Source organism: Plectrocnemia conspersa, unplaced genomic scaffold (genome assembly GCF_051122295.1).
Source record: "Plectrocnemia conspersa isolate PC_06_02 unplaced genomic scaffold, ASM5112229v1 ptg000002l, whole genome shotgun sequence".
Taxonomy (NCBI): Eukaryota; Metazoa; Arthropoda; class Insecta; order Trichoptera; family Polycentropodidae; genus Plectrocnemia; species Plectrocnemia conspersa.
In genome coordinates, this window is record NW_028277166.1 from 4,370,001 (window position 1) to 4,472,443 (window position 102,443).

At 32.1% G+C, this 102,443-nt stretch overlaps 10 protein-coding genes across 17 annotated transcripts; 4 read left to right on the forward strand and 6 right to left on the reverse strand.

Annotated features, from left to right (window-relative positions):
- Positions 1-6,705: 6,705 nt before the first annotated feature.
- LOC148237386 (angio-associated migratory cell protein) lies at positions 6,706-9,725 on the reverse strand. Its single transcript, XM_088205357.1, has 5 exons — positions 9,633-9,725; positions 8,940-9,565; positions 8,707-8,875; positions 7,153-7,269; positions 6,706-7,081 (listed from the first exon to the last, which is right to left on the reverse strand). Exons 1-5 carry the CDS (start codon positions 9,646-9,648, stop codon positions 6,774-6,776), a joined length of 1,236 nt encoding a protein of 411 aa, XP_088061483.1. The 5' UTR covers positions 9,649-9,725; the 3' UTR covers positions 6,706-6,773.
- A 1,356-nt stretch (positions 9,726-11,081) lies between these two features.
- On the reverse strand, positions 11,082-12,310 carry Polr2F (RNA polymerase II subunit RpII18). Its single transcript, XM_088205369.1, has 4 exons — positions 12,171-12,310; positions 12,040-12,103; positions 11,444-11,535; positions 11,082-11,380 (listed from the first exon to the last, which is right to left on the reverse strand). The coding sequence occupies exons 1-4, from the start codon at positions 12,197-12,199 to the stop codon at positions 11,170-11,172; spliced, it is 396 nt and encodes a 131-aa protein (XP_088061495.1). The 5' UTR covers positions 12,200-12,310; the 3' UTR covers positions 11,082-11,169.
- A 5,005-nt stretch (positions 12,311-17,315) lies between these two features.
- Positions 17,316-18,058, reverse strand: ND-MNLL (NADH dehydrogenase (ubiquinone) MNLL subunit). The gene is made up of 2 exons (XM_088205368.1): positions 17,993-18,058; positions 17,316-17,717 (listed from the first exon to the last, which is right to left on the reverse strand). Exon 2 carries the CDS (start codon positions 17,574-17,576, stop codon positions 17,388-17,390), a length of 189 nt encoding a protein of 62 aa, XP_088061494.1. The 5' UTR covers positions 17,577-17,717; positions 17,993-18,058; the 3' UTR covers positions 17,316-17,387.
- Positions 18,059-19,414: 1,356 nt separating this feature from the next.
- fl(2)d (Pre-mRNA-splicing regulator female-lethal(2)D) lies at positions 19,415-28,833 on the forward strand. Its single transcript, XM_088205364.1, has 4 exons — positions 19,415-19,620; positions 25,739-25,863; positions 25,927-26,269; positions 27,761-28,833. The coding sequence occupies exons 1-4, from the start codon at positions 19,509-19,511 to the stop codon at positions 28,279-28,281; spliced, it is 1,101 nt and encodes a 366-aa protein (XP_088061490.1). The 5' UTR covers positions 19,415-19,508; the 3' UTR covers positions 28,282-28,833.
- Positions 28,834-29,329: 496 nt separating this feature from the next.
- Positions 29,330-32,295, forward strand: LOC148237390 (U3 small nucleolar RNA-associated protein 14 homolog C). Its single transcript, XM_088205355.1, has 3 exons — positions 29,330-30,064; positions 30,694-30,886; positions 30,946-32,295. The coding sequence occupies exons 1-3, from the start codon at positions 29,445-29,447 to the stop codon at positions 32,254-32,256; spliced, it is 2,124 nt and encodes a 707-aa protein (XP_088061481.1). The 5' UTR covers positions 29,330-29,444; the 3' UTR covers positions 32,257-32,295.
- A 395-nt stretch (positions 32,296-32,690) lies between these two features.
- LSm3 (U6 snRNA-associated Sm-like protein LSm3) lies at positions 32,691-33,448 on the reverse strand. The gene is made up of 3 exons (XM_088205371.1): positions 33,339-33,448; positions 33,090-33,197; positions 32,691-33,025 (listed from the first exon to the last, which is right to left on the reverse strand). The coding sequence occupies exons 1-3, from the start codon at positions 33,357-33,359 to the stop codon at positions 32,849-32,851; spliced, it is 306 nt and encodes a 101-aa protein (XP_088061497.1). The 5' UTR covers positions 33,360-33,448; the 3' UTR covers positions 32,691-32,848.
- Positions 33,449-38,145: 4,697 nt separating this feature from the next.
- Positions 38,146-72,428, forward strand: LOC148237392 (uncharacterized). Of its 6 annotated transcripts, none has more exons than XM_088181450.1 (4): positions 38,146-39,047; positions 39,116-39,244; positions 41,525-42,067; positions 71,021-72,428. In XM_088181450.1, exon 4 carries the CDS (start codon positions 71,131-71,133, stop codon positions 71,791-71,793), a length of 663 nt encoding a protein of 220 aa, XP_088037576.1. In that variant the 5' UTR covers positions 38,146-39,047; positions 39,116-39,244; positions 41,525-42,067; positions 71,021-71,130; the 3' UTR covers positions 71,794-72,428. The 6 variants fall into 6 exon arrangements, with proteins under 6 accessions (XP_088037576.1, XP_088037577.1, XP_088037575.1 ...); XM_088181451.1 differs by having other exon boundaries at positions 38,146-39,040; XM_088181449.1 differs by having other exon boundaries at positions 38,146-39,248.
- Positions 72,429-78,860: 6,432 nt separating this feature from the next.
- LOC148237393 (mitochondrial 2-oxoglutarate/malate carrier protein) lies at positions 78,861-87,201 on the forward strand. The gene is made up of 5 exons (XM_088205375.1): positions 78,861-79,017; positions 82,537-82,755; positions 82,826-83,105; positions 85,849-85,967; positions 86,036-87,201. The coding sequence occupies exons 1-5, from the start codon at positions 78,920-78,922 to the stop codon at positions 86,211-86,213; spliced, it is 894 nt and encodes a 297-aa protein (XP_088061501.1). The 5' UTR covers positions 78,861-78,919; the 3' UTR covers positions 86,214-87,201.
- On the reverse strand, positions 87,193-93,832 carry Slob (Slowpoke binding protein). 3 transcript variants are annotated; one of them, XM_088205374.1, is made up of 10 exons: positions 93,811-93,832; positions 92,450-92,702; positions 89,751-89,898; positions 89,614-89,685; positions 89,441-89,543; positions 89,186-89,371; positions 88,745-88,938; positions 87,601-87,907; positions 87,389-87,540; positions 87,193-87,325 (listed from the first exon to the last, which is right to left on the reverse strand). In XM_088205374.1, exons 2-10 carry the CDS (start codon positions 92,691-92,693, stop codon positions 87,283-87,285), a joined length of 1,449 nt encoding a protein of 482 aa, XP_088061500.1. In that variant the 5' UTR covers positions 92,694-92,702; positions 93,811-93,832; the 3' UTR covers positions 87,193-87,282. The 3 variants fall into 3 exon arrangements, with proteins under 3 accessions (XP_088061500.1, XP_088061499.1, XP_088061498.1); XM_088205373.1 differs by having other exon boundaries at positions 93,738-93,830; XM_088205372.1 differs by having other exon boundaries at positions 92,450-92,705; positions 93,738-93,830.
- Positions 93,833-101,076: 7,244 nt separating this feature from the next.
- LOC148237395 (sepiapterin reductase-like) lies at positions 101,077-102,095 on the reverse strand. Its single transcript, XM_088205379.1, has one exon. It carries the CDS (start codon positions 101,998-102,000, stop codon positions 101,206-101,208), a length of 795 nt encoding a protein of 264 aa, XP_088061505.1. The 5' UTR covers positions 102,001-102,095; the 3' UTR covers positions 101,077-101,205.
- Positions 102,096-102,443: the final 348 nt, after the last annotated feature.

Consider the following 102,443-nt stretch of genomic DNA (forward strand, 5'->3'; position numbering starts at 1 on the left):
CGCTTTCGTGTGATACGTTTTCCGCGGAAAAAATAAAGCGACGTGCTGTTATTTACATAATTATTTGATTAAAACCCAACCACGGCTTTATATGGCATCGAATTGGAAAATCACAAAACAAGATGGAAATTAATTACTTGATTTGCAGCCCATTAGCACTCGAAATTCGCCAAACCATATCAAAATAAAAAATAAAAATTTTGTCACTATTTCAATAACGAGAGTATATTGGATATTCGCAAGATTTAATAATAAATATTTTACTGTATTCATTTATTAGGTTATGTTGTATTAGTTTTAATAAATTCAATAAATATTTTAAGCGTTTTTATTTGAAAATAACATACTCGGGGTCGCTCGAATTTGTCCAAAAAACGAAGATATTGAAAGTTTCAACTCTTCTCAGTACAAACATCATCTGCCCCGGCACCTGATCTTCGAGACGTTATTATTTTTTTTATTTTCGGCGGTAATTTGGTCTTAACGTGTTTTTTTTTTAATATCGTCGATGGTGGCCAGAGGTTTAATTTTTTTATAAATTATCAATAACCTTTCTAAAGCTTCATTTCATTATGGGTTTCGTCCTATAGAATAGGTAATGGTTCTAATGTAATTAAAAAAAATTTCTCTGCCTCAAACGGCTGCGTAGTTGGCGAAAATTATCAAAATATTTAAATATTTGACAGTTCGGTTCAAAAGTCCGTCATTCAACGCGTTACACGTTCAGCCTGGCGTTAATCGGACCACATTTATGGACTGAACTGATGGCAGACTGAACGTGTAACCTACGTCTTATACCAATCAACACAAAATGCCGTTTGAACAGCTAATGGGGCTTCACAACCGTCAAATATACGCGCACGGTAGTGTCACACACATCATGTGAGTATAAAACCGATGGTTTTTGAGCGTTTCGCCCTGCTAATTGGCAAGTACTAAAATTTCACTGGACAATATTAGCGAAACTGTATTGTTACATGCACGTTCTGAGCATTTTGCCCTTAACAGCTGATGAATCGTCATACTGTCATTGTAACTTAATTTGCCAATTGTGAAACGCCTATTTGCTGATCAAATCTGAACCTTACCTTAACGAATTAACCTAAGGATATAATATTATTAGCTTAGAAACTTTCATTAGAGCAAATTGGGGTTGATTATTTCGTTTAGGTTAGGTTTGAGTTTGAACATTTTGGTCTTAACAAGTGATATATCGCCTTACAATTATTTATTTAAAAAATAGTTGCAGTGTAAAATTATATGGCCCGTGTATTGGTTCGGAAATAAATATTCCTATTGAAAATAACTTGTAATAACAAATAATACTTTTATAATATTTTAATTCACTTAAACACATTTTTCTTCAAAAAAGTTTCACACCCGTTAAATAAAATTCAACGACGCCCCCATTTACTTAATTTAAAAATATATATATAAATAATTAGTAATTCATGTTAAAAAATGTTAAAATATTATATGTAAAATTATGGTTTTTTTACATATGTACATATATGTATATATCTCCTAACAAGTAATGCAAAATTAAAAAACCTATTGTGTCTTATATTATAACTGTAAAATATATTAATGACCGACTTAACCGATAAGAATGTAGACTATCATGTTCTTTAAAAGAACAATGAACAATATATTTAAACCAGTTGATATTATTCATATAAGTTCAGCTTTATAACTTAACCAGTAAAGATATGTCCTACATTTTTTATACAGAAAAATATGATGTTACAATAAATGAAAAGCAACAACTAAATAATCTTATTCTAATGAAAACTATTTTTTGTAAATGTACTCATTTAAATTACTTTTTGTAAATGCACTCATTTAAACAATCAACGTTTTAAATTTTAATTATGATTTTGTATTTTAAATTAAAAATGTGATGCTAAAAATTATATTTTTACATATATATTCAATTTAAAATTTATGAAAAAAAAAACAAGAAACTTAAAGAAAAAGTTTTGTTCCCAAAATAAGAATGAGTTAACATATATTAGTAAAATGCAGTATTTTAACTTAAAATTCTAGTGCTATATTAAGCAAATTCGAATTAACTCTTAATTTTAATTTAAGGTTTTTAATTTCAAAATTATTTGCATCTAATAAAGTTTTAATCTTTTATTTACATAAAAACGAAAAATATAATGTTTTTTATTCATTTATATAAACTTCTAATTATTATTTTTAGTGTGTGTCCTTGCAGATTGTCAATCAGGACCACTATGCGATCAGATACAGAGGCGCTCAAAGCACCCTTTAATTTAAAGCATTAACATTTTTTTTTTTTTGAAGATGAGTTCTTAAAAATAGCCTAAAAATCGTATTTTAATTATTACTAAAAAAATCAATAGTAGATAAATGTTTTGATTATAGTTATTATTAAAACATATAATGTAACAAGGATTTTGACACAGAAAATAAATAAGCCTAAATTTTATTAGTTTCTTATTTGTTTGAATTTTGAAGTTCATTTTTAAGGTTTAGGTTTCTAACTTTACAAAAAAATAAACAAGCATATAAGTAATCATACATAACTCTTTTGGAATTTTATATAATATAATATTTAAATTTATCGTCCATTTATTTAGGTTGTCAAATTATTTTTTTAATTACTTAAAATACATTTTTTATTTATTTTAAGCTAAGATTTTGACACTAGATGTCGCGCTACGCGTTCGTAATTTCGCTGTTTTTATCGAAATCTTGCTTTTTTGCTAGCGTAACTAACATTTGCAGGGGGCATATGCCCTCCCCCCTTGTAATTTGGCCAACAAAATGCATGTCATTTAATAAATTACTATAAATATTATTAGAATCGTAATATTAAGAAAATAACCACTTGCTAGCAAACTTTTCCACCCTCCCCCTCTTCTCTGAAAAAGCTTAAATAACGTTCATAAGTATAACTAGAAATTTTCTGGTTATCCCTAAAAGAAAATCTATAAAAAACTGTCTTAAAAACATTTTTTTAAATATGTCGTTTCATTAAAATCATTTCAAAATAAAATCTAGCTAGCCGAGCGTTTCATTGAATTAAATATACAAATAATTATATTAGAAATTAATGAAATACAAAAAATATCCACAGGGGAAAGCAAGGATTATAATAAATAAAATATATAGTAGTATAACAATAGTGAAAAAAGCACACAGATAATAATCTCGACAACTGTACCTTGAGAACAACAAATCAACACCGCCCTGTGTACTTACACGCGCCGGTACCGTTTCTCAGAGCGACCGACCGACTGTTGAAAATAAATAATTTTTAAACTGATAAAAAAACTTTATTTTAAAATTGTTGCTTTCATATAATTTCTTACTGCGTTTAATTGTATATAAAGGTTTTTTTTATAAGTTCAATATTTTTATCAAAAAATATTGAATTTCAATTTATCTTATCATTTTATATACATCAATGACACTGTTTGTGTAAACATTAGATCTTACTAACTACAAGTGGTTCGCTTTTGAGTACCAATTCCTGTAAAAGTACTTCTAAAATATAATGGATGATGAAATAATAAAGACAATTTTCTTTGAAAATACTACTAAAAATAACCATATTCTACACCACAATAATAGTAGCACGTCTTCAAAAAAAAATCTGATGCAACGTGTAAATTACAGCTATCATTCAGCAAATGCTCCGAACGGAATAAGCACGGAATCGAAATTTAAAAATATTATAAATAAATACGGAAGCTTTGATCGTCGCCAAATCTTTTAGAAATCAAGGTTTTTTACAATGGCGTTTAACGATCTTCTTGTAATACGATATTGAAATATAAAAGGGTTCATTCATGGGTAGAATATTATTTAGGTCAATGTTTTATCAATGGGAAATAATCTAGATTACAAACCACACATTCGTAAAAGCGATTGCGTCATCATAGCGTATGGTTTAAAAAACTGACTTTATAATATGGCTGTTCAGCGTCTAAAGTTGCATCAGTTGGTTTAAAAAATAAACAGTTGTGTATATATTTATATAAAAAATGCTTTATAAATTCTAAGAGCGTCGCGCTTTGGTGTTGTTATTCTTGAATTTATTATCTATGGAGTGGAAGTGATTTTGGATTAAAATGCATGTGAATGTTTATGTAGCCTTTTAACGTAAGCTAAGTTCATTGACTATTCATTAAGGAATCAGTTAAATATGTGCTTATCCGTTCACTCATATGCACATAGTATGCACTTGGAAACGTGTGTAGATTACATTGGATCAATACCGATGAACCAACGTTGCACTGATCACGACATATTTTTTGTTAATATTATGATTTTAACACTGTAACTTGAAACATTTCGAAACTGCTCGCGATGCCATGTCTAGTTTGTGACTGGAAAGCCATAACCGCATGACACCTTTGGCTTCATATAAATAAATTGCATTAATAAACTGAGTGTGTGACTGCCCCAACAACATCCGTTGGAAATAGTTAGTATACGTTCAGTGTCGGATTTAGCTATAGGCAAAAACCTAGGGCGATAGATAGCCTTTGAACATTTTTTTCATAATTCATGACATTGAAATTTTACTTGACCTAATGAGATATTGAAAATACACTAAATACTCAAAAATATAATTTATTTATATAAAATTAAACTTTTTGTGTAATAGCAAATATATAGGTTCTGATCTTGTCGGTGTCTATATGTTTTTCGGTGGGCTTTTGTCAGAAAAGGGCTGAATATCTGCTACTTCTCTGTGTCCTAAGAGTCTTCGTTGGACTAGTACGAGATTGATTCGTGGTCGAATGATTGATAATGTGATCAGGTGTCACCTGGGCCGAATTAACAGACAGATTATCAGAAACAAAATGCGTTTGTAATGATTCCTCAACTTTTATTTTGTTTTTGTAACACTTGTAAAAAATATAAAATTATGTGGAGACACACAGAGTCACGTTTGTCTGGGATCTTATTCTTGAAACTCGCGTAATTACTGTGACCAAAAGTGATTATTTAACTCTCGTTACGACTAGAACTAAAGGGTTCCCTCATAATTAACACGCAAGGATTCTCCGGTGCATTGAATGAATATTCATTTGTTATGAAACGGTTACAGAAACAATATATCACCATAAGGTCAATATTTTCCGTTACGGAAATATCCATCAGTCAAATAAATTTCAGTTTCTAAAGGCGTATACTTATTTCGTTAATTCTAAGAAGCGAGAGTAGCGATTGGCTGGATGATCGCTGCATGATTGTGATTGGTCAACAAGCTTTGCAGCCCTGAATACATAAGGGCAGTCATAAGCAGTCACCTGGCAGACTCCGGCAGACATACGGTCCGACATCTTGGGACATCACCACTTGAGCATTTCAACAGAGAGGGATCAACTTCCACTATACACCCGCTGCCACGCCACTTACAATACTTCTGGACATCATCCCTCCGCCAGCATCTCCACCACTGCTTGGAGAAAACATCTGGCCCATCATAGTCTGTTGCAATATGTAATATAATCTAATACAATTCTCACTAGTTTCCACCCGCGTCTTACTGGCTGCGAAGTCACACCCCTCAGGGTTAATAGAAACCCGAAAACGTGTTCTGAAAAACCGATTGCATTAATGTTTTGTTAAGTCAAACCTTTGTCATTTGCAGATTATTGAAACCCCCACATATGCAAAATAATTGCGTTTATTATGAGATACATTTAAAGTTGGAATAGTGTAGTCAGTACGGTCTTGTCTGTTAACTCGGAGGCTGCGGGTTTGAGCCACGGTCTCAAATTTTAATTATTAAAATGTGCTATTATTAAAAACTGACCCCAGCTGCAAAGTGACATCTATTGATTATAAATATAATGCACGTAATTTAAAAGTAATTATATACATATAGATATCACCGATTCCCAGATTTTGAATAGTGGTTTTAATGCTTACTTGTAGGTATTCATTATGTCTGATTAACCTACCTTGTTAGTACAGATTTAGTGTTGTAACGCATGTTAGGTTACAACAGGAGCTTAAAAAACTGGAATCGCCGTTCTCTTCTTATAAGATCGCTTGTAGGTGTATCACCTCAAGAATATTTGCATAAACATTTAAGTCATTTTTGTAGGCTTCGCTACCAGCTCGAGGAGCAGTTTTATACTGAGATTTACGGAGCAATAGATTTTCACTTAAACATTTTTTGATAAAAACTCTTTAAAAATAACACCTTCCACCAATTTTTTTCTTCCTTTAACATTTTAAAAACCTAATTATGAGTTACTAAAAAACTGATTTGGTGATTGAATGGCAATTTATATTTATCACACCATCTGATTTTAGTATAAATATATTAAATTCGTTTGTTTTAACAATAATGTGCGGCAAATTTAGCATCTGCAATATTTATTTTTAATTTAAACGATTGTGACACAATCCCAAGTACTAAAGTAGTACTAAACTTTCTGAAGGTTACAACTCAGTACAATCATACATTGTATTCAACTAGAGCTAATTGAATTTCCTCTTAGATAATATTGTTTATCACTTGTGATCTTGTACGGAAGATGCATCTTAACAATGGGTGTCAAGTCGCCCTTTATTATTTCTAGTGACGGCTTGTCGGCGCGACAAAGACTCAACTAAGCCTAATTGATCCTTCTACGAAATAAGTACTTACTGTATTATTACCCTTTGGTCATATTAATATTTTTCATAACAGTTCAAAAATAAAACAAATATTCCTTTATGTTCAATCATTTTATATATAAAAAATTAATATATATACAAATATAATTTAATTAAAATTATTAAGCCGGTAAGTCTAATTTAAACAATCTACAGGTCTTGTCTTCCGAACAGGTGACCAGCATGCTGCTGCTAGGTAAATAAGCCATGTCGTAGATATCTTTTTTATGACCGAACAGCGTCTTTTCTAACTTTGCTGTTTTTGAATTAACGATTCTTACAGTCCCATTACTACACGCAATCAATAAATAATGTTCGACCCATAAAAGTTTCACAACTCCAACGGTCGTTTGAATATCCTCTTCGCTGAATCTGAAGCGAATGCAATGCCTTAATGCTTCCCATATTATAACACCTCCTTCCAATACAGCTAAAATGAAATATTAATATTAGTACTACAGAAAGATATGTGTATTATTTAATATATAATATAAAACTAACCAACGGCTACGTATCCTAAATTGAAATTTTTACAGGCTCTTATTATCATAGCCGATCCATCTACGTCCATCATCGCGAATTTTTTTCCATCGTTTGCTTTCACTCCATAGATGTTTCCTGTAAAATAAGTATATAATTATGATAAATCGCTTCATATTTAACGTCTTGTTCAAAACTTTTTAGAATTGGATAAAAATAAAAGACAAAATTCTGATGAATATTTTTTTGTTGTTAATATTTAGCGGCATTTCTGTAGCATATGCAGCATAAAAAATCTCATACTGTTAGCTAAGTATACGTCATATGTCTTGATTTAACCTATAATGCAACTTTTTTCAACTCGCAAATAATTTCCATCTAACTGTCAAACACTAGCTTTAGTAATATCTAAAACTCGGGCAAAGTAAAAATATCATTCAACGCGTGATGATTAGAGATTGAGAAATTCTGAATAATTTTGATTTACTTTTCCAGAATTTTTTTTATTTTAAAATTTCGAGAATCAATATATTTTTACTAGTGAAAATATAATTTATCTGGCAGCTGCTAGTTAAATTATATGATTTCAACACATCCATACGTATTAATATATATGTACATTTACATACTTATTATTATTTATTTGCATGCAATGTATGGATGTTACGGTAAATGTGTATTTTTCGGTAAAGTTATATTTTCACTAATAGATATATATTTCTACTAGTGAAGTGAAGCTAGTGGAATTATATGCTGCTCTAAAATGTCTATGGAACTCAATTTGACAGTTGCGAAACGTACATCTGCTGTCAAACCCAAACACAACCTACACAAATTAACCAAACCGTAGGTCCAAAATAAAAACTAAGCCAATTTAATTATCAGAAGAAAATAAGCGGAAGAAGAGGTACAGACAGACGTTGCATCTCACATATTGCTCCATAGTTCGTCTGCACTTGATATTACACTATGTTTTAAAAATATGACAGCTATCCTTATTGATATTACTATAGACTTCTGATATGAGAGTATTAGTCAGTGTATTCAAACCGAATTTTGGTCAATAGAAGAGCGCAAAAACAATTATTATGTCGCAGTGGGAACGATCAGCAACGAGCGTTCCCACTGCGATGGCGATGCTTTTAACATTGATTTTTGACTTCTGAGAAGGGATAATTGTTTTTTTGCTCTCCTACTGGTCAAAATTATAAGTCGTATATTGTTATAAAAATATTATAAAAGGATTCTGAACAGGAACCCCCTTGAATTTGACCAAAAAAATGCATATCATTTAATGAAATACACTACCAACTTTTGCTCTCCCCCGGAAAAGACTGAAATGATGTCCTGATAAAATATTAATAATGTTCCTGTGTAAAATAAATGTAAATTTAATTAAAAAAGTAAATTAGTCAATAAATTATTTTTGTCTATAATATGTAATTTAGTTTTATTAATGATATTTTCTCCAATCTTTCAAAATTTTTACGGGCCGCCATTGATATTGAGCATTCGATAAAAGTATCTTTATCCGATTCTAAAAACTTTTAAAACAAGCAATAAAAATAGCTGTACCTGTAGCATTTCCCGCAACTACGATATCCGAGTTTATGTCTATTGATATTAATCTATCAGCATCGCCAGTGTACTGAACCTGGTGTATAGGCGTAGCATTTTTGAGGTCCCAAATTTTGATCCACCCATCAGAATAAGCCACAGCCATCTTTTTACCATCACGGAACAACTGAAATAAACAATAATTTAGCTTATACAAGACATATGTATATAAATATGAAACAAAGTTATACCTCGCCGCACAACGATGCTTCCCCGGACCCGCACAAAATTTTACTATCACCGGACGGTATCTTCCACATATAAACAGAGCCGTCGCTGGTGCTGGCGATGAATACGTGACCAGACGGATGCCAAAATCCCCAACTGATATCGTCCACTTCGAACTCCCACGCCACATCCCAACTGTACGTATTGTTATTCGGACATTTTCTCACTTGAATGGTCCCAGCCATGTCGGCTACGCCCATATATTTACCGTCGAAACTGAACGATGCTATGATAATGGAGTCTATGAATTTCTCCATTTTGTACAACTCTTGTCCCGTCTCAACGTTCCACACGTACGCTACGTCATCTTTGCCGCCTGAAACGCAGAATTTTCCCTCCGGGTGGATGTCGACGCAAAACACCGGCTTTGTGTGCAACGCGAAAGACATATGGGAGTCGTCTCGTATCGGTTCTTCGCTTTCGGACTCTGAGCCACTGCTATTTTCGGCGGCAGGATCTTCTAAGTCGTCTAAATCTATGACTTCGACGATTTCTTCATCCTCTAAAAAGTTTTGGTGGCCATCGGCGTTATCCTCGTCCATTTGTTCGGGTTCTACGTTTCCGTTATCCTCGCGCTGCTCCATGTTAGCTATTACAAATATTATATTCAATATAAATAAGGTTCACATACGCATAAAACGTTGTTTACAACTTACGAATGAGAAATGTCATTAAATAAGGTTAAGTTCTCAAACATGGCCCATGCGACTTTCCAGTCTGACAATTACGCATAAGCTCGCGCATGCGCGTGAGACGAGTCTTTGTGTGTCAAATCAAACGTGTCAATTCACTACAAATAAAAAATTTAAATACTCATAATAATATCCAATAATTACAAATATAGTTGACTCCGCTTAATCGAGACAGACACTTATTTGGGAAAAATCTTGCAGAAAAGAAATCAAACATAAGTTTACTTAGTTTAATTCAAACAGTCAATGGCTGTGTCTTTTTTACTAGAAAATTAAGAATTAATTGTGAATTCTGAGTCGGTGTGCTATTGTGGTGCAAGATCCAAAAGTTGTGAAGCCACCGAGCAGCCATTTGTGTAAAATAAACATGCTTAAATATGTATACTGATTTTCACTGGTCCTTCAAAGCCCCTTTAAGAGGGTCACAAGTGAATATAAGAAACAGCAACTTATCTTTGAAGGGAGAAGTTAAAATATTACTATAAATCACTTTTGCTACATAAATTAAATATTTCGATTAAAATGCAAAATTAAACATTGATTTTAAAACATATACATATGTGGTAGCTGAGTTTTAAAATAAGTTTTTTTGCAATATTATATTTTTTATATAGATTTTGCTTTTAAATATTTCATGAAAATTTGATCGTCTTTTGACAAAAATACTTTAAATTTTTTTATATTATGATAAGACTATGATACGTCATTTTCTTTTTAAGAACTGGCTTCTAAAAATTTCAATTCTCTTCGTTGGGGTCCATTTCGTCGTTTATCCAACCACGCAGGTATTTGAAATGCTTCACCTTCTCAATTCTATCTCCGTCTTACTGGGCCCACAAAAGCAAACAAATCATTAAAAATATATCTAGGCTTATGTTTAACTCTTCGCGCTAAAAACTCACATGATTGTTTGTGATCTTGCGCTAAATGCTCGAAATCTTTTTTTATTATTGAATTTTAGCCATTTTCTGAAATCATAAATATATATGAAATAAAAATTATAAAACAGATAAAAATCAATAAAATAAATAAAAAATAATTGCAATGTTAAAAGTACTCTGCCCTCAAAAATCTAGTAGTTTTATTATTTTTTTATTGCAATCTCTGGATACTCGTTCATTTTTCTATTCCGTAATGGACTCAAAAAAAGAACATTAAAAAAATATCAAACACAATTTTGTTAATAATTTATAAAAAAATTAGATTCACAATTATAATTACGAGTACAAAACTCAGCATAAAATTAATTTAATAGGAACTGTGTATCACATATATATCGTAATCAATAACAATAATGAATTAAAAAATATTTTTAGATATTATATCAAAGCAGAATTTTAAAAATAAAATATTCGTTATCCTTAAAACGAGATGATTTTTACCCCATATTTCTATAAGAAATAAAAAACAAAATTATTAGTTTTTATTTTTTTATTATTAAAATACTTATTAATATATGTCATTAAAAATAATTTAAAAAAAGAGTTAAATATGCAGCAATTTATTGATCGATGACTATGAGTTCATCAATGTTCCAGTCTTCGTACGAGTGATCGGGTAGATATCTTCTGATGATTATGGGAATTTTCTTTTGGTTGAGTTCTTTCATGGCTATCTGCAGCGGATCTGTTTCGCCTTCCAACTCCACCATGACGGGAGCGCACATTGCAATTTGGAGCGCCCGAGTCCCGAGGACTCTAGCTCTCTCGTATCTAAACATAAGAAAGCATGAGTTACGATATCGCAAAATAGAAATTCCAAAAATCTTCGCATACTTAGTCATATATCTGGTAGTGATCCTTTTAGACTTATCCACTCCGCCTCCAGCTTGACCAGGCGCTAGAAACTGCACTTGTTCTCCATCTTCCTGAAAATATGAAAACAGACTATTAAAAATGTATTTTTAGAAAAATATCAACATACATATAGGAAAAGTACTGTGAACAATTGAACAAATTAAAAGAAACGATCGATAAAAAACGACCAGAGTTGCCCGATAGAAAGCACAATGTGTTCAACCATGACAATTCCAAACCACATGCTTCTAAAGAGATTTCTCATTGAAAAGTTATAGGAATAGTTCAATAGCAGTAATGTAGTTGACCCGGACCATACCGGAACGTTGTTTCGATATTTTTCCACGAACAGAACACATTCTGGTACTATTTGTTAGAATATCAGATAAGATCAAATAAATTTTAACAACCAAACTATAACACAACGAATTTATAAAAAAATATTTTATAACAAACTTCTAGAAAAATCTCGTAACCCAACATTAGAAGATGGTAAATTGTTTATAACTCGATAAATCTAGAAATAAAGAGGAAAAAGAGCGTCGGGTCAATAATTATGGAAGTTATGGACATACTTCCTGTTCTTCGACTTCTTCTATATTCTCGTCTTCTTCTATGTCGTCGTAGTCTGCTCCTCCTCTAAATAAATATTTTAGGTTAGATTCAAAGGGTTGATTTTAAGGATATGTCACGAACGAACGCTCACTCGTCTCCATCGAAATCTTCGTCTGCCATTGCGTCAAATAGGTTAACGCCGAACGCGACCGATCAACGAGCGTTTGTCGGTTGACGTTTGACGTGTGACCGAAACGCGACCATTCACGGCCAGTGACACAATGTTTTAAGACTGAATTGAAGTGACTTTTTTACAATCAAGACCTTGAAATTACTTATTTTTATTATAACAGCTACAATATAATATATTTATATTATTTGCCTTAATATTAGGCTAATTAATTTAATGTCAGTGTTTTACACTTGATCAATTATCTCAGTATTTCAAGATCAACTTTATTATTCATTAGTATCTATTTTATTCATCCTATTTTTACAAATGTACTTCATTACTTGCATATATACAATATTTTTAGTCTCTTGTCTTCACCAATTGCAGTAGCACGTAATCTGTCATCAACGTGTCGCTGTTTACCTTAACTTTTTTTAACGCTTTTAAACGGGTTTTTATCACAATCTAACAGGGGTGCATATGAGTGAGAAGGTAGCTGACAATTAATTTATTATTTTAATTATTAGGAAAACTACTTTTTTTTAATTTCTGCAAATTATGCACCTTAAGAGTCGCATGAAAGCATATTCAGGAAAAAAACCGCTTCAAACTACGGTTTTTGTACTGGTTTTTTGTCAAAATCTACCAGGAGTATAGAACAGGTGAGGAGGTAGTGGAGCTAATAATTTATTAATCATTATATTTAATTGCTAATAACTATCTGCTATGAAATAATAGTATCTATTTACATATACATAAAGCCTATTATCGCACTGCCGTAGTCCTCAACGGTTTCGACTGATCAGAAAAAAGAATTTAATTATTTTAAATTTCCATGGATACGCATGATCTAAGAAAATGATATCTATGTACATAAATAAACAAAATACTCAAGGCTCGTTATCGAATGCGTGTATAATGTTATGGTTCTAAGTTGAAGAGCTTGCAATGAATAACCATAAAATATAATTTATATATTTCACACAAAATAAAAAAAGATGGTCGATAACGCGATGACATCTGTTGATATATCTATTTTCTATTGATTTTCCGATTTAATACAATTATTCGAATTGCAAATAAACCAGGTATGTGATAACCGTAAACATGTTACACAAATTTAGTGCGTAATAGAAACTTAACGTCGATCAAACCACATAAATGCTAATAAAACGTATTTTTTATCTTTTGGTATTCGGGGGTCTGACATCCCGATCGCTTAACAATTATTATTATGAAGCAGGCGGTTATTAAATTGAATAAGTTTGCTTCCATTTCGGCGTAAACTCATCTTATTGATCGCTCATGACTTCTGAAAAAAAATTGTGACCAATAAAATATATGTACAATAATTAAAATCTTCACCAGTCGAATTTCTTAAACGTGTTTTTATACGTTTTAGAGTGCTACACCGTTCAGCATCAGCTGTAGATACAGGTGTCACTGAAATAATTTCAATTAATTTTGCCACTTCGGAAAAGGTACCAATTTATTGTTTTGTATAAATCGGGATCACAAAAAGTTATATATTCATACATAACATTTGATTCAGATATAAGCTTGTCTTTACTTGCATCGGAAAATTTATTTTTATATTTTCTGTGTTCTTTAAAAAAAATTGTCTATTAAAATTGATTTATTCTAGGGTTTACAGTATAAAATTATTAAAATATTTTAAAACTGCTTAATTTGCCACAAATTTCACTAATTATTTTATCACAGACATTTTTAGAATATTCTATCAGTAATTAGTCTGTGTTGCTTTGTTTTTTTTACTTTTTTATTGTATTTTCTTGCTATCATCGCAGGAATAAAATCAGCAATGCGATTCTATACGAGGTTAAGAGATGATTCAAATTTATTGAATGCTTCTTCGGTAGTGATATTGCTTTTATGCGGTTGCGATGTGTTTTTAGGTTTTTCTTCTCATGGTGAATGTTACATGTACCGAAATGGATTAATTTGCGATTGAACATTATTAAGGCTTTCTTGCAGCACACTAGAAGCAGTGTTTGCGTCGTCATGTGATGCTAATATCGCCGTGTCATCAGCAAAGGTGGCCACCAGAGTATTTTTCGTCTTTGAAAGATCTGCAGTGTACAGCAGGTATAACACAGGCCCAAGCACGCTTACCTGAAGAATGCCTGAATTTATAGGAAAAATTGCGGTTTTTTCTTTACCGTGTTTTACCAAAAAATGCCTATTGTTGATGTATGAATTCAGTACCATGAAGAAATGATGAGGCGGGTTCATTTTTATTTTGTATAATAAGCCCTCATGCAAAACCTTATCAAAAATCTGTGTAACGTCCAAAAATGCTGCAGAACAATATCGTTTTTCTTCCAGATTCTTAAATGTTTTGTTAACGATTTTTTTCATCTGCTCAATCGTTGAGTGATCCTCCCTGAAGCCAAATTAGTGATTAGGGATGAGGTTTTCTTGCTTCAGTGTTGGTTTCAATCTTTGAAGAAACAGTTTTTCGAATACTTTTAATAAGATTGGGAACAGACAAATTGGTCTGTAGAACTCTGATTTTCCGGTATCCTTTTTTGGTTTTGGAATCATTATAATTTCTGCAACCTTCCATTGATCAGCGTAGTAAGCTACTCTTAATATGGCACTAAATATAAATGTGATGAATTTCGTGTCTTTTTCTGGCAATTCCTTTAATAATATACCTGTAATTAAGTCATATCCTGGTGCTTTTTTGATTTTAAATCCTTTATTATTGCTGTTTTTATTTTTTGAACTCTAAATAGTCTTATTTGTGAACTATGTTGAAAATGTGTTTTAAGATATTCGTGTACTTTTTTTCGGTTACAGTATGGTAAGCCAGAGAGTGTGGTTTAAAAACAGTTTCTAGATGTTTTGCAAAAGTTAAAACATTACATATTGTTATCACTTCTAGCCCAATTGCCTTCACTCTTTAAGATTGGTGGGTAATGCATTTGGGGTTGCTTTGATTTTTTTGGCGCTTTCCAAAGCGTGTTGTCTTTTGCTTCCGTCACAAATAAATTTTCCAAGTATTTTTCTATAGAAGAATTTGTTAATTCTTTAAAAGTGATTTTGATTTCTTTAATGGCTCTATTTAGTTTTTGTTTGTCTCCTGGAACTCTTGTGACTTGCCATTTTTTACAATGTTTTCTTTTATCTATTACCATTTATTTTATTATAATCGGACATTTTTCTTTGTATGTATGATCACCGAGTTCAGGAGTTGCTTGTAACGCCGCTTTATGTATATTTTCGATTTGGTATTTGATTGCAATTTCTATATATTTTTCTGTTTTTAATAATATATCAAATGATATCAAGTCATTTAAATATTTCTTAAATGCTGCCCACTTTGTGCTCTTATTGTAAAAGGATGATGTTTTCGTCTTATTTATTACTTTTGTACATACGGTAATTATGATCAAAGAATGATCTGATGATATGTCAAACGAAGATTCCGCTTTGAGGTTTTTCTGAGATTCCTTTTAAAACGCAGAGGTTGATAAGTTCCGGACTTCTTCTTCTATCAGAGGGCCAATATGTCGGTTGTGCAGTAGAAAGATAAGTGAGTTGCAAGTTTCCGTAGCTTTCGATATTTGTCTTCCTTTTGGTGTTGCCATTTTCGAGCCCCATTGTGTTTGTTTCGCATTATAATCACCTCCTGCTATAAATCGGTTTCCAATAGTGCTGTAGAATTGTATGTACTTGTCTGTTTGATTTTATGTTTTGGTGGACTATAAACGGGTGGGATAGTTACGGGTCCAGCTCAATCTTCTATTTTTATGCTAGTGGCTTGGATGTGTTCACTATCATATTTATCTACTTCGTAATGTTTTATTAAATTTTTAACTATAATACCCGAACTACCATGAGCAGTACCGTCTGGGTGATTAGTGTGATATATTGAATAATTTGATATTCTGAAATAATTTTTGTCGGTAAAATGGGTTTCGGAGATAAGTATAATATCTATCTGTTAAGTTTTTATTTCTTGCTCATGATTAAGCAAGCCATTCGTGTTCCAAACTACCAGTCTGAGGACGTTGGTCATTTTAATATTTTGGTGACGAGTGTAATTAATATAGTCGCTATATTATTTATGCTTTTCATGAGCTCCGACATCATATTTTCTATTCATGTTATGACTTGGACCGTGCTTTGATCATTTTTATTATTTACCTATTCTGCTTGTATATGCTGTATAATTTTTGCTGCTTGTGCCTATGTAGTATTGTAGTTGGTTTGCACGGGCGCTGCAATATTTCTTTATTCATCGAAATTTTTTCATTTTCAGTTCTTGATATACACTATATCCCTTATAATTTGCGGGATGGTTGCCTTTACAGAGTGCACATGTTGCTTCAGTGGTCCTGTCCTTTTAGTGCAGCTTGTTGATCACCTCTGAATTTGACGCAGCATGAACTATGGTTGAAGAAACTTTTTGTGTGGTTGTATCTCTACATCTTGTACATTGGGATATTTCTCTTTTTCTGTATGATGGTTCGAAAGTTATTTTTGTATTTAATATGAAATTGATTTTGTATATTTCTTTGTTATTGTCTTTCACTTTTAGTTCTATAAAGAACATTGGTAGTGAAGTTTTGGTTTTAGATCTCATATTTGATACATTTTTCTTGTGGTGTTGTTTGCATAGGAGTTTTTATTTTTATTTTCAATTTTTGATATATTTTATGTTATATTATTGTTATATATATTTTATTTTATATTTAATTCAATGACTAGTTTTACACTTGTGTGTCACATATTTTTAATGATTTAATACTATTATATTATAATTTGTGGTTTAAAACGATTTAATAACGTGATTTTTTTTATTTCAAGATAATATTTTTTTTAAGTTTCGATCACAGCAGTAATTTTAGTCTCGGCTTGAAGCAATCTACTCGGCCATTTTGGTCATCCTATATTTGTATTTTTTCTTAAATTTCAATTATTGACTTCAACTATGATTAATTTAAGCGACATCTATGAATATTGAAATAACGTGACGCAGGAATACATAGCACTTTTAAAAAGAGAATAAATAATAATCAAACCCTTCAACATATTCTGCATTTCCATTTCGTATATTCAGTGAGACGATGAAAAAAATGAAAACCTCATAAGACAAAAAGTTTAAACTATTTATATTTTTAATGTTACAATTTTCATACTATAAGCGAATAAATTACATCGAATAGTTCAAAACAATGAGTTAACTGGCCACGATGGTGAATCGCCGGGCTTCACATTTCCTCCGAACAGTTGACTCTTGTCTCTGTACCTAGACATTCTTTCCGTTTCCATGCGATCTAGATATCTGCCGACCCACGCGGCACCCAGCGGCCCGACGATGAGAATGTATTGCTTCGTAATACCAAAGATTGCCATTTTTATGACTGAATCGACGCGGCCTGCTGTTTCTTCCACCTTTGAGTGCGCGTATAGTCCGCGTAGATGGACCAAATCACAAACGAAGGAATCAACGTGATGGGCGAGTACCTCCTGATGATATAGGAAATGCCCATTTATCTATAACAAAAATGTAACCTCAAGTAAAAATACATATTTATATATTAATAACAAATTTAATCAACGGATTTGACGAATATATATTCGAAACAATATCTAAATAAATGTGCGTAATAGAAAAAAATATTGACAGTACGTGTTGTGGTGATCGACGTTACGTAACGAAAACACTTCTAGTGTACTAATAAATGATTTTATATTATCGCAATACACGATTTATTTGCGTTTGATACAATAATAAACTCTTAAATTGATCTAAAAACGCGAAAACTTACTTTGCGACAGACGGGACAGCGTACCCGAAAATTGGGCCCGAAGAGCTTGAACGGTGGCCATATACTAATATATATTGATTTTACGAACGCGCCAATCGTTTTCAATGGTGCTCGGATTTTTCCAGACATAATTATTCCGAACACGAATTTTGCGGACAATGATTATTCCGAACATTGCTTATTCGGGTCAAAAAAATATTTTTAATGTTATACTGTATTATTATGGGAAAAACTTAGCGGGCTTCCTTCTCTTGGTGACTTTGGCGGGCCTCGTGCACCATTAACTATTAAATGTTTAATAAAGATTTGTAGGGGGCTATTTATAGTTATATATTTTCATTTAGATTTCATTAAGGCCAAAACTTGGCGGTACTTTGGTAGCACTGGCGTAACGGATTTTCTCTCTCGACTGGCAAGCTTCGGCGTTCACGAGCGGTCGCGAGCCCGTGCCCCGTAATTGTATAAATATCCATGTAAACTTCAGTAATTCTCAATAAAAATACTACTGCAGTGGCTCATTCTGTGTCTAATTGCCACATGTCACTTCCCGTCATTTGTAACATGTGTCTATACAAATGTATTCATTGCTGCTATGCGAACTTATTTTTACTAAAAATAATATGTAGTTAATTTGTTGGTTCCAGCAAATTTATTAAACGTCAGATAAAGATGACCTTTTAGCTTTCAAAATACCCTTTCTTGTGGAAAACAGGCGCTCAGCATTAGATGGAAAGGCTGTGCTAAATTTTATAAATAAATCCACCAGCAGAGGAATGTAGGATCCGTGATAAAATCCTTCGACTTAGTCTCCATCCAGGTTTAATCAAATTTTGGACCGTGACATTATTGAATAAGTCATCCTTATCTTCGTTGTCGCTACTTCCGCTAACGCTTGGTAATTCTTCGATCCTCTCGCCTCTTGGTCATAGGTTCTTCCACTTTCGCCTCCATACACAGATTCCGTTATTATGTTTTTGTAGGCGTATCAGGGGAAACTCTCCTTTTTCTATGCCTACTAATAGTGCATTGATCAGCACGTGCTAAAAAAAACAATACAAAATTTTCCGAGGAGGTTAAGTAAGAACAGGCATGGAAAATTTTATTTAAAAACCATCTCAGAATTTTTTTTCGAGGAATCGAGGAGATATTGATACCGTATTAATTATAATTAAATTGCAATACAATTCAAAAACATCGTTTTATGATACGAAGACGTTGAAAAATAGTTGTTTTTGAAATATTTAGCAAGTTGATCTGTACGGGCAAAATCTGTGATATAATGGACATGATATAGTTTCCAATGCATCTTAATAGGATTTAATAGGATTTCGTGTTATGCAATTTTGGCCACTCTATACGAAAAATGAATACAAGTATGTAATATATAAACGACGATGGGGTGGCGAAAAGGGAGCTCGCCTCGTGCGCCGTGCGATTGGTGCGAATGGCAGGTGCGTCGGCCCTGCGGTGCCGGTCGTCGCGGGCTTCGAGGGCGTAGGCGCCGCCCCGAGCGGGCATGTCGCTGCCGCCGCCACCGCCGCTGCCCAGGGCTCCGCTGCCCTCCGGCGCCAGCTCGCCCGTGGCGGCGGCCTGGCGCCAGCAGGAGCAGCACGCCGACCACCTCGAAGGTACCGCCACGGAAGCGCACGTCGCCCCCGACGCCTGCGCCCCTTTACTTTGCGCTTTAGCGAGTCGGCGCTGCGCCCCCCGGATTCTCCTGCCGCGCGTATACGACGCACTTTCGAATCAATTTTTTTTTCTTCGTTATGGTAACACTCGATTTTTGCCATTGATTGTTTCTCTAATATCGATATCGATATCGAGTCGAGTTGAGTTGAGTTGTTTGAAAAATCAGTGCGTCGACAACGGTGAGTGATTTTCAATTATTTGTATAAAATAAAATATGCCTTATATATACAGTGCAGTGATATCTGATCGTTTCGCGTATACTATTCAAAATTCTTGTTTTCAGTATTCCATGTGACTTGTGTCAGTGAAGTTTTGTGTTCAAGTTTTAAAAAGCGAGAACGAGAGTGCGAGAGTGGAGAGTGGTTAAGCTGGACGCGGCGCTCTCCGTTTCTACTATAAAATTGCAATTTTGCCCATTATGTAATTGTGACCATTGACAATGTTAACTCTGTAGTCATTTGTGTAACTGAATATTTTTTGCCACAAAGTATATGTAAAATTGATTGCTACTACAAAAGGTCATTAAAAAATTAAATTAATGTTGAACCTTACAATTTTTATATTTCAAATTACCAATCATGAGAATTAAATTAAATTAGCATCTATTTGTTTCATAGAAAACATTCCAAGGAATCAAAAATTGCCAAAATAAACTTTTTGTATGGATGTATACAAAAGTCCAAAAAAAGGCGATATTTCAAACATCGACAATCATGCACCGGCTAAATTATTTTAAATAGTTTCTCACGGATATATTTCTGGTTACTTTCACACCTTCGATTTCGTCCCACGCAATCCACCTTCTATATGGATATAAAAAACTCATTAATAAGGTTTGTCATATCATTTTGCCACAAAAACTCTCATACCTTAGATTTTTTAAAAACCTAGTTTGATTATTTGCTATTATAGTTTGTGCGTTATGGTGGCTACCTATTTTTACACCTTTCAAATTGGGACTGCTGTTATTTCTATTGTAATAATTTCATAAACATTAAAAAATCAAATTTGACTAATCTTAAAAAGTAGTATTTATCACATTTTTTAAGCTATTGCTAACGAAATGAGATTTAATAAAACTTGCTCTTACTCTTAACACTTGATTTTATTTGTATCAGACGGTATTTTTTGTGGGTTTTTTTACGACTTTGTATATTTGAATAATGAAAATATATTAACACTATTTTTATATTCCGAAACTTCTCGTTTTTGAAAATGTGGTCCCGTTAAATTGACAGATTTATACCCGTAAAACTAGTGTTCAATAAAGAATATTAGAAATAAAATTGACATATCTTATAAACACTAAGGGAAAAATTTCAACTTTAGTGACAAGAAAAGTCACGTACAAAGTTTTATTTGCCCCATTTTTTTCGATGAAAACATATTGATTTATTCTTCAGTTAGAAGTTATATAAATATACATGCAGCATATTTTTATATTCTATGTTAAATTCACAGTTATGTTAGTAATTTTAAATTATACAAGTGTAAAATACACATTGATTTCAGTTGCTTTTTTAAGATATAATTTTTAAACAAATTTACAATTTTCCAACATTATATACCTTTGATAAATTACCCTATATTTTTAATTGCATATATTATGATATTTACTTGAAGTTGATTTTGTATTGATATTAGTTTTACAGTAAAATGTCTGTATATAAGTTGTTTATTTTCTTAAAAATCATTTATTATCTTATTACTGCTATTCGCTTTTTGCTTTATATATTATTTTACTAGGATTACAGATCTCATATATTTTCTTAAAGATAATATATAAAATGAGTTATGAGTTAAAGTTATTTATTATATAATATAACGATTTTATTTAAATATAAAAATACCCGATACCAAAAAATTCCCATAACTAATAATTAATTATTAAATAATACATAAAATATTAAATAATTATAGCGTTAATTAAAAATAATTTTATGTGATTAGTCTAAGAAAGTTTTAACTATTAAATATCAAATTTATTAGATATTTTGATTTTTTAATAATATTTTCAATAAAAAACTAACGATGCAAATATAAGCTGCTTGTAATTTTACCCAAAAATCAACTATATTAAAAATCTTTGTAAACATAAATTGAATAGATAGCAACCTTCATTTATTTGGTATAGGGTCTCGCGAGTATTATGTGTTATTTAGGCATTATCGAGAGTCTTGCGTGTTGATTTTTTACTGTGATATTTTTGGACGAATTTTCAAAATTCGTCCGATCCAGCCAAAATAAAGCGGTAAAAAATCGACACGTGAGACACCCGATAACGCTTCAATATATATATATGTATTATTAAACGATATACGCATGGCCATAAACTTCAACTTCTTATTGTATACTGAGTGTTCAAAAGTATCCAAACAATTTTTAACTCGTTGCCTTTATAGACCGATCTAAATTCCTTGTTAAGATGGTTTACCTTCTAGCATATAAAAGTGCCATGTCGAGTCGTTTTTTAGATCTTATTGACAGCGGAGTATTATTATCACTTCATTGAAAATTATCTGGTTTGAGAGATTTCCTCAACTTCTGAAACATGAATTACGAGAAAGTGGATATTTCAACATGTTTGTACCAAGTCTTTTAGGATGCTTGGCCTTGTTATAAGTAACGCTTTTTACTTTAATAATCTGTTAGTGATTCGTATTCTTAATATTATTTCAGTCCGTAGCAACTTAATTTATAGAGACTGTGAAGCCAAATATTATCTTACGATAGAGAAAATATAAGCCTTTTCCAAACATTTCATTAAATTAATGAGGGATCTACTCTCGAGAATTTCCAGCTTTAGCTTCCAGAACATCCACACTTCCCAAATCATTACTGCAGTGGACATCCAGCTTCTTAATACGCTGGCATTGTATGTTGATCTGATACATATCGTTAAATTTTAACATTGTTTATCATTTTATGTTATTTTTGTTTTTGATCATTGTGATGCATTGGAGAAATCTGTTGGATCATGTGGGTCGTATTGTAATAAATAAATATATTTTTATGGGAATATTTAAACAGTTGCTTTTGGATGTTGCATAAACAGCACAATAGATAAGATCAGATTATAATCGGTGATTATAATCTGAAGCACTTCGACTCGAATCCCATATAGACCTAGGTTTTCTCAATTTCTTTTATATCTAGAGAATCTGAATTAGTCATTTTATAATTATAATATTGAAATCGATCATCGCAGAATAGGTTTTCTTAGATTTTCTTAATCTTGTGAATGAATATCATGATGAATAATTAAATTTAAATCGAGCTATATCGTGCATATTTATAGTATGCTATAATTAATAAAATAAATTTCGTTTACCTCGTTGTAACACGTTCAGCTAAAGCCTGTCATGTTAAAAATTTGATTGTCTTCTCATTTTAAATTAAATTTATCACAATGCTTTTGCTATAATAGAAAAAATATTATTCATGAAACAAATACATTCCAATATAAAAAAGAGAAACTATTATTTATATTATAAATTAAATAATATATGTTCAAAACACGCAGATTGGAAATCACATTATAAAAAAGTCTTGATGAAAAAATGATTAACCGTTTTTTTTCTACGCTTATTGAACATCTTTTTTTTTTACTATATGTTCATAACTTGTGGATATTTTTTCTCAAGGTTTTTAAAATTATATAAAATTAAAAATAAATAAATAAAAAATGTTTTAAACAATTATTAGCACATTTCTTGAATTAATATCAGTTAAATTCCATTCAGTTTTCAATAATAAAAAAAAATCTTGTAATAAATAAATTAATTATTTTATATGTTTTAAATTAATATACTACTATTTATATTATAAATATATAATTAAACTTCTAATGTTAATTCTGCTAAAATACAATTTATTTCATATGATATAGAAGAAATAGTTTTTTTATTGTATTTAATGATCATTAAATTATTTAATTAACCCTGATAATAGGGGGGCACCTATTCATGCCATATTTATAAAAATATTATGGTTCATTAAATGCAAGTAATTTACAGCCTTAAATTATACTATTATATTAATTATACTTTCACTGTGGATGACTTCTATAGAAGTCATCCACAGTGAAAGAGTTAAATATATTCATTTAAAATGGTTTGGACTTGGGGCAACACTAGTTAACAAAACTTTGGACTACGAAGGATTAATATAATATTTCTCAATTAAGTTGACACACATATATTTTATTTTTTATTTTAATATTAAATATTTATATTAGTATTATACTTAATTTCCAATAGAATTCTAAGATGTTTGTTTATAAGACCTCATAGAAATATCACTATTGTCATTAATGCCATTGGACCAACCAAGGTTAACCATTTGATTGCCGAGCCTTTTGCGATTACTACCTTAATATCGATGTATTACAAAATTATAAAAATCATATGTTTGAAAAAAAAATATTTGCCTCTGAAGCAAACCCAATTCAGTCCATTAAAAATGTATCCATTTCATTAGTCAATGATGACGCTAAAGTAGCAAGAGCCGATATATTGAATATTGGAAACCAAAGGTTTAAGAATCATAACTGCAGTGCGAGTTTGTTTATTATTTAATAACATTTAGGAATTTATTTTAGAATCGATTTTTTGCTTATCTAGAGGCTTTTTAAAATTTTTTTTTTTAATGTCGTAAGAACCCTTTTTCAGTATGAAGCAAGTTCAAGACATTCATTTTGAACAAAAAATATAACAGAAAAGTACCAAAATAACACCTTTGTGAGTTTGCCCTTAATATTATACTAGTCTTGTTATTTTCATTTTTTACGGCTGCTTGTATGCATTACTTTGTGGAATTATTCTTATTTGTCATACCTGTTACACAAAATGATAAAATTGACTAACAAAAAAATTATACATACTAGAAAAGACTGTTTTAGAATATAGTTATTGAATATTTGTGGCAAAAAAATGTAATAAATAATGCATACTATATGTCACATTATAAAAATTATTATAATAAAAAATGACATACTAGTTAAAAATTATATACTAGAATCACTAGTTTTGTAAAAAAATATTAAGCAATTTTTTTTGCGATTTTCAATCAACAAAATTTATATAAAAACAATCAGCGTTTTAATTAATATATACATCTTTGTGGCAAAAAAATTGTACAGTGGAATTAAAAAAAAATTAGTGATAATAACTAATTTGTGATGAAATTATTGAGATATATATACCTGTTATGTTAGATTAGTGTATTATAGATAAAAAATATATTTTTTTTATATTGGACGTTATTGTGATGTTTTAAATTTAAATATATTTAAGTAGTAATTTTATTTTTAAAAATACTATATTTATTGACTAAAAAATTAAATTATCAGAATGAATAGTATATCACTTTCCCCCAGTTTTAATGAGAATTGTAACTAATATTATAAATGGGTTGAACTAGTGTTCTTAACGTTTCAATCCAATCATTCCTTTTTAACACCAGTAAGCGTTGAAAATTGCTCTTCAAAAAAAATTTTAAAGCATTATAACAACTAGAAACGAAAATGTATTTAAAAATCTTGTGATATAGATAAAAATGAATAACCGATAAAATCACTTGATAGAATGAATATTCTTTTTGTTCCATAAATGAGTGGTATGATGGCAAAAGTTTCTTATCAATGAACATTTCTACAATTTTCGCCCATATTCTATGCAATCGAACTGATAAATTCATTTGCCACTTGAACACTAAAAAAAACTAATGTAACAAATATAAATAATATTCAAAATAGCGGTCTGAAAGAATTTGCCCATTAGAACATATTGTATCAATATATAATTTGTGAATGAAAGTTGTCACATAATCTGTTTACATTTAGTGTATGTTAATTGTTAAAAAATAAAGCTTTATGAAGTACAATAGTTTTTTGCTTACAAGCCGTGTCCTATCACAAAAATCTCGTCGACAGACAACCATCGACATTTTACTTGCAACTCGATATCATTCAGACATACAGAAAAGACTCTCCAATTTGACTATGATGTACTTTATTATAAACCTCCATATTAAGCATGTTTATGTTTGTATTTAAAGGTGTGATTGAAAAGCTGAAGGAACAGGAAGAGAGGTTGAAGCAGCAAATAGCTGAATCACAGCACAAAGAACGCGTTCTGGTCAGGCGACTGACCGCAAAAGAGCAAGAAGTGCAGGATTATGTTGTAAGTTTATTCGGAAGTATTTCTTATTGATTACAATAATGCTTGTAAATTCTCAACTCTCAGGCTCAAATCGCTGAGTTGAAATCGGCGCAGGTCAGCGCTGCAGGAGTCGTCGGGAACGCCCGCAGCTGCATGCTCGATCCTGCTGTTAACGTCCTCGTTATGCGCATGAAACAAGAGCTGATCACAACAAGAAACCGATTGGAAGAGACGCAGAACGAGTTTTCGGCTTGGAAGTTCACTCCGGATTCCAACACCGGTAAAAAGTTGATGGCCAAGTGTCGACTGCTGCACCAGGAGAACGAGGACCTCGGCAAGATGACGACGAGCGGCAGGATAGCGAAACTGGAAGGCGATTTGGCGTTGCAGAAGAGCTTCAGCGAAGAAGCTAAGAAATCACAATCGGGTAATGAATCGAACGGTTTCTTTAACAAATTTTTAGTTTTAAACATTTTCGGTTATGGTTTATTATTGATATTTATTTGTTGTATAAGAGCACTTGAGCTCTCTGCTACAAAGTTAAAGATGAGAATTAATTTGTGTGGTTCTACAGAATGATTACAAAAATATAACCAAATAAATATCAATTGAAAATCGCAAAAAAAAATATTTTCATCACGGTCCTGAAGTGCAATTGAGTAAAATTTTAATGAAGAAATCCATCTCTTGGTGCTCATTAATTGTCATAGTTATGAGAGTCCTTCCACGCCCCTTTTTTTTTAATAAAATCCGCTTTTGTTGCTTAATAATAGGCATTGTTATTGTATCGTATTTATTAAAAAATAAACTATTATCTATGGTATGTTTATATAGCAATTGTAAGATAGATAATAGGGGAAAATATGCATTCATATAAATAAAGTACACCAACGAGAGTGCTGCAAATAGTTTCGGAACTGCATGTCCAGTAGTACATTTGCTTGGTTGATGGACATTCATCACTATACTGAACTTTCATTCGTTGATGAATTTTAATGCGTTTCAATTCGTACTGCCATCTCTTCAAACTATTTGTAACACTGCTACCAATTTAGTTGTTTTATTTATTATTTTAATCAACCTCGTATAAATTAGGGTGCTATTTAACAGGGAATATTTTAAGAGATTCAGCATTTAAATAAATACTGTTCCATAAAATAAATTGTTTATGCATTATAATAATAATAAATAAGCATTAAATAAATGCATAGATTGAGCAACATTTTATTTAGTGTATTAAAATACATAAAATGCGCATCAGTGTTTCGTTAGTGTAGCAAACGACCGAAGCTAAGCAGCACTGGGAGTGATCAGTATTTAGATGGGTGACCGCTTATAAAATTTTTGGATTAGTTTTGTGTGTTTTGAAATAATGTTTAATTTGAGTTTATTATAATAAAATAGAGAAAAATTTAAATGAGAAATATATAAAATATAATGAGTTTTCTACCATTACTCTCTAGATTTGCGCATGGTAAATTGTTTTAGAGAAAATATGTATATGAAGCCAACTTAGATAATCATCGTTTCAAATAGATTCGTTGCAGAGAGTCGTTCATGGGGTGTTAACTGTACTGACCAGTAGTTAAATGAAAAACTTGTTATAGTTAATAATTATTTTAACATATGGAGAGGGCATATTCATGGGGTGTTTACTATTCTGACCAACAGTTAAACGAAACACTTGTTATAATTAATAATTATTTTAATATATGGAGAGTTATTCATGGGGTATTCACTGTCCTGAATAACAGCTGATTGAAAAACAATTATTTAATGCGTAAACAATTAGTTTTAAGGAAAAAAGGTTTTTATAAATTGATCATTTAAATAGTATTCTATAAATTATAGTAACTCGTAATAATTTATTATTTAATATTAAATATATATATATTTTTGTTAATTATGTGCATTTTAGAACTGGATGAGTTTCTCCAAGAGCTGGACGAAGACGTGGAAGGCATGCAAAGCACCATCTTTTATCTTCAGCAGGAGCTACGCGTAGCCACAGAACGCAACACAGTACTAACGAAAGAGAACCAAACTCTCCGAACCAGACTGCCGCCTGACTCCCGTCACGTATCAATGGCAAACGGCACAAACGCCGACGAATACGACTCTGGGCCCGACGTCGCGCACAAGGGCCGCGAAGGCGATGGGCCGTGCAACGACGACGACAGCAGAGACAGTTCCAACAGACAGACGCATGTAGCTAGTGAAAACGAGAAATGTTACGGATTAAACGGGCTGGACGAAAACAAGCCCGACGGTAGAACTAACTGTGAAATTGGACCGGAGAAGAAACGCTGTTACGAAAGTGATTCAAGTGAGTGCAGCTCCGGCGGACGCAATAAAAAGCAGCGACGGGCCTCCGTGCTGTCGCTGGACTATCACGAGGAGGAGGATCCGTTAACGGCCCCCAACGGCGACATCGACTAGGATAATTTATTAAGGGTTGCGATCTATATGATGTATATTTTAATGGCAGTCTTAGCTGCGCAAACGTTTCGTGTACAAATAAGTAATAATCGTCACCGTCGCAAATATCGCCGCTACGTAAGAGCGAACGTATCGCAACGCGTCGTTTCTTCTGTACATGTTGAAATTAGTGTGGTCTTAGATTATCTTATATAGATTTTTTGACATTTTTTTTATATTATATTATATAAAATATGTATAAATAATTGCCGATTCAATAATTTCTGTTATGATAACATGTTGCTTTTTATTTGCTAATTGCTACGTTGTAGAGAGCAAATTGTTATTTTATGTATTAAAACATTTATGTTAATTAATAATATAGACGAAAACTAATTTTTATTATCGCAGAAGAAAAAAAACGAAATCGGTCTCTTGATAATATTATTTTAAGTTAACTCAATTTTTTTTGTGTATATATTTTTGAAAAATCTTTGACTCAAATTTATTTTATCATTAATTTCATACTAATGTAAAGTGTAACAGCAAATAATAAAATTATTGTATAAATAATATAATTTATATTTTGTGATGTCGTGACAAGAAACAATCGTGGTGAAAGAAATGGAGCCACTCCATGTTGTATACAGTATTACGTCCAAAATGTTCCTCGTGAATTCTTCCATCTAACTTTAAAGCTGATTTCGGTTAAATTTTGCATGGTTTTCAGTTTGTACGCATTCCTTCGATTCTCTTCTACAGATTGGATGTAAAATACATTAAAGGATGGGTTAAAAAGTAGTGATTTTTAAAATCGAACAAATATTCATAAATACTTTGTACCATCCTAAATATATATAAAATAAAATATTTTTTTATGAATCACATGAAACTCGATAATTTGATCATTGGTGATTTATCGTTTATATTATTAACAATAGCGATATTTGTTGCTATATTTATTTTATACACTTTTTCAAAAATATGTATTATAAATAATATATGCATAAAAATAATAGCTTGTTTTATTTTATTATGATTAAAAATAAAATTTAATATTACTCTTTTTATTCATGGCCGAAAAAAGTGATGCTATGACGCCCAAGTGACATGTGTACGCCGTGAAAGTTTGAGGTTATAGGAGTGTCATCGGTTGTTTTGCGTTCGATTCGATCGAGAATAAAATGTCCGACGAAAGAATGGAATCTGAATCTGAAGGCGAAGGAACTGCTGAATTATCCAAGGCGATCAAGCGTCTGGATAAGACTCAGCATATAAAGGCGCCGTCTCGAGAAGGCGAAGAGTCGGCCGACCGTAAGAAAGCTTGCCTTCCTGCTTTGTTGAAATTGCTGTCTTCCAGCGAGCATGCCGATTTAGGTAAAGACTTGAAAAACCAGTTAAAAAAGAAGAGCACTCTATCAGTGCCTTTGGAACGAAGAGAAGCCGAGAAAATAAAGAGGACCACTGGATTTTTGGAGATCAAGGCCAAATTGGATCGTTGGAATGCTATCGTCGCCAAGAATAGATCGGCGGAACAATTGAAATTTCCATTGTTGGAATTGGATGAAAGAAAGATAACGCCTAAAGATGATTATTTGAACAAGTATCAATTGAAATCGACGCTAGAGAAAGAATTGGAACAATTGGACCCCAAAGAAGAAGAAGCTCAGGTTAAAAGGTTTCCGCTAACAATGGCCGAAATGATCGAACATAGAAAAGAGGCGGCCAGGATGAGAGCTAAACAATCTTACATAGAAGCGAAAGCTAGGAGGCAAAGTAAAATTAAAAGCAAAAAGTTTCACAGGTATGTTTTTAAATTTTAATTATTCTGATATATACAGTAATGTACAAAAAACGTCCCCAACTGATGCTCCGCCTCGGTGTTGTCAACATTGCTCCAGATTTGCTGACCGATTCGCCCCTAGAAAAATAGTTTTGAAAATATTATTTAAAAACTTACCATTCACAAACCCATAGCAGCGACACTGTGCATAACAGACCTTTTAAAATATTTTTACTAATATCAACCAAACACTGCCTGTCCGTGTTACCAACCTAATAGAAACAGACCCTACTCTCGAAATAATACAAAATAAACTTACACTTTGATTTATATCTAAAAATTCCACTATCTACCTATTAAATTTGAGTTGTGAAGCAAAAAATATTTTAATTAAATTTTCAACTGATTTAAAATTAAATAAAATGTAAACAATTTGCAGGTGTTCCTCATGGTTCAATTTTAGGTCCCTTGCTATTTACAATTGACTCACAGAAACAATTTAATCGCTCTATTCCGTGTTCCTATAAAAAAATCCCCATTAATCAGTAGATAAACTTAAAAATAAGAATATAATTTAACGATCACATAAAATTATTATATGTGTAACCTTTCCACAAAAAACCATCATATTTTTGTTTATTTTTTTATAGAATCCAGAGAAAAGAAAAGATGAAACTGCAACTGAAAGAATTTGAAGTACTTCAGAAATCGAATCCAGAAGAAGCTTTGCGAAAATTAGAACAACTTGAAAAGAACAGAGCCGAAGAAAGAGTCACGTTACGTCATAAAAGCACTGGAAAATGGGCTCAAAATAAATTAGTTCGCGCTAAGTATAATAAAGAAGTAAGTGATCATCAAATTTGTTTTTTATATAGTTATTTTACATTTATATCGCTTTTCAGGCTAGACAGGAGTTAGCTGAACAATTGACCGTCAGTAAAGAGTTAACTCAAAAAGTTAACGTAGAAGAAAGCGAGTCAGAAATTGAAGAAGAACTTCCTGTACAAATTAATTCTAAAGATGCTAATAACCCTTGGTTAAAGTCGTCAGATCAAAGCAATGAATATGTAGACTTTGTGAGCGGTTATAAGAAATATTGGGAAGATAAAAATAAATCAAACGAGAAAGGAACTGAAGTGTCGGATGAAGAAGTTGGCGATCAAGTTGTACCTGAAACAATCGCAGAAACTAAGATCAAAGTTAAAAAGGTGAATCAAAATAAAAAGCGAAAAACTGTCGTTATTGATCCTATTAATAAAAAACGTAAAACTGGTATTGTTTCTACTTCGGCGTGGAAAGTGGAATCGACTGATGATTCTAAGAAAATTGATTTAGAAGACGCTTTTGATGAATTAGAATTAAAATATAAAAATAAAATAAAACAAAAAATCGATTCAATTCAATCTGGAATGTCTAAAAGAACTAGAGGGAAGATTGATAGAAAATCGGACGAATACGATGAGTTAGAAAAGTTGACTTTTAAAAGAAAATCGAATAAAGCGATAATCGACGAGGAAATGGATGAAACGTCTAACAAAGATCAACGGGAAGTTTCAGAAAAAAATAAGTTGAAGAAAATCATCAACAGCGATGTCAAACTGGAGGATAAAGATGATTTAGAAAAGATCGATCCTGATAAGTTCGTTCCGGCTAAAACCAGAAATATTAAATCCACTTTGCCCGATATGGATATCGGCGATGATTTCTTAGACGACGATGACGAAAAAGATGACAATAAGATGACTATAGCCGAAGCTTTCGAAGATGACGATATCGTCGCAAGCTTCCAACAAGAAAAGCAAGACGAGATCACAAAGAGCAAGCCTAAAATTGACGATTCATATCTTCCCGGTTGGGGCAGCTGGACTGGAAAAAATATGGCAGCACCTAGAAGAAAGCACAAGCCGAAATTCTTCAAAGAACCGCAAAATATTCGCAGAAAAGATGATAGGAAAGACAATCTTATTATAAAGGAAGGCGTGAGCGATAAAATGAAAGAGCATTTAGTGTCCGAATTGCCGTTCCCATTCAATAGTGTTAAAGATTTTGAAGCCACAATCAGAGCTCCACTCGGAAGCACATTTGTGACTGAAACTGCACATAAGAAATTGACTAAACCAGCCGTCGTTGTCAAGAGTGGTGTCATCATTAATCCGATGGATGAAAGTCAATTGGTTAGTAACCAACAATTAAGGAAAAAAGCTAAAAACTAATACTATGTAATTATTTATATAATAAAATATTGAATTTTATATTGTTTTTATTTTTTTATTAATAAATAAATAAACATGGGTTAATATGGGATTAGAGCACAAAACGAATACGAATCCTTGTCTCTCCAAAATAAGATTTTTATCCTCGTTTGTTTAATTTACAAAGAAGCTTATTGGAAACATATTAATTGAGACATTGCTGCTAAGATAAATACTTCCACATACATCGCTGATTTCACTACGATAGGTTGTGTGGGACATCTTACAACTGATAATATCTAACACTATTTTTTTAAGACATTTAATTCTAGTTTATTGTATGATCGTGTTACTTTTTTTAAATGGCCCTAGATTGCAACAAGCCCTAGCTTAGCTCAGACTATAAGGCCGTTGATTTTGATTCTTGAATTAACATTAAGATTAAAAATAAAGAGTTATTATTTAAAACGTACTTTATTCACAGCTTATCTGTTCCAATGTTCATAAACATACACATTAAAATTATTTTGTATTTGCAACATACTCAAAAAAAATATTTCTTATAAAAGTGATTTATGACGCTATTGCGATCATTCAAATCAAATCGACTTCATTAGCCGACTCTTGTGGGTGGTGACACCAATATAACTCCATCTCCTCTAACGAACAACATCGGAATATTTCTCTTAGTAGTACTGTATACTTCTTCATATGTTTCTTCGTCGATTTCGACTGTTGTGACCGTTTCTTCAGCGTCACCCAGAACCATATTTAAATGTTGATCGTATGCCTAAAAGGAAAAATATATATAAATAAATTCCTAGTCTCATAAAATGATTGATAAAAATTATTACGTGTAGCCGTCCTCTGAGTTCTCGCTCGTTGCGCATTTTTACATAAATTCTCTCGTCCAAACTTAAACGAATTAGATCTAAAGGCTCTTTAACGGTCATAATAGGTACCTGTAACAAAATTACATCAATTTAGAACTAAACATAACCTCAAAACAAGAATATGGCCATAAGCTCAAATCGCGTGTTTATATACAATAATTAGTTATTCAAAAATGATAAATTGCACGTATTGATCAAATATATGTTTACATTTTCCGCGTCGTCTGCCATTACTGCGTTTATATAAAAAAAACACTTGACCGGTATCAATGGACGCAACGAACGTCAAACTCAAGGTAATGTTGCCATATAGAAAAAGTACTTAACATTTCATTTTCTATCTAACGGTAAATTGTCAAATTATTGCATGAATAAAATCAGGGTTGTGGAGTCGGAGTCATGGTGTTTTAGGGGAAGTCTTAAAAAATCGACCGATTTCAATTCCTTTTTATAATATTCTTTAACACGTTGAGAGCGCTTACTTTTAAAATAATCAAATTAGATTTAACTGTCGAGAGACAAAAATATTTTAATCGAGCGTAGAATGAGACCATGCTATGCCTTTTTGTCATTGTTTATGTTCGCAATAAAACACAATATATATATTTTACATTTTTTCTTTACAAATAATAATATTAAAAATAAATGATAAAAAATATATTTATAAAAATTAAAGCTAAATTATTTAAAATAAAACGAGGTCGTTTTTTTGCTGCCTTCACTATATGTGTTAAAACTTTTGTACTGAAACGACAATACCGTGTGATTTTTTTTAAGCATAAGACACCAAGCATATATTATCAGCAAAACCAAACATACTACTATACGTTTCTTTCAACTTATCCATTAAGAACTCATTCAAAATTTCGGGCTTGTTGCTCCTCAATGTACCGGTAAGAAATAAATCGTTTTGTAATAGACATTGAGCTAAAGGAATAGATTTGAAAAAAATGTCTGGTATAATATACCTCTTGGTATTTTTATTTTGTTGTCATGTCCTTGTCGACTCTCATCGCTTGATTGACTCTTTTATTATTGTTCATTCCCTGCAAAATAATACATAAATATTTGTCATCTTTTTTTATCATAACAAAATGTTGACATCACACTTACATTATACAAATGTTCTGTGTTTTCATTACACTCCAATTAATCTGACGTGTTTGATATGAACTAAAAATAATAAAAAAATGTTATTACTGCTTTTATAATAAATTATAGTTCAAATGTAAATGTGAAAAGTACTTACTTCGTAATTGCAATAATCTTCATCTGATTCCGATTCGAACATTTCAATTACGTCTTCGTTATCCGAGAGAAATTCTACACCTTCAAATTCAAGATCTGATTCATCGAAATCAAATATCATTTAAACCAAAGTTAGTTTATATTAAAATTATTTAACGATGTAAAAATATTAAATATACTTACAATAAAAATATTAAATATACTACAAAAATAGTTGAGAAGTGCAGGAATATTCTGCGCTTCGACGTAGTTCTCCCGACGACAGGCAAACAAATACTGCGCACGTTTGAAATGCCGTCTGATGTGTGCGTCAAAGCGAGTTAGAGCGTGAGGCATCTTGCCTTAGCTTTCTCACTCTATCATACGCACTCGTGTATCTCGCTCGCACATGTACAAGCGAATCCGTGCAAGAGAAAAGGGGATATACTCACCGTCTGATATTCTCACCCATCTCTCATTTCCGAAATTATCTGACAACTCGGTATAGCATATGCGCGTGAAAGTTAAGAGCTTCAATTTATTTACTTATAAGAAACAATTATTTTTTCAAGATCAAATACAGTTAAAATCACGAATGGAATGATTAATTTTAGATTTAGTCAATCTGGTTTCTGAGCTTGGCGCTTGTATAATTGACAAATACCAACTTTTTTTTTTAATATAGATATTTTATGTTACTTAATATATTTAACGTATACATCTTTTTTTGATTTAATTAAATTTTTGTACTTACTTTTTCATATATCATTATAATAAGTTAAAAAATGTTAATTAGGTAGACGTTGCCTTTTTTTGCTTAATGATTTTTTTTTAATTCTTTTATATTATTTTTATAATTTGAAAATCATTGACAATAATTTATTGCTACCAATTATATGCTAGTAAAAATGATCTTATTAAAATCGGAGTCGGAGTAGGTAAAAATTTGAAACAACTACACAGCCCTAAATAAAATACATTTAAAATTATTTAAATAAAAAATAATTGTTAGGAATATCGGCGCCACGCTCAGAGACCAAAGTTTAGGAAGATTTTCTCTTTGTTTGGCCCAAACGACTACGAAAGTGGCCAACAACGTTTTGCTACATAAATACGTTTTAAAATTTAAAATGGTTAGGTGAAAGCGAGCGTTGGTCAGAACATTTAAACCATTTATGCAAAGTAAATAATTCCACCTTTTAAGTAGATTCATTGCAGGGAGTTATTCATGTGGTGTTCACTGTTTTGAACAACGCTTGCACGTAACGAATTTGTTTAAATTTTAAAACGTATAATTATGTTAATGTATACGAAAAGTTCTCCAGTCATCTGCATAGCGGGTTGAACTCTAGATTCTGAACTTCGAGTCGGACCAAGGTTGGCGTGAAGAGGGAAGCGCCTGCTTTTTCGATCTCGTCTATTGATGATCGGCGGCTCCTCTTGGTTAGAGCTCGTACAAACACTCGTATGTCCAAATTGGAGAGTTCAAATATAAATTATTAATTTGTAGTCGCAGGTAAGTCTCAAACAATAGTTGTTAATTTCGGCACTGTGTATCGGATTAGTCGTTAATTTGGGCACTGTGTATCAGCTTACAATCAATAGATGTCATAAAGCACGACCTAACTCAAATTAAATTATTCATCACGAAATCATGCATATATATGATTTAGGTTAATGATTTATGAAAGAATATGTTTTGGCAATATGACCAAGCGTATAACACTTATATTTATAGTTGATAATACTATGTCATTGATGGTGAGTAATTAATTAATCATAAAAAATAAGTGCGTGCATTTTAACCACAAATATTTTTTTTGTCGGAAAACTTGAAGTTTGGTATTCAGAATTAAGTTGGTAAGTTATTTTCCCTAAAGAGAAAGATTCGATTCATTTTCTTTCTTTAAAATAAACCTCAATTATAAAGTACTGACTTGTGTTATGTTTTATAAAACATAAGACTATGATAAACGATAATAATCAAGACAAGAAGTAAAAATAATAGAACTCAAAGTATACGCAAAGCCAAGATTGTTTGGTCACTCTAAGTAAACACGAAACAAAAGGTTCAATTTGCGACCACCTTGTAAGCAGCCCCAACACTTCTAAGCGACTGATACTGAGCAAATAAACGAGTGTCAAGATCGAAATGCATCTTATAGCACCTGCCAAGTCAACACAACTTCAATCTAAAGGCACAAAAAAACTCTTTGTGATCTCCACTTAGAGGTTTTTATTGGCGTTGCCCATTTTCAAGTGGAGGTGTGAAGCTACAAGCGCCACTCTGGACAATGCTGGACGTTGTTGACAATGTAAACAGTGACGTTTCACACTCGGCTGTTCCCACGGGACCCTAACACCTCTGGTGCCCTGAGTAAATAATTATAAAACGCGATCAAACAATATGTGACAAATTTTGATCAAAATGTGTGATGTGTGAAAATCTACATTTGCTTTTTAAGTTTTGATATAGCATCTGCAATCCTTTGACTCTTTAAATAAAGGAATTTCCTTCTTTCATTAACATTCAAAGGTCATATTTAAAAGTTTTAGTTTAAATTATTATAGTCATTTAGTTTATAACTTATTGGGTTATAAACTATTATAAAAAAATTGGGATAGATAAAAAATAAAACAGTCTTGACTGTTTTATTTTTTTAAGAGATAAGGATTTCATTAAAATGGGGCAAATGTCCCCCTCCCCCTCCCCAAATGACGTTCCTGTACAAAATTTGCAACAGCTTTCAAGTTGGATGAAATATGTTTGATGGTTATCAGGCATTTCATTATTTTAGAACATTCTTGTCTCGAACAGACAATGGGGAGCATCTAGTGTAACTTTGCCTATTACCGATTCTAAGATTCGGGCCGGAAAAAAATATTTTTATTTATAAGGGCGGGATTTTATTATCGGCCGAGTCATAAAATAAGCATTTCTTAAATTGTTGCTTATTGTTTTTATTAATCGACTATAAATACTAACTTTAAATTTATAAAGCAACTACATAATTATGAAATTAGATCTGCCAATGATTTACACTTTCTGTGAAGTTTGGCATAAATTCTTTAAAATATATTGCATTTAAAATCATTAAGGATTTACCAAAATCAACTTGGAATAATTGCAAAGAAATTAAATGAACTCATGCAACTTTAACGAAATAAAATTAAGTTAATAAATAATACATATCACTATATTATTTTTCTTTTTCTTTTCCTTAAACATGCTTCTTATTTGTTGTTTTAAAATTTTTAATTAAATATTTTAAGTGTACTTACTTATTACATTTTTCCAAATGTATACGTATTAAATTTACAAGTTTAATGTATCAAATTGTAATCGCAAAATGAGTTATTTCTTAATCATGCAGAATTACCTAAATATATAATAAAAAAATATGGATACGTTTTTGCCTTTCATATTAAATATGACGAGCAAAGCATACATTGAGTTATGCAGAGATCTAAGAAAAAATTGAAGATGGAACTAGAGTAGTATCAGAAGAATCCTATATTGATGAAGCTACACTAAAGAAAATAATGTATTGAAAAAATATAAAATGTAGTATGTAGTAAGAATAAGATCTCTGTACATTTTGATAACGCCTTTTAGAGAATATATTTATTTTTCTCTCCTATAAAATAAGCATTTTGCGCCATTTTAAAGTTTTTTTTAATGTTCGATAATAATACTACTACAGACAGATGTAATACCAGATGTGAAATAAACAAAGATGGCCATAACACTCTTCCGGCTGACCATTTTGAAATGACATTGAACAAATAGCACGTGTTCGCGAATGCACGCACACATGTTAACATGCGCCGGAAACAAACAGGTGATCCGCGAACGCGGCGTTTCGGCAAAACGGGTCAGCGTGGGTGAATCGTTCGGTGCATCGCATCGGTCGGGTCGTTTAGCAGGAAATTAGTCGTTTGCGCCACACAACGCGCATAAAAAACTAACGGCAATAATTGCATCAAGTGCAAGGCCGCGTGCACATGGCGCGCCGACACTGATAGCGATGAATCACAGCACGCTCCGGCAGGGGTGTCAAATCGCGCTCGCGGATCGCCTTTAATTACACTACATACATATATACTTTATTTTATCTTTTTTAATAAATTTCCCTGCCAAGTGATTTTTAAACATTGCCATTTACAATCATCAATGGTTTCTAAAATCGAAAAATTATAAACCTAAAAAAATTGTAAACTCTTTCTCTATAATTTATAGCTTATTATATACACAATATCCATTTAATTTCTCAAAACAACGATTTTGGCATACAATGACTAATATTTGATTCATCGGTATCTTGGTATACATATATTTACTGAGGTAACGTTTATTTTTTTGTCTTTTTTATTTTATTTAAAAGAAGATATACATATATAAATAATTTTTCGGGTGTCAATTTTATTGTATAAAATTACATATATTGCAACAAACTATGGTGAGCGAGTATCGTTTTTCTCCGAGTGCTGGTGGAGAAGCTGGCGGAGTGATGATGTAATTTCGTAATCTGGCGATGTTCCTCTTGCTGTTCGCCGTCTCTGACCATGTGCCCCTCGTTCATTGGAGACAAGTATACATAAGTATCATAGCTATGGAAAACTAGCGAATCATAACCATGCAGCGACCGTTCAGCCAATTCTAGCACTCGTTTATTCGACCATATGTAATATGTATATGAAAAAAAAAAATTTTTATTTAAAAATGTAATAAATTATAAAAAATATGTATTATTGGTAAGCCCTGGTGATGCTGGCCGGCGCTCTCCCGCGGGTCGCCATCTGTTCTGATGCTGCACTTGTTTACCGGACACCAGACATACCGAGCCTTTTCTCTCACAAAATGTTGCCGCTGACGTACATCCACATACGTTAGTAAACACGTCACTACTATTTATTTATCTTTATTCCTTGAAAATAATTCTGATTTAAATTGAAATAAAAAACTCTTCTATAAAAAAATGTAAATGGTATGAAAGAAACAATACTAGAGTTTAGAAAGCAAAAAAGTGTAATTAGAGGAGAAACTACTGCTGAAATTCATTATCAGCTTGTTTCTATTTATGGCAATTACTGATAAACATGTTCAAAAAAATATCTAAACCTGTTATTTATGAAACGATAACCAAAAAATAGGCTATAAAAATACAGTGGTTCGTGAATTATATGATGTAAACAAGAAACTAGTTTTGAGGATCATCAATTGCATTGAAGTGTCTTAATATACATATGTATATAAATATATAAAATGTTAGAAAATCCCTCTTAAATTCATCACTTTTTTGAGATAATGTTTTTCAATGTAAATCTGTATTAATCATTATGTAAGCCTGAATCACCAGACTTTAGGTTGAAACCACTCGAATGGTGCACCTGGATCACCATTGCGTTTTATTAAATAAAACATCGATTTTGTAATTTGTGTATCATTAAGCAAAACTATCTCGTGACATTTATTTTCGTTTTAATTTGTACAAATATAATAAAATAAATAATAATAATGTAAATGGATATAATAATAATTATTTTCTCTTTTTATTGTGAAAATAACTCATGCTAACGCTCAATATTATGATTTTGATGATACGGTAATTTGTGTCGATAATGATGTGTAGGTTTTGGGTTCGAATATTCTAGTGACAATGGTAGAGAAAGTTACATTAAAATCAGACTTATTTTTCTAAATTAAAAATGAAAAGCAGACGATTTCAATAGTAGTGACGAAAAAATATTGCCTCAACAATACTTCGATAAATTTAAAAACTGTACTGTATATCTCATAAATATCAATATTCTTAAGAGGATAAATGTTCTGGTCCTCAGGCTCCCACAACATGTACAGAACCTACAAATTATTTTCACAGTAACTGCTTAATCAGAAATATCATATACGAAACGAATAAATATGCAAATATAACGTTAACTTAAACATCAATGTGGAATACATAGACAAATGGCAAATTCTATTATATGAAAGCGTTTCTTGGAGTAATTTTCAATATGAAATTATATGATCTGCACAATGCGTGCAAGTATATTGGTCACCATAATTGTAATTTTCCATTCTTTCGAGATATTTTTAGAAGAAACTGATATTTCAAAATGTTTTGAATGTTGCATCTTAGTACAAATGATCTAAGAAACAGAATAAAAAATAAATATCGTCATTAACAAATCGTTTGATTAATTTAAAGTTCTATTATCTATAGTCAAAAGAAACCCTCAAAATGATACGCACTAATTTATATACATTTGTTTATACTCAAATAATATAAAAAATAATTCTAATGTGAAATAAGTTCAAATATGTAAATATTAAAAAAAATGAAATTTCAATTGTTTTTTCTTAAACACTGTTAAAATGTTAATTATAATAAAATTAATTAAAAACACGATTTAATAATACGTACCTCCACTCACGACACCGTCGCAGACGTCATTACATGCAGGTATATAATTTTCACGCAGATATGAATGAAAGGGCGCGTTCTTTATCGTTTCTTAAGTCATTGGTTGTAAATACTTTGTTGACTATAAATATTTTCAACGAAGTGGTAACCCAAATGTATTAGTGAGTTATTACTGATCGTCAACCAGTGATCGTGACAACAGAACAACAAAATTTTAACCTTTAATAATAAATGCCCAATTTAATTTTTCCGAGTAGACTACACACGCTAAGTCTATCCTAAAATAAAATGGTCCTTTCTTTTGAACAAGGTTTCCTAACCTTTTTTTGTCGGAATTTTAATTTTGTAAGGAAGCTAATAATAAATAACCAAGGAAAAAATAAATAATAATAAAAATCAATTATTTAAAACATAACACATAAAATAAAAGTGAATGAATTTATTAATAACTTCGATGATTTTGGGTCCTTCAATTGCAAGTCATCTTGAAATTAAGCAGAATATTTAAATCTTGAACTCTGTTCATGTGTGACACTTGTTCTTTAATATTAGATTTTGAAGAAACCACAGTTATTATATTCTTTCTTCTCAAATCATAAATATACGTAGATAGGTCAATAAGTTCGCGAAATGGAAGGGTTATCATATATGAGGGGAATACTAATACATACAATTGGAATGAATGTCTCATTATTAGTTTATGTAGCAAGTATTAGTACAATTGCGTTATTAATATTTTAGATATCACCGTACAGCGCGTTTAAGCATGAAGAACTTCTAAGTAAGGCCAAGAGTGAGTCTCACAAAACAAAGAAAACATCTCAAACTACTAGAAGAGATGCTAGTCGGTGTCCGGGAAAACCATGGCATAGCCTTTTCAAGCAAGGAAAAAATCCGATTGAAGGTGAACCATTGAGGTCACTTATTCAGAATTTTTTGAAAAACTTGTAGTAGAAGATGTCCAATTGAAGAAAAAATAATGATTATAATCAGTTGGAGTATCATTTAAAATTATTTTAACTATCTTCCAACACCATCTAGTGATAGCAAAAGTCAAGGTGTGCAAGGTGTATGTCAAGAATGCTGACGCCGCTTCAAAAACGACACCGCGTCGAGTATTCACATCAGTTTTTGTCGCTGTGCGGAGACAACATATATGACATTTTGACTCGAATTGTCACTGGAGATGGAACTTGGGCTCATCAATATGAACCTGAATTGGCACAAGTACAAGAATCCAGGAAGGGCGCCAGTCCAGTGTGGAAGAATAATATTTTTTCGAGGGTAAGTGTATAATATAATATATATATTTATTCTCGTGTTATGTATAAACTTATAGGTAGATCTGAAGTGTATTAGGGTTATAGTCTAATACGAGGGGCGGTTGATAGTTAGTCGGTCTAGGCAAAAAAACACAACTTTTTTCGGTAAAACTAGTTTTATTTCTCAAAATAATCTCCTTTTAGCTCTATACATTTCTTCCAACGATTCTAAAATTTTTCGATACTTTTAGAAGCTCTAAAAACAAACTGTGTTTCAGCGATGACCTACTCATCATTTGACCCAAATCTTTTATCACCGACCCATGTGAGAAAATATGTTTGATGTTTATTAGTTACTTTTTTAATTCTGTATTAAGCAAACAATCGAGGTATGCCAGATTTTAATTAATTTAAATAAGAAATAAATGAAAGATTTCTTAAATATAGTGGTACACTGATACTTATTAAAAATATTTTTTGCATAGTTTTTTAGAGCCAATTATTTACCGCGCCCTAGGTTTTTTTTAAATGAAATATAAGAAATGGTATTTCACGGTTGTGTAATTTCAGTAAAACATCAGCAGAAATTTAAGTCCTCTATGCAATTATTTTGGCTCGTTCCTCAAAACTTGTAATGATTGGTTATCAAGTAGTTATTATTAAAATTCGTTGAGCTCAAAATTTGAATAATAATTTCGTGAGGCTCTATGCGTAATTGCTTACTCTTCCGAGTGTGATTCATTGCGTTTTTGAGTTATAAACAAGAGTAGCGATACCAAAGTGACGCGCTTTGCGGAAGACGAGAATGCGTCGGGGCATCGGCGGCTCCTCAGTCGGCGGCTGGCGACAGCGACCGGCGCCTGCGGAGTCCCCGCCCCCGTCGCCCGCGCCCTTCTCCGTCCGATCTCATCGTCGCGGGCCAGACAGATACCGGGCGCCACTGCAGGACGGTCGTCCCGCGGGAACTTTGTTATTCCTTCCGTCTCTTTTATTTTCAACACGGTTTGAATTTCGCGCGCGACGTTTTCTCCGCGGACATTTGGCCGTAACGCCGTGAACTTCGTCTCTGTGTTTTGTGTATGGTGATCTATTATTATATATAATTAGCTAACGATCAAAATGATCGAATGAGAGTGGACTTGATGTGCGTGCAGAGGGATCCTGAAAGCCGCAAGGTGCTGCGCCCTGGAATGGCATCACCAGGTAGAAACTCCTCTTTTTAATATTTATATAAAACTTTAAAGAGGGAATAAATTATTTATTAACTAAACATATTTTATTAGACTGTATAAATGTAGTAAAATTAACAGTGCCATATGGACAGCCAAAAGGGGTAGCAGTAAAATATTTAGTTAAAAATGAAAGATCGGTGGTAATGCAGATTCTCTAAGTATCTCAGATCAGGATGGCTAACGAAGTTAGCCGAGATATTTACAAGGTTTTATCTAAATCTGTTTAAAACTATGGCAGCTATCTTGTCTGCAAAAACCGTTGTAAGACAATATTTTTACTGATGGTTTTATGACTTCTAAATTATATAACTAAATATATTCATTTAATAATTACTATAATAAACAATTAAATTAAGTAAATAAATTAAAAAAAAATCGCTATAGAGTAAATTAGACTTTAGTTATTTAAATGAGTAAATATCAATGTATTATATTTTTGGGTAATAAATTCCTTGATCTTCTTCTCTATAATATCCGGCTTGTTTAAAATCCAATATCTTGAAGATATGCTTTTTCGCATTATATTAAACCTAATTTCACTATTCCATATATGTGTATTCCCTCATGATAAAACTACTTGAAACTTTCACTCACAAGGGAGTAATTAAGGTGATTAGAATTGCAATAATCAAACGGGGACGTCATTTCAGCTTTTTTCAAGGGGGGGGGGGGGCAAAGTTGGCCAGTCAGTTGTGTTTTTTTTTTAATATTTCATTAAATGACATGAATTTTTCTGGCCAAATTCAAGGAGGGGCAAATGATCCCACCTGCCCTCTCCCCATTAACATATATTTTCTGTGTTGATGGAATTTCTAATAAACCCAAATCGGTTAAGAAATTAGTGCGATGAAGCACGTTACCATTCAATTCATTATCAAAATGAGATGGTGTTTGTAAATCTTTGATATGTCATAGATTCTATGACATATCAAAGATTTACAAAGATTTACGTTCTATGACATAGAACGTCATTTTTGGCGCTGAACGAAGGTTAATCAAATCATATTGATCTTATCTGGTACTTATATAAATTGTTAAAAGTGATCTCTTCGTGTCAATTAATATAAACATTTCAAAAACGCTATTTAAAACAAAGATTCAATGGTATATATTTTATGCAGTACTTTTATCTGATCATAAATATGAATTTCTTTTTTGTTGTCTTTTCTGTTAAAGGCGGTGGTCCTTTCTCTCGGAAACTCTCAAAAGAGACGCTCCTTTCTCGGAATTAGCAGACATCGACTTCCTCCACATGTCACGCTCGCCAAATGCATAGACCTCTCGAGTTCTCTAAACAAAAAAACAGCGTTAATTAACAATCGTCGGTCTATACAGAGCTGACAAATATGGTCAGGCCGAATCTTTTCTCTTCTGTACGTGACCGATGAAAAGCGGCCGAAAACGCCATTAAGAACATATGTACACTTTATGGCATACCAATAAACATTTATAACCTTATTGAATCTATCGGACCTTCCAAGAAGAACGATTGAATCGGAAGAACCTGAGCGAAAACAAAGAATTCGTGGAAACGTTGAAAGCATCCGTTTTGTGGAAAGGCTGCGAGGACAAAATATTCCATGACTGATTTTCTGATGTAATACTAAATGTTTTTTCAATAGTTTTGATACTAGTCCATTATCTCCAATTGCGGTTCAGGGGGCAATCTATATCGTAAGAAAGTTCATGGGTTGGCCACCTGTACTATTGTCTTCATGACTTGATTTATTTAAACAGTATCGATTTTATTTTTCAACTTTGACTTTGATAAAATATTTTTTAACTACATTTTTATCATTTTGACACATAGTACTCATTCCCTTATCAAGATTTTTAAGGTAGAAAAAGTATATCTTTATACGCTCATATCTTTCTCATTTTTTTTGCTAATGTAGGATATACACTAGAAGGTTTTGTATCATGGTCGATTTGATCACTTTGTACAGTTACTTCTACCTCATTATTTTACTGGAATTTGACACAAATTATCTGTTTGGGATGAGCTGTAGTTAATAACTAACTACAGCAGTAAATTCAATGCATTATTACAAAAAAAATCATAATGATTAAGTAGAGCCTTTATATATTATAACATAATTTAGCAGACTCGAATTTATATTTATAAAAATGCGCTATTATTAATATAAAAAAATAATATATGGATTAAAAATTATAATACATAATTTATTATAACCAAAACACCGGCACTGTGGATGGCAACACTTTCCTTTAGTTTTGACGACCGGTGGCGCCTCGTCCGTAGATCACCTACTTCCCATTTAACATATATTATTAACTTCAATTAAAAAAACTACTGCAGCAATCTCAAACTGTATGCAATTGCCACCCGTCATAATCCGTCCAGCAAAATACACATTATAAGACTTTCATTATGTCTGATGTACCCCGTTGTAACGCATTGGGCTTACACCTGACAGGTTATAACGGAAGATAATTTATCTTGAAGTGCAATTCTAGATGATTTTTTGGCTATTTTATCAAATCAAAACTTTTCAATAGTAAAATTAAATGCATTTTTTTAAACAGGAATTTTATTTCTGTATATATGAGCGGAAGAATAAAATCAACTTTGATTTGAAGGTCTTCACGCCTGCACCACTTCGCGTTTCAAAACAGAAAAAAATATAAAACTCACAAAAATTTAACATAAACGTGATGCACATCTGTTTTGAGATAAGCGTTAAACAATACAGAAGGACGGGCTGTTTTATTTGTTGGTTTCTTGCGAAAATTCAGATAGAAATAGTATGTTCCATTCTCAACATTCGCAGCATTTCACGAATGCGTTCTAGAGAGTTGTAACTCCCGATAAATGAATCGTGTGAAACGGACTTTGCTTGCTTTAATAGTACTTATAAATATATGTATATGTGTGCTCTGCATTATCCATAAAGAGAACACCCTAGAAACGGATTAATTACGGGCGTGTATCGTAAAACCCAGCGCGCGTCGAGATCGCTAAGTTCACTCGGGCCGATTAAGTTGCCGACCATTACCTTTTTCTCCGTGTGGCGCCAGCTTCTTCGGTCCAGTCGCGGTCAACCATCAGCCTCCGGACAGCGATCGGCGCCAATTTAGATCGAAATTATTAGCGCCGCTTCCGTTATACGCAGATTGCGTTTATCGTCGTTTATTTTCTCTCGGATATAATCTCACGACTTGGTGCTTATGTGTCCGGATGTTCTTATCTCCGGCGAGAAGATATCGGGACCACCGCCGCTGCGTTCATTGATCAATTCTAAGTGGGTAAAAAAAATGCGACCTTTTGCACACAAACGAGATTAGAATGTACATTCATAAATGTATACAAACGAATCATCTTATCAGTCTAAACATTTAGTATTGTATTCAATAGCTCATATATCTATTCCAAAGATGTTGACGTGTTCTTGTTGTTTAATCGTGTATATCTGATAAATATATGTAAGCCATAGAGGACAAAATTTTGAGGCGAGCGGGGCCTAAATAAATTAAAACATTTATTTCAGATCATTCTTTGCGCGGCGTGCGATCAGAGCCGCCGAGAGCGAATTGAACGAAACAATGATGACAAAAATGCCATATTATATATTTTTTAACATCCTAATAAAATTTCTTGAATAAATAATATTAGGTACGAATTAACCTTATCTATGCTACTAATAAATATAAAAATTAGCCACTGTTACAACATATTTTCTGAAATCATATTTTATGCGAAATATTTTAATGGGGCATTAAAAATATCTACTCATAATATTTACCTGATAATAAGTCGTGTTTTCTTTGCTTTGCTCAGTGTTGCCATATAGTGAATTTCCAGTCCAGGTCAAACGCAATAAAATCGCGCAATCGCAGTGAAAAAGCGTTTATATTAAGATTTTTTATAACAGTATTACGAGTGAGAATCGAATAATATACATCTAAACCGAATTTTGCCCAATAGGAGAGCGCAAAAAACAATTATCCCTTCTCAGAAGTCAAAAATCCACGTCAAAAGCAATAAAATTGTGCCGTCGCAGTGGGAACGCTCGTTACCGAGCGTTCCCACTTCGACGGCGGCGACACAATTTTATTGCTTTTGACGTGAATTTTTGCCTTCTGAGAAGTGATAATTGTTTTTGTGCTCTCCTATTGACCAAAATTCGGTTTGAATATACTTTGATCAGCCCTCTTATATTAGAAGTCCATAGTAATATCGATAAGGATAGCTATCGTATTTTTAAAACATAGTGTAATATCGAAAAGTAGACAAACTATGGAGCAATATGTGAGATGCGATGTCTGTCTGTACTTATTTCCCTCTGAGAGATGAGTTGGTTAAGTTTGAATTTTGGACTTGACCTAATGAAAGTTCTAAAACTATAATTTTAAAATGGACGCTTCGCAACTGTTAAATTTAGTTTCATAGACATTTTAGAGCAGCATATTAGCGCCTATCATATTATATTTTCGCTAGTAGAAATATGTATCTACTGGTAAAAATGTATTTGGAATTTACTAGTGAAAATATAACATTACCAAAAAATACACATTCACTGTAATATTTATAAATTTGATATAAATAAATAATGATAAGAATGTAAATATATATTACTACATATAGAAAAGTAGAAATCATATAATTTTACTAGCACCTGCCAGATAATTTATATTTTAACTCGTAAAAATATATATCTACTCGTGGATCGAATTTTGTTCCGCTATTATTTCATAAACACAACAATTATCTTTTTCTTAAATGATTTCTTTGTATTAGGAGAGTTTACTCATTTTTCAACTCTACAATATAATTTGTATTCGGTTTGTTAACGTCATATCATCAAGAAAAGTCGTATACACTGTGAAAAATAAAACATGTTTACAACAAACAACACAGATGAATCGATTTCAAACTCATTTTCCTTATTATTATTGCATTTCTATTAATTCAAGGTTTATATTATGTTTAACCCTTACACGAGTATGACGTTATGTCGTAATTTATTGATAACGGTGCATTGATGACTAAAAATGTATGGTGTCATAATTTAGACGAATCCATTACATTCAAAAATAAAAAATGGGTGCGATTTAACAGAAAATTGCTTTAAAAGATATGTGCATTTAAATAGATATTTTGTTCCATAAAACGAATTGTTTGTGCAATTATTATGTAAGGTAAATATTTGGATTTTTTTTTTGAAAAAGGTGTTCATTGCTCTGATACAAATAATGTAATGTAATGCACAAATAATTCGTTTTATGGAACAATAATTTTATATATTGCTCATTTAAATTTTCTTCATAAAAAATCTCCGATCGTCCACCATGTGGCGTCTTCTGTCTGTCGATATCTCATCGTGCATAATATGCCCTAATTGAGCAAAAAGACCGATCGCGTTACAAATCCCTTTGAGGAGGCATCACGTTTGAAAATTAACCCGTCATTTGATATTCCCGCGGCGTGCGGTGATGTCGACCGTCGCCACATATGGTCAAAATATAATGGAAGGCGTCTCCGCAGCAGCGGCCATATGGACGCTCGCTCGTTTTCCCACACTCGGGCTACCGAAATGGCCCACTGTTTGCTCGGACTGGTTTCGCCGGAGATTCCTCTGAATGTTTGTTGTACACACACTTTTCGAACGCGGGCCATTATCGCCGCCCAGCGAAGACATCGGCTGCAGTGGTGCCAACTTATGGGCGCGATCTACTCCTCCCCTTTTAATATTTTAACGTTACATTTAAATAAAAAATAATCATTTTAAGTTAGAAACGGTAAAGATGTATGTTTATATTAAATTGTTTTTAATATAAAAATAAGTTATTACAATCATATCGATTGTACATCCCCCTTTCCGGTGACACGACGAATTAAAGGTGACGAATTTATATAAAACTAATTGCTGTTAGCCGATAAGGTAAATTAAAATCGATTTCCCGCGTTATTTATTTTCAATGTGATACATATTTAATCATTGAAAATTTAATCCTTTAAGTGGTATCCCACGGTGTTTCATTTCAAACTAAACAAACCCATTTTTTATTTAACGGTTAAAACGCTCTTATCGCGAGTTGAACTTGACCTTTTTATGATTAAAATGTACGTTAATCCTTCCAATTGTAAATAAGGAGTGATTCAGTTGATAAACCCGACTAACTAAAACTATATAATTGAAACTATATTATTTAATATATTTCTGTATAAGATCAGTCTAAATTTCATAAAATCAATAATGCATAATCTAATTGTATCTTGCGAATGCAACATTGATCGTTCAAAAGAATCAGTATTCTCAAATGTACCTTTTTATAAAATAAATATACTTTATAAGTAAATCATTAATCATTATGAAAGTCTAGAGCTATTTGAACACAAGTTGGAAACTGCTGAGTTACATAGTACTAGGCTCTATTGCCATATAAGAAAGAAGGACCATCTGTATAAATATGGAACCGTAATGAGCGACAATTGTCTGTAAAGCCTTACTCGTTCAGATTCTCATAATCAACTACATAAATTCAGCGGTTGAAGGTTGAATAATATGACGAGGGATGTCAGTGCAGGCGTAGTTAATAATTAGATGAGTCTGGCGCATGACATGTTTCATTAAAAACATTTTTTTATTTTTTTTATACATATCTGATATTTTTAAGAACTTATTATTAAAGATTTTTTACCTCGATTTAAATTAATCATCACGATATTTATTCGTGAGATTAATAAAATCTAAGAAAACCTAATCTGTGATGATCAATTAGAATTAGAATTATTTAATAATCACAAATTTCAATCTCCCAGACACGATTAAAATTGAAAAACACAAAGGTTCGTGCGGTATTTGTACCTATGTCTTTCGGATATTAGTAATCGACTTATACTACTGGTCTATCGTGCTGGTAAAGACCTATACAGAAAATGTATTCGGTGGTTATTAAGTTATTGGATGCAATCTGTCTAAGCTGGTAAATCTAAATGTTTCTGTCAAATAGAATTTCCTGTTATTTAAGGTTATCAGATATTCTATTTGAACAAAAAATCCAAAAAGACCTTTTTATTAGCTCTTATAGTAATTTTTCTTCATTAAAAAATTGTTGGAGATGGCCTTTGAACGAAATATTTTAAATGTCTTTTTTAGCTCCCGCAACAAAAATGACCTATTTATTTTTAGTGTCCTTTGATATTTTCAAAATATTATGTAACCTCTCCCCTTTTTTTTTTGTTGGCAATACTGGCACTCAATTAGATTACGGTTAAGCCGCATCCTTCGTCCATAAAGGCAATTAGAACGACACCTGGAATCCGCGGCGGATGCTTTACCGGAAAATCAGCGTCCCAACGGAGCACGTTGCGGCCGGGTCAACGCTCAGCAGTCCCAGCCGGCGGCCCGCTGGCGCCGGCCTCTGGCGCCTCCCCCTCCCACCGAGCATCTGACTGTGGCGCCCCCGCGCCACCCCACCCGGGACTACCTATCCATCAAACGCTCCCACATTGGTGACCATAACCCCCGTCCGCCGAGACAAACCATGCAATCGCGCGGCGAAAAGATGATGCCAATCGCCCAATTATCGGAGTCACCTTGCCTGAGCGATCCGCATTACACCTGCCGCACCTGGGCCGAATCGCCGAAGGCGCTTGTTAACGTATTTCGACCGAATTCTAGCAACATCGATTAAAAGAGTGATGCGTTAATAAAATTAATAGGTTGTCTGGACGATAGAACATCATTTTTTTCTACCGTTATCAACTACAAGCAAGATAATATTATTTTTTAAATTTATATATTTTTATTTTTAAAAACAAAGTATTATACAACCCGCCAATTGAATAGTATTACTTTGTTCTCATCCAGGTACTCACAGTTGGTGGACGCATCAAGACAGTGTACATAATTTAATCTATTGTTTTTTTCTGCGCCGGGTGCATTGGCGTAAAGCTGGTATTTCCCTGCACATTTATTTCAATAAATATCAAGAACATTTTTTTAGTCATAAAAATTTCCAGCGATTCGAACATGTGTTTAATATTATTTATAATGCGATCAAAAGATACTGTTTCCAATTTTATTTCGAACATATACACCCTTATTATCTAATCTCATTAATATCAGCCGCACTGGAAGAGCACTTGCTCCAAACAAGCGTCACGTATAAAGGGTTAACTCTTTACACTCTGCGATTTTGTACTGAGGGAGTAATCTACTCGGAAAAAATGAACGGGCATTTCTTATCAAATGATAAAAAAAAATTCTCTCGTGTACTGCTGGTTGACGATCTGTCACAACATACTAATACATTTGGGTTACCCCTTTTTTTAAAATATTTATACATTCATATAATATTTTTGTGATGATTATATACCTGCACTGTGACAACTGTGAAATCGGTTTATAATATTCGCTTGATTAATATTCATGACTGAAAAATATGTTCACATATATAGCCCCTGAATCTGAATTATTTGCACGTATTTGGCACGCGCACTTTTGTCGGTGCGCTCTTTTGTCGTTTACGTTTTGTCCGGACACGGTCAACTAGGCGTTACGATAATAATGCAATACAATTAAATATGTAAAGCAAATCTTATTTTTGTCGTTTTATTTACTAACACGACTTACTAGATATTAAAATACATACATAGAAAATATTATAAATATTTTTAGAAACCAGTTAAAAGCTTAAAACATTAAACGGTCTATACTATAAATATATTATTTATTTTTACTTATCATTTTTGTATTATTATTGTATAATATATCACTGAAACCGAACTTCCAAAAGTTACTGAACCTTTTGAACGCGTAAATCGACTGAAGTCGCCCGGTTGATTTTTTATCTCGTTACTCAAAAATCAGTAAAAAAAATGATTTTAAAGAAAAAACTTATTTTGTTAAATAAACATAAAATATCATTTTAAATATTTTTTTTTTTAAAAATCAGAACATTTAAACACAGCATTTTTCAAAAAAAAAAAAAAATGTAATTTATTTTTGATTAACGCGTCCAAAGGGTTAATATCATAAAGTTTTTCGGCTTAACCCGGTGATTTCAATATAGATACATATCACTACATTGTACAAAAAATGTTTATTGTAGGTTTTGCCCTTGACCTTGATTTTTTGGAAATTACTGTCGGAATTTCTAAAGATCACGTATTTTACAGTTACATAGAGTAGTACTAGGGATTGCAATACTGGTTTTGGGGCAAAAATTGACATGCAATACTACCGGTATTACAAAAGGAAATACTGGTAGTACCGAATTTTTTTTTTAATCTGTATATCTTATTTATTGAAAACTATATATGCCCATATTGTTTGAAAGCAAAAGCTTAGAATAAAATTAACCTTAGTAGTTTTATCGGGGTAGGATATCAAAGTAGACTAATATTATCCCTTTTAGTCCAAAAGAGCCGAAATATCGGCCTGCCCTACCTATGCGAAAAACCCCACCGGCCGATTTATACATTTTTAAAATTTAATTTACCATGTTCGATTTTTACGGGTTTTTTTAATATGCGCGAGGTTTTAATATATAAGGAATACATTTGCTTTATCGCAGGGAAATCTAACGGTACCTAGTAGTTCCAATAATTATGTTATGTAACAAAGAAATGACCGCGCCATTTTTATGATAGTGATGGCTGGCGAAGTGAAAACAAAAGCAAGTATTGCATTCGCGAAAATCTTTTTACTATTTGTACATTTTTATTTTTACCCAAATATACCGCAGTGTTACATATTAGCAATAAATAAGTCTCAATAATTATATTAAAATAAAAAATATATATTAAAAAATTGCGCGAAATGTATGTTACAATCCAGTATTATTAAACGAACTTGTGTAATTACCCTAATTGTTGATAAAACATTATTCCTCCCCATTCTCCATTGCACTTGTTTACATGTTTAGACTCACTACAACTACGAAATGTAGTCGCAATGTGTCCACAAGGAAATGGCCGTCTTTAATTACAAATTTTTACGTTGCGTACACATTTTCCCCTAGTCTTATGTAAATTTTTGACAATACGCCATGTGTCAGAGCGTGTGTACACAGCCGCACGAGGCGGACGCTTTGTTTACCGAAAGGTGTTCCTGCTGAAAAGAACTTATCGACGATCTGAAGACGACCGTTGCAGGGCGAAGGTGTCGTCGCCAGATGCCAAGCATATGCCGGAAATTCGACGCAAGTGGCTCGTGTCGATTGTTTCCTTCCGATTTGATCGAAATAATTCGCGGACATCAGCCAAGCTACGTAGCATCTGGGTCTCTTCTTATTCCATAATCCAAAGTGACACTTTGATGATCGTTCTCAGAATAGGACCATTATTTTTTTACACTCGCCACTGACACCTGTATTTTTTTATGCTGCTCAAAAATGCGCACCTGACCAAAAAGGATGTTGTTAGTCGCTCGTTTTTTTCCACCATCGTAAGGTGATTCGGAATTTGTGTGCGGCTCATAGAATTTTACCTGCTGCACTGTTTTAATTTTACACGCCTCAGGTGTGGGACCCATAAAAAAGTAACTTTCTTTTATAAAAATTGCATTTTCGGTCGGTGCGAATTTGCCGAAAAAAGGATTATCGCGAGATAAAGCCGCTGCGTATTTTTATTGATGATAAAATTTTATCTACCCTGTGTATTTTTTTGTGACAGACCCTAGGAGCAATTACGCAGATGGTCGGCCGCTTCGTGATTAAAGGGCCGCATTTTTTCAACAACCCCGAAAACAGGTGGATCACCTGACCGACCCGCCGGCTGTGTTCCAGGAGGGCACCCCTTCGAAGGTCTACCCTTGCTAATAGGCAATCATTTAAGTCAACCACACCTGGCGCTGCGATGCGCGATTAACGTCTCATTTGCAAAGTACTTGCAATTCGGTCTTCGTCTTATCCAGAGATAAAAGCGGTGATGTGTTGCATCAGGTCTGGGATTGGCAGCATCCTGTCTGACTCTCTCCTCTGTAAATAACTTCACGTTTTTCCGACCATATGGTCCATTTGTTTACATAGGCGCTCTTCAGTTCTCCTCTTCAATTCGATCCCAAAATATGCACCGGCACATGTTCTCGGCGCTCGGACCATCTGTGGATTTATTTTTGTACTATCGATTACACAGAGGGATACGACACGCGTTTCATTAATTAGTATTAGAATCCACACCCTCTTAAGATATGCCTTAAGAATTGAACATACATTAGCTATCACATTACTGCAAATACAATCTATTAAAACCTTGTTGTTAAGCAATCTTTTTCCATCTTAGAATAACGCTCTTGAAGAAGCTTTACTTTCAGCATACGTTCGATTTATAAAAGAAGATAAAAATTGATAAAACATTCTAAAGGGGAATTGCTATATATATAAAAAAAATGTGTGTAATCGAAGGTTTATTTCATATTTTATATCGAAGACTATACTCATTTGCTACTACTCCATCGAAAGTGAGATGTTCAAATGTTGGCCTTAACTTTTTTGATCCAAATTCAAAAAAACTCGTAGATAATATTTTAGTTACATCTATAACTTTGAATGGAAATAATTGTCTCATTAATATGATGAAAATATTTTCTAGGTAAGCCAACCCATAGAGAAAATCTTACAAGAGTAAACATTTTTTGCTTTCTTCGTTAAAAAGTGAAACTTCTTTCTTCTTTATGCATACTAGAGAAGTTCTTTGACAAAGGTTTTAGAAATACGATGATTCAAAGAACTGCTCTCAATATTTGTATATATTGTGATCGTAATAAAATACATTTTATATTGAAATGAAAGCTAAATTGTTCATAAGTTTTGATTAAAATTATGCATTGCCGTTTAACATCTCTTTATAAAATAAGAAAAAAATAGTCCATTCAAAAGCTGTGTATTCATAAACTACATATTTCCCCCTATTCTTCCATTTTGTCAGGCGTTGTTCATACATAGTCTCGGTTTACAAACTGACGTTTCCCCAGTTGTCTTTGTTTACACTACTATTTCAGTCGCGTCATTGATACCCCTCGCTTGGCGGTTTGTAAATAATAATCACCCCTCTATTCTAGTGTCGTTTTTGTCTTCTAAAAGCGTCTGAGAAGATCAATAAAAGCAACTTGCATAAAGAAGACGTTTGTCGAAAGGGGGCGAGGGGTTCGTTGGCACTGTAAAAAAATGCACCCCCAAATGGCATTTGACCCGGTACGATTAAAAAATTAACCGTGCCATTCGACGACATGTGTATGAGAAGGTCGAGTATCCGGTTGGGGGGTGTCCTCGCGGCGCGTGCCAGGCTTCCGGTTCCCTTTTCCCCTTCACCTACAAGGATAATGTTCGGTTGCGAACAAAACGGCCTTTGATAACTACACGTGTTCGAGGTAGCACGTGCGTGCATTAATACATCGTTAATGATGGGCTTTGGCAAGATAGCATCTGTCATATTTTATTTGTCATTTACGACAGTTTCAGTAGACGATGTCTTAGTCATAACATTATCGCGTTAATTGGAACGACGGCGCTTCTCTGTTCGTGCGTTCCAATTACAGTAATTCAACGGCGATCGGTAGTCGCCGCATGTGTCCCAAGGCACGCAGTTCCATCGTTCACCTTCGAGTCACTAATTGATTGTCCGTGGCGTACGGAACGATTTAATAATTAAGTGTCAACTCCTGGCAATGTAGCAGGTGCTCGAGTCCGGTCGGCGTCAGGTGGGCGCCAGGTAACACTCGTATGTTAATGCTGTCCGACTCGTTCCTCCTTTCGTTCTGCTGACCCAGACGGGTAAAAAAGATCGGGTAGCTTTGAATGCCACCGGAAAGATTGCAAATCTATCACGTCAGACGGAGTCATTACGTATCGCTGGACCGTGGGAGAGTCCGATCGATCGCCGATTTTAGATAAACGCTTCGTGGCCTCTTTCGGCGCCGAATCGAGGCCGTCTCCAACTTCGGAGGTGTACTTCTGCTACTTAAATTACATACATTATGCCATCGGTTCCCTAAGGGGACTCGAGACGAGCAAAAAAGCTCGTGGGAGAGAATGCACGGATCTTCGATCACGCGACAGCGGGGAATCCGCTCTTTCTTGTAACTGATGCTGGACAAGATCGACGACTTATGTACCGCTTCGTAACGATATCTGATTAGCGTTTACTAATCAGATATCTTCAGATTAATTGCTTATGTTACCAGGGATGGGGAGTCTGTTAAATATGCAATAACAGATCGTAAATAATATTTACTATTTGGCAGTGGCTTAGCTGGAGGAGGGGCGGAACGCCCCGGGCAGCACTTGCTTTGGGGCGGCATTTTCGCGATGAAACTGGTTTTTAAGTTGAATGCGCTAAAAATATGTTTTCGGCCACCTGGTCCAGTAACATTATTTTAATCATAACATCGCTTCATCTCGGGTTTTTATATTTTTTTCTTGTTGTTGAACAATCAACACAGCTGTTTAAAACATAAGGTAGAAACTCTTAGGTTTTTAATAAGGGGACTTTCTTCGAAATTATACGAAAAATACATTTTTCGACCAGCCGATTACCAATTGCTTGTTATTAAAAAATAAAAATTCTTCTTGAGTATAATTTATAGTTTGTGTCCGTCTATTCAATAGCGTTTGGAAAGTTAAACAAAATTAATCGCCAAAATTATTAAAAATTAAGGTTTTTTGATAAAAATTAGTTTTTATATAAATTTTTCGCTGCTCGGATTATTCCGGACAGGAACTTTCTGAACACTGATTTTTGCGGAGACTTGTTTTTCTGTCCGAAAATTTGTTATTATTTGCCATCTTTAAAAATTGTTCATATTTTTCTATAAAAATGCACTTAAAAAAATGAAGAAAATGGTTCGGTGATTTTTCCGGACCAGATTATTCTGGACGCTTTTTGTCCGCAAAATTCAGCAAATCAGAAATTTCATGACCGCAAAATTCCTGCCGGGAAAATCCGAGCACCAAAATAATAATTAAAAATTATTTTTTATCAAATTATCTTAATTTTTTATAATCACAAATCAGCGTCCAGAAATTTCCTGTCCGCAAAATTCCTGCCGGAATAATCCTGTTCGGGAAAATCACTAAACTTTTTTTTTAATTTTCTTTTGTACATTTTTATATAAAATGTGAAGAATATCAACTTTTCAAAGATGCCAAATAATAACTAATTATAAAGAATTAAGTCAACGTCAGATTGCAAAAAAAATCAAGGTTTAAAGACACGCAGTGCAACACATTGGCAAAAAATTTACAGAAACATTTTCAATCAGGAAACACATATAGGCGATTATTTAGTAATTCTTAAGCTTTTTGGCTTTTGTGAATTGCATATCTTTTTTTTTGTGATTGATTATCTAACTCCATTAACTGCGAGTTCAAATCATGTCGGAGTCACCACTGTAAGGATCTTGCCAAATTTTCATATTTAATTCGATAGCTCAATTTGAAAATCATTAAGTACAAACTTCGTCATAAGAAATTTATTTATTTTAATGAGACATATTGATTTTATACTTTCTCTACCTAGAAGAAGAAATTTCTTATGACGAAGTTTTTTACTTTGTGAATAAATTTGGATTACATAATGCATTAACCGATAAAAAAAGAAAGGGTATATTGAATAATGGTCTCAAATATATTGAATGCTGCTTACTGATAGTATTTTTTAAATACATTTTCTTCCACTTCTGTTCTCATCCTCGATAAAAACTGAATCAAAGATCGGAGGATGATATTTTGAACTCAAGACACTTCGACTTCCAGCTTTAATTCTTCATGACTGAATTGTACACGACCTTTAATCGCGAATCGATGAGCAACAAAAAAGGTTCACTATATTCAAATGCTTTAAAAAGTTAAGTGATGTTAAGTAAGGTGTCTCGCGCATTGCTCATTAAATCAATTGCATCTGACATTGATGAAGTATCGTTCAATGCCTTTGAATCGTTAACGATATAGTATTAAAATATTTATTTTACATCATACATACATATATGTATCAAGTAAACCCTTCAACGTCGCTTATAGGATAATATGAAAGTCCTTTTCTGGAACAGTTGTGTCGACGATAAAAGCATCATTGATAGCCGTAATCTCTCCGCGTATCCCTTGTTGGCACAGTATTCCTGAAATATCAAAGCATTCCATTCTTTCGTCTAGCCCGGCTGAGATGTTTGTAGCGCAGCCAAGAATTTATTCCGTCCGCGCGTTTATTATTCGTGAGCATCTGTTCGCGATAGTGTTATCCTGGAGCGGCAACTGTCCAAACCGCCGCATCTGCTCACGGCATTTGGGGATTCTCAATCGTCTTCTTTGTTTGCAGCGATCATCTGACAATTTGCCCCCGTTCTGATCGACACCTGCCCTGCCGCGTTTGGCTCGTTGCGATTGACGACCGTGACGATGGTGTTAACATTAATGGCGAAACGTCACCTGACTGCATGTGACCCTTTCGTTTCACGCGCAACTGAAACTGTGTGTATAGTTTTACTTACAAACAGAATACAAAATCACATGCACTCAATGGTACATTGATTTGGATCACTTTGCATTGAAGAAGACGAGGACTCAAATCACTTACTACTCCACATTGATCATATTTAAATATTTTTTATAACATTTTTTTCAACAAAATATATTCATTTCGATATTATACAGTAGTTTTTGGAACTTATCTGCAGCTGCAAAAGATGAACACAATTTTATCAAAATGAAGGTTGTTATTTCTACAAACTCAATTTAGGACTTAAATATTTTTATTAGTTTCCAAATCCTTTCACAGTGGAAATGTGATTTATTGTAAACATTTAAATGCACACTATATCAATTTAAAAAAAAACGATTTAGAAAAGTTTTAGTTTAAAAATAGATACCAACATTCTACCTTTCAACTACATTGACTGTGATTTCTAAATCGAGTATATTTAATCAGTGATAAATAATTTTTAAAAGGCGTGTATTTGAGAAGGGGTTCGAAAAGTGTATCGCCAGCAATTAATTGTTAGCAGTTTACCACCGTTGATCGCATAAACAAATTATAGGCTACAAATTATCGCTAGCATACTTTATTGCCAGGTAATACATATCATTTATATTATATAAATTTATTGGTAATTTTAAATTGAAAATAAAGTTTTCTATATTTATTATTTTTAATATCTGTGCAGTGAATAAAAAAAGTTTCACTGATGTTGACCAGTAAAATTATATTCATACTTCTGAAAATATTATATAATTTCAATTCCGAAACGTCTATTTGCTGTTCAAACCCAAACCAAATCTAATGTTTATTTGTATATTTTTATTTTTAAATCTCCGTTGTAACCTAACAGGCGTAGGCCCAATGAGTTACAACGGGGTAAATCTGTACCAACTGAGAAAATTAATCAGATATAATGAATAATACCACCAGACTGAACTTCTGTGAATCAGTGACATCTATATATTTAATTATAAATTATTATGTGTAATATAATTTACACTTAGTAGATGTGGGTCGGTTTTTTAATAATAGCACATTTTTTTATAAATAAAAATTTGAATCCCGCTGCCGGGGCTTGAATCCGCAACCTCAGAGTTACTAGTCTGAGGCGTTACGTACTGCGCTATTCCGTCCTTAATGAAGGTTCTAAAAGCAATAATAGTTTTTGAACTTTCATTAGATTAATTCGTTTGGGTTAGTGTACTTCTGTACTTGCGACATTTGTATTTCTTCTTCTGCTTATTTTCCCCCGAGATGAGTTGACTTACTTTGTATTTTGGACTTGACCTAATGAAAGTTCTAAAAATATATTTATGTCAAAAACATGACTCACAGGAAGAACGCAACACATTTTTGTGCGCTTACTTTATTATTATTCTTTTGAATTAGTCAACTGAAAATATGGTTTGCGGCCACTGGTTTAAAATCTCTATGTTGAATGACACATTGTTTCATATTTATGCGATAATAAAAATTGCATTATAATCCGGTGGCATAAATCAATTTGCGATGGTGTTATAAAATATGCACGCACCCCATTCATAACGGAGCGTAAGGTAACACAGCAAAAAGATACGTTGCACGATTGTGCAAGTAGAAGAATGGTCCACCTTACGTCGAGATCGGTGGAACAGGTGAAAAGGTACGAGGAGCAGAAGCAAAAGCGGTCGGTGCGTGTACCTGGCGCAACAGGTGCTCCGGCGCCACCTGCCAAACAAACCCCTTCACCTGCGAATGGCCTTCTTCTCTGCGGAATCTAAACCGTTCTAATACCCAAAATGGCGGAAATTGAAACTTTTGTTAAACTTTTTTGTCACATTTGGTCTAACGAGTCGATTAATCGATACAATTTTTCCCTAGTACAGCATCGAATTTTTATGGAATTTCTCAGTAGATTATCCATATTTTTAATCTACATGGGCTTAGGTATGATCTTAGGAACCAGATCGCATGAATAAGACAATATATTCATGATCTAGCGTGTAAACAATGCGTGTGGGTTCCACGCGCATTAAGCGACGAGAACAAGGCGACGCGCCTGTCGTATATTGCGAGAATCACGCGAGAAAAAATGATTGCTCTTAGATGGAAAACTGTTGCTCACCCTCCATATTCTCCCGATATACCACCATCATTTTACCATTTATTTAAGTTTCTAAAACATTATTTAGATAGTAAAAATAATAGTGTTAGTGACGTTAAAATATTTGAACTCACAGTTTTCACAATTGTGGGATTAAAAACTTGCCTGATCGATGGAAGAAGGTTGTAAAATATTTTTTTTATTGAAAAAAAAACGTCTCTTCTTCTGGATACTCCTAATATTTGGCTATATTTGGTAATATTTTCTAAACGTAAAAATAGTTTCGATTTAAATAAATTAAAATATTAATTTATTTTTTTAGAAATTAAAATCTAATCAATGAAAAACCTAAATCAGCGACATTTACACGAAAAAACATGGCTGCGGGCTTTTAAATTCCAAGGCATAAACTCGTTTGTTTATGATGATCAATTTACGGAGAGCACCTGGTTTGATAACGATTAACGCCTATCGATTAACCATCACAGCTTCCGTTCCAGAAAGATCAATCGACTGCGATGGCCATCATTTTTAAATAAACGAGAGATCTTCTATAAAAATTATAATTATAATTAATCAAGCTCTCACTCTCTCCCCCTCTGTATCCAATCATAACCAGTATTGTTCTTGTACCACCAATAAATGGCAATTAACAATTTATCATTTAATCGTGAGCTTTCTACTCAAATTGTATTAGCATCACTATCTACCTTACAAAATAAATTATTATTTTACGTATTTACTTTGAAGTCTCACAAATTTGTATTTTATTTGAAGTGATCACACAGTGAAAATATTTTATAAATTAACTTATAAACGAGAATGTAATACAGTGGTCAGAAAAGTCTTACTTATATCTATGATTCTTGTGAGAAAAGAATGAAAATATCAATCCAACTTTTAATTTTTGATTTGTCATACAATCTTGAATTAAAAAAATATTTTCCACATAAATCCCATCTCTACAGCACATTTTTATAAATTATTTGCGGTTATCTATAAAGCGTATAATAAAATCATTTTTGTAAGAATTTCGTTGCTATCTTTTAATAAAATCACAACGCTTGTTGTGCATTCATGCGACAATTGCCCTGTAAAAAGGCCGCAGCAAGTTTATGGCACTGAGGCTTGACCCGACCTCCTACCTGGGTTGTCGCGAGTGACAGACATATTTAAAAAAATATTTTCTTATGACAGACATATTTAAAAAAAATATATTCGAGACATTTTTTTTTTCGATTTTATTTGAAGAATAATCCGAGAATTTCTGGTTAAGAATCAAGGATTTCATTCCAGTTTTTTCTCGAGGGAGGGGCAAAATATGGCCAGTCAGTAATAATTACTTTTAATATTTCGATTTCATTAAATGACATACATTTTTCTGAAAAAAATTATCGGGGAGGGGGTGATCTTACCCCCCCTCCTTTGTCAAAATGATTATTATCAAAGTCGTATCTAGCAGTAGTTTTTTTTAAAATATACCCTTATTTAATATCCTGTTTATTTTTTTCAAATTAAATCTAAATATTATATGTATAATACATATATTAAAAAATGTTTTATTTTTATTGACCGCATTAAAGTGAAACCGCGAATATAACTCATCAATGTCATTTCTAATAGCGACGAACTTTGTCTCGTTGGTCGTATCGATCAGGCATGCATTACAAATGCACAGCAGTATCCTAAAATATATGCCACACTTTCTACATGCGATAAAATAAATCAGTGTTTTTTTAAACATTCAAATTCATTAAATAATGTTAAGTATGGTGCAGAGGCGTAATTCTCTACAGACCCCGCAACCACGGGGTGGGGAGCATGTTTTAGTGTATTTTAATATTTTAAAAATCTAGTCACCTTTGAAATTGATTTTACACTTTTTTTTATAAATAAAAAAACTATTCAGAAAATTATTTTTTTCAAGCGGCCCAAAATTTGAAGTTACGCCTTTACGTCTTTCTGTCACTCCAACAAATATTCAAAACTGTGTGAATTCTGTGGCAAATACATATTTTTTTAAGAACGAGGCACTACATACATACTACATATCCAAAGTACAGTGTTGCCAGTACGTGGGTATCATCTTCAACTTGTATTTAAGTCAAAACCGATGCCTAACAGTTACAACGTATCAATCTCGATTTACACATCTATGAACAATTTCTCAAAGAGGCGATGGCATATGTGGCATCGCCTAATATGGCAAGTTCTTCTCGTCTTCAAACAATCTGACAAGGACTTTTCCAAGCGACAGATATCTAATTTCAGTATAGCAAATATTTATATTGTTTTTAATCAAGTCAAGTTTTTCGAGTCAATCAATGAAATATGTTTACAATTCATAAAAACATTAAACCGTAAGGGCTACCACCCATAGTTTTTCACAATTTGATTCAAAAATACTCTCATTGTGAAGTGTCATGCCATAGACCTTGCACATGTTGAAAATTTTATATATTTTTTTGTGCTGCACACCCTTAACAATGAAATATTCATTGTGTCATTCTAACTGAACTTCGTGTATAGAACCCTAGGTTTCCGTTTTACAATCAAAGCAATGTTCTTTGATGATTTTCTCAATTTGAACGCTTAGCACTCGAGGCGCCGATCACTCGCGCAAATAATCACTGCCGACGTACAAAGGTGGAAAGACAAAGGCATACCGCATCAGTCATCGGCGCGAACGTCAATCATTCGGACCGTGGCGTTTGTTTTGTTGTCCGTAAAGCCGAAAGTGCGGCCAGAGAAGCAGCGGTCTGTTGCCTTTTGGTGCTTCGGCTGAGAGCGAAAACAAAACGCGCACTTTGTAAACAAGAATAGACGTTTCGCACGTGATTTTCTGCGTGGGCGGCCGGTTCAAAAGCCCATCGCATCGAACAGATGCGCTATCTTGTGTTCTAAACCTGATCTCGTTTCCTGTAATGAACGTCGGCGCCCACGTGAGATTATTAAGTGGTAAACGAGCGGACGATAATGAGCTGCCACACACGCATTCGATACGAACGCACGTAAAAAGCATGGACGCAATTACATTTGCCGATATATGCACTTTCTAACTGGGTAATAAAGATTCGAATGTTTTGTACTACAGTAATAAGATAACAAGAGCAAATTTAACGCTAAGAAAAGCGCTGTAATCTTTGTCGCTGTTGTTTAAAATTAAAGATTCCCTCGTGTTTTTGTTTGGCAAAGCAAATTTGTTCGATTGTTACTTTCTACTGTGCAGGAGCCCTTCAGTAATAACAAAATACATAAATAACTCCGCTTTTTTGCTGTTCTTAAATTATATTTATTGTTCTCTTATGAGCACAAAATAGTCGCCGGCTGCCCTAAACTCCTGATGACATCTATCCTATGAAATATTTTATAAAATCAGACGAACCATTCACGTAAATGTCAACAAGGAATGAATCAAAATTAAGATTCATCAGTTTTTGTTGACCTGTGTTATTTTTTAATCTATATTACAAGTACAAGTTATAAAAATATTCTCACTGCACGACAATTTATGAGTAAAATACTATTATTTCCTTGAATCACAAAGCAGAGGAAATAATGTATTGGTTAAATGTCCTTGCATTGATAATGAAACTGTATATCGATATTTTCTATACGGAAAATAATCATAGATTTTTTTATGATTTGACTATATTTTTTAGGCGAGCGGTCAAAAATTAAGTGGCAAGCCTTAGTATTTAACTTGCGCTCCCAAAATATATACTTGCTTTTTACGTTATTTTATTCATAGTCTTCTAAAAAAATATTTTAAATGTTCTTTGTATGTTTTAAAGTAAAATTGCATAATATATTATGCGTACATAATATTAAGGGCGAACACAACTATGTTTCATTTTTATTATTTCATAATAATCCTTATCAAACCGGTAGAGTAATATAATTATTACAGCCTTATTGTTAAACATTAAATTTGTACGAATATTTTTAAATGATTTACAATGGCTGCATATTTTTATACTGCATAGGAAAGGGTGGGTCTGTGCCAGATGCGGCTTTGAAAGCTTTTACCGGACAAAAACTGTATTTTTATTGAATCCAATGCGGTCCATTTTTAAGTTAAAATGAAGCTTTTCACCTATTATTTATTTAAATTTAACAAGTAAAGTAGCAACACCTGTTTTTTCAGACATTTTTCTCTACGATTCGGCTGTAAATACGGGGGCACAAAATTCTTTCGTAAAGTCCTTTCATTATTCGCGTCCATTAAAACAAATCATCATCTTATTGAAGTTTGTTCTTTGCAACACTTTTTCTCAGTAATGTTAATAGCGATATATACAATATTATATTGTATTATTGTAACCACATAATATATATTACATATAGTTTTAATTTATCATTTTTTTTGATAATTCTTGAAAAATTCTTGTTTCTCATTTCTCGAGAAATGAAAAATACCAAATAACTAGAATGCTTATATAGATAATATATTTAGATTCCTTAATATTTGAAAACACTTAAATTATCTTGTAGTCAATTATCTCGAAACATATATTTATTGAATTTGCCCTTACTATCCTCAACGCCTCAATTATGTAATAGTTCATTTGAGTGAGCATAAACCATTTGTGGAATTGTTTTCCATAAGCTAAAGGACAGTAGAAAGAATGAAGTGTTTTTTTTCTAAAAAGGAACTTCTTTTTTTCTACCCATGTACTTTTAAGGTATTCTGTCACAAGTACCAAATACTGAATGATTCTTCCGTTACTCGCCTATGAATAATCTCATTATCGTTATAGATGCTCGGCGCGTTAACACAACACGTTCGTGTTTTTTATACACGCATTTAATTGATGTCAATGTAAATAATAAATGTTAACCGATTCTCCCCTGGTAGAGACTGGCGCCACGTTCTTCTACCGTTCGGTGCGAGCGTAATGCGGCGTATACACGTTCGCATTTTTTGTTTCAATTTATCAGTCGATATGCCGCAATTCTTGGAATGCGAAGAACATATGGAATAGAGAAGACGCCAGTTGTTAGAGAGCAAAAAAACATAAATACAACATTGTAGACGCAGCGTCAAGCTCGATTAGGTTTATGGCTCTGTATGATATAATACACACATGTGTGTGATGCTCAGATGAAATATTTGTGGAGAATCAAAAATAAAAATATTTTCTTTCTTATTCCAAAAATATGTTAGAATTTAAAACGTCACGTGCTTTAAATTTTGCCTACCACACAAAAATAATATCATGTTGTCATGTATTAATTTCACTCTTCTTTATCTTGACTGTGACTACTGTTATGTAATTATTTAATTAACTGTCATGTCAGTATGCTGATGCGAATGTTCCCAGATGTTCCTACTTGCAGATGCAACAATTTTTCGTATTACATGCAAATATATATTACTATATGTAGACTCTTGGCACTAAAATGATTTGGTATATATATAATATAATATGTATATATATACATATGTGTGATTAGATGCTGAGATAATATCGGTTTTAATGTATTATTCTGACTTTGTAAATTTGTATTCTTTCTCATCTGAATGAAGTTTTTATACTGAATATTAGTCTAAAATTACATTTTTTTAAATTTAATCATGTGCAAAAACAATTTGATTGTATTTAATTTTCTTATTTAATAATTTATAATATTTTATAAAATATATTAAAATAATAAAAAATAGCATAGTGTATCAGAAGTGAGAGAATTTCGAGAATTTTCCTTGAGCAAGTACACAATTTATCGGTAAATAAATGCTATTGAGTACAAAGGGATGATCCAATTTCAGTTTCCGAACATTAAAAAAAAATTAATGATATCTTCAGATTTTTTTATCAATTAAACATTAGATGTATTTCATTAATTATGGAAAATAATATCAATTAAACCACTGTGATTAAGCGATAAATTAATATGTATTACCAAATATGTATTCGCTGATTTTGGATTGTAAGATGATGAATAAAATGAACGACTGAAAGATTTTAGGTTTTTCTATTTAGGTATAATAAATAAATTTATTTATTTGTCGTAGAATTTTTTGAGAAGGGTCTGAAGTGGGCAATACCGAAGGATATGTGTCTGCTATTTTCGTAAAAAAAACGTATACCCTCTGGTTAATGTAACGTAAACTTAAGAGGTCTTTCTCAAAAATAAGTATCGATTTGCCTATGTACGACTCGGCTACATAACACCTCTTTAATAGATTAAAAAAATTGTGCTATAAAATATTATATATAGATTGCCAGTATCGATTAATATATTTTTTATTTAACAAACGACTGAGATTGATAATAATAGTGTTTAAAATAATGTTGAACAGAAAAGCAACCTCTTGTAAATTTTTCAGTTTTTCATTGAAGAACTGGGGTGAAACTTCTTAGATATAGTAATAATATGAGGCGAATCACAGATCCCGAGACTAAGCAATTAAGTGGGTTATGGTACAAAAACGTTGGAATCACTTTGTGACTTTTGGGTCTTATATGTATACATTTTTGAAGCAACTGTACATAATCTGGATGTGAAAATCACACTTTAAAACTTGTCAGAATGGATTAATTTAGAGCCTTGCAAATATATTTGGTATCATCCAGTAAATCTATAATTTCTAATAGGCAAAAGCCTAATAATATGGGAGGTTTTATAAACAAGAAAATTAGTTTTTTTAAAGGCTAGACGGTCATCAATGATACGCGGTTAAACCAGTAACTCTATATTTGAAATATTGCCCTTTGATGTAACTTTCATATATTTATTTTTTGTAAAATTTTGAATATGTTGTAGTGTCTAGCTTGATAAAAATTGCTACTAAAAATTGCTATAGTTTCTATATTAAGCAAATCTGCGAAACAACAGTGAATAATTAAAAATACAATATTCAATTAAAAGACAACTTGAGAAAAATTAAAAAAAACAGCAGAATTTCAAATAAATCGCCAATTTAATGATTAAAAATATACTGAATTATATTTTCATATAAACGTTATTAGCAAAATCGTCGAATTCAATGCAGAATTCAAGCTTGTTTTATGGATTTTTTTTTAAAATACCTAATACTACAGAATTACTTAAAGAAATTATCGATAGTCGATACTTGAACGTAATATCTAATCAATCGTGATACGCATACTGTTGAGTGTAATTAAAGCAGTGTTTAACTTTTCGTTGATTTACTTATTCTTCTCTTTGTGCTGATGTTACTTTGGCGATAAAGTGTATTAAAATACGTATAATATTGTTTTGCAGGCGTAGTTTAATTGAATTAACGATCTCAGACATGCACGGATGAAGAGCAAACCTTTAATAAGTAGAAAAATATCTCATGATTTGCAAACTCTAAGAATCCCACTTTAATTTTTGAAAATTTATCAAATGTTTTCAACCAGGTGGAGGACAATAGTCCTCCACGCGAACAACCGTTAAGCTAATCGACAGACACAACCTAAATATTACATATTTAATCTCATCTAAGTTTGGCTATTTATTGATTAGCACTAGAGACGCCCGCCCCTTTTATCTTATGGGACTTAAATTTGTTGCAACGATACCAAGTGTTCAATTGCGCATTTTTTAAATATTTTGAAACTAAGATCAATGTTATAAAGCGTAGGAATGCGCCCGTTGCAAGTGCACAGGTTAACCCAGACAATAAAATAGCACTTGAATATCGAACGTGTGTGGGTCCAAACGCCGCCAGCTGGTCGCGTCGCGGCGATTGCGGCTTGGCGCCTCCTCCCCTCCACCCCCCGCCCCGCCCGCCTAACCCTCGTCCGCCGCGGGACGTTCTCACCCCGAGCGGCCGACCTTCGCGCCGCAGAGCCGCGAAAGTGGAACCGATGGCCCCTTTGTGGCCCAAACGCCGAACGCATAACTGTCAAGATTCTAAAGATCTCTCTACTCCTTTTTTATTCTCCCCCGTCGCCTTTTATCTGATCGGCGGGATAACAACACAACAGGTAAAAAGGTGTTATTAAATTTAGGAATTCGACTTCGTTAGCGCTGCTTCGCATTACCTGGCTCCGTCCGCTAGCCGCCGATACGCGATCGCTGCTTTTGTTTTGTATGGATATTCGAGGCAGGCGTGCCAACGTCACGCGTATGGACGAATTTGGGCCAAATAAAAAATATTATCCACATCGAATGTCAAATAAAATACATTTTTAATATTTAAATCAAGTACTTGATATAAACACATTTTGTAGTCTTCAGATCACCCGGATAATTTGCCTTTATCTACTCTATGATCTCAAAACGTTGTTCTTTTAATATCCTCTTTAAATAAGATAAAGTCGCAGGATGGCCATATGTGATGAATACGTTCGCTACAGCGTTTTGGCTAAAAAATCAAGTATTAGTGGTAAAGTGTGAAATGGTAATTTGTATAAGAATTTGTAAGATAATAATCATTATTGACCGTTGGTAAAGATTTTTTTGCTCTTGGCTCTTCAATTTACGATTTAAACACATTTTTATCCATGCCTTGGTTTAAGTCTAGATATATTTGATGCGGTTTTAGTCTTAATGCGTTTTAAATCCGAAAAACGCTTTTACCAAATATCTGATTTCGTTTTATGGTTTTGTATTTTTTGTAAAAATATGAACATATACATAAAGACCAAAATTAAATCAATATTTAATTTTTACCCCAAATAAATCTTGATTATTAATTAAATTCAAGGACTCGAGTTCTTGAAGATGAATAATGTAATATAACCTATGGAATAATTTAAATTTTAAAAACTTATATCAAGTAGATTTGTTTTGATTTTTTATTATTTAGTATCAAATTCTTCGTTTTTTTACTTTTATTTGTACCCATGTGGCCTTTTTACGTTTGCTGTAAATATTGCCAGTTAAGAAAATGCCCAAAAAGCCATCTAGTATGTTACCCATTACCAGAAAAATGCCCAGTTGAGCATTTGGTGTAATTGCGACAAGCCTGAATCGCATCTTTCTATACGCTATTTGCGTTAACACAGTCAGTTCGAGAGCTATCCATTTCATAATTAATCATAATTGAGAAAGAGATGGAAAGTTTGGGTTTACGCCCCTACCATTAATACGATACGGATATACGTTCCATATACTTATAATTCCGCAATGACTAAAAATATATATGTACTATATACATACAATATAAAATTGACAAAAAACATATTCTAGCGAAAAACTAATAACATAAATAGATAATATACACAACTACTATAAAACATTGTATACTGAATATAGTCGTTATTTGTAGTTAAATTTGTAGTTAAACATTCTGAAAATTGTAATTTATAAAAACACGAAAAACTTATTAATTATGAAAAACACAATCTTTGTGTACTACAACAACGGAGGTTGTCATTTCCTCCCTTTATTTACAGTTCGATTATGTTTTTAATATATACAGTCATGGCTTTAACAACCAATAGCTGACAAACAAAATAATAAAGAAATAAATAAAATATCAACGGCTGGAATTGATTTTTTTATATATGTTTACTGTCACAGTAAATATGTTTAACCAAATTTACTACATTAAGAATAAAAGTTGAAAATAATCTGCCACTGTGTCACCCATGCATTAATTGGCCCCTTTGTTGTAAAAAATTCTACGAATGTTAATTTAATAAATGTATTATGTTTTAAATACATAATATGTTAAGATATGCCAAGAACTCGAGAGACGAAAAACGGTTCTCATCCATTAGTTTAGCAGTGTGCACACTGGATTGTGTTATTATGATAAAACATCTGGACCTGTACAAGTTGTGCCAGATGTCCAGATGCTAAAAGAGAGTGCCCACTATAAAACGAAATAAAAAATCCAGTCAGACAGCGTCGTCAGAAGCTTCAATTAGTCATTATTACAGTTCCATTAACGTTGTTCTCAAACATTCATAAATTCATTTAAGTTTTAAATTCTGCTATAACACAGCGACCTTTTGCATTATCAGATAATTGTTACACTTGGAAGGCCAGGCAGTTATTTTTGAATTTAATTTATTCTGTCTCGAATCCGCCTCTCTCCTGGCGTCGAGTCGTCACAAAGGAATTCGATTTGGGATGCAATTTAGATCGGGTGCCCAGGACGAGCTAGGCGCCGCTGCCAAGCCGGCATTATGTATTGGAACATCTGGGAACTGTGTTGGCTCAGTGCCCACCGCCACCCAATAGGCATTTTTATTTATCGCCCCGGCTAGCCTAATTGTTTTGTGCACCAGTTTCACATTCCGCTTTTCTTCTTTGCAGATGTGCCCTCGCCGATCGCGCTGGAGAAGGACGCGGGGTTTTGCTCGGGAGGCGAAGATGACGAGTCAGAAGAGAGCAACCGCTCCAACTCTGATGATTCCGGACTCAAGATGGGCCGAGCCGTGGCTCAGAAGCTAGGCAAGAACAAGAGAAAATGCGGGGAGCCGCTCAGATTGGTATGCAAAGACGAATATCCGTCTGCGCCGCTCAAGAAGAGGATCAGGTTCGATCCGGATCTGGAAGCGGAAGCTTCGAGATCGAGCTGCGATAGAGAACAGGACAACTGGGACGTGTTGATAGAGAGGGTACCGCCCCATCCGGCTGTGACTTCGACAGTGCCTCCTGAAAAGAAAGCTTTCTTTAGCGTGGACGCTCTCTTGGCTAAATCGACTCAACCAACAAGATCCGAACCCTCTCTTCCTCCTCCTCCAGCACCACCGAGAGAACAGCGCAACTACAAAAATATGACAAGAGAAAGACGCATAGAAGCGAATGCAAGGGAACGCACAAGAGTACACACTATAAGCGCGGCTTTCGAAACTCTTAGAAAGTCAATCCCGGCTTATTCCCACAACCAAAAGCTATCCAAGCTATCGGTTTTAAGAATAGCCTGCTCTTATATATTAGCCTTATCGAAGGTAGCCACAGGAGAAGACGACGAACCGGAAGAAAATCAAGACTCAGGCGAACCGACTTTATCTGAGTGCGTAGAAAGCGTTTCCAAGACTATACAAACCGAGGGGAAGCTGAGAAAGCGTCGTGATGATGTTTAATTCTGAATCGTTGTAACCATTCTTTGAAACGGTAACAATATTCCTAGTAAGACGCTACTTATTATTATTATTATTAGACTGATAATTTAATTGTGGCATATTAACGAAACGCAGACATAAAATAACAAAAATTAAAAATACAGATTGAGGGGGAACACTTATTGTCCATGCTCGTGCAAAAGTATCATTACGGCCAAATGCAGTGATGCCAACTTCTCTTTTGCTATAACCTCCCCTTTCGTTATCTAAAAATAGTTGTTAATTTATGTCTACTTTAGAGATTAATAATCTCCCGTTCGATTGCTCATAATTCGAAGGTTCGTGATTCGTTTTTGTTTAGCGCTAATATTATTGATTATTTATTTATAATTAAATTGTACAAAACTTGAATGACAATAATGGAAATGCCTGTGTATGAATGTTTTGTTGTGTGTTGAAGAAATGTGTGTTATTTTTTAAAAAAACGGAAACAAAAACGTCCATATTTGCCTAAGCCGATAATATTTTGATGAGCTTTTAATAAAACGTTTGACAACATCGTACCTGATCGTTTTAGCATTGTAATAAAATATAATCGAATGTGCCAATTATGAATTCCATGATAAAAAACGATTTGTTAGTTCCTGAAAAAATATGTAATAATACGCCTTTGTCCTAGTCATTTGAACAACGAATACTTGATTTGTGATACTTGGGTGTTTGGAAAAAAATTAACCCTTTCCACTTGGATGGTCAAGGAGTGTAGATGAGTTTGATAATTATTATAAAAGGATTGGGCGTCACGGAATAAAAATGTCCGTCCAAATTGTTTATTAATAAAACCATTGCCTGTTTAAAAATATAAATATTTACAAAATGTATTATAGTAATAATTTATAGATGTTCATGGTTAATATTTAGCATAATTCTCTATGTACAGTGTTATAAATTCGACCTAGTCAATATTTGTACGTCACTTGAGATTTTTCGTTTTGTTATTACTGTAATTTGAAGATCGTTTTACAAATTGGTTAACAAAAAAAATTATGCTATTATATGCGTAAACGACCGTTCAAAATCTACATTTGAATTATGTATTTTTTTAGACACTGACTATTATTTTGTAATATATAACATGTAAATATGTATATTATGTATTTTTATATATATGAAAATGCTGTTTTTATTATATACATAAAATATTAAAATAATAAATGAAAATAAAATCATGAAAATAAAAAATGCGTTTAGTTCATCTCTAATCAACATTATTTAAAAATATATATCAACATTTGAATTCCTGTGATGTACACTGAGTGTACACATAATCTTATTATGTGTTAAGTTATTTTTTTATGTATTCCTTTATCAATTAAATAATTATCGGATATAACAAAAATTAAATATTGAATAAATTTTATAATACAGTTAAACTTTTGAGTGTTGTTGATTTGCCTCATATTAAAATGACTGCGAACAGGGGTTTTTAACTGTATTTTTAAATGTTATTTTTGGTAATAATTATCTAGTATGTTCAATTTATATTTTAGAAGTAAACATAATGGCTAAAAGTATTGTAATGAATAAATGAACAATTCTTTATAACAAAAATACTCAAAACGTAGAAAATGTAAAATTATAAATTATAAATAGCTACTATTAATAGAGACATGTTCTCTTTATTTATAACATTAGACATAAGAAAATAAGCATGTCGACAGTTAGATCGTTTATCAGAGATGAGAATCGAACAAATCTTAAATAAACATTTGCTTATAAATCTGGGTGAAAAAATAAGATTGATATGTATTTGGATTTTTCAGTAAAATTAAGATCCGTTTTTTGTATAATTTAGAACATGCCCAGCAAAAATTTTGTTATGGGTAAGATGGATGGACTAATACAAGTGCGAGTTTCTCTCTTGTTCTTATACCGTTGGCGTCCTTAAAGTGTTTCGCTGGTCCTTCGAATTCCCGGTAAGACGATGTTTTCGCGAGGGTCAAGGTCGCACATGAGCAATAAGATCGCAACCTCTTATCGAGGAGAGAAAGTAAAACAACCTGTTTAGATGTACACAAATTAAAATACTAGAATCAAACTACAATATGTGTTACAGCAAAATAAAGTAGTTTTGCTGGCTATAACTTTGTTTCACGACGCAAGTCAAGCTGAGAAAAAAACAGGAGGTGCATTTGACATTAGCGATATAATAACAAATTAATATTCCTGTGTAAGATAAATACATGCTCTATTAGATTGTTTTTCGAAATGCTGAATTTAGTAACACTATATACATATTTTTTATACACCGACACGTTTTGGAAAATAAACAACAAAAGTTATTTTAGTATTTTTTTACTTCGTTTTTATATTTCATGTATGTAGGATTAATTATGTAGTATTAAAAAATGTCCTATAAGTTAGTTGTTAAGACCAAGTTGTAAGTGTGCCGATTAAAGCCAAGAAATGCAATTAGCAGCCCTGATAATATAATATTTTACTCATATTGATATTGATAAAATTAATTTCACTAAATTGCCATATTAATTAGACAATAAATTTTATTTATAGAAAATTATTTAGAATATAGATCATATTGATTGTACATACGTGTCGAGACACGTACATATATACAACGATCAATCTTTTATGCACATAACAAGTCAAGACTTGTTATGTTCATTAAAGGGATGTAGCTGAAATATTGCAATATTTTTCCTACTAATGAATATTGGCGAAAGAATACACACGTTGAAATATTTTATTGTTTACTGACTGTTCAAAATAAAACACTAGTGTCTAAAAAACTAAAAAATATTGTTTTATAATAAGATATAAATATTAGTAATTGCTTTTAATCCAAAACACTAATTTTAATTGAAATAAATTTAAATTAGCAATTAAGTATGATTTTCCAAGTAAATATATTATATACTATATGGTTTGTTGTAGCCTTAATTAAAACTATAAAAAATGAAGACAAACCAAAATAAGAACAGTTAACACAAGCCCTGCTCCTGATCATCGCTGTAGCAAAGTCGAGTCAATGACTATCACCGAGTTTTACAGCCTTTTTTCAGTCGAAGAATGTAGAAATAAAATATGGTAAGAAACGCTTCTACAGCTTATAAAAATGTACCGCCACTATCAAATCCATTTTCTAAGGAATGATAAATTTAATATTAGCATCACAAAAAATAGTTAGTATTTATTCATAAATTTCATTGCTGAAAAAATAATATTTACTAGTGACATCTGTTAAAATACGTATTTAGACTTTTGGCTAAAGTTTTGCCTATATTTAAATTTTACTACCGCCATCTAGGATCATTATTAATAACTTTATACATCAGAGAGAAGTGAGAAATCTGTTTTATCGATCGTTTACTTTCATAGATTTTTATATAGATATCAATGAAATCGATTTTATCGATATGCTAACAAAACAAACATAACAAACATAAGTGCTTTGATTGAAGCGAATTAAAATGACCTCTATCGTTACACAGAGTGTACTGAAAACTAACATAAGATAACAACAATACAAATAAATAATGATTAAATATTTGAATTAATCGATTTAATATTTTGTACTTGCAAAGCTTCAATTTTAGAAAGTATAATAATATAGAGGTCGTTGAAAGTATTTGGCACATGCATAAAGATTGCATACATTCGTTTCGCTTTTGAAATACGACTTGTTGAGTTCACTAATATATTTTTATTTGGCACTAATATTTATAGAATACACAAGGTTTGTGTATCGAAGTTATTACAATCGTTCACTTTCAAGTCACTTACGTAAGTTATTCCATTATCATCATATTAAATGATTTGTTTTGTTATTCAAATTTTCGCCAAATTAAATGTTGCCAACAATAAAATATCCGATGACGTTTATACAGTTTGTTGTCTCGTCTTAATGTTGCCACAGTTGATGCGGATTATTTATTTAATTTATTGATACGTGACCATCTGAACGTGGAAATAATTTAGATTGACTAAAAATATTTACATAAAACGGTGACGTAATTACAGTGATGACGTCAAAGTTTCCTTCACGTGAATGGTTAAGATGGAGGTGTGCCAAGATCAAGAGTTTTTTTTTAATTTTAAATTCAAATATATCACAAAACGCAAGACTCAACGTTAACATTCTGAAAGGGAAGAGCAAGGTTATCTGTTTCATTTTATTTTTATCGCAAGGTTAACTTTTGAACTTTGCCAGTGCCAGACACTATTGTTATAGACATTTGTAAAGTTTTGAAATCTTTCTTCTGAGAGATTGTGAAATACTGAATCGCTACAATAAAAATATATATTTGTCAACACTATGCAATGGAAAACTTCTTGACATTAGTTTCGGTTATCTAAAGTAATTGTATGAGAAACAACAATTTAAATTTAAGCATTCCACAACTAATCGTAAAAAACATTTCTATTTATATTTTCACACACTATGTAACGCGCCAAGATTGGTGACCTGTAAAAATTATAGCATTCGGCAATCGATATTATAAGTTTAACGCAATGCATACATTTTTAAGGGGCCTTTAAACGTATATTTAATGATGCAGTCAGTCGTCTAGCGAAACTCACTAGTTTATTGGCAAATTGGCTATTAGCCATTTAGATAAACGCATCGTTTAATCTACTCTGCGTGATGAAATTAGATAAGAATATATTGAATGTAATATGTAGCCACATACGGAAATGCATGTATTTAATTAAAATTGTAAGTTTCCTTTTATTTGAGCTTAAATTTAAATTAAGTGAATAAAAAACTATAACATTTTATAATTTAAATATGAACAACAAAAAAACAATAGATTAGATACTGAATATATTTATTAAGAAATCTGTAACCAGTGAAAATATGTGCTTTTGACTATCTAGTTAAAAGCAATATGTTGTTTGTCATTCAAATTTGAAGTTGTTTCTGTGGTATTTTCCGATACTTAAGTTAGTATGGTAATTAAAAATATTTTTATTGTATTTCACATTGTGAAAACAACCATTCTCTTAAATCATTGATAAGTGCTATGACATATTTTTTTTAAATTAAAAGATGTATTCTAAATAAATTATACTACTTGATATTTGATAAATTATATCTTAAATAAAATGTTACTGTTGTTACTCCACACCAAGCAATCATAAGCTACAATATTATATTTTTCGACATTTACGCAAAAAAACTATGTCTCGCAAAATTAAAGAAGATAGTTTGACAGACAATTTTAAAATAAATTTAAGACATCAACATGGAATAACTATTTACAAATGCACAGTATGCCTTTAGATCACTGTTGAATTTTCCTATTTTTTGTTTGTAAGAAAAAGAGAACTTAAAAATTATACAAATTAAAATTCATTAAGTATTTTCTTAAAATGTTTTTGCTATTAGCATTGTTGAGCTGCAACAGGATTAAAATATAAATCAGATAAGCAACATTTAGCAAAAGTTATTGTAAATGTATAAATGAATCATAATTTTTCGGTTAAAATATATAATTACTTTATTTTGTCTTCAAACTTGAAAAAATAACCTAAATGTCTATAAGCAAAACTGGGAAACAGATAAGACCATATTGCACGGTAGTTTTTGCACGCTTTTCATTTCTTGTTTGTTTTATTCGCAATTTATTCGAAAAACATTTTTTTAGAAAGGCGCCAGTCGTTTGTCGCAAGCAAGAAAAACATCATACTCTGGTTGTAACTACATACGATCAAATTAATACAATATCATTATGCTGCTTTTATTTGCTTTGCTGTTTAACTGCCTTTGGATCCATTTATCTGTGATAGAATTTTTAAATTGAATATGCAATTTAACAACGAAAAGTCTAGATTTAGATTTTTAAATAGGGTTTGTAAGTTTATATACACTGTTTTTTTTTTTGTTTAATTTGTTATAACACTTTGATCGCCATGGGGGTCACCGGTGGCCGGCAAGTAAGATATTTTTATTTAGCGCCGCTGGGCATTCGTTATATATATTATTTTCTATTTGGAGTGACCAATCTGGCTTCAGGGCTGGCCCAAGAATGTTCTAAGAAAATTTTGTTTAAAAACCATCTCGGGGTTTTTATTTGAGGAGAGTAAATTACTGTAGCAGTTAAAAGAAAGGTCATTTAGAAAATTTTGTTCAAATACCATTATCAATTTTTTTCGAGAAATGACGACCTTATTCCGAGTAAATGGCGCCTGTTTTGGGGTTGTCCCCCGGGCGACCGCCCGTATAGCCCACTTCTCGGGCAAGCCCTGCCTGGCCTTAGCGCGGATTGGTCTTAAAATATTTCTTCATAACTGATAATAAAGCTCATAAATGTAAAGAATATGGCAAAAAAGATTTTAAATTCATAAATGTGCTCTTCTTGATACATAAATAAAAATGAAGTTAGTTTTAAGACAATACAAAATAAGATTTTTGAGTATCGGGATACGTTGACTAAGTTAGTATAATAGTATGTACTAAGATCTGAATCCAAAAACATGTGTACTTGTGTTTAAGTATTTATTTTGCGAGTTCGGCGCATTCCGACTACTTACGGCGCATTTGCTAATAGTAGCAACTCGTGTACATAGAAAGCAATAAAAGCGCCATTCTTTATAAAAATAAAGTTACTCCTATATCCGCTGTAAATTTGCTTATGCCATTCTCGGAAATACATCCCTGATCAAATAGTATGTAAAATAACAAATTAAGCATTTTCCTTTGATGCCCTCACAGATCGGTAATTTGCACAGCATTTTTGAACTAATTGGTTAAATTAATTAATATCGATAAAAACCGAGAAAAAAAATTACGAATATATTCGAATACTTCATTCATTTTTCATTCAATATTCGACTGAATAAAAATCGGCCACTTTGTATGAAACAACGTAATAATTGGCCGCTACTGCATATAAATCAAATGTGTCATGAAATACTAAATTATACCACACCTACCATATTACCTACAAGCCAAATTACCGCATTAGTAATTTCATGAAAAACAAACATTTTCAATAATGACATCTTATGAGCGTGTGTAGGTTAAATTTGAATGCGCAGCGTGTATGCGGTGCTTAAATTTTCCACGTGGTGGGGCGTGCGGCATTCGAGATTGTGTCGTAGCCGGTGACGTTTGTCGCTCGTAGCAATGGCCGCCGCCCCCGTCCCTGCGATAATTGCGCCTGCGCCTGTGCCCCCCAAGACCATTCCCAATGGCATCAAATTCCTCTTCGGAGGACTTTCAGGGTAAATATCATTATTCGAGACTCCTGTCAAATCTTCGAACACTATTTCTTCATTCATTCATAAATTAATTGGTCAATTAAATTTTATGTTCTTTTGTTTTTATTTTAGATAATTAAAATTGATTGAGATGTTTTTTTTAAATATTTTTCTAAGCATAAGTTATTTTATTTTCAAATCACTCAAATTAATATTAATTTTCTTATTATTTATTGCATTTAACCTTCATCCGTCCCTCGGGTCTTTTTCGACCCGAAGCGATTTTGTTTTGCAAATATATCTTAAAATATTAATACTACATATCTGTAATTTCGTGACTTTGATTTTGTTGAGATAATAAACTAATTTTTGAAAAGAAAAAATAAATATGTTACCTGGATTATCTCTTGTAAAAAAAGTAACACTCAAGTCCCTCGGGTCGAAAATGACCCAAGTCTATTTTAGGTCAAATTATTGGAATTCCCGGCGCAAACAGATGTTTATTGTTTATCACCTTCTAAGAAATACTCTTTTGAAGTGATTATAATAGAAGATAATTTACTTGAATTTTCATCGGGAAATGATACCTGCTCAGAGACGTCAGATCATATTGAAGAATTGACTGAAACTTCTGATAGTGACATAGATGATGTACCTCCTGGATCTACATCATATCTTTCTAAAGATAAAGGTATTAAATGGCGATCAAAGCCTTCAACATGTTTCTCGCATATCAACAGAACTCTGCATTTCAATTATTGTTTACAAATTCTATAAAAACTATTATTATTCAAAATACCATTTTGGAAGGAAATCGTGTATAAAGAGGATTGCAAAATATTGATATTATCAAATTGGATGCATATATTGGACTTTTGTTGTTAGCTGGTATATATAAATTGAATAATGAGGATTTGGAAAAATTATGGCACGAAACAAAGGGTCGACATATATTCAGGGCTACTATGTCACTAAAAGGATTCAAAATTATATCGAGTCATTCGATTTGATGATCGTAGTACACGAGCTGCTAGAAGAAATACTGACAAATTAGCCCCAATTCGAGAACTTTAGAATAAATGGGTTCAAATACTACCATACCTTTATAATCTGGGCGAAAATGTAATAATCGATGAGCAATTGATTTCATACAATTCCGTTTCGACAATACATGCCAAAAAAGCCGGCTAAATATGGGATTAAATTTTGGGTGCTAGCAAAAATAGTTATGTTTGGAATATAGATATATACACTGGAAAAGTAGCTGGTGAAGCACCTGAAAGGAATCAAGGAAGGCGAGCGGTTTTAGATTTGTGTCAACAACTTGATGGGAGAAATGTAACAGTTGACAACTTTTTCACTTCTTATGAACAAGGTCAAATGTTACTTATAAAAAAAAACTATGATTGGCACTATTCAAAAAAATAAAACGTCAATTCCACCCGTATTGCTCAAAGTAAAAGGCAAAGCAATTTTTACTTCAAAATTTGCATTTACAAAGAATACATCTTTAGTGTCATACATTCCTAAAAAAAAAAAATGTGTTGTTCTTCAGAGCACTCTTCACATAACGAAGGAATTGTCAGGTGGTTCTGAAAATAAACCTAACATTATATTAGATTATAATGCAACGAAAGGAGGAGTTGATACCTTAGACAAAAATAGCCAATTACAGTACTCGAAGAAAAACAAATAGATGACCAATTACCTTTTTTGCCAATATATTAGATATATCTATATCAAATGCATTTATTATATTTACATGAGTTTATCCAGATTGGAATATAAAAAAAAATTATCAAAGGATAATTTTCATTGTAACCGTGGGCAAATTATTGATAAAAGACAACAATTTATACTAGAACAAAAATGCACAACTACATCTCCTTTAGAAGTACCAACAGCAAGGATACGTGTTCACAAAAAAGGTAGATGTCACATTTGCCCAAAAACGGACAATGAACATGCATTAGAATGTAAATATTGTAAAAGATTTATTTGTAAGGCACATTCCTATAATGTATGTAATAAGTGTAATAAATAAATAATTAACCCATAAATCGCTCTTTATTATTCGTAAACAGTCAACATTACCGTTACTAATAAAATTAATTTAATTAATTTGCATTTTGTTTCTTTTAAGTCAAAAATTTCTACCTGGGTCGAAAAAGACCCGAGGGACTTTAGTGTACAGTCGATTTGAGGGACGGATGAAGGTTAAATTAATGTTATCTGACATACAGGATCGGTTTAGCGTGCCTTAAAATATATTTTATCAAAACATATGTTTTTTTTTATCAAAGCTATTTTCGAAATTTCTGTTAAAAATCATTTTTGCACTGACAGTAAAAATCAAATAGATTTTGGTTTTCAAAAAGTTATTACTACGAAATGAAATTTTAAGCCTATTGTAATAAATTGTAAAATTTAAACATCAACATAGTTTAAATAAACATTTTGTTCTTCAAATATATTTTATCAATAATTTATGAATTGAGTATTTACTAAGCTTGTTCTAGAGATAATTATTTAGATTTGATGTTTTTTCACTACAACTTAAACGATTTCGTCACTATTTTATATTTTTTCTTTCAAGAACTAGTTTCATCAAATTTGTAATTCACATTAATTGATCATCAAATTTTCTGTATGCAGTATAAATTCTTTGCTCTAAATCCAGTCAGACCAGTAATAAAGTTTTATGTTTGCTAAATATAGTAAAGTGATTTTTATTTTTATAAAAAAACAGCTAATATCAAAAATTCCATATTTTGCTGATCAACGAAAATGTAATCTGAATTCTGGTTTAATGTTTTATTTTTTTGTAGAAAGTGGTGTTATTTATGTCATTTAGTTACAAACCTCGTAGATTGGAGTAAGTTACATTAAACTTATTATGTCAGCGTTATGGATGTTATTATCAGTTATCATGATTTATTATTTTCGAAGACAAATATTTTGTATTCAAGTGATGAAATTAGAATTAGAAGATAACAAAAATTGCTATTTCGTAAGAGAATACTACCAATTTTTTTTAGAGAATTTTATGAAGAGTATTTAACTTCAATAATACATATGTAAATACATATAAAGCACAAAACTCAAATTTAAATGAATCATAAAAATGCAATTAAAAATAATTTTTAATCTTTTGCCGAAAAAAAGTGTAAAATGAGCCTTGATTTGGTAAAAATAATAATGTGTAAATTTATCTTTGTTTTACAGTAGTAAAATACAACAAGAGAGATAACAATGTTTCTCAGAACCACTTTAAAGAAACCAAGATTAAGACTTTCTAATAAATATAGAAAGCATTGGTTTATGAGTGGTTCAGAGAATTCCTTTACCTGCATCCAAGACCCTGAGTAATTGTATGATTATGTACTTTGTACCGCGTTTTATGTATCTGGAGTCTTTGATTAATTTAAAAAATGATGTCCATAATGTGACGAGATTAGTGTCATATTGGTCTCTTATTATATTTTTTATGTTATACTAGTATTTTTCAAACACACTTTAATTGAAATTTTTGCTTATATTCAGAATGGGAGCCACTGTATTTGTACAGCCGCTCGATATGGTCAAGACGCGGATGCAACTAGGAGGCGGCGGCAAGAGCAGCTTCAGCGTCGGCGCCGAGATCATACGCAAAGAAGGCGTCATAGGAATATACACAGGGCTCTCCGCCGGACTTCTCAGACAGGCCACATACACCACGACTCGACTCGGCATATACACGTGGCTCTTCGATCTAGTTAAAGGGTATTATACGATTTGATCGTTGAACATCACAACGGAAACAATTCATTGCATTTTTTAATTCGCCCTCTAGTTCCGACGGTACGTCGCTTAGTTTCATGACTAAGATGGGATTAGGCGTGTGCGCCGGCGCTGTCGGAGCCTTCGTGGGGACTCCGGCGGAAGTGTCGCTGATTCGAATGACGGCCGACGGAAGATTGCCGTTGGATAAGAGGCGTAATTATAAAAACGTGGCAGATGCACTACTCAGGATAATCAGAGAGGAAGGCATTCTGTCGCTTTGGCGAGGAACTACTCCTACAATCGGGAGGGCTATGGTTGTGAATGCTGCTCAATTAGCCTCATACTCGCAGGTATTTATATTATTCTAATTATGTAAGCTAAATGTTTAACGATAACATTTAGATAACACTGAAGTTTGTAGATAAACAACAGATTTTTTTTGACGTATCTTATCATATAAAAGCTTTTAGTTAACCAACTTTAGCGTTCAAATATTTTTATTCCGTACAGCTAGAAAATTTTCAGTAGTTGCGTTACGTAATCTGCACAATGTTGATTCAAGTCGTTAAGCATAATTCAGTCTCCAATCTGAGCAATTTATTCTCAGTCAACAAAATGAATCACATATATACTCGAGTAATATAAGAGACGATGTTGATTTTTTAAATTCAAGTCTCATTGTCTAGTTCGATTATCGATTGCAAAATTTGGATTATTATATTTAATATTAGTATTTAATTATCATATATATTTAAAAAAATATTGTTATTATTTTTTCTAGTATTTAAATAGATTTACTGTTCATTAAAGGATTTGATTGGACCGACGTTATATTTGTAACATTTTAGCATAACTTCTAACCAGAGATGAGATATTTATATAGAATGACTAGTCAGTTAATTGCTATAAGAGTTGTTTGCCATTTGTTTAGCTTACTTTTTTCTGTTCTGCTTACCCTATGGTTGCCGATATCTGATTTTGGCGAAAATTGGCATATCCGACATAATTTTTGAAGAAAGAATCGGATACATTTTTAATGGGTTGTAGGGTACATTTTTTATGTAATATTTCGATATTTATATAGTAATTCTAAAACGCTCGGCTACTAAAGGGTTAATAATAAATATTATATTAGTGAACTATAAAATAAAAATATTCATGAGCTGTTCAAAAATATGAATGTAATATTATTTTTATAAAGAAACTAGATTTGGTACTTGTTAGTTAGCACGGCACCACGTTAAAATTTTACAGTTGCGAAATGTGCATTTGCTGTTCAAACCCAGACCTATCCTAAACGAATATAACAACGGTATAATGGTTAATTTGTTTGGGTTTGAACAGCACGGGAAACGCAGTGGGGCGTAATAACTAGTGATTTTTGAGCGTGGCACCATACTAACTAACAAGTATCCTAAATTATCCTAAAGCAGCTGTTTTGCGCTAGTAAAGCTTCGCGTTTTAAGATCTTGCGTTCAAATCCTTACTTTTCTTTAATCACAACTCAATTTTTTAAAATACTTACTCATAAATTTTGCGTAGTTTGTCAACAGATGCCACTATATTAGGTAATAATGAAAAACGCAGAAGTGCGGAAATGGTCGTTAGCTGTGGTTGTGCAAAAATTTAATATCAGAAAATCAATTCATTCCTGAGGATTCAAAAATAAATAATAATTTAGATGAACTAACCTAACTTGTAAATATAAATAAAAATATGCAGTGTAAACATTATCCTATTTATATTCAATTGCAAAAATTAAATACTAAAAATATTTTTGAAAAATTCAGAACGAAACAAAAATAAAATGTACACGCTCGTTTTTAATAAATTGTCACAGAAAAAATGCTGATCTACTAAAAAACAATCAATGATTTTAGGTGTATTATAATTCTTTTTTTCAAAATGATCTTGCTTTTTTTTTAGATATTATTAGTAAAATTAATCTTAAAATTATTCATGATAAAATACTTGTAAATAATTTTTAATTGGATATTGCATATTTGTTATGATTGATTATATCGATATTAAAAAGAAAAAGTGACATTTTCTCACTACACTTCAATACAAAATAATGTTTTTTTTGTTGTTTCTAAAAATAAGTTCACTTTATTACTTTAAAAATTCATATAATCTTGAGACCAAAATTCAGCTTGAAATGAATTAATATTTCAGTATTTTACTAAAAAAAATATTTTTATATTATTTTATATCTTATAAAAATAGTGAAAAATGTATGCACATTGCTGTTAAATAGGTGTTAGTATTTTCAGTGATTATACTAAATGGTCTAAATATTTAATAAATGTCAGTAATTATTAAACAAACTGTTTTATAATACATGATTAGCTATTTTAATAAACATATTTTAAAATGCAAAATAACGACGACAAACATTGACCCTTACCTGATAAATATTTCTGGTTTCTTTATATGCCTAAAGTTCACTGATAATGTAATGAAAAAAATTAATGACGTTTTATAATTAAAAATTAACCATATATTAATAGTATATAAATAAGATGGAGTTCACTTCATTGACCTTATGTTTTTGTAGTATTTTTTTTTATAATGGTTGAGACGTAAATAACTTCTATCCTTGGCAACAAATTTTAATTAGTCAATAACAACCCAACTGACTCCATCATACCAGTTGTTTAGAATAGATAATAATATATTAAATTAGTAAAATAGATAGAATGATCAAAAGTGCATATTCAACATGTAATGTTGTGAGAATTAAAACTGGGAAAAAAAGACCGCTAGATATACGTATATGCAGGGAGCATCATAACAATAATGTAACAGTAGGTAATTGACTTGAGAAATTTAGTTCAGGTGATAATTTAATAAAAAAGCATCAACATTTATTATAAAAAAGTTAGCGTAAATAAACAAAACGATCTTATGTTTTAAAGTGACAATCACAATTGACACCATAGTTTTTATAGTATTTTTAATCTATTTAAGAATAGACTTGTGCGTTTACCGGAATTTCTATTGACCTTCATTAATTTTTGAGCAAGCAGTAGACATATGTTTATTGCCGTGTTTAAAGTTACTTTATATAATACGTATTTTCGTCACTTTCAGGCGCGTGAAATGTTGAACGTGTATATTCCAGACGGCATCGGATTGCATTTCTCGGCTTCGATGGTATCCGGTCTAATCACAACGATAGCTTCGATGCCAGTCGATATTATAAAGACAAAGTAAGAATCGTAATTTAATTATTTTAAGCACAATGCAATTTATTGATCATTGAATATTACGATTTCAGAATACAAAACACTGCCGGTACTCTAGGCATGAAGGAAGTCGTCGTCGATATCTTGAAGAAAGAAGGATTCTTCTCACTGTGGAAAGGATTTTTGCCGTATTACGCCAGATTAGGCCCGCACACGGTTTTGACGTTTATCTTCTTGGAACAGTTGAACGCATGGTACAAAAGGACTTAGATTCGTCCTTCAGTTTGCGAATTATAAAAGTTAGGCAACGTTCGGCACGCTGGTTTGAATAAATAGGGGCATCATCACAGATGCAATTGTACGAGTAGAATGGCAGTAAGGAAAAATGCACACGAAATTATTTTTAGATACATTTTTATTGTATTTTATTACGTTGGCGATTGCCGTAGACTGAACCAGATATTCACCGTGCCTACCATAAAATAATACTTAACGATTTAAATTTTACGTTTTACGTATTTACTATATACACAGTGAGAGTTTATGTTGTTTAATATTTTTTTTTGTTATCCGATTTCGGCGTAACAAAATGGCTGTGTTAACGAAGAGCATACGTATTTACATATGTATAAGAATCTATTTATAAATAGTATCAAATGTGCTAATTTTTCACTTCACAACAGTTTAAATGGCATGTCATTGAATTCCAGTCTATTACATTATTTATTATTTATAGCACAATTGCTTTAAAATATTTTAGAAAAGTTACTTTCTATTATTTTGTTTCAAATGATTCTTACGTTTTGAAATACAAATTTCATGTACAGTGTTCGAACCTCAATTTTTTATAAAAATTGGGACCAAATTTACTAATATTTATATTAAAAGGAAGAATACTGTTAATATGGTCATGTTATTTATGCAGATATTCATATATTTTTTAATTTATTTTAATATTAATATAACATATTTATTGTACATAACAATGCTACTTAAAAATGTTAATATTGAAATTTAAATCGTCGTCCATTATTAGTTCATATGTACACATATACTTGCAGTCTATCTATTAAAAATATTCCAACTTATCAGTATATATGTACATATGTAAAATTATGTTAGTATCTAGGACAATTATTAATTTTTTTGATTTTATGTAATTATCTTCCATGTTATTTACCTCTTGCTGATTTTGTATTTATTTCTTTAATATTTATGCCGCAATATCTTAATAAAAAAACATAAATTATTTTACTTACATCGATAATTTTTATTTATGTATGAAATAAACTTTTAAATATAACAATCATTTATAATATAAATTATATCATTTACATTTTCAGTACCAATATGGATCAAAATCGTCTGTCGTATAATGTTTTCTATAAAAAAATCATATTATGAATAATTAAAATGTGTAAAAAAACATTTTAGTATGAACTAACCTGTGAGTCGGAGGCGTCGCAACTGGAGAGCATCCAGCCGATCTCGGTAAAAGTCCTCTGTTCAATCTGACGCTGAACGGTAGTACACGATCGCCTCTCGCCACTTGACTGAGGAGTCCGGCACAAGAACTACTCAAGCGTTGATTGAAGTTCTATAAAATAAATCGATTAATATCTCATCGTTTCAATCTATTGAATCGGTACGTATTTACCGGTAAACAAGATCCTTTCATCTCTCTTAAGTCGATCTTTCTGAACAAGTCAAAGAGCACGATCTCAGCTATCAATGGCGGTCTGGAGCTAAATATCGCTTCTAATATCTCTGCAATTTGGGGATATCGCTCTAAGTCTAATTGTAAATGTCCGGGCGTAGGCGCTGGACAATCAAGCTCATAACCGGCGCACATTTCGAATAAGAGATGCCCGAACGCTATGACTTCTGGGTTGGACGAAGAGTGAAGAGCATGGTGAGCGTTTCTCGATGGTAATCCCAGCAGTGTGTTTTCTAAGCCTGCTATCCTAAAATGTATTTAACAAATCTGTATTTATATTCAAAACTTTTTCGGACACTGACAATTGATAATTCAAAATATTAATCCTAAAAAAATTAGATTTTTGCCATAGACAACCGTTTTACGTTGATAGGAATATAAAAAATAAGAAGAGAGCTATCACCGTTCACTGATCTTTGCAAATACAATTTGAACGACTTACAAACTTAAGTTTCATAAACACATCTTAGGAGACGAACCATCCAAGAAGATTAATGATCTACATCCAGATGATGTGACATGACACCTGTAAATCCCTTGAATCATAAATCGCTATTGAGCTATTTTGAATTAGCAAATTTGGTTAGTTTATTTGTAGTAAAGTAAATTGGATAGGATGATCTTTGAGAGCAGAATAAGAACTCATAATTTCTTCACAAAGAGTGAGAAAATGATGAAGATATTAAGATCTACAGAAAAAACCGTAAGGATCTCTGAATTAATGTGAATTTATACTGTTAATAAAAAAAAATATATTTTTAAGATATCGAAATACAGCGAAGAGTGAGACAGGGTTGCATTTTATCTCCTATACATTTATTTTAAATATATTTTTTTACAAAGTATTGTTAAACATAGACAAAGGTATAAAAATAAATGAGGTCTCGCTCAATAATATGCTGATGATATGGTACTCATATTGGAGAACCATGAATATTAGTTTATAATTTTCAAAACATTTTATAATCAATTATCATTTTTAGTTTAAATAAATTATTTATTCATACATTTTCTTTGAAAAAATCTTCAAAATATTTTTATTCGAGATAAACATTATGAAATAAAAATAGAAAAATATATTTACCTTGCAACTCCATTCTGAACAATCACATTGCCGCTATGCAGATGACGAAACGGAGGAAAGGCTCTATCGGCCAAAAATATTAAACCTTCTAGCACTTGTCTGCCTAAACGAGCAACCTGCCACAGTGGTAATCCAACATTATTGCTGCGGTCATTGTTACCGTGTTTATAATGCCAATCATCGCGCCAATGAGTCTAAAATTATAATACATTAACAATGAACTCAAATTGTTTAGAATCACAACTTTACTGCATCTAATTATATCAATATAAAATTTAAATAATGGAGATAAATACTAATTATAGTAACAATCAAATTACATAAAGTAATGATCGATTCAATAACTATTTAATACAGAGAATTCATCAAATATGAAATATGTCTACATTCATAAAAATGGACATGACTGATAGCAATTCTAGATGTCACATAATACATTACCTTGTAAATCAAATCTTTTAGACTTCCTTTCGAATTAAACGGTATGACCACAAAGCAATGACCAGAATAGAATGAAACATCCAAGACTGGATATATGTACGGGTGATGAAGAGCTCGAAACAATTCTAATATGGTCGATCTTGATTTTTCTGTAGGTTCAACGGGACAATTATCTCTCAGTGGTACCTATGGTGCAAAATATAAATTATTTTTTAACTTTCATATAAGTCCATCTACCAAACATTATTTACTTACTAAGGTGAGCAACCTTTCAGTTTTAATTGAGCAGTCTTTTACAGCAAACCAGTACTTTTCTACACGAAATCCGACGGCATTCAACGGTGAGATGTATTCGTATCTATTATGCAATTAACCATAAGATATGTTTATACATATAGATAAACATATAGCTATTATTAGTATATTACCTTGAGTTATTTTCTAAATATTGAATACATAAATTATTTGCAGTGTTTCTCTCACTGCCGTTTTCGCTTGATCTATATAGAAAAATATACATTTTATAATACAAAATAATTAATATGTTAATCAATATTTTTATTACCTGACAATAGCTCTATTTTCTTCCACTGGCGATCCTTTCAAAGATCCACTGGGACTTCCGATAAGCGATTTATTAAACAGCATCTTAGCGAGAGAATCTATCTTCATGGCAACTAGAGGTGCCTTTTCACCGGAATTCGATGCATCTTCTATATATACAAATATTTTTGTTTTCAAGTATTAGGAAGCTATAGATTTCCTATTAAATTTATTTACACAGCTGAATTAAAAGCTTTAAAAATATATTATAATACATTAGTGAAAATAAGCATCATATACATTGATTAATCAACAGAAATCTAATTAAAAATGTATGTAAAGATAATATAGCTTTTCAGCTGATTTAACGTAACAATAAAGTTATGATTTTAAGATAAATATATTACAAGCGGTTCAGTGATAAAAGTCATAATTACTCACATAAAAAATGCCTGTTTACTGATCGGTATTATGTACAAATACCTTGAGAAACTGGCGAATGTGCTGTGTACAATATGAGTACCAATAGAGTAATTCAATAATTATCAAGTAATGTCCGAGCCTTTTACCATAGGTGCAAGGAGGCTTTACACTAGATAGGGACAGATCTATCAGTAAATAGGGACAAGGATAATTAGGTACTATTGTGCTATTATGGTTGTCTGTCCCTATCACCGATAGACGGTGACAGGTCGACTATCCCTATTTATTGGTAGATAAAGGTAGATTATCTATTCCAATATAAATTTTCTTTGTGGGAAGCACTGAATCTCGCAAGCATGAAGAGTTGCCATGTTAGCTACTTTCATTGAATCATAAAAACACTATCGAGCTTAACGATAGGTGAGTGATATTCGTTATTTTCATAGGAATAGATTAATGTTTTTCAGTAGTCATTTTTTTAATATTTCCATTTCATTAAATGACATGCATTTTTCTGGCTAAATTCAAGAGGCTTCCTATTTAGAACTCACGTCATAAGCAATAAAATCGTGCCGTCGCCATCGCAGAGGAAACGCTCGGTTAGCTAACGTTCATATTAAGACTTTATAATCATATTAATAAGTAAGAATCGAATAAAGCATATCTAAACGAATTTTAACCAATAGGATAACGCAAAAAACAATTATCTCTTCTCAGAAATTAAAAATCTACGTCAAAATCAATATAATCGTATCGGCGGCATCGCAGTGGCGCCGGCGCGATTTTATTGCCTTTGACGTGAATTTTTGACTTCTGAGAAGTGATAATTGTTTTTGCGCCCTCCTATTAACCAAAATTCGGTTTGAATACACTTTGATCAATACTCTTATATCAGAAGTCCGTAGTAATATCAGTAAGAATATCTATCATATTTTTAAAACATAGTGTAATATCCAAATCCTTTCTATTTTGGACCTGATCTAATGAAAGTTCTAAAAATATATTTATAGAACTTTCATTAAGTTAGGCTTGGGCTAGAAAAGCAAATGGACGTTTCACTACTGTCAAATGTCTATATTTTAGGTCAGCATATAATTTCACTAGTGCCTATTAGTAAATTATGTTTTCGCTAGTAGAAATATATACCTACTGGTGAAAATGTATTTGGACTTCACTAGTGAGAATATAACTACTGAAAAATATGCATTCACTTTAATATTTATACATCGCATGTAAATAAATAATTATAAGTATGTAAATGTATATATAACTACATATGGAAAAGTTAAAATCATATAATTTTACTAGCACTTGCCAGATAAATTATATTTTTACCTTATCTACCGGTGAAAATGTATTCCGATATAATTTCACTGAAATGACCTATTTTAAAAAATATTTCCGGTATAGATTCGAGTATTTTTTTAAATTTCTGGTTTAGAATCAGGGAAGTGATTTAATGTGTTAGCCAAATGTGTTTCAACAAGGTATACACAATCAACACATACAATACGAATACCTAAAGTAAGTAGTGAGACATCAGACTGAAATTACTGCCATTTATTTTATTAATAATGAACTATTATTATAGCTTACATGCAATATATGTCAATATGCACTAGCTATCTCGATTTTTTTAGAATTATTTATCCGGGAGATTAGGAAAATCTAAGAACACTTAATCTGTGATGATCGATTGGAATTATAAATATATTATAATCACACATTCCGACATCTTAGATAAGATTTAAAGTTTAGCAAGGGTATTTGAACCCAGGTCTTTCAGGTTTTAGTCATCGACTTTTATCGCATTATAGTTTTAAGAGTGACCCACAGGTTGCAGTATGAATCATACATACAACACAAAGGCACCGCATTTGCAAGAAATGACTCCTGCACTTTCAACATTCACTAAAGTTGAGCAGGATTCTGTCATTGATTTTCAGATTAGTGTAAGGGTGAACAAGGGACTAATAATATATTAATGTAGTGATGTGAATTGTCACTTCTATACGGAACTTTTTAAGTGCTAGAAACTAGATAGACAATGATGTCTTCATTACCAAATAAAAAAACAGAATCACCATCGGATGTCAAAGTCTAAATTATTAATTTTAGGTATGCAATATAATGAGTTTGAAACGTGAATTTTTGAGCGAAAAACGCGAGTTTATGATTGCTGAGTGCAAAATAGCGAAAAATTCAGAACTTGATGAAATCTAATTTTCCTTATATTTTAAAACTAATATAAAAATATTACTGCCGTTCAAACTAATTAGATTAAGAATAATGTACTACCTTCACTTTCATTCTCCGTCGATACGGATCTGGTCCGAAACGATGCTCTCTTATTAGCCGCTGCTATCGAAGAAGGATTTAACTCGGCCACGCTTTGAGCTCTCTTGCACGTCGGTTTTTTCTTCTTTCGATAACTGCTCCTGCCGGCTCGCTCTTGATAGAACCGGTCGTGGCCCGTCGTCTCCGGTTCCTTCTGCTCTTTGCCCTCGGCGTGCCGATTCATCGTTTGGTACAAGTTGAACATCTTGAATTTCTTCTTCACAAAGTATATTAAAGCGATTTTTGAATGATTTATATTATTAACATGAATATAGTTTAAATTATGTACATCTCCGATGACACAATGTTAATGGTTTCAATTAACGATTAATTGTGTATTAAGAAGTGTACCGCGTTCGGCATGTAGCGACATCAATGGTTTCATGCTGACTAACAAGATTATTTTAAGTTGTGTCATACGAGCGAGAAGGGTGTAGTTCCACATAAATTAGTATAAAATTTAATTTAATTATAAAACAAACACATTTTGTGATCCTACTATATCAATACACACAATAGTATCATGCAAATGTACGTAATGGTTCTTGACTAAAATCATGTTGGATTATAACTAGGTGTTTTTCTTTTATTTTAATGATGATAACGTATTTAGATTTAATGTTTTTATATTTAATAATATTAAATCTAATAATCTGTATAATACATTAATAATATAATAATAATAAAATATTTTATTAATTAATAAAACAATTCAATTGGGTTAATATGGTATATATTATTGCTTGTGTTAATCTTTTGCTACAAAAGAAGCCAGATAAGGTTAGTGGATTATTCTAAAATCAATATTGATAATCCAACAATACTTAAAAGCCTATAAGTCATTATTTTTTCTATCAACTCAGTACCTATTCAATATATGGTGTAATAAATTCAAAATTGATGTCATAAAATTAAAATTTATTTATATAATTAAAATAATCTGAGAGATGTCATCAAAGAACCAAATACAAAATTGATTAATTTTTTTTAAATAGAAGGTTTTTTCCTTGCATATTTATTCTACAGAATACGGTTTGTCATATTGTTTATATAATTACAATAACCTAATACTCTAAATTCCAATAAAAGCACTGCCCCAAACAAATCTCAAAAAATACATAGTAAATTGCCTACCATCTGAAAAATATGACTGTAGCTTAAGAATAAGAATTAGTGTCACATATTATTAACGGGCATAAATAGTCTTGGATATTGTTTGTATATGTATTTTTAAATTTATTATTTTTACCCGCACAGTTTACAACGTAGAATACATCTTTTACTCATTTTAAGCCGTATTAATTAAAACAGTGCTTCCCAACCTTGTTTCATATTACGGTCCCTGGAACAAAACAAAAATAAACTTTTTCAAATTAATTTTGTTACTATTGTAGCTTATAAAAAACAATTTAATGAGAGGAATGTGATTACATATTTTAACATGATGCACATTCGCAGGGTTTGTCATAAAATCTCAACTAAAAGGCACAACATATGTTATTTATTACTTGTTTCATACAAGAATGTTGTTACAAATGGAATTATGAATATCATTCAAGCTTTTGTAATTATTGGATATCATTAAATTCCACTTCAAGGGAATTGTCTGATTTAATATCAATCAATTCCTTTTGATAATGCGATCAATTCCAGTAATAAGAATAAAATATCAAGGATTTAGCAAAAGTGTTATTATTCAATTTTAATTAAAATCATTCTAATTAAAAATATAAATCTAGTTGGACAATACAAAACTGGTCTTTTAATATTAACATCATTAAATTTGAAGACAATTTAAATGAGCAATTTATAAAACACTTTGTTCGAGCGAGCGTTGGTCAAAATGTGAGCACCCCATGAGTAACTCTCATCTATTCCGAATTTATCGCAAAATCCTAAAAACACATGCCCCTAAAAAATTACCATCCACGCATAAATAGATTGGCAGAGGTACTTCTTGCACTTCGATCTAATAATGAAGCACGGATTGAATTTGGTAACAAACCAGATTCTTGGATAACAATAACTGCAAAGATTTTCAAAATTGCACATGAGGAGGCAGTCAAAAAGTTGTTGCCTTTTGCAAGAAGAACCTTTGCGAACAAGTATTTCCCACTCTGATGAACATAAAAACAAAACAAAGAAATCGATTGGATCCCGATCCCAAATTTAATGTCACTATATCAAAAACCCAAAGTAAAAGAGTCTTCAGAAATTTCTGTTTCATAATGACAATATTAATTGCTTTTATTGAATTTATTTTATATTTATAATTATATTCTCTGTATTAATAGATTTAATAAACTTTTCGAATTTAAATAATACATGTTATTCTACCTTTTAACGTTGGTGTAAATAAATATATTTTGGAGTAAAGGCTAAAAAAGTTAGCTGATAAACTTGATTTGGCCTCTTAAGAAACGATAGTTGACTTCAAGTATAAACTCATATTTTTTCCTTTTATTTATTTCGTCTTAAATCGTGGTATCAAATTAATTGGCGTTATAAGATGTGCTTGTAATTTTTATTTTATTACTTTCACTTTGTCTTTACTTCCAAAGATTTATTTTCAACATTGTTTCATGAATGAAAAGTGCCACACGTACCGTAGCAGTGAAATCAACAAGACTAATTAAACATTTAATTATGCATCAGTTCAATAAGTTTCTTTAGCACATAAGATCCATGATGACCTTAAAGACTTGACAATGGTCAAGTGTGGAGCTCTGAGTAAGAATATTCGGCTATTCTCCAATTCACTGTCTTTTTAGTGACTCCTTACTAAGATACTTTTAAAGTAGATTAAAAAAAATGCGTTTTATTAATTTTTATAAAAATTTATTATCAACAAAAATATATATTTATCATTAAAAGTAAAATTAAATACAAATCACCATGCTTTGATAACATGTCATTATTGATCGCAACTTATTCATTATACAACATAAATTTTGTCAATCATTTTATAGATTATAAAACGCATAATTGAGATTGCCAATTTGCAAGCCTTGTCATCAATCTTATCAGCTTTGGAATGACCTAACGTAATGAGTTTCACACCGACAAAACATCCAAATACAACAATAATTTTGTAATTTACAATATGTCCAAAATACAATATCATACAGTATAAGAGTCTGAGCTTGATGCTTCGCTCGATGTTTCGCTCTAAAAATACATATAAGTATTATATTAAATACATAATATTTTTTAAGAATCGTCATTGATATGTACATACTCCAGCTTCGTGTCCGCGCACAACGTTTGTGCTAATATTAATGTGTAAAACGCAAGCTTGACCGATAGCCGCCATCGAGCACGTCAACAACACGGGTAAAGAAAATCTACACCGCCAAGCCAAGTCCATCAAAAAAAGGAATAAACTGTTTGAGTGGCGATTCATATTGTTGAATTGTGTTTTTAAATCTTATGCATCTGAAAGTAGAACAAGTATTGTTGTCAAAATTAAAGTTAAATGAGGAAAAATACAGATTTAGCAATAAAAATCGATGATTGTTATACAAAACAATATTTTTATAAATAAATATCAAATTTTTACTGTTTTAAGACACAATGCGCAAAAGTAACACTATTACACAAATTTAAACAGATCAACTGACAGCTCGCATAAAATGGCGATCGGTCAGTGCTGCCACTCGCAAAAAGTTTCCAAGTAACGAATTTTATAGTACCTATAATTCAAATAAAATGCTAAAAATATATATTTGTATTTTAAAATTAAAAAACTAAGAATAAAAAATATTTACGTAAATTTAAAAGGTTTATCAATAGATTAAATTGAAGTAGGTAGGAATAAAAAATATTTCTTTTTTCATTGAAAAATTGTATTTTTTTATAAACTGGTTAATATTTTTAAATTTTATACTAATATTGTTGCAAAAGTTTCAAAATTAAATTTAATGCAAAAACGCAGTGTTCGATAAAAATATATGCATATAAATACGTTATTTGCAAGCATACTAATCAGTTTTTATAGCTTTTAAAATATATAAAAACTACAAAATGCCTAATAAGAAATTCTATATAAACCCGAGATGCGAGGGAATTTGCGATATACCTGCCTGTGACTAAGACAGACAGAAATTTTATCCAAAGAAAGTTTTAATAAATGTTGCAAAGATGTCATTTAGGTTTTTTCCAGGTGGGGAACAGAGATAGCCAGTCAGTGGACGTTTTATTTAATATTTTCATTTCGTTATGATTCATAGTATTTAAAGAAATGACACAATTTTCTGGCCAAATTCAAGGGCGTCTCTGTTTAGTCTACATCAAAAGCAATAAAATCGTGCCGTCGCCATCATAGTGAAAACGCACGGCTATGTAGCGTTCACATTAGGACTATATACAACAATATTACGACTTACAATAAGTGAGAATCAAATGAAGCTAACCTAAGCCGAATTTTGACCAATAAGAGAGCGCAAAAACAATTATTTTTTCTTAGAAGTAAAAAATCCACGCCAAAAGCAATAAAATCGTTCCGTCGCCGTTTCAGTGAAAACGCTGGGTTATTTAACGTTCATATTAAGACTTTTTGTGACAATAACACGATTTACAATAAGTGAGAATCGAATAAAGCTTATCTAAACTAAATTTTTCCCAATAAGAGGGTGGAAAAAACAATTATCACTACTCAGTGGGAACGCTTGATAACATTGACATGGATTTTTCGTTAAGGATAACTATCATATTTTACTAACTATGGAGCATTATGCAAGATGCGACGTCTGTCTCTACTTCTTCTTATACTTATTTTGCCCTAAGATGTTGCTTATTTAAATTATATTGTCGCTTGTATGGTAAAAAGTAAATAATAAATTCCTCTCATAAAATAAGTTTGTTTTATTTGGTAAAATTTAATCTTCGCAAACTATTGACACGCGCAGCTCCTTAATTTGAATCGTTTAAAATTATATGGTGTTCGATATTAGCCTTGATAAGGGGGAAGGTATTATTGAGCACATGTTTTCCTATTTTATTATAATAATGTTTAAAAGCAATAACTATTTTAGAATATTTTAAAGCAGAATATACATTTGCTATATTTTTATACAATTAAAAAAACGTTATTTGTATATCAATTTAAAAAAATGGTAATTGAGTATTTAAATCTATATAAATAAAAGGCAATGTTCGTATGTGTGTTAAAATGATACTCAAAAACTACTAAACCGATTTCACTGAAAATTTCAGTTTGTTCTTATTACCAGGAGGGCTTATAGAATGGTCCGACAAATCTGACAGTTAAGGCTGTTGTTTTTATAACCCAAAACGCTCCCGATAATTTTGACGTCATCTCATGTGACATAGGTCAAATCCGTGTAAAATATGTATACATACGGTGAAATAGATTGAATAAAACACGATTATCATGGAGTTCGTGAAAGAGCTCTCCGTTAGATTCCACAAGACCCTGCCGACAATCCTGAAAGCCACAATGAGGAACCTGAGCAACAGAGACCATAACAAATTAACATAATCGTGAATCGTGACGTCAACAAGATGCTCTAACAGAATGTTTTGTGAATTCGCGTATGGATACCGTAAGTACAAGCCACCTTGAAGAAGCGCAGGATCCAACCATCAACTGACGGATTTTTTAACTAAACTTAATTTAAAATTGACACGGACTAACTAACCATTTATTTCATTTCAGACATCACAATACAGACTGTGAACGATGCGCACTGCGTAGCTCACAAAACCACAACGACTTTGCCTTTGAATAAAACACAGAACCATTTAGACAGTCGGGCGAAGCGAAGCTCTGATTTCGTCAGTATATTTCATGAAATAATAACATTTTTTGATATTGAATTGTTAAATATTAATTGCGATAATTGATTATAGGCTGTTTTATTGTTATTGTTGCATAACAATGTCATAAAAACGACAAAATATTGGTCATCGCACAGATAAAGCCAAGAGAATAAGAGAGGAAAGAAGAAATGAAACAGAAGCACAAGCAGTACAAAGAAATGTACGAAATGGAATACAAACTTCACAGTCACGAGCTACTTAATTATCACAACAACGCTAAGCATGAAATAAAGCAAGTCGAGTAGGAGTTAGAGGATTAAGACAAAATTTGTTACATTTATAATAATTCTGATATTAAATATAGCTTGCATCCAGTTGTTGTCGTTGAAAGTATGAATAAAGTTTACACACATTGCAAAGCATTAAAATTCAATAATGAAGCACCTGGAATATGTTGTTTGAATGGCAAAGTTAAATTGCCACAATTGAATGAACCACCTGAGCCATTGTTATCATTAGTTGCAGATACTACAACACAATCAATACATTTTTTGAATAATAAAAAATATTTGATTGTGTTGTAGTATCTGCAACTAATGATATTTTTGAATAATAATTGTTAAATGCCAACATTCAAGATTCAAGGTCAAATCGATGTTGAACACAAATTCTTGCAAATTTATTTCATTGAAATTCAAATGATCAAGTAAATCAACGTTGTGGAATTAACAAAGCAACAAAAAGAGAAATAGTTGAATCGTTGCAAATTTTATTTCATGAACACAACGAATTTAATCATTAAATTGTGATTCGAGCTGACAAAACACCTGTTGGTAAAACACGTAAGAAGATTTAATGTTCCAATAATCGATGAAGTGGCAATAGTCATTGTTGGAGATCAATTTGAATCATGCGACATTGTACTTCATCATCGAAGTGATCGTCTTCAATGTGTTGCAGAAACTCACTGCTCCTACGATGCATTACAATTTACAATATTGTTCTGGGAAGGAGAAGATGGATATTATTTCAACATCAAAATGATAAATCCAGCAAATGGTAATTAATAAATTTAATTAATTAATTAATAAAAAAAATAATAAATTTTTCAATTTCAGGCGAAGAAACAAACAAGAAAGTCAGTGCTATGAATTACTAATGAAGAAAATCACATTTTAAGATGTCAATTGTTTCATCAATACATTGTTGACATGTATGCAAAGATTGAAACTGAACGTTTGTTATATATTCGCATAAATCAGAAAAAAACTACGTTCCGAAAAATACATACACTTACGTGATGCATTAAGCAGTGATGGCAATGTCAATGATTTTGGGAGAATGACTATATTACCAGCAATATATACAGACAATCCACGACACATGCACCAATACGCACAAGATGCAATGTCATATATTCGTCAATACGGTTGTCCAGATTTGTTCATTACATTCACATGTAATCCGATATGGACTGAGATCAAAGACATCTATTGCCTGGTCAAACGTCAGCAGATCGTTATGACATTACTGCACGTGTATTCTAGCAAAAATTGTAATCATTAATGGATTTCATTGTTAAACATCACATGTTCCGAGAGACACGTTGCTGGATGTATTCCATTGAATGGCAAAAACGAGGATTTTTTGAGGAACACATTTTGATTTGGTTGATCAATAAAATTACACCTGACGAGATAGATAACGGGATTTCAGCTGAAATTCCAGATTCAATTGTCGATCCTAAATTGTTTGAAATTGTCACAAAAAATATGATTCATGGTCCATATAGTGTTCACAATATGAATTCACACCGTGTATGGCTGATGTTATCCACAATGGTAAATCAATAATTATTAAAAGTCAGAAACAAGACATTGAAGCTGATAATCGTCGAGTTGTACCATATTCACCACTACTATCAAAAATGTTCAAAGCGCACATCAATGTTGAATATTGCAATTATGTAAAATCCATCAAATACATTTGCAAATATGTCAACAAATATGAGAATGGATCTGTTGAAACCAATCAGTATCAAATGGGACGGTATATTAGTAGCAATGAAGCAGTGTGGCGTATTTTGAACGACATCCAACAGTTGTTCATTTCGAAAATGGGCAACGTGTATATTTTATATTTAACAGAAAATGTACGAGAAAGAGCAGCAAGACCACCTCCAACGACATTAACTTCATTTTTTTAATTATGAAAATATATTTACAGAAAATATGAATTATTCCACACAATTTAATTCCTGTTATTTGAATTAAATAAATGAATTTATATCGAACTTTAATTGTATTTATTTAATTCATATACATATGTATTCAAATTTAGCAATAGCGAAGCTATTATGAAGTCCGCTAGTTATTATAATAATGATTAAAAGCAATAATTATTTTAGAATATTTTAAAGCAGAAAATTTGCTATATTTTTATATAATTAAAAAATCTGTATTTGTATATAAATTTAAAAAAATGTTATTCGAGTATTTAAATAATATATAAAGATGAACAAAGTGTTAACACAAGTTATGGCGACAATTTAAAAGTAGATAGGTATAAGAAAATGTGTATGGCTACAGAAAAATTGCAGGTAAAACCTGTGATACAATTTATGGAAGAAGTGTATGTATTCATCACAATTTTAGCTTGTTTTACCTTTGTGAATTATTTTTGTCCATGCTATACATTCAGAAATGTAGCTTAAAAATACTTATACTTTCTAAGATTAACCAGACTATTGACATTTTTTTTATGATTTCATGATATTTCAAGGATAAATGATAAATAAAATTCAGTAATAATTTATTAAAAACGTGTTTATAAATATAATATTATTTTTTATGTATATAATAAAAAATAAATGCATTTGTAAATAGTTAATAATGTATCAGTTTTATTGTATAAATGGAATGGATTTTTGTTTTAACTCAATCATAATAGTCAACGTGATCTCCAGATTTATATTTGCCCTCATACAGAATTTGGAACATCTTCGCTGCAGTCTGTTCAGGTTCGAGTAGCTTATTTTCTTTCAGCGAGGTAACGAACATCTCTTTCAGAGTCAGATTTGCAGCATTCTCTGTGATGTTTCGAACCATCGCCGTTCGAACCGGTCCCGGCGAATAGTTCAACACCTTCAGATCCGGTCTCTCCTCGGCCAAGACTTTAAAATACATCTCTCTAGCAGCCTTTCCGCTGCAATACACCAAGAGACCCGCAAACGGCTGAATACCGCAGAGAGACGTGACGTTCACGATGACCTTTTTCTTTTCGTGACCCTCGAAAACGGCCAAGAACGAACAGTTCAGCACCGCCACGTTGAACACGTTAAGGTCGTAATTGTTACGCCACGCGGACACTTCCTGATCCTGAACACGATCTGCGGATATCGATAAGTCTCCAGTAGATCCCGCATTATGGATAATCATGATCAGATCGATCCCTTTGACGGTCACATCTATAAGTGCATAGCTGAAGAGTTCGTCGGCGGCCTGTTTAGTGATTGTCGATAGATCTAATGATTTTATTACGATTCTTATGTCATCACGGTTAATTAGGTTTGCGGTTTCTTCGAGGTTTTTTAGGTTCCGACCTGTGAGAAGAAGGGTAGAATGTGGCGATACTCGTTTGGAACATTCAATTGCTATGGCTCTCCCGATGCCTTGGGAAGCTCCAGTTATGGTTATGAAGCATATTACGTCTAAGTCGATTGCGTTCGCCATTTTTGTGCGACTTGATCTCAGCGCAACCGTGCGATCGAGGAAACGGCCGCCGCTCGACTGCGCCTCGGGTCGCGCCGACAGGCCGTCGCACAGTGGTCGATATTGCGATTCCGACTAGACATTATTCAAATTACTATTACGTAGGAGAGAGTGTTGTACCTTGAGTCTGTATTTTTATTTTGACAGGGAATAATATTTTTGTTTATATTTCAGCAAATTCAATGTGTTTTAACTTGAAATTTTCTTCATTTTATTTTTTTATTCTGAAACTGATGAAAACCATTTAAGCCATTTCGTTAAATATGTGTTTATATCTCAATTGTAAAAATACAATTGTATTTAATCATATAATATCATTTTTTATTTATATAATGCGTATCATAAAAAATGTTTGGTCTTATACAGGGCCGGCTCAGGCGATTTTTTTTACTAAATTTGTGGAA

Coding starts and splice junctions, on each gene's coding strand:
- LOC148237386 (XM_088205357.1), bottom strand. Junction 7,270..8,706: donor AGTTGCGGGAAATGCTACAG/GTACAGCTATTT, acceptor CTTATTTTACAG/GAAACATCTATGGAGTGAAA. Junction 7,082..7,152: donor TTTAGGATACGTAGCCGTTG/GTTAGTTTTATA, acceptor ATTTCATTTTAG/CTGTATTGGAAGGAGGTGTT.
- Polr2F (XM_088205369.1), bottom strand. CDS start 12,199: ATGGCAGACGAAGATTTCGATGGAGACGA. Junction 12,104..12,170: donor GAAGATTTCGATGGAGACGA/GTGAGCGTTCGT, acceptor ATATTTATTTAG/AGGAGGAGCAGACTACGACG. Junction 11,381..11,443: donor ACTACCAGATATATGACTAA/GTATGCGAAGAT, acceptor TCTTATGTTTAG/ATACGAGAGAGCTAGAGTCC.
- ND-MNLL (XM_088205368.1), bottom strand. CDS start 17,576: ATGGCAATCTTTGGTATTACGAAGCAATACATTCTCATCGTCGGGCCG.
- LOC148237390 (XM_088205355.1), top strand. CDS start 29,445: ATGTCCGACGAAAGAATGGAATCTGAATCTGAAGGCGAAGGAACTGCT. Junction 30,065..30,693: donor AAAAGCAAAAAGTTTCACAG/GTATGTTTTTAA, acceptor ATTTTTTTATAG/AATCCAGAGAAAAGAAAAGA. Junction 30,887..30,945: donor GCGCTAAGTATAATAAAGAA/GTAAGTGATCAT, acceptor ATCGCTTTTCAG/GCTAGACAGGAGTTAGCTGA.
- LSm3 (XM_088205371.1), bottom strand. CDS start 33,359: ATGGCAGACGACGCGGAAAAT. Junction 33,198..33,338: donor TGGCAGACGACGCGGAAAAT/GTAAACATATAT, acceptor ATTTTGTTACAG/GTACCTATTATGACCGTTAA. Junction 33,026..33,089: donor AACTCAGAGGACGGCTACAC/GTAATAATTTTT, acceptor TTTTCCTTTTAG/GCATACGATCAACATTTAAA.
- LOC148237392 (XM_088181446.1), top strand. CDS start 43,173: ATGAGAGTGGACTTGATGTGCGTGCAGAGGGATCCTGAAAGCCGCAAG. Junction 43,249..71,020: donor CCCTGGAATGGCATCACCAG/GTAGAAACTCCT, acceptor TCTTCTTTGCAG/ATGTGCCCTCGCCGATCGCG.
- LOC148237393 (XM_088205375.1), top strand. CDS start 78,920: ATGGCCGCCGCCCCCGTCCCTGCGATAATTGCGCCTGCGCCTGTGCCC. Junction 83,106..85,848: donor AATTAGCCTCATACTCGCAG/GTATTTATATTA, acceptor CGTCACTTTCAG/GCGCGTGAAATGTTGAACGT. Junction 85,968..86,035: donor GTCGATATTATAAAGACAAA/GTAAGAATCGTA, acceptor TTACGATTTCAG/AATACAAAACACTGCCGGTA.
- Slob (XM_088205374.1), bottom strand. CDS start 92,693: ATGTTCAACTTGTACCAAACGATGAATCGGCACGCCGAGGGCAAAGAG. Junction 89,372..89,440: donor CTGAAAGGTTGCTCACCTTA/GTAAGTAAATAA, acceptor TTTGCACCATAG/GTACCACTGAGAGATAATTG. Junction 87,908..88,744: donor GTTCAGAATGGAGTTGCAAG/GTAAATATATTT, acceptor AATACATTTTAG/GATAGCAGGCTTAGAAAACA.
- LOC148237395 (XM_088205379.1), bottom strand. CDS start 102,000: ATGGCGAACGCAATCGACTTAGACGTAATATGCTTCATAACCATAACT.